General features: G+C 40.4%; 1 protein-coding gene across 1 annotated transcript; it reads right to left on the bottom strand.

Moving 5' to 3' along the window:
• Positions 1-35578: 35578 nt before the first annotated feature.
• LOC137496907 (trypsin-like) lies at positions 35579-100187 on the bottom strand. Its single transcript, XM_068230013.1, has 7 exons — positions 100094-100187; positions 98730-98806; positions 97776-97882; positions 69797-69953; positions 59284-59400; positions 47282-47428; positions 35579-36138 (listed from the first exon to the last, which is right to left on the bottom strand). The coding sequence occupies exons 1-7, from the start codon at positions 100182-100184 to the stop codon at positions 35971-35973; spliced, it is 864 nt and encodes a 287-aa protein (XP_068086114.1). The 5' UTR covers positions 100185-100187; the 3' UTR covers positions 35579-35970.
• Positions 100188-133555: the final 33368 nt, after the last annotated feature.

Genomic DNA, 133555 nt, shown 5'->3' with positions numbered 1-133555 from the left:
GACAAACCACGTGGGGGTAATACACCCCAGGAACCCTTAGGGTCAGGCGGGGCGAGGAGGCTGAGATATAAAATTCATCGAAAGTAGTGTCGAATCCATACTTTTCGGGGTCGCTGAGATGAATAGTGTCACTCTGGAATTTTATAAATTCTCAGATCAGCCCCCTTCTTTTTGGGAGGGTTGATGAGAGTGTGATAGATAAAAAAAATCTAAAATAATTTTGAATCCACAGTTGTCGGCGTCGCTGAGATGAATATTGAGAAACCGGATATTTTATAAGTCCAAGTTCATCCCCCTTTGGGGTGGAGGGCGAGGGGGGAGTGATATATAAAATTAATCGAAAATAGTGTCGAATACATAGTTTTAGGAATCGCCGAGGTGAATTGTACACTTCGGATTTTTAGTATGAGGAGACAAACCACTTTGGGGTAGGACACCCCAGGAACGCTTAAGGGCCGGGGTCCAGGGGATATTCTGTAAAAATCATCAAAAGTAGTGTCGAATGCATATTTTCCGGGGTCGCTGAGACTAATAGCGGCACTCCGGAAATTTTTAAACTCCGAGTTCAGCCCCCTTCGTGGTGGGGGCGATGGGAGAGTGATATATATACAAATAATCGAAAATAGTGTCGAATCCATAGTTGTCGGGGACGCTGAGATGAATAGTGAGACTCCGGATATTTTATAAGTCCAAGTTCATCCCCCTTTGGGGAAATAGTGTCGAAGACATAGTATTCGGGGTCGCCGGGAAATATTGTACACTTCCAATTTTTAGTATCAGGAGACAAACCACGTGGGTGTAGGACACCCCAGGAACTCTTAGGGGCGGGGGACGAAGGGGCTGAGATATAAAAATAATCGAAAGTAGTGTCGAATCCATACTTTTCGGGGTCGCTGAGATGAATAATCACACTCCGGAATTTTTTTCAAGTTCAGTCCCCTTCGTGACGGGGAGACGATGGGAGAGTGGTATACAAAAATAATCAAAAATAGTGTCGACTCCATAGTTGTCGGGGTCCCTGATGATGGATAGTGAGACTCCGGATATTTTATAAGTCGAAGTTCATCCCCCTTTGTGGTGGGGCGAGGGGATTGAACTTAAAAATAATCGAAAATAGTGTCGCTGAGATGAATACTAACACACCCGATTCGAGTCCATAGTTTTCCGGGTCGTTGAGATGAATAGTAACATTCCGGAATTTTAAAGTCCAACTTCAGCTCCCTTCGGCATAGTGGGTGAGAAGGTTAGAAAATTAAAATGATCGAGATAGTGGACGTGTGTATGTTCCAGTGTGACTTTCAAGTATGACTTACTACCTGGAAAACATACTTTGGGAGTAATACGCCCCTAGAACCACTAGGGAAGCGGGTGAAATATAATATGTATTAATGAATGAAGTCAGTTTGGAGCGATCTATCTATACTGTACTATATATATAAATTAAGGCATTAAAATGAAAACAGACGTGATTTAATGAGACCATTCTAGGCATCTTAGAAACTTAAAATTGGAACCAGACAAGCTGATGACTTCGGGATCCCTAGAAAAACCTAAAATTCTCATAATTCTCTGAGGGGGACACGCTGGGAGTTTCATATCTGCTTAAGAACACAGTCGGTGATATTTATCCAGAACGATAACTTATAGGATTCATGGGCTTAAAAGTTTCCTGAAAGTCCTCATTTTTAACCCCCTCCTCCATATTAAGATGGCGGCACAATCTCCCAGACAAGTTAGAAAATTGAAATTTGGCAAAATTATAGCTTTTTTGTACGTTAAAAATGGCTGTATTTCTGATTTACCTAAATTTTTCACTTTGTACACGTGTAATTGATGGTTTGATTCACTTATAGGAAAGACGGGATCATCAACTTCTACACGAATATTGGCCCACCCAGTAGTCATATGTGAGCCAAATTCTATGTTTGAAGCTGTATGAAAAGTAATTCACTGTGTGAAAATCTTACACAAATTTCACCCTATTCAACGTTTCTGCTCAATCTTACCTTTAAATAGATGAGATAAGAGGAAATATGAGGCCAGGGGTGTCTTACCGTACAATCCGCTTTTCGATATCATGCACCGTTTAGCAGCAGATATTCTGTAAATGTAGGTGAACATGCATACACTTCCGTATGTCGATCTACGTTTATTCATTGAAGTCGATTTGTAGCCATTAATACTTTACAAATCAATAGTGAATGTCAGCTGGAGGGCGTCTGCTGTTGTAATCAGTACACCCCACATCGACTTTAACTAGCAATAGGAATGGGGTCCTTCTACAACGCCAGTGTACCATTGTAATGCATAATTCCCTTCTTGATTTGACTAGCAGAAGGCAAGGGAGCGTGCATTTTTTTTAAACTCTTTTACCTGATTCTCTTTATCCTTAGGTGTAGGTGCCCCCGATTATAAACAAATTTACCCATCAAAATGTGACTGACGTTACGCATAGTGAATTGCGGCAGACAAGTGGACCTGTCGTTATCATCACAACTCTGCAACTCGCACTTCACATTGGAAACAACGTCTGAGGACCTCCCTATGCTTTTTCTCTGATAACGCCAAGAGACATGCAATTAATTTTTTTTATTCACTTCATGTACAGCAATTTACTTCGATATCCGTATACATTGTAGAATACCGTAGCGAAGCACGGGTACATTTGCTAGTATTGCCTATAAAACGAAGGGAAAAAATATTGTCTAGGATAGTTCACAAAAATCATACAACAACAAGGTAATTAATATAAGCTACTACTACACCACAATACTACTTAGTTGTATGAATTTCTTTTTCTACAACCCCCTTTCGGAATGAAAATTGCTGTTAATTATTGAAAACCGAAAGTAATACACAGAAATTAGGTCTACACAATTCTATACTGCAGTTAATTCTGCCCTAATTACTGCAACAAAATACTAGTAAGAGAGTTAATACAGATACCACAGATACTATAGATACTACAGGTACTATACTACACAAATATTTCACAGTAATAGCATAAAAATGCTAATTTATAATAAGTTACCTACTATAATACACTATAATGATTTTAAACTACGCTCAGACGTATCCTAATTACAATAGGTTATTATTAAGCGCAAATAGAAATGAATATTGCAATTATGCCTAAAGTTTGAAATTCGCAGGGACTACCGTACTGAAGAATTACCAACACAGTTAAACGCGTAGACAGAAGATTATTTATTTAGTATAACTGTATCCTACAATGCTCTAATAGAAATGAAAACTTGCGTTTCGTTAAATGCTTAAGTATCGAAAGGATTGCCGTACACAAAGAAAAATACGAATATAACAGGCAAAATACTATCTAATATACCTTATCTTCACTACAATTCTCAACTGAAACGTGGTTATGTGATTATTACAGCTGGTGGATTACTATTATTCTCCTTACTTGCGTGAGTATATTGCCTCAACGTGTTGCATTTATGCATTTCAATGAATGATTTGGTTAGAATGCAAGATAAAACTACAGCACCACACTTCACTGAAAGCTACCTTAAACCTCATGAACTTTACTCAAGAAACTGTCCTGAAAATGCAGTCATGTAGGAATGCACTACCCCAGGGGTCGCATGAAGGCATCTTGCCGCTGCAGATGCGAGAGTGAAAAGATACTAAACTACTCCTGAACGCAGCAGGCAGTACACTGACGATAATCAATGTCAGTCGAGAGAGAGGGAGTGGAGGGATGAAAGGAGCGCCCTAAGCCCTACAGCGGCTAGCAACGAAATTATCAACAAATATTTAACAAGTGCGGCAATTTTCCTCGGGTGCGAACTCTCAAGTGTTAATGTACAGTTGGAAATGAGTTACAGAAGTATAAGTATAAAGTAGGTGATCTGATTCCGTAAGGATTAAGAAGGTGTCCCGCAAGGCAGTGTTACTGTAACTCTATGTTTCAATGTTGAAAACATAACGGTCGGGAGAGATTTCAAATTGTGAAGCTTGGAAAACTCTATCAAACTACAGAAACAAATTTCGAAAATCACTTCCATCCTGAATGTGGTTCCGGAAAAAAAGCCTAACATCGCTTTTTTCCTTACTCGTTTCCTTTTCGATTAAAATCCTAGCCAAATTAAATTATTTATGTAATTTGGTCGTTGGTTCAATACCCGCAGGAGGTTATTTTGCTTTTGAAAAATATCCACGCCGAATGTAGTTGGAAAACTTACAACCTGACTTCCAGTCATTGACTGGGTCAGGGGTGGAATGAATGAAGCCTCCATCTTGCGGCGAGGACAGGAATTGTGCCGGCTGCCAAGGCCTGAGGCACTCCTCTGAAGCAATCATTAATGACTGACAGATGAAATGAAATAATAATGGAGAATGCTGCTGGAATGAAATATGACACGAAAAACCGGAGTACCTGGAGGAAAACCTGCTCCGCCTCCACTTTTCCCAGCACAAATCTCACATGAAGTGACCAAAATTTGAACCACGGAACCCAGCGGTGGGAGGCCGACGCCCTGCCACCTGAACCACGGAGACTTCCTAATGTAGTTATAAGGGCTTAAGCGAAACAATGCATTGACTCACATTAGCGCTCGTAGCGGTAGGAAAAGACGAATTGCTGATCTAAACGACCAGACAACAATAATTAAGAAGAGGATTGTAACTTTTAGAAATAAATAAAGAATATATTCTCATACTTTATTATATTTTACTTACCTAAAATTCGTAGCGCATATCCCTGTAATGTTTTCAACATTGAGTTTCTTGCCTTAAGTCTTAGAACTGTCGATTTATATGTATATAGTGTATGAGTAGCGAACTACAATCATAGATCATGCTATTTTCGGATGATATTATACGTAAATATGTTACAGATTTGTGAACGGCTACATACGGACCTCGACAATGTTGAGGTATTCAGCATACAATGAATGCTATGATGGTAAATGGAATGAAAAGTCAGGTTGTAAGTTTCACCAAGGGGGAAAGTCCTATCAGTTGTAATTACTGTGTTGATGGCGTGATAGTGCCTCATGGGAAACACTACACGTACCTAGGTGTTAATATAATGAATGGGCATCATTGGGGGTAATCATATTAACGAGGTTATATATCTCTTCACATGGTTATGAGGGTATTTGGAGTTTGTAGTAAGGATGTAAAGGGGAGAGCGTATAAATCTATGGTATGACCCCAGGTAGAGTACGGTTCCAGTGTACGGGACCGTCACCAGGATTACTTGATACAGGGAATGGGAACGATCTTAAGAAAAGAAGCATACTCTTTTTCTGGTGATTTCCAACCAAATGTTGCGAAAATGTAGTCAAATTTGGACTGGGAAGGCTTAAGGGTAAGGAGACGGGCTGCTTGACTAAGCGGTATGTTGGGAGTTATCAGTGGATAGATGCCGTGGAGTGACATTACTAAGCGAATAAGCTTGAATATAATTTTTAAAGTTAGTAAAGATCTAAATGTGAAAGTAATATTGGAATTCAAGAGGACAAATTGGGGAAAATATTCATTTATAGGAAGAGGGATGAAGGATTGGAATAATTTTTCAAGAAATGTTCAGTAATTTTCGGAATTTTTCGCCGTCATTTAAGCGTAAACAACCGATAGAGAATCTATCACTTGATCGACATCTTAAATCCAGATTAATTATGTTTGTCTGTCATAGTAGAGCATACTCATCTAAAATCCGTTAGTCGGTGTACCCTTTCGAGAAGCTTCTGATCGTGTGTTTGAACACATAAAAGGAAATTTCCAGGGGAACCGTTAGAGAAAACTTCATGTGAACATTTTTTTGTGGAAAACTTAAATTTAATTTTGTGATTGGACTAACCAATTTCCCGTTATTTTAGAATTCAGCGGATAAAACACGAGCAATTCCATTAAACCTTAAATAACTATATATTAATAGTCACGTGTTTTAAATATTAATTACTGAAAATCAAGATAAGCTTGTATTTGAACTGAAAATCTCAAACATATCTACGCCAAACTGTAGCTAAATTAATCGAGAACTCAAAATATTTAAAATATTTTAAAATATTAAACAAGGTTTTTGCAAATAATTTAAATAGCGTAGTTGTGTAATTTGGATACAAGACAATGGTCCAAGTCCAGCCTAATTACATTTTCTAGTAGGGTTCATGTGGCGAAGCTGTGTCATAATGCATTGGTCTACGACAGGGCCTCTTGAACGCCAAAATCTCACGCGTGCAAATTGAGGCGCAGAGTTCCTGTGCACAGTGCATCGGTCCCATTCGGCTCGACTCGGACCAACGCTTCGTCTCTGAGCTACTCGGCTAAGCTCGACTCAACTCGGCTCAACTCGGCTCGGATTTGGAGCGCTACGAAGCAAGTGAGTAAGAGGGAGACAGGCGGAGCGAGCGAGACAGGCGTGGGGAAAGAGAGAGACAGCGCTATTGCTCCAAATCGAGGATTGGGGGTCTGCACTCTGGTCAACCAAGCGAAGTCGTCTTTTGCACCGTGCACAATGCATGCACCAGATGTCCTCTATAAAGTATATTTACCAATTACAATGATTTGTGAGGGTCAATTTTTATTAATGCATATACATGTACCATACAGGCCTATAAATGACCTAACAGTGCTATGCACTAAAATTGCGGTTGTGTTAATTTCACAGAGCGTTTCCATCTGGTACCACCCCAGGGACACGAAATGATACTAAGAGGAAATGCATATTGTCAGAGACTAAGAACTTCATCTTGATTACAAAATTCTTGATAAGACTTTAATATAACCTTTTACGGCATTTTAAAAATCGAAGTACATTTAGATATTTCGTAAGTTTTGTGTTGTTAAATAATTTTAATTTTTGTTTCAAATAAGTCTAAAGTTTCGGTAACATGCAAGGAATAAGGTTACCCGATCGATTTGCTTTGCCTCTTGTACGATTGCGCGGACATATTTTACATTAGGCAGAAATGGTTATGAAGGTATTTAGGGGTCCTAGTAAGGATGTAAAGTCCGATTCTTTGGTTCAATGATCAGCGTTGAGGCCTTCGGTTCAGAAGGCCTCGGGTTTGATTCCTGACCGGGCCGGTGATTTTAATCGCGTTTGATTCATTCTTCAGGATGGGGGACTGGGTATCTTTGTTTGTTCCAACACTTTCATCTTCACATTCAGACAACACACTACACAACCAATCCTGACAGAAACACGCAATAGTGATTACATCGCTCAAAATATGATTGCGTCAGAAAGGGCATCCGGCCGTAAAACATGGCCAAATCCCAATGTGCGACTCAGTTCGCACCCTAGACTCCACATGTGTGGGGAAAAGTGGTAGCAGAAGAAGTAAGGTTGTAAAGGGGAGAGCGTATAAGTCTCTGGTAAGATCCCAATTAGAGTATGATTCCAGTGTACAAGGATTACTTGATATGAGAACTGGAAATGATCCAACGGAAAACTGAAAGATTTACTCTGGGAGATTTCCGACAAAAGAGTAATGTTACCAATGTCGCAAACTTTGGTCTGGGCAGACTTAGGAGTAAGGAGACCAGCTGTTCAACTAAGTGGTATGCTCCGAGCTAGAGATGGCGTGGAATGCCATTACTGGACGGATAAACTTCTGTGAAGCTTATAAAAAGTAGGAGAGATCATAATATGAAGCTAGAGTTGGAATTCAATAGGGAAAATGGGGGAAATATTAATTTATAGAACAAGAAGTGAGGAAATGGAATAATATATTGAACCCATGACCTTTGTGCCCTAAGAACATTATGAGTAATGTAACAATTAAATTAAAAGTTGGATTCTTGATAGCATGGATTTGACACGTGACGAGGGGGTGATTACCTTCGGTCCCACGCTCTGGGGTATGTGACGTCAACCACACGTGTCGACGGCGGAAGAATCTCTAGTCATTTTTATGAACTATTTCAAAGCGCGTGTACACGGCGTGACCACGCCAAGTCAAAAAAATATAGTGCCTATCAAAGGAGGTCAATCATCTCACAAATCGAACCCGTAAAAATTTTAAATGTCCATGAACACTACCATCAGAAATGTAGCAAGCATGTAGTCACTTTCAAAACTCTTGAAATTACAGTTTAGGTAAGTCAGAAAATTTATAAAATTTTTCTTGGCGGCAAAGGGAGAGACCTGAAGAGAGGGGGTAACTGCTATAAATATGAAGGGACGCCATGACGAAGCTTCCTTCTCCGGCATTTGTGATACAAAGCGGACGAAGTGTTGAGCTGCTCTGCGAAATCAAATCAACGAAAGTAGACTGAGTTCGACTGCAGATTTTAGCCATTGCGGCTAAGTCTGGACTCCATGGGGAGATAGTTTTCTTGAGAGAAATAAGTGTATCAGATAGGACGGTCAAAGTACTGAAATATTCTAATGTGATTAAGTAATTCGTGTGCGGGAATAATTATAGTCCATCGTGTGCGTTCAAGCAAACAAGTGAAGGGTATTTTCTTTTTTTTAATGCTTTATTCCAGGAAACCTGAAGAAATAATTATAAATTGTGAAGCCATGAATGTAAAAATGGCTAAATAAAATGCCAGGGTCGCAGGTGAGCCCTAAGACGAATACTGGCATGAAGACATGAGGTAGGTGACTTCCCATCTTACTGCCTCTTATATCTCGTCTCGTGATTTCTTAAAGTGTATTTGAATGGGGATATACGACGCAGTGGTCGCCCTACTAAGTTTTGTAAATGTGAGAGTACGACTAAAAGAGTTATTTGTTTTATTTTCCACTTGGATAAAATTTTGAAGTCTTGCGAGTGCCATATAATGTTGTAAAAAGTTATTGAATAGGGTTCCGAAGTGATATCACGTCCAATGTAGATCGTCATCCGTGTGAGTGTACTGCATGTATTTTGTGATGTCGAAGTAAGATGTTCATTCGATGTAAAATTCTTCTGTCTGCAATTTGACGTTAATAATAATAATCCATGGTTACTCATTTTCAATCGAGAGGAAGCGCGCTGTCGGGTGAGAGCCAAGGGAGATGAATTTGGTCACGGAGAGAAACGTTTTTCTATGCCCATTTTAAACTGTGTCTGACTGACAATAAAAAGATCTAGTAGAATGTTTCAGTCATTTCTCGTAAAAATCAAGTTATTAAATACGATATCATTTATGCGAAGTTATTCATGAGTAATGCATTGTGCGATATTAGATGTCGGAATTTCTAGTGAGGATTTTATTCCAGTTCTTTGTCGATGATAATTGTGGAGCTGGGAAACAGAGGTTGGTTTTGTGAATCAGGTTGGACCTGTCATTGAAGCCGGGACCCGGAAGCCCGAGGAATGTTTTATATGAGTTGAGATGAGATGTGCGAATCAGGTTAGAGTCCTGTCATTGAAGCCGGGATATGATAGCCCGAGGAATATTTTATAATGTTGAGAATGGAAAGAAATTCATAGAAATCCATAGCGGTATAATTGGCGACGCGTATAATTAGTGTGGGCATCTTGAAGCATAATCTGTGCATTTTGTTGGTTAGAATATCGTATTTGTTTAATTATGTCGGCAGAGTTTAAAGGGAACATTTGAGAAGTCAGTCAACTGTGAATAAACCAGGTGGTTCCTGTAACTGCCAAGCGAGCGAGGGGGGTGAGACACCTCAGCTATCTAACGGGACAGGCTTGGTATTGAGACTGTATTCTCGGCCAGGGAAACGTTAAATGCTGGATTTAGTTGAAAATTCATAGCCGGTAATGATCTAAGTATTGTGAAATACTGTAATTGGGGACGTAATGAACATTTGAAACCATGAACTTTGAGTATAAGGAACAGAGTAACCCAATTTCAGGGTTGTCCAAAATATAGAGCGATGGTCGTGATGATCGATTTGTCTGTGAGGGGTGTGCAAAATTCATAATGGTAATGACGAGATATGACATCGTAATTATATGGCGAGTTGTTTGGTTTGTACGTAGATTATTAGGATATCCAAGTGTTAAACGGTTAGGATTAGATTAGATTTTTAAGCATGATATCACGAGATGAGATATATAGCTGGACATGAATGATGTAACAAATTCTTTTCCAGCCAGATAAACATCGCAATATTGAATTCACATCACAGCTGCATAGAAAGTTGTGAAGAAACCAGAGTCCGCGGAGATAAAATTTACTGTTCTTTAACTTCGATAAATCATTTAAATTTATTAAATTATTAAATTCAGTGAAACCGCATTTTGAAATAACTTTAATTAAGCGAATAACTTGGAGATGCATTCTGGAAATTTTAATTTGTTGTCTGGGGAATATTAAAAAATAAAGTAAAGATAAAAGGGACATATCCGAAGGAAATAGATTTTTCTGCCACAAAGTTTGTGAGCATTGTTGTTGTTGTAATTATTGAACTTTGATTGATTGAGCAGTGAATGTGCTGGGGATAGTAAAGTGGAACTTTGGTCATCAACCGATGTAACTTAATTGTGTTTAGCCTTCAGCTTAGAAACTTGGATGGTCAGGGGGTCATCAACCTCAGTGACTTAGATTAGGGCCATATGCCATTGTAGCATCCTTTCCTTGCGGTCATCATCCACAATGACTTTAAAGTAACTTAGAAGATTAGATGTCGGTCCATGACATAGACGCAGGTCACATCGATTCAATTAAGGGTCCATGCCGTAGAACCACTGTGTGGCACACACCGATTGGACGGCCTTAATTATAACCAGAGTCCAGAGTTCGTGTTACGAGGGCTGGACCATAACGAATCACTATGATGGTACATGCGGTCTCACATGGAAGCCGAATTTAAGGATTTCCAGACTTTCCTTTCTTAAATGATTAATAATTGAGACAATGGTTTCTAGTAAGAATGCCCATCAGGCGATTGCGTTAAAGTCTCACACCAGTGTTCTGACATTTATGTAAAAATGATTGTGGTGTCCAGTGGACACAATTGACTTCTATGATACCAGATTGCTTCAGAATTTCCTGAATAAATAGGAATCTTTTAAACGGACCTTTCATTCCAGTAGATAGATTAGAATTAATGAACCCTACCTTTACCTCAGCAAGTGACGAAGAACCCGAAACGACCCAAGAGACAGATCTCATGAACTTTGCTGATAGGTAAGGAAGGTAGGTATCCCTCAATATGGACCTAAAGGGTTCAATATCAACGGAAATATTCAATAAATTTTCAAGTTCTCTGAGAGCTTTTAAGAAAATTCTACGTAAACAATGATAGGGAATCTGTCATCTGGGCGCCAGCTCTAAATGTAGATCATTGTTTATTGATGGCTTTTTGTTTGGGTATAGGCAGCGGGTTACAATTTTTCATTCCCAGCCAGCCCCGCAGCAGCTCGTCAACAATATCGCTACATCGTATACTTCAGCAGGTAATGAAGACTGCCACGGATGGGACGATTGTCCACGTACGTCGTGTATGATGATTTGGGACAAATGATTCTTCCCCACTTCACGCAAAAAAAGTGCTTCCTTTCCGTAACTTTTTTGAATGGACATTGTGAGAAAAGTAACTTTAAATGAGGGGCTGTGGGCCGGCGAGTCTACACAATCGATAGGCTATCCTTCATTAGGCAAGCCGGCCGCAGAATGGCCGCATTGTCCGCCGGACAAGGGAAACACGGCGGGTGCTCTTTGTACCCAGCGCTGCTCCTGACAGAGATGTACAGGCCCGGACACCCACGGATTAGATGGCGATAAATCGTTCAACCAAGTCCAAGGTAAAAATTAAAGTTTATGAGAATCGCACATTGACCGCTTATTGATCTCGGTTTGGTCACAACTCCAACGTCGAGAGAAACATCAGTGAAGCCCATCAGATTAATGAAGGAGATGGGAATATTTGATGATCTCCTCGGAAAAAGGATATAGCAAACAAACCAGGAATTTTTCAGGAGAGTGGAAATTTTTTTCCGTATGATATTTCATGCTGTACCATACTTGAATCAATGTTATATCGAAATGTACAAATGAGCTCATCTATTAAAATCGATATTTGAGTGTTGTAAATTAAGGCTTTATAAATAACGAATGAATTAGAAGTATTACAATGGAGTATAATCTGGAAATATGTCATCTTAAATTTGTGTATAAGAGAAGAGACATCCTGTACACACCTTGGTGAATGGGTTTAATCTAACAATTCTGAGAAGTTCGCCGTATTACCATTTCTAAATAAGTTTGAAACAGCCTTCCGACTCAAAAATATACCGTCGAACCTCGATATACCGAACATCCATTACTCCATTTTTCAGTATCTCGAAGTAACATCAATATCCCGGCCATTTGTCCTCTTCTTCATCTGTATTTATTTGTGTATTACTCGAAATTCGGTTACACGAATTTCTCGATTTCTCGAAGCAAACTTTTCCACCCTTGAAGCAAAAAATACTCTGTGACTCGAATTTTGTACAACATTGACTGCGTAATACAGCATTTGTAGTTTGTGAGGAGCAGTTAACAAGTAACGTACAGGAAAGGTTTACAGTGATGCGGCGAGCTAATATGACGGAAACCAAAAAACAAACTTCTTGTGTTTTGGGGATGTGAATTCATTGCCGGTCCCATACGAAAGCAACCCCGGAAGCCATTGATAACAAGCTCCATTTACGAATCTTGGCTGCGTGGTTTCGAACCTACATACAGAGTCAGTTGAATGTAAATAACAGTGTTTGGCACAGCAATAAATGTTGTTGAAAAGTATGTGTAAGAGATAGATAGATAAGAAATGGGTTAGCCCTGTCTTCGCAGAGCTCCACACGTAGGTCTATGAAGACCCTTTGTGCCCCTTAAACAGGTTTGCCTAGTCCAGCCCTAGTGCTCCTATAAAGGATACTAGTGTCCGGATATTGGCATTCCTGATGTCTTCCAGGCTCACAAAATGTGAGCCAAGGTATCGATGTCTGGTGCTTGCAAGAGCTTCGCACTGACATAACACATGCGCGGAGGTCTCCTCCTCCTTACCGCATCTTCTACACATCGGATCCTGGGTGATTTTCATGATGTGTAGGTGTCTCTGTAAGGTATTGTGGCCTGTTAAGAGTCCAACTACCATTCTCATTCTGGTCCTATTCAAATTCATTAGGACCTTTTTAATAACTTTGGCTAGGCCCTTTGATAAGTTCACGTGCCTGCCTTGCTATAGTTAACCTCTTCCAAATATCTAAGTGAGACTGGTTTGTCCTCTGGGATATTACCAGTCTCACACTTCGGAGTGACACTCCCAGGAAGGGCTCTGGTCCTGTGAAAGAACCTTTTGAGCCTTGTTTCGCTAGTTTGTCAGCTTCTTCATTTCCACTGATACCTGTGTGCCCAGGGACCCATAATAGGGTAACTGAGCTAAATTCACACAGCTGATCTAACATCCTTTGGCATTCCCATACCAGTTTTGATGTTGTTTTAACTGCACATAGTGCTTTTAGTGCTGCCTGGCCATCACTGCAAATAGTGATGCATCTTCTGTGTCCAGGCATATTCCATATATATATACAGCACAGGCTAGTATTGCGTATACTTCGGCCTGGAAAACAGTAGCATATTTACCCATAGGAAGTGAGAGCCTTGTTTTAGGCCCCCAGACCCTGGCGCCTGTGCCCGTCTCCGTCCGCGAGCCATCTGTGTACCATGTACAGCCCCCAGACTTAAGATGGGCCCCAGCATCCGCGGCCCACTTCTCCCTTGTGGGTATCACCACTGTAAATTTATAATTCAAATTAAAGCTAGGCTTCATCAGATCCCCGATCATCATTGTCATAGGACAAGTCTGGTGGAGCCTTATAATAATAGAGGCATGACCTCTATTCGGGTTTTTGAAGGACCATCCTCCGAGTGACCAGAGGCGATAGGCACTCATTCCCGCTATTACCTTAACATATAAAGTATGTGTAAGAAAATAAGGTTAACAGTAAAAAACAGAAGAGACTAATGGATTTTTTTCCAAAGGTGTTAACGGAGGTATGTTTCTTGCTTGTATTCTGCCTTCTAAAATGTTACTTTAATACAGGGTTATAAAAGCGATGTCGTAAAATACTAGTTTGTAAGTATATTTTGAATACTGTATTCATTATAAGCCCGTAGAAATATACGATTCAATTGTGCGCTATATGTGCTCAAAAACGGTATTCTCTTTATCAGAAAATTTCGATAACGTGAAATAAAGTTTAGCTCCCGAGGTGATTCGAGATATCGAGGTTCCACTGTACAAAAAATCTATCTCTGGAAATGCAAACATTAGACATTATCAAACTGTAATTAGACCTGAAGCATAATGTTTAACATTTCTAACCCATACCTTGTTCGAAAAATTGGCAATTAAAGAAAGAAGGATTATCCGGAAAATTCTTGGTCCCAACCTCTAATATGGTGTTTACAAACTTCGGAGAAATTTAAAAATACACACCCACACCGAAATTATATCAGACTTTGTTCGGAAAAGGAGGATAACTTTATTCGCTCACCTCTTCAGATTGCCAGCTGAATGAATATGTAAACGTTTGTTATTCTAGATCACAAGTCTCAAAACGATTCATCCTTGGTTGGTGGAGATCCATAAGGATGATATAAAGTATGTGATCACAGAAATACACATTAATCTCTTAGCAACACTCAAACATAGATAAGTTCATCAAGCAGAAGTACAAAATCGACTGAAGCATGTCCATTCTGACGCATGGAAGAAAGCACACTTCGAAATGATGAATACCTGGAGGGTCGTAAGCGGACAAACAGTTGAGATCTCGCGGTCCTTAGTGGTCCTGACGATGAAGAAAAAAGAAGAACAAACAAGTCAAGACAATATTTCAAAATAAAGACTTGATTTCGTCTATTACCTTTATTTAAATGATCTCTTACACCTGGTGATGAACCGACACAAGCACTGTACACCGTTCCATCCTTACAAAGTTCTGCTGCCTGTAAACCAGCTTGAAGTTCAAATATAAGACATAAGGTGTCACCATAGCATAGAGGCGTTATGATACACCTTATTTCCACTGAAATCTCACTTTTCAACAATTTGATGCTTGTATCTTTATTCCGAGGAGGTCTTCTATTTTACTTTATTTAAAACAAGATTTGAATCTTCAGAATTTCATTATATAAATCTTCAGTACAGAAACAGGCTTTCATAAAACACGGTATAGTTAAACAAATGAATTATTCAGAATAAGGACCGTCACCTAGGATAGCCCTGGATAGTGACTGACAGGAAGCTCCCATTGAACTGAAATATCCTTCAGATGTTACTCAACACGTTTGGTAGAGTTCCTCTCGCATCATCCGATAGACCCTAAACGGTGAATGATTTCACCTGGTATGTTTTTCCTTGTCCGCCTCTGTGGTGTAGTGGTTAGCGTGATTAGCTGCCACCCCCGGAGGCCCGGGTTCGATTCCCGGCTCTGCCACGAAATTTGAAACGTGGTACGAGGGCTGGAACGGGGTCCACTCAGCCTCGGGAGGTCAACTGAGTAGAGGTGGGTTCGATTCCCACCTCAGCCATCCTGGAAGTGGTTTTCCGTGGTTTTCCACTTCTCCTCCAGGCGAATGCCGGGATGGTACCTAACTTAAGGCCACGGCCGCTTCCTTCTCTCTTCCTTGCCTATCCCTTCCAATCTTCCCATCCCTCCACAAGGCCCCTGTTCAGCATAGCAAGTGAGGCCGCCTGGGCGAGGTACTGGTCATACTCCCCAGTTGTATCCCCCGACCAAGAGTCTGAAGCTCCAGGACACTGCCCTTGAGGCGGTAGAGGTGGGATCCCTCGCTAAGTCCGAGGGAAAAACCGAACCTGGAGGGTAAACAGATGATGATGATGATGATGTTTTTCCTTGACGTATGAGGGCACAGACGAGTAAGCCTACTGTTTCTAAGCTGGGCTCCCGTTCAGACTGGCCTAGTGCGGCCGAGCTGGCCTGACGTAAACGCAGGTAGCTTACGTAGCAATTATATGTCATAGTGAATTGAAAGGTCGAACAGACTTGACGGGAAGTGCAGCAGTGACGTAATTGTGACTACGAAGCTCTCCTCCACTACTCGGCGAAATGCTGATTGGGATGCAACGTATTTACAGAAAACAAGCTATAATCAAAAGAAATCCAACCTTTGCAAAATATTCCGGTTTGATTTATATTGCGCTCGATATAAACAGTCCGTTTTGTTGTCTTATATTTATCCATTCAATGAAAACTAGCACGTTATCATTTTTGTGTTGCAATTGACAAAGATACAGGGTTTAAGCGTACAAGCTACGTTTTACAATTCTTTGAATGGCAATAACAGTATTGCAATTTAAGAAAACAACATTTCTGTTACTCATTCAGCAAAACTTAATATATTTGTAATCGAAACAGACTTTCAGCGTATTAGGTCGTGTTACGTACATGTAGTACGCGTTGAAGAGATGTTAAGTACAGAACAAAAATGACCAGCCGGACACCAGTGGGATCCGAACCCACAACCTCCCGATTTCGTGTCGGTTGCTCTACCAATTGAGCTATGGTGGCCTACGCCATCTTTGCTCTGTTTGAAAGGATCTGAGCTACAGGTCTGGCACTGCTGCTAGCACACTGTAGAGTGCGTTTAAGTCGCCCGTTGTGGGACATGTCAATGAATATTGAATTTTCACGACCGCATTGTAATCGAAACAGACTTTCAACGTATTAGGTCGTGTTACGTACATGTAGTACGTGTTGAAAAGATGGTAAGGACATAGCTCAATTGGTAGAGCAACCGACGCGAAATCGTGAGGTTGTGGGTTCGGATCCCACTGGTGTCCGGCTGGCCATTTTTGTTTTGTACTTAACATCTCTTCAACACGTACTACATGTACGTAACACGACCTAATACGTTGAAAGTCTGTTTCGATTACAATGCGGTCGTGAAAATTCAATATTCTTTAATATATTTGCATAATTCAACAAGTTGACTGCTTGATTTTATATAGGGGTGTAGTGTTATGTGACTTTCGCTGTTCACTGAATTTCTCAAAATAGTATTTAAAATGTATCAGGTGTCCGATCATAATAGCTAGCCTCTAAATCGCTAGGGAGTTTCATCAGGAGTGAGGACATAGATATTTAGGCTACTATCCAAGATTAATGTACAACAATGCAAATGTATCTACCAAATAAACTGTACAGTTTGTCTTCAAATAAATAACCTGACTGTTGCTATTCCCGGTAAGCATTATTGGATTGTTGGTGAGTTTATCATATAACTGAAGCTCAAGCAACCACAAGCCAGAGCTTAACAACCTTAACTCCATATTACGTTAGAAACGTTTCTAAAACACCTGAAAATGAAAACCTACAACCTGTTTTCCAGTCATTGACCGGGTCAGGGATGGAATGAATGAAGCAGATATAGGCTATTAGTACGATGGGGTCGCCACTCCCAAAGTGATTTATTAATGGCTGATAGATGCTGTGAAATGAGAATGGAGAGTGTTGCTAGAATTAAAGATGACAGGGAAAACCGGAGTACCCGGAAAAACCTGTCTCGCCTCCGAATTGTCCAGCACAAATCTCAGATGGAGTGACCGGGATTTGAACCACGGTAACCAGCGGTGAGAGTCCGACGTGCTGCCGTCTGAGCCATGGAGGCTCCTTCTAAAACACCTATAAATGTATAATAGTAAAAACTGTAACTCATCACGTACATTGTAAAAATATTTGAGGATGAAGGCCTAACTCTTTATTGTATCCGGTCGAAATACATACACTACAATGAATATAAGTAACTTATTTTGTACAATGTAAATTGAAAATGACGTGAATTTATGCCCTGTTTCTTTAATTATTTTCCGCTTCCATTTCAAACTCTGGTATCGCCACAGTGACTGACGACGCAACACATACATGTGTTTCACTCTGTGATTCGGTTGAAATTTGGTAGTAATCTTCGTGGGAGGCAGTAGAATGCTAAGGTGAAAACTGCATGTCCCCAGCGCAAGTTTAAACACCAAATTAGAACAAAAACTAGTCGTAAAATTATAAGTGCCGCGGGAGTACCTGGGTGTGGCGGAGAGGGAGGGAGGAGCGAAGCAGCGGACGTGAGCCAACCGGGCTGTGTCGAGCTAAGCCACCATTCTACTGCCTCCCATGAATATTCCTACCAAATTTCAACCGAATCCGAGTGAAACACATGTATGTGTTCCATCGTGAGTGTGAATGAGAGAACTTCGCCCAACCTTCACGGCCTGTGACGTAACCACAACGTCACTGGCTGAATTGCATCCGCTCTTGGCCTGCCTCCAGTGCTGGGCGCCCAGCGTGAGCACTTTTGACTTAACACTAATCATATTGTTGATAAACTTAAGCATAATAGGTAGTTGATTTGATCCTGTACTGACTTGTCTAAAGCTATCAAAAACTGTTTAAAAGAGTAAGTGTTTGGTCCACTTTATCAACACACATTGTGACGATTTAAAACAACAACGTATTGGTTGATTAAGATTCTTTGACAAGACGTTCAAGGAGAAAAGAGCTGGGACCAATTGGAGGTTAGTGGATGTAATAAGAAGAAGAGAAAACGTTAATCAAAACGGTATATTGTTTCTACAAAGAAATCAATTTTAAATTTTACAACTCAAAATTTTGTAATCTGATACACAAAAGAAAACACTCATCGTGAATGACGTACATTAGAATAGAATCCCTAGACCATTTACAAGTTATAATACGTGACTAATCAAATGAACACGGTAACCTATATGCCTCGGAAAATATGGACACAGATTTCCAAAAAGGTAAACGAAGGGAAAAGAAAGGCACGGGAAAGACCAAGGACGGGGATCACAATAATGGGAGTCGCCTGAGTATAAACATTGCCAAATGCAGGAACAGTTTTATGTGATTAGTTGTACCGTCCAGGCCACAAGTTCAATCACTCACTAACTCTTGAAATTGCATATTACTCGATGTTCATTTGTTAAGGAAAAATATCGCTCATATCAAACTTAAAAGAAAACCGGCCACAGCAATAAAGATAACTCCAAAATCCACAGGAGAAGAATAATAGTGGTAATCTATATATACACTGACTGACAGAGCAAATGCAACACCAAGAAGGAGTGGTCAGAACTTTATGCTAATTGCAGGGTAGACTGACGTCACTGAGGTATGCTCATGATGTGAAATGCGCCGCTGTGCTGCGCACGTAGCGAACGATAAATGGGACACGGCGTTGGCGAATGGCCCACTTCGTGCCGTGATTTATCAGCCGACAGTCATTGTAGAACGTGTTGTCGTGTGCCACAGGACACGTGTATAGCTAAGAATGCCAGGCCGCCGTCAACGGAGGCATTTCCAGCAGACAGACGACATTACGAGCGGTATGGTGATCGGGCTGAGAAGGGCAGGTTGGTCGCTTCGTCAAATCGCAGCCGATACCCATAGGGATGTGTCCACGGTGCAGCGCATGTGGCGAAGATGGTTGGCGCAGGGACATGTGGCACGTGCGAGGGGTCCAGGCGCAGCCCGAGTGACGTCAGCACGCGAGGATCGGCGCATCCGCCGCCAAACCGTGGCAGCCCCGCACGCCACGTCAAACGCCATTCTTCAGCATGTGCAAGACACCCTGGCTGTTCCAATATCGACCAGAACAATTTCCCGTCGATTGGTTGAAGGAGGCCTGCACTCCCGGCGTCCGCTCAGAAGACTACCATTGACTCCACAGCATAGACGTGCACGCCTGGCATGGTGCCGGGCTAGAGCGACTTGGATGAGGGAATGGCGGAACGTCGTGTTCTCCGATGAGTCACGCTTCTGTTCTGTCAGTGATAGTCACCGCAGACGAGTGTGGCGTCGGCGTGGAGAAAGGTCAAATCCGGCAGTAACTGTGGAGCGCCCTACCGCTAGACAACGCGGCATCATGGTTTGGGGCGCTATTGCGTATGATTCCACGTCACCTCTAGTGCGTATTCAAGGCACGTTAAATGCCCACCGCTACGTGCAGCATGTGCTGCGGCCGGTGGCACTCCCGTACCTTCAGGGGCTGCCCAATGCTCTGTTTCAGCAGGATAATGCCCGCCCACACACTGCTCGCATCTCCCAACAGGCTCTACGAGGTGTACAGATGCTTCCGTGGCCAGCGTACTCTCCGGATCTCTCACCAATCGAACACGTGTGGGATCTCATTGGACGCCGTTTGCAAACTCTGCCCCAGCCTCGTACGGACGACCAACTGTGGCAAATGGTTGACAGAGAATGGAGAACCATCCCTCAGGACACCATCCGCACTCTTATTGACTCTGTACCTCGACGTGTTTCTGCGTGCATCGCCGCTCGCGGTGGTCCTACATCCTACTGAGTCGATACCGTGCGCTTTGTGTAACCTGCATATCGGTTTGAAATAAACATCAATTATTCGTCCGTGCCGTCTCTGTTTTTTCCCCAACTTTCATCCCTTTCGAACCACTCCTCCTTGGTGTTGCATTGTCACTGTCAGTCAGTGTATATAAAAGTCATTGTATGTGGGTGGGTGGGTGGGTGGGTGGGTGGGTGGGTGGGTGGGTGGGTTTGTACCACATCTCCTCCCAAACCATTGGAGCGATTTCAATCAAATTTGATACACTTATGACTTGGTATCAGGAGACAAATCGCGTGGGGGTAAGACATCCCAAACACCCCTGGGGGCGGGGGGCGAGGGGGGTCATATATAAAAATAAATGAAAATAGTGTCGAATCCATACTTTTCGGGGTCGCTGAGATGAATAGTGACACTCCAATTTTTTTAAAGTCCAAGTTCAGCCACCCTTTGGAATGGGGGCGAGGGGGGAGTGATATATACAAATAATCGAAAATAATGTCGAATACATAGTTTTCGGGGTCGCCAAAGTGAATAGCGACACTCCGGATTTTCAGTATCAGGAGACAAACCACGTGGAGGTAAGACACGCCAGGAATCCTTAGGGGCGGGGGGCGACGGGGGTCATAAATAAAAATAAACGAAAATAGTCTCGAATCCACACTTTTCGGGGTCGCTGAGATGAATAGTGACACTCCGATATTTTTAAAAGTCCAAGTTCAGCCCCCTTTGGGGTGGGGGCGAGGGGGGAGTGATATATACAAATAATCGAAAATAGTGTCAAATACATAGTTTTCGGGGTCGCCAAAGTGAATAGCGACACTCCGAATTTTTGGTATCAGGAAACAAATCACGTGGTGGTAAGGCACCCCAGGAACCCTTAGCGGCGGGAGGCGAGGAGGTCATATATAAAAGTAAATGAAAATAGTGTCGAATCTATACTTTTCGGGGTCACTGAGATGAATAGTGACACTCCAATTTTTTAAAGTCCAAGTTCAGCCCCCTTTGAAGTGGGGGCGAGGGTGGAGTGATATATACAAATAATCGAAAATAATGTCGAATACATAGTTTTCGGGTTCGCCAAAGTGAATAGCGACAATCCGGATTTTCAGTATCAGGAGACAAACCACGTGGGGGTAAGACACGCCAGGAACCCTTAGGGGCTGGGGGCGAGGGGGTCATAAATAAAAATAAACGAAAATAATGTCGAATCCACACTTTTCGGGGTCGCTGAGATGAATAGTGACACTCCAATTTTTTTAGAAGTCCAAGTTCAGCCCCCTTTTAGGGTGGGGGCGAGGGGGGTGTGATATATACAAATAATCGAAAGTAGTGTCAAATACATAGTTTTCGGGGTCGCCAAAGTGAATAGCGGCACTCCGGATTTTTGGTATCAGGAGACAAACCACGTGGGGGTAAGACACCCCAGGAACCCTTAGGGGTGAGGGGCGAGGGGTGTCATATATAAAAATAAACGAAAATAGTGTCGAATCCATACTTTTCGGGGTCGCTGTGATGAATAGTTACACTTCGATTTTTTTTAAGTCCAAGTTCAGCCCCCTCTGGAGTAGGGGCGAGGGGGGAGTGATATATACACATAATCGAAAATAGTGTCGAGTCCATACTTTTCGTGGTCGCTTAGGTGAATAGTGACATCCCGGGAATTTTTAAATTCCAAGTTCAACCCCCTTTAGTGTGGGGGACAAGGGGGGAGTGATGTATAAAAATAATCGAAAAGAATGTCGAGTACTCTTCGGGGTCGCTGAGATGAATACTGACACTCCGGATTTTTACTATCAGGAGACAAACCATTTGGGTTAGGGCACCCCAGGAACCCATTGGGGCGGGGGGCGAAGGGGTGAGATATAAAAATCATCGAATGTAGTGTCGAATGCATACTTTTGGGGTCGGTTAGATGAATAGTGACACCCCGGGATTTTTTTTAAGTCCAAGTTCATCCCCCTTTGGGGCGGGGAGCAAGGGGGGTGAGATATAAAAATAATAGTATTTAGTGTCAAATATACAGTTTTCGGGGTCGCCGAGGTGAATAGTAACACTCCGGAATTTTAATATCGGGAGACAAACCACGTGGGAATAAGACACCCCAGGAACCATTAGGGGTGGGGGCGGGGGGCTTGAGATATGAAAATCATCAAAGTAGTGTCGAATACATACTTCTTGGGGTTGCTGAGATGAATAGTGTCACTCCAATTTTTTTAAGTCCAAGTTCAGACCCTTTGGCGTGGGGGCGAGGGGGAAGTGATATATACATGTAATCGAAAATTTTGTCGAATACGTAGTTTTCGGGGTCGCCAAAGCGAATAGCGAAACTCCGGATTTTTAGTATCAGGAGACAAACCACGTGGGGATAAGACACCGCAGGAACCATTAGGGGCGGGGGCAAGGGGGGGGTCATATATAAAAATTAAGGAAAATAGTGTCGAATCCATACTTTTCGGGGTCGCTTAGATGAACAGTGACATCCCGGGAAATTCTTAATTTCAAGTTCAGCCCCCTTTAGGGTGGGGGGAAAGGGGGAGTGATATATAAAAATAATCGTAATTAGTGTCGAATCCACAGTTTTTAGGGTCGCTGAGGGGAATAGTGGCACTCTGGACATTTAAAGTCCAAATTAAGGCCCCTTTTGTGGTGAGTGGTTAGGAAGGGAGTTAGATATAAAATAATCGAAAATAATGTCACATCCATGGTTTTAGGTGTCGCTTAAATGAGGAGTGACACTCCGGTTGTCGTTTAAGTCCAAGTTGATCCCCAATTGCCAGGCGGGTGAGAAGGAGTCAAGAACAGAAAATATCCAAATGACCGAGATTAGGGACGTTTTTTGTACGTTCCAGTACAACTGTCAGCAGAACTTAATACAAATATTACCTACTACCTGAAAAAAATACTAAGGGGGAAAGACACCCCTTGAAGCCTTAGATAAGGGTACGAAATGTAATTAGGACTGAAAATGACCGATATTAGTGTTGAATCCATACGTTTCGGGACTACGGGAACAATTTCAAACAAACTTGGACACTTATGACTTATTATCAGGAGACAAAGTGCGTGGAGGTACGACAACCCTAGCACACCTACGACGGGATGAGATGTAGAAATAATCGAATCCATTCTTTTCGGGGTCGCTGAGATTAATAGTAACGCTCCAATTTTTTTTAGAAGTAAAATTTCTGCCTCCTTTCGCATAGCGGTGAGAAAAAGTGAAATACAAAATATCGAAAATGACCGAGAGAATGGACGCATGTGTGTATACTGGACCTACTGTCTAGAGAAATATACGCTAGGGGTAAGAGACTCCTAGCCTCTAAAGTAGGGGCGAAATGTAAATATTAACCGAAAATGACCGAAATTTGTGTCTAATCCATAGTTTTCGGGGTCGCTGAGATGAACTGTAACACTCTGGATGTCGTTTAAGATAAAGCTCAGTCCTACTCGGCAGGCGGATGAGAACTGGCAAAAAATTGAAAACGTCCAAAGGGACAGAGTTTAAGGATGTGTGTATGTTTTAGCATATATCTCAATCAAACTTGGTATACACATGGCTTACTATATAGAAAACATTACGGTGGGGGTCAGATACACTTAGCCCCCGCTGGTGTTGGAGAATGAGAGGGGCTGACTTGCAAAAATAAGGAAAATAAGCAATATTAATGTCGAAATCCATTGTTTATGTGTCGCTGATACGAACTGTGACGCTGTGGATAGCGTTTAAGTCCACGTTCAGCCTCCATCGAGGCAGGAGCTGAGAAGGGCTTAAAAGTAAATAGTATAAAATGACCGAGATTAGTGTCTACTCGAAAATTAAATAATCTAAAACTTGAAATCAGATACATCTAAATGACTATAAAACTACATGATAAGTCGTAAAATCAACATCTCAAAAAGAATTCTATAAGCATTCACTTCGCACTCAACTAACTGGTAATACAAACATTAAAGGTAAATATTCAAAAACTATCCGGGCAACGCCGGGTACTACAGCTAGTTATAAAATAAATACTCTGTTGCTCACCCAATACAGCAAATAAAAGAAGTGGAGCTTCCCAGCAAATACTGGGAAGTCCTCAGACGACCCTCCAACCACACTCGGTATCAGTGCTGGACTGAAGACCGAGTATGTGGGGGAAGCCTTTATACCGCTGCAGAAAGTTCAGGAAAAAAGTACACAAAACGTCGAGAAATATCGGACACTGACGTAGCGGGTGACGTAACCCAGAGGAGACTCAGTGTGTAGTCAGCAGTTCACCAGGACGGATGCACGGCGAGGCAGCAGAGAAAGTCCAAGGCCGGTTAGATGAGTGAAGTAGCGGCGAGTATATGAACATAGATGGAGTTCCAGATGACGTTAGCCGAAAATAGGTGAGTGATCGTTACAAAATTTTATAATAAAAAAATATTTATTCATGCATGTTTTGAGGAACACAGTACATTCCCTTGAACAGTGAAGTCCAATCAAGGAATGAAAACAAAATGAAACTATATTTTATTTAGCCCAAAATTTTAAATAAATATTATATGATAATTCACCATATCAGCTAATAAACAAGCATTAGTGAAATATAATGAAAAATAGCATTAAATAAAATTGTAATATTTTGATAATGTTGATTGAGAATATCTAAATTAATTTAAGATTTTCAAGTTTATACTTTTTCTTCTTTTTTCTTCCTTAAACGATTAAATGCTAGTTTATACAACGGTTCTCATCCGTACTTCTATAGTTTAAATTTGATTCAAAGTGATTTCCTTTGAGGGAGATAAATTTCTAAACTTTGAATATTTCTTTTTTGGCCGAATATATTAATACCATATCATTAGAAATGTGCGCAAATTTGTGATTCTTGTCAAACGTATGGTCCCCCATTGCCGAATATATTTTATGTTTGACTGCATTAACATGTTCTTTGTACCTTATAGCCAAACTTATTCCAGACTGTTCTTTGTATTGTTGCGTCAAGAATGAACGTATATGTCTTTGCTGATCTATAGTTAGAATGCCCGGCAGTGTTGTTAACTGCTTAGCTTGATTCTCAGTTTGCTCGCAGATTGTATTATTCATTGGTTATTTCCACCGGTTCTTTGACAGTTCTTCGTGTGGTGATCAACATTAGACTTTATCCTAGGTAGAGCCCTATCCTCACAGACAAACTTATCTCCTACAGCCAAGCAATTAACTTCCCAATCCTCATAACGCGAAACGATGATTAGGGGTGCATGAATAAGATAGTTAACTAATAGTGTGATGATACAATAGCTGGATTTCTGAGCTTATAACAAAATTGCTGCTACAAATTTATTTTTAAATTTAAGGTTATTTGCCCCTGAATTCAACCAGTATTTGATTGCACACAGACTCAGGGCAAAAGTTCAGTTACTGCAACACTTTTTCAGCGCAGACATTTACACTAGATTGCACTGTCATTTGTTTATTCCTCGCTGACGTCTCGCTGAGGACGTCATCGAGCGGTACACAAGGCTGCCAACGTTTGAACTTGCGAACTTGTGACGGGTAGTGACAAAGCCATTATTCTGGATTGATTTGGTCCAGCTGGTGACCAAACCATTAGTCTGGATTGGTTAGGTCCGGCTAGTGACAAAACTATCAGCTTCATCCGGATAGCAAACTGTATTGATAAAGTAAATGTACTTCTGGGGGTTGGTGGGTGGGTCCCTGGCTATCGCAGAGAACACATCTCTCCTCTGGAAGGTATTCCACGTACGATTTGTAACTTTTCAAATCTCTTATGATGCTATAAAACTTATGCTGCACATACTGAATTTCTACATGACTTAGGATCAACAAAGGTGCCTTCCACGATATCGCCTTCGACCTAATTCTCCGAACAGTACAGACACAAATTTTTAAAAGAAATTTCACCTAGAAGAGAGATCAATGAGACTACTGAGACAGCATTTACGTGTACTTGCGAACTTGTGACGGGTAGTGACAAAGCCATTATTCTGGATTGATTTGGTCCAGCTGGTGACCAAACCATTAGTCTGGATTGGTTAGGTCCGGCTAGTGACAAAACTATCAGCTTCATCCGGATAGCAAACTGTATTGATAAAGTAAATGTACTTCTGGGGGTTGGTGGGTGGGTCCCTGGCTGTCGCAGAGAACACATCTCTCCTCTGGAAGGTATTCCACGTACGATTTGTAACTTTTCAAATCTCTTATGATGCTATAAAACTTATGCTGCACATACTGAATTTCTACATGACTTAGGATCAACAAAGGTGCCTTCCACGATATCGCCTTCGACCTAATTCTCCGAACAGTACAGACACAAATTTTTAAAAGAAATTTCACCTAAAAGAGAGATCAATGAGACTACTGAGACAGCATTTACGTGTACTTGGTTCTAAGGAAAGTTATCCAATCACGGAATGTGTGAACAATAGTAGGAGCACCAGTAGCGACGATTCGGAATTAGAAGTCGGGGAGAGGGGGAGCACAAAAATATATAGACAACAAACAGCACCCGGGTCCAGGGATGTAGCAGGGCGCGCGGTTAGAGATTAAAATTTTTAAAAAGGTCTATAAATTTTTTTTTTATGATCTCTGAGCGAATATCGACTGAGATGTAAAGGTTGATAGTCTACAAACTTAAGTGTGGTAATAATCGTACTATTCAATAAAACTTTCACCAAAGGAAGAATAATTATGCATGCAAGACAGTTAAATAGAAATACGGTGTGACTATACAATTAAAAAGTAATTCACTATTTAACCACACACTAAAAAAAGCAACACACTGGATGGAAGTGAACGAACATATTGACTGAGTGAGGTTGCCAGACTGACGAATGCGAGCGACAAGCGGATGACCTTGGCAAAAATATACCCCTGCTACCCTTCGTCGTACAACATGCTCCGCGGGTCTCCACTACTTGCTGTGGCCCTGTGCAATTCGGTTTAGCCGTGACGAACAGTTTGTGTGTGTTTCCGCTAAACTGTTTTTAGTAATAAAATAAATTAAAGGAAATAATTAACTGAAAATACAACAGGGTTTACACATTTTTTAAAATAATTCCCACTTTCAAGCAGTTGAAATGGAATAATGTATCTGATTCACCATGAAGTAGGTGGGGGGGGGAGACTGCCACCCCCCCCCCCCAATCCCGCACTTTATAAGACCTAATTCTCCGAACAGTATAGACGCAAATTTTAAAAAAGAAATTTCACCTAGAAGAGAGAGAACTGGTATCCATTTTTAGAGACATACTGGTGGATTGTAGCTTCCGTGGCTCAGGTGGCAGCGCGCCGGCCTCTTACCGCTGGGTTCCGTGGTTCAAATCCCGATCAATCAACGAGAGATTTGTGCTGGACAATGCGGAGGAGGGACAGGTTTTTCTCCGGCTACTTTGGCTTTCCCTGCAATATTCCATTCCAGCCACACTCTCCAATATTATTTCATTTCATCTGCCATTCATTAATCATTGCCTCAGAGGAGTGCGACAGGCTTCGGCAGCCGGCACAATTCCTGTCCTCGACGCTAGATGGGGCTTCATTCATTCCATTCCATTCCATTCCGGTCAAATGATTGGAGACAGACTGTGGATATTAATTTTCTTTTTCACTAGTGGATTCACATGGGATGTAAAAAAAAGTGGAGGGGCAGTCATACTGGGTCGATCTGTGGGTGGGTAACGCTAGCAGATAGGTACTGAAGTACTTTTGTCATAATATGAGGAAAGGTTCTTAACGAACATTTTAAGATAACTATGATTTGAATAGAACAACATTAATAATAATAATAACAATAATAATAATAGTAATAATAATAGCTTTACGTCCCACTAACTCAAATTACGGTTTTCGGAGACGCCGGTGTGCTAGAATTTTGTCCCGCAGGAGTTCCTTTACGTGCCAGTAAACCTACCGACACGAGGCTGACATATTTGAGCATCTTCAAATACCACTGAACTGAGCCAGGATCGAACCTGCCGAGTTGGGTTCAGAAGGCCAGCGCCTCAACTGTCTTAGCCACTTCGCCCAGCGAGAAGAGGAACAATATTTTGTAAAAGGTTTCATTGAGTGGTAACTGCGACACACGTCAAGACGTGGCGATCGCAGACAAGTGGCAAATGATGTGACGATGTACCTATATGAAATCTGACTATTAGTTTCAAAAGGCGCATTTTTAATAATCAAATATTATCTGACGTTACTTTATGCAATGCACAGAATATTACATATCAACACATAAATATTCTAGTGGTGGTCCACATTCATCTTTAACGTACGTGAATTTTTACTTGTTTGATTACAAGTAGACAACTTGAAATGCATGCGACAATATAATAAATATCTCAGACTTTTCTATATAAAAATGAAATATGAGTAAGCTACTCATCAGTCTACGTGGGGGGGGGGGGGTGCTCCGTATATAAATTACGTGTAACTTGGAGAGATTGATGTAAAATATATAGCGTACGAACAGCAGGAAGGAAATATTGTTATTCCGCTGTGACTACCAGCTCCCGGGGCTCAGAACTAGGTAGTGTGGGTTGGTGACCGCAGGGCCCTTAGTTCAGTCCTGGCTTTGCTTCCACTTGCTTGTGCCAGGCTCCTCGCCTTCATCTATCATGTCCGACCTCCCTAGATCAACTCTTGGTTTTCCTACTCCGATGGTATTAGAACATTCGAGACCTTCGGAGACTTTCATTTTCGCACTCTTTGTGGCACATATCTTTCTTTGGCCGACACCTTCATTTTTCGAATTGTCGCATTCCTCCCATTTTTCTCTCTGATTAGTGTTGTACTGTGTATAGAGGACGGTTCCCTAGTTTTACTTCCAATTTATTTATTTATTTATTTATTTATTTATTTATTTACTTATTTATTTATTTATTTATTTATTTATTTATTTATTTATTTATTTATTTATTTATTTATTTATTGTATGGATTTACAGGTACAGGAGGACGGCCGACAGCCAAAACACCCCTTCGCAGAAATGTGACAGTATGCTGATACGTTCTTGAATAACTGACTCAATTTAACAGTATAAAACTGCATTTATATTGAAAAATATAAAAATTAATATTCATTAAATAAAATACACAATCGTCGGACCTTGTACTCGCACTTAGTTCCTACATGCTTACTTACACATACGTTATTTGAAGGGCGCCAGCTACAACTCTGTGCAGCCATAATAGAATGAGAATCTTGACTATCTCTAGGGTGCGGGGTAATAACCTTACTTTTGACAACATGCCATATAAGTTCTGGGAGAAGGAGATTGGCGTTCGGTTTCCCCATTAATTTTGAGGTTAAGTGATTCCACACCGGAAATGAAACGATAATTTGATAGAACAAAATATATTCTTGAAATAATTTCAATAAAACAGTGAGAACTGCTGCGATTAAACCAGATGAAAATATGAAATTATGACATTGCAACTGAAAGAAACTAAGCGTGAATTTGAATTCTTCTTGACCGGACGTTTACCAATTTATACGAAATTGGTTCACTTAAATGTATCTTTAGCACTTTGAGTGTAATTATGACGTATTCCTTAGATCTGGTGTTTACTGTAGATGTGTCACGCCTAATTTGGTGATGTATCCATGTGACTGCTTCTTCTCCATATCATGTGACTTCTTGGTAAGTCTGCACGGTATGACTTCATTGCAAGTGTCTCTTTCTATGACTCCATCACTGTTCACCATCCATTTTACTTCTTCTCCCTTCACCTTCCATTTATTTAATGACTCCCGTTGACTGACTGAAGCCACTTCATCTCTTTCACTCTCCGACCAACTGTGACCTCTGCTTGCAATTGAATAATGACTTCTTCACTGTTCAGCTTCCGTTTAACTAGTGACTGACGCTACAATATGCAGCCACCTTTTGTAGACATTGGTTGACACACCTACGTAATCTCCAGAAATAACTATGATCTACTCCACCTTGCGACAAATATTACACCCTATGGTGAAACCGCCCGCGGCACCCTGGGAATCTCAAAGAAAGTGAGCTCATCGCTAAATAAGCACGATGACGTAGCCATGACTTGGCAGTGACGCCAGCAGTATTGCACAATGTAGCAATGTCACATCCAACATCTGATATATAGCAACTCCTACTGTACATGTTTTTAGTGTTAATCTACACACACGTATATATACATACATTTAACTACAATCTCGCAAGCGACGAGCATTGCAGAATTGAATTGAATAATAATGCTAATACAATAATAGTAATCTCACAGATAAAAATAATAGTATGGGCATAATAATAATAATAATAATAATAATAATAATAATAATAATAATAATAATAATAATAATAATAATAATGATAATGATACAACAATAATAATAATAATAATAATAATAATAATACAGATATGACCCTGTAAAGGGACTTGAACCGTTACAATTCGCCTCCCTCATAAATAAATCGAAGAACAAAGAATCGATTGATTTATGAACAACATAATATATATATATAACACTGACACATATCAACACTTTAAATGAGTATACAACAACAATTTTCTTTTTCAACATCCATATATTTTATAAAATATCAGAGATATGAGAAGTTTTCTCGCACATTATCATCGTAGGTAACTGTCCAGTGTCCCATTCTCTCCCTCTCATACAATTCACAAGAGTATAGCACTCAATTTAACATACACAAATAATTTTAAATGAATATACAACATTCTTTTTTCTAACATATCAAAACATTTTATGAAAATTCACTTATACATGAGAACTTTTCTCGCATATTGTTATCGTAGACAACTGTCTAATGTCTCGTGTTCGCTTTGTCATACAATACATGACAATGTAGCTCTTATTCTTCCAATACACCAACACGACACTTAGTTCACACGCAAATTCACATATGTTAGTATTATTTTGCCTGTTTCTCACAAAAATTAATCATCTTATTCTTTATCTCAACTAATCTCACGTGAAGTACTTCTTCAAATTCTTAATGTGATAAGTACCGACAATTTTCCCTTCCTGATCATTTAAGGAATATGCACACTTCCCGATACGGTTCACAATAGTGAAATACCCCTGACACAAAAGAAAGAATTTACAAATATTTCCCGCCTCTGCAGATGATGGGATTGGAACTCTGAGTAGTGCCTTGTCACCCAAACTGAATCAAAATTTGCCCTTATTAAGTTACATATCTCAGTAGATCACATCCTTCTTGGCAACAATAATTAAAGGATCCATACCATGGTTACAAGATGGTTCAATTATTCCGTAATCCAGCATAATGTTCGTTTGTTCTTCGGCGTCACTAGCATTTTTAAGTTGAATGGGGTACTTACCTCCCACAAATGATGAATGGTCATGTACTACAAATTTATGTTCATATACGTGTTCTACCTGACTTACCACTGAATATTCCTCCTGTAATTCACTCAAATTACCTTACGTCACTGCCTCATACCGACTATCCCTCGAATACTGGTCGTATAGACACGTGACACACATCAAAACATTTCCTCTCACTAGGAACACCTTCACTTGCCACTCATATCTTTAATAGAACACACGTTACCTTACCTCATCAGACCTATCATAACTTACACGTACTTCTTTTCTAGTGTTATCCCAGAACAATCACACACTACATAAATCAATGTCTATACTACCTCCATGATTTGCAACAAAGTCAGTTCCCAAAATAACTGAATACACAAGCTTTGGTACAACAAGGAATAGCTGAAACCTACAATTCTCTTCTATCGTGATTGGTACCGCTATCATTTTATTTACTCACTGTGACTTACCCAACACCTTTTATAATATCTAATAGTACCTTAACATTCTTCTCATATCATAATTTCTATCGTCGACTACCTCACTACTTATATCATATTCTCAGGATTACAAGTACTTACATCACTTAACAGATCAATTCTTACGTCTAACTTACTACTACCATTAATTACTTCATTATCTACGACTACGTCATTACTTAAATATCTCACTTAACACTACTGAGGTTACAATCACACGACTCTTAAATCTACTTTCACTACATAACTTCTTATACTACATATCTGTTCAATTTCTACCTTCGGACTGTCCACTTAACTTACCCGATTGCCTGTGAATCTGAAATACTCTGGCTTGATAATGATACCTTGATAACCTTCATATTGGGCTTATCATAATCCCTCTGATAACTCAGATCCGTACGCCTCCCATCTTCCGATTCTCTCTGGTTACTCTTCTGACCCCTGTCACCATCGACATAACTCTTAATCCTCTGTTCATCAGGATTACTACTTCTCCTCTGATACACGGCTAACATTTCCCCCCCTCTTTCTACTATACTACTTTCCCGAGCCATCTTGCTCTCTCTCTCGCGTCCTCATACACATTCCTCCCAAAGCCTGTCAATGAACTTCTCTTTAAATTCTCCTAAATTAGACATATTATCCCAGTACACTCGAAACCATATTTTACTTCCACCGATCAAAACATTTGAAAACATTTCCAAAACTTATTCTCATTCAATAACATTATTCCTCAACTTACTTGCAAATCTTTTCTTAGCTAGTTTTACAAATACTATAGGATTGAACTGTTTTCCAGAAAACCTAGTTAAATCACGATCACTACTGAGCAAACCACTCACTACTATCATCTCTACCGATGTCTCACCTGTAAATTCCTGTTGTTTCACTCTCTGGCAACTCAAAATTTCTTCCACTACTCTCTAAGCATTCCCTTCCACTATTCTCACTTCTTCCTGCAATTCTTCCTCTCTATCTCTCACCTGCTGTGATAGCGTTTCCTGTTCGTTCCGTAGTTCAGTGACCTCCACAAGTTTGCTTTCAATTTCCTCTATTCTACTAACCTGTCCCCTCGTATCTTCCCCAACCACATTGTAAATCTTGCCCAATCTTTTCTCGACTACCTCATGAATTTCTTCCCGATTACTAGAAATTTTATTACTTAACAGTACGATATTGTTACTGTCCCCTATACATATTTCCTTGACTTTCTCGGTCTTAATATGAAGATTGCTCCGACTCATCTCCATTTCACCTTCAATTTTAACACACTTTTCATCTAACTTACTTTCCAACTTAGTTGTATGATCATTTATTTATAATATCTTAGTATCTATTTTACTAATGATCACATTCAAATTTTCGTTATTACTGCTAATTAATTCTTTCATTTTACTACTATCTTCGTTATTCCTAATCATTATTTGATCCATTTTTCTACATATCTCTTTCGGATTATTTTCGTTACTACTAATTATTTGTCCTATTGTATTACTTAGAGCGTTAATCTGTTTACTACAATTTTCATTACTACTATCAATTAATTCTTTCATCTCTTTCTTATTATTTTCACTATTCTTTTCAGTGAGCTCGGTCATGTTTTCCATTCGTTTATTACTATTTTTGTTATAAGTATCAATTTGTTTTTTACAATTTTCATTACTAGTTTCAATCAGTTTTTACATTCATTATTGATCTCGGTAAATCTGGCCATCAGCAAATTTATAACATCTTGGTTCATCCCCTCCCACGTGACTTCCTTTTGAGTATTAGTGTGCTTCTCAATTTCTGCACTTTCCTGAATTACCTCAGAATCTTCCATCGTTTTCACCTGGTCCCTATTTTCAACTTCACCTTGGATGTTCTTAGAAGCAACAGCCTCGTCATCACGTGACTTGCTATTGTCTTCCTTGTCCATCTTTGGTTCACTATTAATAGTTCGCAATCTCAAATTAATTTACCTCTTCAGATTACACTCCTGACATTTACCGGTAATAATTCCGTTGGCTTAAATGTGCATACTCTTCCCAAACTGAACCTATGAAATGCTATCATTAAGAACAAATTCTGAATTTATTCGAGTCCCACGTTGAGTCGACACATTGAGATATTCTTGACTAACTGACTTAATTTAACAGTATAAAACTGCATTTATATTGAAAAATATGAAAATTAATATTCATTAAATAAAATACACAATCGTCGGACCTTGTACTCGCACTTAGTTGCTACCTGCTTACTTACACATACGTTATTTGAAGGGCGCCAGCTACAACTCTGTGCAGCAATAAGAGAATGAGAATATTGACTATCTCTGGGGTGTGGGATAATAAGCTTACTTTTGACAACATACCATATAAGTTCTGGGAAAAGGAGATTGGCGTTCGGTTTCCCCATAAATTTTACACTGGAAATGAAACGCTAAATTAATTTGATAGAACAAAAAATATTCTTGAAATAATTTCAATAAAATAGTGAGAACTGCTGCGATTAAAACAGATGAGAATATGAAATTATGACATTGCAACTGAAAGAAACTAGGCATGAATTTGAATTCTTCTTGACCGGACATTTAACAATTTATACGTATTCCTTAGATCTGGTGTTTACAGTAGAGTATCACGCCTAATTTGGTGATGTATCCATGTGACTGCTTCTTCTCCATATCATGCGACTTCTTGGTAAGTCTGCACGGTATGACTTCATTGCAAGTGTCTCCTTCTATGACTCCATCACTGTTCACCATCCATTTTACTTCTTCTCTCTTCACCTTCCATTTATTTAATGACTCCCGTTGACTGACTGAGGCCACTTCATCTCGTTCACTCTCCGACCAACTGTGACCTCTGCTTCCAATTGAATAATGACTTCTTCACTGTTCAGCTTCCGTTTAACTAGTGACTGACGCTACAATATGCAGCCACCTTTTATAGACATTAGTTGACGCACCCACGTAATCTCCAGAAATAACTATGATCTACTCCCACCTCGCGACAAATATTACACCCTATGGTGAAATCGCCCGCGGCACCCTGGGAATCTCAAAGAAAGCGAGCTTATCGCTATATAAGCACGATGACGTAGCCATGACTTGGCAGTAACGCCAGCAGTATTGCACAATGTAGCAATGTCACATCCAACATCTGATATATAGCAACTCCTACTATACATGTTTTTAGTGTTAATCTACACACACGTATATATACATACATTTAACTACAATCTCGCAAGCGACGAGCATTGCAGAATTGAATTGAATAAAAATGCGAATACAATAATAGTAATCTCACAGATAAAATAATAATAGTATGGGAATAATAATAATAGTAATAATAATAATAATAATAATAATAATAATAATAATAATAATAATAATAATAATAAAATACAGATATCACCCTGTAACGGGATTTGAACCGTTACAATACGAAGTTAGAGACACTGAGTGTCGCAGGTGTATGGATTTAGGAGTAGTTAAAGGTTGGCCTAGGAGATTAAAACTCAGCAGTTACACAAAGTATTGAGTCGGCATGCTCCATCGATCCTATAATTACAAGCACAACTGTCCTATACATTTTAAAATCAAGACGACACAATTATGTGAAATTTAACAAATAAATTCTGATTATTAACTCATAATGGTCTTGAATGGAACTATTTTAATGAGTGCTGATATAGACAGTTTTCAATTTTAAGAAGTGTATCAACCCACCACAACTCTTCATGATGGCTCTTTCTTTATAATAATTATGAGCTATGTATAAAAGAACGAACAGGACACTTTCAAAGAATGTATTGAATTTCACTTGCTGTTTCCCTTGAAGCCGATGAGAATGTATCTCGCTCTTTCTTGGCCGAATTAGACACAATGCAGAGATGTTTCGTGAGGATGGCGCTGTAACAAGTAGAAGCTTAGAGACCACCATCCTTTATGCTCTTAGCCAAAGTTTCTTGAATCCAGTCCTTGTAGTACGCTACGTCTGTGTTGACAGATGGGGCAAAGGCATCATAGCAAAGTATACTCCACGAAAAAACACCAGTCAGCTGACCTTCACACACGAGGGGGCCACCCGTGTCCTCCTGTAGACAAAATAAATATCCATTATCTAATGTAGCCTATATTTGGAATTCCAATCAATATATCACCCACATTTCAGTTGGCCATTCTGAATTTTATGAACTATTTTCAGAAGCAACTCACAGTATTGTGGTTTTTAATTTCGGTTATTACCTAAATAAGGATATATTGTAATTTACTGCGTGACAGTTGAACAATCCAGGGGAGACATCAAGATGTAGTTGTTGTTTCGTTGGAAATTTATTGAGCATAACCCTTACTAAGTTATTCCAATCCCTAACACTTCTTCCTATAAACGAAGATTTGCCCCAATTTGTCCGCTTTAATTTCAACTTTATCTTCACATTGTGATCTTTCCTACTTTTAAAGAAACCACTTAATCTTATTCGTCTACTGATATCATTCCATGTCATCTCTCCACTGACGCCTCAGAACACACAACTTAGTCGAGCAGATCGCCTCCATTCTTCCAAGACTTCACAGCGCGAACTTTGCAAATTTTTGTAACGCTACTCCGTTTTTCTTTCGGAAAACACCCAGAACAAATCGAGGTGCTTTCCTTTGTATTTTTCCAGTTCTTGAATCAAATAATCCTTGTGAGAGATCAATACACTGGAACCACACTCCAGTTGGAGTCTTACCAGAGACTTATACGGCAGCCCCTCTACAATCTTACTACAACCAATAAATACTCTCATAACCAAGTGCAGAGATTTGTAACCTTTAGTTACAATACAAATTATGTGTTTACCACAATGAAGATCCTTTCTTATATTAACACCTATTTACTTACAAGCGATTCAAAAAAAAAATCTCCTCATCAACGCATAGTTAAAACTGAGAGTTTTTTAAATATATTTGTGAAACTCACAACCTGACTTTTAACCCCGTTTATCACCATAGCATTGTCTAGAGTCAATCTCACAACATTATCGATGAGATTTTGCAGTTTCTCACAATCTTGTAACTTATTTATTACTCCGTACAGAACAACATCATCCACAGAAATCTTTATCGCCGATTCCAGTTCTTTACTCGTATCATTTATAAGAAAATAAAAAGGTCCATTATCTGTGACGGTGCGACGTAAAACAACTAGCAAAAAAAAAGGTCCAACAATACCGTACGTAAGGAATTCGCCTCGTAATTCTTACAGGGCCAGATAAAGCGTCGCCTACTCTAATTCTCTGAGATCAATTTTCTAGAAATATAGCAGCCCATTCGCTCACTCTCAATCAATCAATCAATCAATCAATCAATCAATCAATCAATCAATCAATCAATCAATCAATCAATCAATCAATCAATCAATCAATCAATCAATCAATCAATCAATCAATCAATCAATCAATCAATCAATCAATCAATCAATCAATCAATCAATCAATCAATCAATCAATCAATCGATCAATCAATCAATCAATCAATCAATCAATCAATAAATCAATCAATCAATCAATCAATCGATCAATCAATCAATCAATCAATCGATCGATCAATCAATCAATCAATCAGACAATCAATCAATCAATCAATCGATCGATCAATCAATCAATCAATCAAACAATCAATCAATCAATTAATCAATCAATACTGATCTGCATTTAGGGCAGTCGCCGAGGTGGCAGATTCCCTATCTGTTGCTTTCCTAACTCTTTCCGGTCTAACTGCGAGCATAGCTCGCAGCGGCCGAAATTACGTTCAGGACGCGCTGCGGGCATAGCCCGTAGTAAGGTTTGACAATTCGCTAAAAGTCGAGAACGAGCTATGCACGCATTCTGGTGGTTACATCGTGTTTCCTAATGTATTAGTTACGAGAGTATTTAAGCAGATGGCAGTATTATGTGTCTAAGTCAGAGAATTTACGATATATTTGAACAGCATGCATCAGTAGATGTTGTCACTCAGTGAGCTCCAAGATATGGCTTCTCACGGCAAACACGTGCTTGACGAAAGTGATATTTTCGATATTTTATGATATATTATAAGTTTATGCCCAAATGAACATATTATTGACATATGAATTCGAAACAACTTCTTGCATTTCATTATGATTGGTGATCGTTTTACGGCCTAGCTCATGTTCCCGCGTATTTCATATTAGAGTGAATACGTAAGATTATCTACATATTCGTAAAGTCGTCTGTTTACAAGACTGTATTTTCTCTTTCTCAGAAGTATTTTTTGGTAAACGGAACAATATTTCTACATTTGAGTAACTTTTAACAAAATGTATCATTTAAAATAAAATTTCGTAAGAGCACCCATTTTCATTATTGTAATTATTACTATTATTATTATTGAAAAATTATTATTTTTATAACGTACTTATTATCGTTGTTGTTTCGTAATTGCAATGCACATTTTATATTAGCGAAATAGGGTAAATATTACTGAATTTCAGAAAAATGTACTTGCTTCGTTATCCGTCAGACCTTTCCTACATTCGCAAAACATGGTATAATATATAAACAATTTTAAAATCTCAAGTGATAGTTGACATGATACAAAGAGCGCTTTTGAAAATTAGATGCTCAAACAAGCACAAAGAAAAAAGAATCATGTCAATATCTCCTACAGGTACAGAGGTACAATATTTTAAAGATCCTTAAAAATGCCCTGTCCAGAACGTTTGTTAGGGATATTAAGGCCCAGACTGGAGTGGGCTAACCTTTTCCTAAATGATTTCAAAGAAACTGGAAATTTATTGAACATCTCCCTCGGTAAGTTATTCCAATCCCTAACTCCCCATAATATAAATGAACATTTGCCCCAGTTTGTCCTCTTGAATTCCAACTTTATCTTCATATTGTGATCTTTCCTACTTTTATAAACGCCATTCAAACTTATTCGTCTACTAATGTCATTCCACGCCATCTCTACGCTGACAGCTCGGAACATACCACTTAGTCGAGCAGCTCTTCTTCTTTCTCTCAATTCTTCCCAACCCTAACATTGCAAAATTTTTGTAACGCTACTCTTTTGTCGGAAATCTCCCAGGACAAATCGAGCTGCTTTTCTTTGGATTTCTTCCAGTTCTTGAATCAGGAAATCCTGGTAAGGGTCTTGGGTCTTACCAGAGACTTATACGCCCTCTCCTTTACATCCTTGTTACAACCCCTAAACACCCTCATAACCATGTGCAGAGATCTGTACCCTTTATTTACAATCCCATTTATTAGATTACCCCAATCAAGATATTTTTTTATATAAACACATAGATAATTACAATGATCCCCAAAAGGAACTTTCACCCCATCAACGCAGTAATTAAAACTGAGAGGACTTTTCCTATTTGTGAAACTCACAACCTGAATTTTAAACCCGTTCAACAACATACCATTGCCTGCTGTCCATCTCACAACATTTTCGAGGTCACGTTGCAGTTGCTCACAATCTCGTAACTTATTTATCACTCTATAGAGAATAACCTCATCCTCAAAAAGCCTTACCCCCGATTCCACTCCTTTACTTATATCATTTATATATATAACAAAACATAAAGGTCCGATAATACTGCCTTGAGAAATTCCCCTCTTAATTATTACAGGGTCAGATAAAGCTTCACCTACCCTATTTCTCTGAGATCTATTTTCTAGAAATATAGAAACCCATTCAGTCACCCTATTGTCTAGTCCAATTGCACCCATTTTTGCCAGTAGTCTCCCATGATCCATCCTATCAAATGCTTTAGACAGGTCAATCGCGATACAGTCCATTTGACCTCCAGAATCCAAGATATCTGCTTTATCTTGCTGGAATCCTACAAGTTGAGCTTCAGTGGAATAACCTTTCCTAAAACCGAATTGCCTTCTATCGAACCAGTTATTAATTTCACAAACATGTCTAATATAATCAGTAAGAATGCCTTCCCAAAGCTTACATACAAGGCATGTCAAACTTACTGGCCTGTAATTTTCAGCTTTATGTCTATCACCCTTTCCTTTATACACAGGGTCTACTATAGCAACTCTCCATTCATCTGGTATAGCTACTCCGAACAAACAATAATCAAATAAGTACTTCAGACATGGTACTATATCCCAACCCATTGTCTTTAGTATATCCCCAGAAATCTGATCAATTCCAGCCGCTTTTCTAGTTTTCAACTTTTCTATCTTATTGTAAATGTCATTGTTATCATATGTAAAATTCCATTACTTCTTTGGCCTTAGTCTCATCCTCTATCTCGACATTTTCCTTGTAAGCAACAATCTTTACATACTGCTGACTGAATACTTCTGCCTTTTGAAGATCCTCACATACACACTCCCCTTGTTCATTAATTATTCCTGGAATGTCCTTCTTGGAACCTGTTTCTGCCTTAAAATACCTATGCATACCCTTCCATTTTTCACTAAAATTTTTATGACTGCCAATTATGCTTGCCATCATGTTATCCTTAGCTGCCTTTGATAGATTCAATTTTCTAGTAAGTTCCTTCGATTTCTCCTTACTATCACAGCCATTTCTAACTCTATTTCTTTCCAGTCTGCACCTCCTTCTTAGTCTCTTTATTTCTCTATTATAATAAGGTGGGTCTTCACCATTCCTTACCACCCTTAATGGTACAAACCTGTTGTCGCATTCCTCAACAATTTCTTTAAACCCATCCCAGAGTCTGTTTACATTTTTATTTTCCGTTTTCCACCGATCATAATTACTTTTTAGAAACTGCCTCATGCCTGCTTTATCAGCCATATGGTACTGCCTAACAGTCCTACTTTTAAGACCTTCCTTTCTATCACATTTATTTTTTACTAACACAAAACTGCTCCATGATCACTAATACCATCTATTACTTCAGTTTCCCTATAGAGCTCATGTGGTTTTATCAGCACGACATGCAGGATATTTTTCCCTCTGGTTGGTTCCATCACCTTCTGAATCAGCTGTCCTTCCCATATTAACCCTTTTGCCATTTGTTGGTCATGCTTCCTGTCGTTCTCATTTCCTTCCCAATTGACATCTGGCAAATTCAGATCTTCCGCTACAATCACATTTCTTTCCATGTCGTTTCCCATCAAATATCGAATAATTCCGAATCCGCGTCAGTGCTACCCTTTCCCGATCTGTACACTCCAAATATATCAAGTTGCCTATTATCTTTAGAAATGAGCCTTACACCTATAATTTTATGTGTCTCATCTTTAACTTTTTCGTAGCTTACAAATTCTTCTTTCACCAGAATGAACACACCCCCTCTCACCCTTCCTATCCCATCTCTACGATACACACTCCAGTGCCGTGAGAAAATATCTGCATCCATTATATCATTTCTCAGCCATGATTCAACTCCTATTACAATACCTGGTAAATATATATATATATATATTAAATTAATTCTATTCCTTTCCTGTCCAGTCCAAATTCACGCATTATTGCCTTTAGTCTTCCATGAACGAACCTATCAAATTCTTTAGACAGGTGAATCGCGATACAGTCCATTTGACCTCCTGAATCCAAGATACCTTGCTGGAACCCCACCACTTGAGGTTCAGTGAAATAACCTTTCCGAAACCCGAGCTGCCTTCTATCAAACCAGTTAATAATTTCGCAAACATATCTAATATAATCAGAAAGAATTCTTTCTCAAAGATCTCAAACTGGCATATAATTTTCTACTTTATGTCTATCACCCTTTCCTATATACGCAGGGGCTACTACAGCAACTCTCCATTCATTTGATATAGCTCCTTCATGCAAACAATTATCCAGTAAGTACTTCAGATACGATACTATAACCCGACCACTTGCCTTTAGTATATCCCCAGAAATCTTATCAATTCCCGCTGCTTTTCTGGTTTTCGAATGTTGTATCTTATTGTAGATGTCATTGCTATCATAGATACATTTTAATACTTCTGAAGTATTAGTCACCTCCTCTATCTGGACATATAATTTAATCCCTGTAACCAACAATCTGTACATACACACTCCCCTTGTTCATTAATGATTTCTGGAATGTCCTTCTTTGAACCTGTTTCTGCCTTAGAGTGCTTATACGTACATTTCCATTTGTATGACTGGCAATTATGCTTGTCATCATGTTATCCTTGCGTAACGTCTTTGTTAAATTGAATTTCCTAATACGTTCCTGCCATTTCTGCTTACTTCCACAGACATCTCTTCCTTTATTTATTTCCGACCTGCACCTCTTTCTTGGTCTCTATACTTCTCTGTTATAATACAGTGGGTCAGTACCATCACTTACCACGTTTAAAGGTACAAACCTATTTTAACATTCCTTAACAATATTGATTACAACACATCCCAGAGTCAGTTTACATTCTTATTTACCGTTTTCCACCGATCATACTTACTTTTTAGAATATTCGCCATGCCTGTTTTTATCAGCCATACGGTACTGCCTAATAGTCCTACCTTTAATGCCTTCCTTTCTATCACATTTATTTTTAACTACGACAAAAACAGCTTCGTTGTCGCTAATACCATCAATTAATGCACTTTCTGTATAGAGCTCATCTGGTTTTACCAGCACCACGTCTAGAATATTCATCCCTCTAGTTTGTTGCATCACTTTCTGAATCAGTAGCCCTTCCCATATTAACTCATTTTCCATTTGTTGGTCATGTTTCCTGTCGTTCTAATGACCTTCCCATTTGACATTTGGTTAATTGAGATCTCCTGCTACAATCACGTTCATTTCCATATCATTTCCCACATAGCTCATTATCTTATTAAATAATCCTGAATCAGCGTCAGCGCTTACCTTTCCCGGTCTGTACACTCCTAAAACATCAAGTTCCCTGTCTTATTTAGAGATGAGTTTTACATCTAGAATTTCATGTTTGCCATCTTTAACTTTGTTTACTGGTACCTTACAAACTCATCTTTCGCCTGAATGAATACTCCCCCTGCTACCTTTCATATCCTATCTCTACGATACAATAACCAGTTCCGTGAGAAAATATCTGCATTCGTTATATCATCATTCAGCCATGATACAACTCCTATTACAATACCTGGTAAGTATAGGTCTATATCTATTAAATTACTTAATTCTATTCCTTTCTTTACAATACTTCTATAGTTCAACAATAACATTTTTATGTCTTCCCAACTAGAGTTGCAGATTCCTGTACCCTTATCACCGCTCCCTAAACCACCCCGTTTCCCCGAATGTACCCCCCTACAGCCCCTCTAAACAAATTTCCTAACTTATACATACCACTGTGGTTAGAGTGAAGGTCGTCTGAGCGCAGATGCCTATCTCCTACCCAGCCATTAGGATCTGGAAATCTTAATCCGAATTCGACACATACCCACTCCATAGTCTCATTTTAGTCCCCAATCACCTTCCTGTCAAGTATCCGTCCTACACAGTAGTCTTAAGATGTGTCCTATCATTCTATCTCTTTCTCTCATCAAATTTAGCCAAATAGATCTCTTCTTATCAAATCGATTCAGTATCCCTTCATTCGGATTCGATCTAGCCTCTTTTACCTTAACCTTTCTTCTGTAACATCACATTTCGAAAGTTATATTATGTTTATTTTGAGCTAATTATCGTCCATTATTCAATTTGCATACAATGCCATGCACCAAACGAAGGTATTCAAAAATATATTTATAATTCCTATATCAATGTTTGAAGTTATGTAAGGCCTTCCTTGCTTGTGCCAGTCTGCAATTAATGTCTTCCTTATTTCTGCCATCGTTTATTATTTTACTGCACAAGTAACAACATTAATCTACTTCCTTTAAGACTTCATTTCCAAATCTAATATTTCATGCATCACCTGACTTCGTTCAACTGCACTCCATCACTTTCGTTTTGGACTCGTTTATATTCATCTTTTAATCCTTACCCAGGACTCTGTCCATACCATCCAGCTATTTCCGCATATCTTCTCCAGACGCAGATAAAATAACAGCGATCACATTAGAATCTCAAACAGATGCCTTTTCTAGATCTACGAATGCCATGTAGGTTTTATTGTCCTTTTTAATTCTATCCTCGAAGATCAGACGTAAAATCAGGATTGCGTCACGTGTTCTTACATTTCTTCTGAAGCCAAAGTTCTTCTCCCAACTCAGTTTCACTTTGTATCTTCAATCCTCTATAAATAATGCGCGTTAATAATCTGCAGGTGTGAGATGCTTAAACTGAAGGTGAAGGAGCTTTCACAGTTACCAGCACCTGCTTTTTTCAGAATAGGCACAACAACACTCTGCTTAAAATCGGATTGAACGTCTCCTGTATTATGCATCTCACGCTCCATGTCCCCGGGAGTTAGTTACGACTGTAGCTTCCCCTTGTTTTCAGCCATGTAGCAGTATGAACCGATCGAATCCATGTTAGATATTACTAGAAGGCTCCGTTAAAAGTAATCATAGTAATATGTATCCAACAGAGGAATAATATGTTGAGTATCATCTTTAATAACTATATTGTATACGTGGTGTAAATATTACCACTCTCCCTTCAGCGTAATCCTGTATTGTGGATCAGGATCAGGAGTTATTGGAGAGGTAAATCCATTGTCGTTGTCTATGAGTGTTATAGGTTTATCTGTGTTGATTTTGTATTTTCTGTGTTTGTTTTATTTGTGAAACATGTATGATGTTTTTAGTTAAGGATATTTGTGCATAGTTAATTAGGCGGGGAACTAGCTGATGTGAGCAGCCGTTTTCATCGCGCTGATGTAGTCATTTCCTTCGTTATTTTATTAATTCAGGAATGTCAACGTTTTTGATGGTTTCGGTTTTATTCCCCATTCACGTAGGATATAATTATTATTCGAATTTTATTCGTGATTTAATTGCACTTAAATACAAGGACCATTCAAAACGAAACGAGCTGGAGACTATAAAATGAAAACCTGTACCGTAAATTCAAGAGAATTGCCCAGCACTGTTGAGGCACTTGTCGCACTGCGACACAAGGTCGTGAATGGCCCTCTTGTAAAATACCTGGGGCTGCGCTGTAAACCAGTTCCGAACATACTGCTTGACGTCGTCGTCTCGGAGCCTTCTTTAACTCACCTGGATTTTTTGGATCGCGGTGATCCTGCAAGCTCTGTTTGTCTTCGAGTTTGTCGTTTTTGACTCGGGTTCGAAGTGATAACATCATATCTCGTCTCCAGCGACCACTCGTGACAGTAACTCACCCCCGTTACTTGGCATACCGCAGCAGATGTTCAAGAGAGAAGTCCTAACGGCATCCCTTCCGTGCTGGTTGAATACGGTGTGCCACCAGTTTGGCGCACTTTTAGCGAAACTTCAGTCTGTCCTTAATGATGGCGTGAACACCTACGACGCCCACTCCGACCTCTGCGGTCCTGCATAATGATGACATCCACTTGCTGAAAAATGTCACCGGTAATGCGGTGTGGCGTTCCAGACCGTGCATCATCGGCCAAAGACATCAGCTCTTCCCTGAATCGCTTGTGCCACGCCTCGATACTTACAACAGGCATGCAGTGTTCTCCGTACACTTGAGCCATTCTTTGAGGAATTTTCATTCCCCTCACTCCGCTTGCTGTCAGGGAATGCTCTGCACCCCTTTGCGTTTCTCTTGAAGCCTCCATTTCACTGCTGTCAACATGACTGGGTACAGTAGATGAAAAGAGGGTACGCGTGCGCAAGCTGTTGTCACGCGGTGTGTACCTATGCCTCAGCGCTCTTATACGGACCGCATCTCCCTCCGCAGGCAATTGCATTACGATCTATTCAGTGGTTTTCATTTTATAGCCTCCGGCTTGTTTCTTGTCGAATGGCCGTCATATTTAGATGAATTAATTTAAAGTTATTTAATTTTGTTGAGGAATAATTTTGGGACAGGGGGATACATGTAATTATGTTTTCGTAAGTACAAGTATTTCAGTTTAAACTGATGATTAATATCTATTAGAATGCACCATTTTAAACAATAATTTTTAAATTTTAGTGGTGGTTTTTCTCATTTATATTAGTTTTATATTTATATTTATATTATATTTAATATAATTCCTGTCACATTTTAATGAATTATGAAATTCGTTTACAATCAGATCTATGCCTATAGTTGCGATTGTCCCTTTGATCTAAATCAATCATTAGCGAATAACAGACAAAATTGTCTGCTAAGTAACAGAAATCATGACTATGAAAAATTCATTGCTATTTGATCAGATGTTCCGAAAAAAAAAAAACAATATTTTTGCTATAAATATTACAGTTTAGTGGTATGTGGTCTTTAACATTCCGTAGGTATTTGAGATTTATGCTTATCACTCATATTATTATCGATATGTCTGGACAGGTACGAACTCATGATAAATAACCCTCCTCCCAGAGGTAACTCGAACGCCCTGTACGTTAGTTCTATGTTTCTCCCTGAGTGATGCTGTGGGGTAAACAAGTATATAAAAAATTAGCGCCTAAAGTGGTAGCCAAATAAGTATACCATTTTTAGTTGTAATGAAATATAACCCACGGACGGAATTTAAGTCACATTAGGAATTAATTTTGTTGGACGGACATATATGCCTTGTGTGATAATAATATATAATACGACTATAATTGTACAGGAGGAAGATGGAATGACAACATTTAAATGACCGGAATGTATTATGAGAATTCTAATTGAGTATGATAGTTGTTTCGAAGGCAGTCGTCTCCCCTTCTGCTCGATGCGTAGAATGCGGAGTTACCCGAAGTGCAGCACCGAGCATGGGGTCTTGAGACCTTAGTTGTAGTGTAGTACAACTTGGCGGGGGAAGTACGTATTACTGAAACCCGAGAAAGAAAGTCATGCGAAGATGTGAGGAAGAGCCTGCACGAAGAAAGCTGGAAGGATGCTTGTGGAATGTAAGAAATCAAGAGGATGACGGAGGATAGAGTGGGGAGATGTAGTTGAGATGTACGTCATGAACAAAGGATTGACAAAAGAGAGTACCGGGCACCAAAAATGCGTGAGTGTAACTCATCAACGTAGCCGACCTCTAATGTAGTGGTGTAGAGGAGGATGATGAAAAAGAAGGTGAAGAAGGAAAAGGATACTGTTTCCAGAGTTCATAGTTCATTAAATGGCATCAAAATCAATTTACTGGCATGAAAAACCGTGAGTAACAGTTAGTCTTGATCAATAAAAATAAGAAGGAGAGATTTACTGTACATTCATCTGGATATACTACTTACGAGACAAGGGCTAGGTCCACCTCCGACAGAACCCGTACACAGCATGCCTGGAAAGATGTGAAGAGGGGCGTCCTCGTAGCTCTTTACACAATCTTCTTGGGGGACTACAGGTAGATCCAACTCCTTGAGAACTTCGGAAATTTTCATCTGCAAAGAAAATTGATTGTATTCTGTTGTAATGGATTGTAAGTTACGAAAAATGTTCTAGTTGGCAAACACGAGATTCTAAGCGAAAGGCACATTTCTAAAGATAATAGGCAAATTGATGTCTTTGGAATGTATAGACCGGGAAAGTGTAGCGCTGACGCTGAATCAGAATTATTTGATTACATAATCAGCTAGTTGGGAAACTATACGTAAAGGAATATGACTGTAGTGGGAGATCTCAATTTATCAAATGTCAGTTGGGAAGATAATGCGAACGACAGGAAGCATTATCAACAAATGCCAAATAAGTTAATATGGGAGGAACAGTATTTTCAGAAGGTGATTGAACCAACTAGAGGGAAGAATATTCGGACGTAATGCTGGTAAAACCAGATGGACCATATAGAGAAACTGAAGTAATAGATGGTATTAATGATCACGAATCTGTTTTTGTTGTAGTTAAAAATAATTGTAATACAAAGGAAGGTCTTAAAAGTAGGACTATTAGACCGTACCATACAGATGATAAAAGAGGCATGAGGGATATTTTAAGAAGTAACTATGATGGGTAGAAAATGGGAAATAATTAAAATGTAAACAGACTCTGGGATGGGTTTAAAGCTGTTGTTGAAGAATGTGAAAGCAGTTTTGTACCTTTCAAGGTGGTAAGAGAAAAAAAGAGACTAAGAAGGAAATAGGTTTAAAAACGACGCTGAAGTAAGGAGAAATTAAAGGAACATACTAGGAAATTGAATCTAGCAAAGAAGTCACCAATGGATGACATGATGGCAAGCATAATAGGCAGTCATACAAATTAAAGTGAAAAATGGAAGGGAATGTACAGATACTTTAAGGCACAAACAGGTTCCAAGAAGGAGATTCCAGGGATCATTAATTAACAAGGGGAGTGTGTAAGCAAGGATTTTAAAAAGGCAGAAGTATTCGGTCAGCAGTATGTAAAAATTGTTGGTTACAAGGATTATGTCCAGATAGAAGAGGTGACAAATACTAAAGACGTATTAAAATTTATCTATGATGACGACAGTTACAATAAGATACAAATGTTGAAAACTAGAAAAGCAGCTGGAGAGTTGCTATAGTAGCACCTGTGTATAAAAGAAAGAGTGATAGACATAAAGTTGAAAATTGCAGACCAGTCAGTTTGACATGCAGTGCATGTAAGCTTTGGTAAAGCATTCTTTCTGATTATATTAGACATATTTGCGAAATTAATAACTGGTTCGATAGAAGGCATTTCGGGTTTAGAAAAGGTTATTACACTGGAGCTCAACTTGTAGGATTCCAGCAAAATGTAGCAGAGGTCAAGAGGACTGCATCGCGATTGACCTGTCTAAGGCATATGATAGGGTGGATCATGGTGAGTGCAATTGGACTAGACAAAATAGTGACTAAATAGGTGGCTACAAAATAGATCTCAGAGAATTAGAGTAGGCGAGGCTTTATCTGACCCTGTAATAATTAAGAGCGGAATTCCTTTATGTTTCCTTATATATATAAATCATATGATTGAAGAAGTGGAATCAGAGATAAGTCTTTTTGCGGATGGTGTTATTCTGAATAGAGCAATAAATCAGTAGATTGTGACCAACCGCAAAATGACCTGTATAATGTTGCAAGATGGACAGTAGGCAATGTTTGATGATAAACGGGGTTGAAAGTCACGTTGCGAATTTCACAAATAGGAAAAGCCCCGAACGTTCTGGCATTTCCCGGTTGGCCTGGTTTGTTGTTGTTGTTGAGTCTTTCTAACAGGTTCTCTGCGACTGCTATATTTTACAATCAATCAATCAATCAATCAATCAATCAATCAATCAATCAATCAATCAATCAATCAATCAATCAATCAATCAATCAATCAATCAATCAATCAATCAATCAATCAATCAATCAATCAATCAATCAATCAATACCGATCTGCATTCAGGACAGTCGCCCAGTTGGCAGGTTCCCTATCTGTTGCTTTCCTAGTATTTTCTTAAATGATTTCAAAGAAATTGGAAATTTATTGAACATCTCCTTTAGTAGGTTATTCCAATCCCTAACTCCCCTTACTCCATTTACCCCATTGAATCCTCTTTAATACCAACTACATCTTACACTGACTGACAGTGACAATGCAACACCAAGGAGGAGTGGTTCGAAAGGGATGAAAGTTGGGGAAAAAACAGAGACAGCACGGACGAATAATTGATGTTTATTTCAAACCGATATGCAGGTTACACAATGCGCACGGCATCGACTCAGTAGGATGTAGGACCACCGCGAGCGGCGATGCACACAGAAACACGTCGAGGTACAGAGTCAATAAGAGTGCGGATGGTGTCCTGAGAGATGGTTCTCCATTCTCTGTCAACCATTTGCCACAGTTAGTCGTCCGTACGAGGCTGGGGCAGAGTTTGCAAACGGCGTCCAATGAGATCCCACACGTGTTCGATTGGTGAGAGATCCGGAGAGTACGCTGGCCACGGAAGCATCTGTACACCTCGTAGAGCCTGTTGGGGGCACCACGTCTATGCTGTGGAGTCAATGGTAGACGGGAGTGCAGGCCTCCTTTAACCAATCGACGGGAAATTGTTGTGGTCGATATTGGAATAGCCAGGGTGTCTTGCACATGCTGAAGAATGGCGGTTGACGTGGCGTGCGGGGCTGCCACAGCTTGGCGGCGGATGCGCCGATCCTCGCGTGCTGACATCACTCGGGCTGCGCCTGGACCCCTCGCACGTGCCACATGTCCCTGCGCCAACCATCTTCGCCACAGGCACTGCACCGTGGACACATCCCTATGGGTATCGGCTGCGATTTGACGAAGCGACCAACCTGCCCTTCTCTGCCCGATCATCATACCCCTCGTAAAGTCGTCTGTCTGCTGGAAATGCCTCCGTTGACGGCTGCCTGGCATTCTTAGCTATGCACGTGTCCTGTGGCACACGACAACACGTTCTACAATGACTGTCGGCTGAGAAATCACGGTACGAAGTGGGTCATTCGCCAACGCCGTGTCCCATTTATCGTTCGCTACGTGCGCAGCACAGCGGCGCATTTCACATCATGAGCATACCTCAGTGACGTCAGTCTACCCTGCAATTGGCATAAAGTTCTGACCACTCCTTCTTGGTGTTGCATTTGCTCTGTCAGTCAGTGTATTTTTAACTACGACAAAAACAGTTTCGTGATTATTAATACCATCTATTTCTTCAGTTTCTCTATATAGCTCATCTGGTTTTACCAGCACTACTTCAGAATATTCTTCCCTCTAGTTGGTTCCATCACCTTCTGAAAACACTGTCCTTCCCTACTTCCCTACTTTTAAAGACACCACTCAAAATTTTTCGTCTACTAATGTCATTCCAAGCCATCTCGCCTCTGACAGTTCAGAACACACAAGTTAGTCGAGCAGATCACCTCCTTTCTTCCAAGACTTCCCTGCCCATACTTTGCAACATTTTTGTAGAGCTACTCTTTTGTCGGAAATCACCCAGAATAAATCGAGCTGCTTTTCTTTGAATTTTTTTCCACTTCTTGAATCAAGTAATCCTGGTGAGGGACATATACACTGGAACCAGACTCCTTTACATCCTTACTACAACCCATAAAAACTCTCATAACCATGTGCAGAGATCCATACCCTTCATTTACAATCCCATTTATGTGATTACCTCAATGAAGGTCTTCCCATATATTAACAGCTAGGTACTTACAATGATCCCCAACAGAAACATTAACTCATTCAAAGCAGTAAGCAAAACTGAGAGGACGTTTCCTACTTGTAAAACTCACAACCTGACTTTAACTCCGTTTGTCATCATACCTTTGCCTACTGTACCATTACGTTACATTAGCGGCCGTAAATGTCATGGAAACAGTGGACAAATATGGCGTACAATAGCTTCAGGCAATGTGCAAATGCACAGAGTAGAGATATAGTAAATCGATATCGACCGGTCGCGAAGAAAAGAGTCTCAAGATTAAATAATGATGGACTATAAAAAAATTTGAACTGAACCGATTCTTGACTACCTTGAGAAAAGTTACGAGTTGAAGAGGATAAGCACAACCTACTGAAGGATAAGAAAGAGATTAGCGCAACATTAAATATTAAAGTAATAGTATACAGACATCTTTGAAGACTTTATCTGCAAAATACCGGCAGGAAAAACGAATATTTGAAGAAGAATATTTATTATTGCAATAGCTAAATACAGAAGCAAAAAGAGACTACAGCCGAGTCGAACATTGCCGAAATCAATATTATAGCGGCCAATTTATGCGAAGGAAGACATAATTTATTGTTTCCAAGTGGGAAACAATATCTGTTTAGGCTAAAGAATTAACGAAAAGTAGGCCGAGTTAAAGAAATTATCAAATTAAGAAAGATATTTACGACTAATACGAGAGTCACAAGGCAATTAATACGTATTGAATAACCTACTATTCACCAGTGAAACATGCATTCTACTATGTATTTGTTGTTTTTTCATTTCATGAGAACTGGTGACCAGATGGAGTCAGCCTAAACAGATGGATTGATCGCTCAAGATGTAAATAGCTCAAGCCAAGATTCCCAGTCGGAGCCGCAGATGACGTAACCTTTGGACTGCGAAGGCTGCCTGTTCCAAGATGTCCTAGACCAGGAGAAATCCAGCAGCGAAATCCCGTTACGAGATAAGTATCATGAGCTGCATCGTATTGAATTTGAAATTAGTTGATGAAAAATATTTCGTATGAGTGCAGGAGTGCTAAAAGTAAGAGATTTAGTGCCAATGAACGGATACTAGAGTATAAATGCCAATTAGTAACCGATGATATGTGCCATTTTCTGCAGTATAACTATGGTGCTTATGAGATAATTTTAGGTTAATGGAAACAAGATCAGATTGAGCACATATGCATGTGTAGTGCTAATCTATACGAGCAGACCGTGAAACGTTAAACCAGTTGTGGTTATAGAAAATGCATGCGAGATACGAGACGTAATCTAATATTTGAGGTCAATATGAGTTGCAGACATGGCCAGTACGATAATTCTATTGTAAGGTAATGTTAAAATATTACGGAGTTGCAGTGTGTGAAAGAATATTCAGGCTATTAAGTATTTCTACCGTAACACAGAGGTTATTTAAATGGAGTTAAATGAATATTTTTTTTAAAATATGGAGGTATATAAAGGAAATGGAATAATAGTATGGCAAGATGTTGTTAGTATGAGGAGATACGTTTTCTGTTCGTTGCATGAGTAAGGGATAGCTGATTGAATTGCGAGTTCCTGTGTTACATATAATATTTATATTAGAATTAGCACTGCAAGTGAAGGACTTAGGCTATGTTAAGTTGAGTGTATGACTTGAGCCAAACATAATATGTTTCGTAGTGACTTTCAAGCTGAAGGTGTTGATAGGTTACTTGTTTATTATACGTTACGTAATATTAATATACAAGAATAAAATGGAGTCTCGCATATATATATTTGAAGTTCAGCGCATCAACGCTAATATGAAGAACGGTTTTTTTGTCAAAATCTTGGCACAGCGAAGAGATATTTGAGAATATAATTAAATACATTGGCATATGATTAGGAATTCGTGGCACGATTTTCGCAGGTTAGACTGATTTACTACTATATCTATGGCACTGTGTAGTAAGGATATTTGGTTTATTATGTACATATGATGGTGTACAGTTTTAATTTACTCAATTTTAGCTATGATTGGAATGTTAATAATTGTATTGGTGTTTTTGAACCCAGATTTAAACAACCTAATACTTATCTCGTGACGTGATGAGTCAGAAGTGAGAATCCAAACAAGTATCCAAATAAATTCAGACAAATAGACCAAAAGAAAAGATGAAAACCCAAGTGATGCCCCAAAGACAGTCCCAAACAGTAATAACAGGAAGATATTCCACTCTCCCTTGATGAATAAAGTTTTTGGTCCCTACCTTTCCCCATAAATCAACTTAAATACTGAAAATATGAAACATTATGGTTACGTGAACGCTGGTGATCCACGAAATATCACTGTAATATTTGTCACAAATGGAAGTTAATCATTGACTTACTGAAATAAAGTCTCAAATCCCAGGTAGATTAAGAAATACCGTCGTTACTAGCAAGAAATATGAGTACGTACATACGAGCTGTAAACAGGAGTCCATTATGTTGCATTCCGCTGCTTGCGCCGTTTTTTGTTTCTTTCTTGAGGTCCAGGGCTGGCACCGATGAATGGGAGTGCTGTGTCTGTGATCTTTGTTATCTTTGTCCAGATGTCTTGCATTCCGCTGCTCGCGCCGTCGTTTGTTTTTTCTTAAGGTCCAGGGCTGGCACCAACGAGCTCTAGCTCTCTTTCTAGCTCGTTGGCTGGCACCGATGAATGGGAGTGCGGGTATTTTGTTGAACCAAAAATAGCATGATCCCTGGACCAATACATATATATATTAAAAGGAAAATAGCATGATTCCTGGACCAATAAATCGTTTAATGAATCAGTTATAGTGCTCTTGAAGTGACAGTCCATCAAATTACATCGAATGAGAAAAATCAATAAAACGACACCAAAGAACTTCAGTGAGCAAAGACATCACAGACGACAGTGTTGGACAAACAAAACACTTACGAAAGCGCTGCGACGTAGCAATAATAGTTGTAAGGCAGTAAAGTATGTATTCTCTAAAATAAAATATTTCGTATTATTTCTTAATCAACCTGGGATTTGAGACTTTATTTGAGTAAAAACAAGTACTCTCTTCAATTTGTGACAAATATTACAGTGATATTTCGTGGATCACCAGCGTTCACGTAACCAAATATTATTGAATGTTAAAGTAAATGTAAACAAATATAATGGTAATTTAAAGATTTTCCACTGTGTTTATCTCAGAAGTCAAGAATTTAAGAATGATTTTTGTGATTTCGTACGACTTATTTTTCTTTATTGCCGATAGATGCATTGATATTCCACTTTATAATATATTAGCATGCTAATAAACTAGATATAGTATTTCTATGGCGTTTCTATTCTCGAAGTATCCTATAATACGTAGTAATAAGATAATATATGGATCAATTGAATTTGTTTATGCCGAATGTTAAGCGTTGATCAGACAATTACCTAAATATATGAAAGCTGAATGACCGATTGAACATATAGCTACTCTTCAACGGAATCTACGACTCTTCTAGAGTATATGGGAATATAATGGAAGTAATTTACCCTGAGAAACGAATATGCACCTTATTGTTATTGCTCGTGTTCATACATGATATCCCCGTTTTCATGTAAATTATCCACAAATGATAATACAGAGTCTAGCTATGATTCTTGACCCTATGTTGTGAATGTCATAGCCGGAGCAATGTTTAAATAGGTGTATATTTAATTAATGCTCTAACGCGGCGCAAAAGAGGAAGTCACCGCGGGAACTTTACTAAACCAAACGGTGCACTACTGTCCATCTCACAACATTACCGAGGTCATTTTGCAGTTGCTCACAAACTTGTAACTTAATTATTACGCTATACAGAATAACATCATCAGCAAAAATCCTTATCTCTTTTTGTAATTATTTACTGATAACAATTATATATATACAGGGTGGTTCGCCAGTCCCTTATTCTTTTCGGAGAAAGGCAACGCAAATAACGGGTATAACCTAGTGATCCTTATAATTTAGTTTTGTGAACGCCGAATAGTTTGAAATTTCTCCTTAGGTCAATAAGACTCTGCCCTACTCTACGTGTGTGTCATCACTAGATGGGGCTGGTGAACCACAAGTTATATATATAAGGAATCATAAAAGTCCAATAATACTGCCTTGAGGAATTATCCTCTAAATAGGGTCTCTACGTGGTTCACTATGCATATTATATAAAAATGCAGTATAAAAGTCAATTTCAATCCCTAAAGCAACACGGGAATATAGAAATATAAATAAAATCTCTCAGCTCAGGTAATGTAAGCTTATCAGCTAGGGATATTTGTTCTCATCTACGTGGAACTACGAATCGTTCTATGAATCAGAGCAGCTACTTTTTTGAAGTCTCAAAAAGTTGAGAACAATAAAGAAGGCAAGTTTGGAGTTATGGTCCTGTCTTTAGTTTCACAGAGGGGGCCGTAATTCTGTGCAGGTTGAGGGTAGGTCAGGGAAGGACAACGTACCGATTCACCCTTTGTACGGAAAATGCCCGAGGGTGTTCATGTGGTACCGTTTTCCTCCGCGTTTCGCTTCTTCACTGAGTGCAATGATCTCTCTGGTCTAGAGATGGAATTTCAGCCAGCAGGAATGGCTCGAATTTGTATCAGAGTCTAGGCTGTTTATTGCTTCGTCCAAGTTTCAGTAGCTCTACATAGTAATATAAGTTACGGGTTCGGTGGCCTCCACCTCCACAGGACCTCAGCAGAGGCCTCTTCCACACTGACTGCGCTGGCTGAGACTGCATGCTTAACCTCACATCCGCCTTCTTGGATGGGATTAACTCAACCTTTGACGCGTAAGAGAGCAAACCTTACTTCATGCAAAGGCGTAACCTCAGTTTTACGGCCCGATGCCCTTCCTGGTGCCTAAGAGAGCGAGGTTAACCTTACAGACGCAATCTCGGAGGGGCTTACCCAAACTTTTTACGAACAAGACAGCATGCCTAACCTCAGAACTGCTATCTTGGAAGGGCCTAACCTCAGTTTTTTGCGCAGTAGAATGCATGTTTAAACTTGTTTGATAGAGATATGTCTTGAAAGTGGAGGAAGAGGAAGTCATAACAGCCTACGTATAGCCGCCATCTTGTGCAGTAGGCCTCCTCAGCCAGCTTTCTCCATAAGAGCAGTCGCCATCTGGTCTATATGAATAAAGTATAGCTGTTATCTTCCATAATAACCTTTCATTCATTTCTCGAATTTCAGGCTGATCAAACTAATAGGTTATACGTTATAAGTTGTGAGCCCCTGCGACGACCCTCTAGTTAAGGTCTATACGAGCGTAGTAAAGCAGTTTTCTTGCATAGTAATCCTTACCTCAGTCCCTCGAAAGTTAGGCTGGTAAAACTAATAGGTCATAAGTTACTAGTTGTGAGCCCCTGAGGCAGCCCTATAGTTAAGGCCTATACGAATACAGTACAGCAGTCATCTTGCATAGTAGCCCTTGTCTCATTTCACGAATGTTAAGCTGATCAAACTAACAGGTCATAAGTTACTAGTTGTGATCCCCTGGGGCAGCTCTGTATAATTAGACCTATAAAAACAATGTATCGCTATTATCTCCTAGTCCAAAGTTAGTCCCATGTAACCAATGTATAGCGACGATCATGCTTCGGGGTCCCTAGCACTAGGATGTTGTACGCGGCCGCCATCTTGCGCAATCAGCCTTAGGCCGTCACCTTAATTCTTATGTCACCCCTGTGCCAGGTTTCTCCATAAGAGCCTGTGTATAGCCGCCATCTTGCGCAGTAGCATCTAAGCTAGCGTTCTCCATGTAAGCCTGTATATAGCCACCATTTTGTGCAGGCGCCCTTAAGCCGTCTCATAAGAGCCTACATATAGCCCCCAACTTGTGCAAGCGCCCTTAAGCCGTCTCATAAGTGCAGCCGTCATCTTGTGTAGTAGCCTCTAAGCCGTCTCATAAGAGAAGCCACCATCTTGTGCAGTAGCCTCTAAGCAAGCTTTCTTCATAAAAGACTATGTATAGCCGCCATCTTGTACCCCTTTACGCCTTACACCATCTTCCTAGTACCATGTCAAGTCCTGGGATGTCAATGCGTGGTCAGCGCAACGTTAGGCCTGTGTAGTGAAGTGTAGGTAGGGATTTTATTCCGTATTCGGGGAATTTTGATAATAGGCGAAATCCTGCTGAACAAGTCCTGGAAGGTTAATGCGTAGCCAGCGCAACGTTAAGCCTGCAGGAGTATCGAACGTAAAGAACTAAAATTCCAGTACCACATTAGGTATTCAGTATGAAGATAAGTTCCTGCATGTATGTACTCAAGTCGCAAACTTGTAAGAACAATGAACTTTGTATTCCTTGTGTCAGCAAAATACTTCCAACTGGCCTGTGCAGTCTTAGCATGCTAGGTAAAAAAAAAACAATAAAAGAAACAACAATGTACTCGCTATTTCATGTCTCCACACTTTTCCTGTTAAAACTTGATAAGTACCCCTAACGAGACCCGAAGTAATCTCTGTCTACGTCCTAAATTTAGCCCCGCAGTAGTTCAGACTCAGTCTCCCAGCAACAAAGTCCCTGGATCATGTCTAGTTAGGTTGAGCCTCAAACTTGAGACTGTAACGCCCTTTACCGACAAATGCGTGGATTAACCTAGCACTCTTAACTATAATCACGTTAGTAGTTAGCTTTCTATTGTTTGCAGCCATCTTGTACGAGCGCCTATAGCCGTCATCATTCTCTGCAAGAAGCCGTGTATAGCCGCTATCTTGCGCAAGCGTCCCTAGGGAGTCTCATAAGAGCATATGTAGGCCTATAGCAGCCATCTTGTGCAATAGGATAGCCATCATCTTGCGCAAGCGCCCTTAAGCCGTCTCATAAGGAGATGTGTATAGCCGCAATATTTTGCAATTGGCGTCGGGAAGGGCATCCGTCCATAAAACTGTGGTTAGGCTCCTCCATGAGGTTAGGTGTGCTCTCTTATGCTAATCTCCATTATTCTACTACTCAAATAACGTCTCGGGAATACCCATTGCCTTACTACTCAAGATAGTGTCGGGAAGGGCATCCGGCCGTAAAACTGAGGTTATGCCCTTCCAAGATATCGGTTCTGAGGTTAGGCATGCTGTCTTGCGAGTAAAAAGTTAGGTTAAGCCCCTCCGAGATTGCGTCTGTAAGGTTAAGCTCGCTCTCTTAGGCGTCAGGAAGGGCATCCGGCCGTAAAACTGAGGTTATGCCCTTCCAAGATAGCGGTTCTGAGGTTAGGCATGCTGTCTTGCGAGTAAAAAGTTAGGTTAAGCCCCTCCGAGATTGCGTCTGTAAGGTTAAGCTCGCTCTCTTAGGCGTCAGGAAGGGCATCCGGCCGTAAAACTGAGGTTACGTCTTTCCATGAGGTTAGGTTTGCTCTCTTACGCGTCAAAAGTTAGGGTAAGCCCATCCAAGAAGGCGGATGTGTGGTTAAGCATGCAGTCTTAGCCAGCGCAGTCAGTGTGGAGGAGGCCTCTGCGGAGGGCCTGTGGAGGTGGAGGCCGCCGAACCCGTAACTTTTACTACTCTACATCAATAGGCTTGATCTTGATGTTATCAATTTCATTTTGAAAAAAATGTAACTGACCTAGTTCGGGACCTCTTGGTCAAGGGCTAGTGAGGTTGTCTCTTACCCCATGGCCCCGGGTTAGATTCCTGGGAAGGTGAGGTGTTTTTACCTCCCTTTTCAGACTGGCTCGAAGTCCACTCAGCCTACGTGACAATTATACCGATGACTTGTCTGATGGTGAGACAGAGTGGCATCAGCCTATAATAATGAGTAATGACATAGAGGATCCGTGGAGTTTACCACGCATCAGCTGTTAATCTGCAAGACTTCGAGCGGAGTAACGGTCGGTGGGTAGAGCAAGACTATTAGAGCTGTAGCATCATGTGGTTCGATTTCATTATTCAATCTGGCCTTTAGGAATTTCTATGGAACTCGTAGACACCGGTTGTCTGCTGGTATCGTCCCTTTCACTCCTAACGTGTCACCATTGCTGCTTACAAGTGTCGAGTCTAAGCATACAAAGCATATTGAGGGTAAAACGTCGTATGTTGTAAATACGAAATAGTACTCTCACAGGTAATGCAGTTTCTTAAAAGAGCAATACAATTTTCTGAGCTCAGCTCACTATGGACTCTCTGTGATAGATACTTACTTCGGAAGAAAAAATGCCCCAGCCTGAGACTGTGCATTCGGCCGGAGGATTCAGTGTTACGTTACGTAGAGGAATGGTGCTGATGAATTTTCCATCCAGCGGAAACTCTCCATCCACCTGAAAAAAGAAATCCCTATAAATGTTGAATACTGGAATGTTCGTCAGAAGTTCGGGTATCCTTCCTTGAAAAGAAAAGAAAAATGTTAATATGTTTATATAACGGGCTAAAATCAATGCACCGAGCTTTATAGCACTTTATGGAGTTGGGAAGGGAACATGATAAGACGTAGAAGAGTATTTTGGACCCACAGTAAATTTCTTCAAAGGTAAACATCAGTTGGAGTCAGTCGGTGTTTATAGTGTTCTTCTGGAAGCAAGGGGATGGCATACCGAGATTTCTTTAAAAGTTTAGGAAGAGATTTGCCTTAGTAACCGGTCTTATAAATGCGATTGCAGTGACAGTGCTGAAGGAACGATGTCACAGCTTAATTCAATATTTCAATCTGAGTATTTGATTTCGATTTTCAGTAATAATAATAATATTAATTGTTATTCTTGATTCGAATGGGCGTATTTTGGACCACGATTGTTGAACTGTTGGGCATTGATCTATGTCCAGTATTCGAGCATTTTCTGCCGGTATAGCGCCTTTCTTTCATCTGTCCAGGGGGTACCTTTCTTCCAGGGTTTTTCCAGAAATCCAAGTAATTCCTTCAGGGTACTTCGTACAGACCGTCTATCTCGAATATCTGATATTCCCAGTTCTTTAATGTCCCTTTTAGTTCCTCTCTGCCAAGCGATACGAATCTCCTTGTTCTGCCGGAAGATGAACAGGCGAATGGTCAATCTCATTGAAGGCAGTCTTACTATATGGCCATAGAAAACTACTCTCATTTTTCTAGCACAATCCGAGAGCCTTTCTATGTGGTCGTAGAGCTCGGAATTGTGACGTTCACAGAACGTTTCATCTTCCTTTAATGGATCTAAGATCTTCCTGAGAGTTTCCTTTCACTGACTTCCAATTTCTCCATCAGACCTCTTTGGTTCAATGAAAGACACTCCACGGCATACAGAGCTTTGGGTCGTATGGCTGACGTGTTGTGCTTCAGTCTCAGATTGTGTGATAGGCATTTTTGTTATAAGCGTTCTCTTTCAGTCGATAGGTCAGTTCCAACTTGATGACTCTCATGGATAATGATGCTCTTTCTGATAAGTTGGGTTCAATCCATGAGTCGAGATACTTTAATTTATCAGTCCTATTAATTTTTCTCCGTTATAGTAGTACCTCTCTGCTAGCATCTTTGATGTTGGTGAAAAGTTCTATTTTCTCCAAAGACACTTGAAGACCCAATTTTGGCTGCCTGTCTTCTGAGGCAGTTGATCTGTATTGTTGCTGTATCCAGGGAATCGGCAATGTCGTCGGCAAAGTCCAGGCAATCTACAACCAGCACTTCCTTCTTATAACCCAAGTATGCACCACTCTGGATACCCAAGTTAGTCACTTCTTTGCGCCATTCTCTCACAACCTTGTTAAGGAAACAGTTGATGAGAAGTGGGGAAAGTCCATCCCCTTTTCTAACCCCTGTTTTTTATCTCGAAGCTTTCCGAGATCACGCACTAAATGTAACCTTGGAATGTGTGTTATTCAAGATTTCTAGTATGAGTCTGGGGGTTTTATTGTCTAATTCCAGTTTTTTGGAGAATTGTAATGAGTGTTTGTCTATAAACGGATTCTTAGGTTTTCCTTAAATCACCAAAAGTGACGACTAACTTGCGGTTCTTCATTTTGGAGTATGCAAGTACATTTTTAAGTTTGAGGATCTGTTCAGTAGATGTTCGGCTCTTCCTCAAGCCTCCTTGATATTCTCCGAGTTTACTGTCCTGTTGAAGTTCTGACCGTGTTAGTAACGCCCAGGAAAATACATTGTATGAAATAATTACCACGGTAGTTGTTGAGGTTTGTAAAGTCTCCTTTCTTATGAAGTGGATGAATCAGAGCTGAAGTCCAATCAGGTGGTAATTTCCCTTCTTCCCAGATCTTCTGTATGATCTCAGTAAGCTTGTATGATCTCGCTGAGCTTACCTATGCCATTTTGCATAGTTCATCAACAATAGAGTCATCTCCAGCAGCTTTATTATTCTTAGGTAGTTGAATGATTTCACGAACTTCTTTCCGTGGAGGAGGTAGCAAGTCCGGGTTTGGTGTGGTTTGTTTGTAATCAAAATATTCACTGGGTGGATCACAAGTTCTTAAAATACTGGGTTACTGTAGTCACATCCTAGTTCGTTAACCATGGGCAACGGCTAAGTTGCCTAATATATGCTCCTGAGAGTAGAGGTACTAGTTGTTATGGAATGGGAGTTGGCATCTCGGACAAATTCTGCGTTATGTGCCTCCTTGCGATCAGGCTGCTAGGACTATACAAATCACATTTTATCCCTAAACCACTGGAATAGAGATTCTCACTTGGATTATGCCTCCTTGTAATCAGGCGGCTAGGACTGTACAAATCACCTTTTATCCCTAAACAGTTAGAGCGGAGATTATCATTTGGATTATGTGTAAGTATTGATATCATCCTGCTTTACAGAAGTTTCTCCGGCCGTGCTCAAAACGTTTTACGCAAGCCTCGTATCTATTGGAGAAACACTCCACTTTGACAGGCGAGTGACTCCTCTGAAACAACTTAGCGAAAGGAATGGAATTCTGTGGGGATCTATCAGTATTAATGGGACTTATGGAAGAATTGAAGTGGGACTGGCTGAGTAAGCAAACAGGACGCGTTTAGATGTGTTAGGAGTTAATGGTATTCGGGTAAGAGGAGCAAAGAAGCACGAGATAGGAGATTATAAAGTGAACGGGAAAGGCGGAGTGTGGGGTAGGACTGTTCATCTGGAATACTATTTCACTCAATATAGTTTCTGGCAGGTACTTAAATTAATGATTGATATGGCAGTTTAAAGAATTAGGATGAGAATTGTCTCGGTGTACTCGCCATGTGAGGGTGCAAATGAGGTTGAAGACAACAAGTTTTATGAAGCACTGCGTGCCATCTTAGTCAGGGTCAATAACACTATCATAGTGCGAGAGCTGGAAATCGAACTGAAGGTTTGGAAAAGGTTATTGGTAATATTGCGGAAGATACGGAAGGTAATATGAATGGGAGCGTTTGCTGGACTTCTGTACTAGTATGGAATTAACAGTTACGAATGCATTCTTAAAGCATAAGGCTGTTCACTGCTACACATGGGACGGTAGGGGCACCAGATCGCAATAGACTGTATCATAGCCGACCTTGAAATCGGGAAATCTGTCAGGAATGTGCGAGTATTCAGGAGAATTTTTGGTGATACAGACCACTCTCTGATCTGTAGTGAACTAGATATCTCTAGGCCTGTGATAGAGAAAATTAAATATATCTATAGACGATTAACTGTAGAAAATCCACAGGACGAGGAAATTGGTCAGAAGTCCATGGGTATGGTTAGTAAAAAGTTCCAAAGAGTGGACAGTAAGCAGGTTCAGGATATATAATGGAAATGGGTGGTGTTGTATGTCCGTCGCGCCCTTCTCGATCCGCCAGCCAGCTAAATGCGTGCCAGTGTGTTATTCTTCGAGCCTCGACGCGCAGCCCTCAGTGCGCGTGCCTGGAACGTCGTGTGTGCTATAAAAAGGAGCTTCTAGCCTGTCCAGACGCCCACTGACCCCGGTGTCCAGCTCCAGAATACACCCTACGTCGAGCACGGAGGCTACTCCTCTTGAAAATGTGCTTCGGCCAGGTGGACTGAATATCTGGCAGTAAGAGGTCTCGCCTCGGGTCACCGCTCCTCTTGCCTGTTCCGCTGTCCATGTCCAGTCGTACCATTATATGCCACTATCATTCCCTAGCTAATGCAAGCTCCCATTATCAACTTAGTTTCGCTAAGTAGGAACTCTTCAGTCATTGAACTTACGTTAATGAACTCAGACACTTCAACAAGGAAGGACTCTCTGAGATATTTACGTCAGTGCTTCTGATAGTTTTCGACTATCAAGAACTTTTCATGTCACAAGGACTATCTTTCCGAAATAGTAGTGAACGTGAATACTCCAATGTGTATATAGTGTACAAAGACAGACTCTTTCTCCAAATTCATAGTTCATTTTGCTTCGAGATAACTTTCAGTTTTGTTAGTGTAAATATTGTAATTTTACATGTGAAGCAAATAAAGAAGTTGTGTTTTTGTAAACCCCAACCTTGTTTACAACAGGTGGCGTACAGCGATGCTGTAGTAAAACAGCCAGAAAATGCTAAGGAACAACTATGAGAAGAAGGCGAACATCTTTGTGGAATGATAAAGTCAGAGCAGCTTGTAAAAGCTAGGCGTATCCAGTAACAGCCCCAAATATGGACTGATGCAGAGAGGAATTATACGCAGAGGAAGGAATCAGATTGAAACAAATAGTTGTTGAATTAAGAACAACAAACTACCGAGCTCATGAGAAGGAAGCCAGTGATGTTAGTGAAATTACACTTGATGACGTGGAGAAGATGGCAAATGAATCCCTTGTCATAAAGGAGCATAAATTAGACCCTTAATGGTGAAGTATAGTGAGAACGCAGAGAAATAAATGGCTTCACAGAGTAGTAAGATTAGCATGGAGTGTTAGTAAGATACCTTTAGTTTGGGAAAAACTAGTAACTACACCTGTCTATAAGCAAGGGAACAGCCAAGATTGCAACAACTATGGAGGTATCTCGTTGATCAGTATACCAGGGAACGTGATCACTGCCATCTTGTTAGTGAGGGTGCGATTGGTGGTTGAGAGTGGGTTGAATGAAAACCAGGGTGGATTCAGGCCACTGAGGCTACGTTAGGATCAGATCTTAAGTATGCGCTAGGTAAAATTCTGCGAGAGGAATAGACAGTTACGTTTATGTTTCGTAGATCTAGAGGAGGCATGTGACATAGTACGGAAGGAAAAGATGTTCACCATACTGGAGGACTATGGAATTAAGGGTAGATTATGAAAATCAATCAAAGGCATTTACCTTGACAATTAGGCTGCAGTGAAAATTCATGGTAGAATGAGTTCTTTGCTCAAGGTACTTACAGGGGTTAGATGAAGCTGTAATCTTTCGCCTTTATTGCTGATAACTTACATGGATCATCTGCTGTAAGGTTTTGAGTGGCAAGAAGGGACTTATGTTAAGTGCAAATGTAGTCATGGTCTTAATGGCAGATTGTGCCGAAAGCCTGCAGTCTAATATCTTGGAACTTGAAAATGGGTACAATGTGTACGGTATGAAAATGAACCTTTCTAAGACTAAATTGATGGCAGTATGTACGTAGTCCAAGAGAAATGAATGTCATATTGGGGATAAAAAGCTGGAACAGGTAGATAATTTCAAGTATTTATCATGTGTGTTGTACCAGGATGGTAGTATAGTAAGTGAGATTGAATCAAGGTGCACTAAATCCAATGCTGTGAGCTCGCAGACGCGATCAACTGTATTCTGTAAGAAGGAAATCAGTTCCAAGAAGAGGTCGTCTTAACATCGGGCTGTTTTCAGACCAACCTTGCTTTACGGGCCTGAAACCTAGAAGTATCCGACATGATAGTACCCAGAATGATTTTTGGTACAAACAGTTGGAAACAATGTTAAGAGTTCCATAAATGAGGAAATATGTTCTGTGTTAGGAATGATTTGATGGATGAAGTTTGATGCATAAATCGGCTTCTGTGGTGAGTCATGTGATACGAATGGAGGAGAATAATGGACTCTGTTAAGGAGGGTAAGAGGAATGGAGGGAGACCAAGACGACGATGGTTAGACTCAGCTTCTAACGATTTAAAACTCTGCAGAACTGAACGAGGTCACAGAACCCGTTTTAAATAGAGGATTCTGGCGATGATTAGTAAATTCACAGAGGCTTGCAGACTGATCGCTGATAACAGTCTATAATGAACATATATTATCGGCACACTTTATCTTGGTGCATTTGTGTACGGGGGTGAGGAGTAAGGAGGGAGCTGTCCCGGTTCCGATAGTGCTGCCAACTGTATGAAAATGAAATCTGAATTGAACCGAGAATAAGATCGATCGATATGAAGTTTCTAGACCGTTATTATTTTAACCCAACAACTATGTCACATACACATAATATAACATTTCTCGATGCAAATCTTGTTCCTAGCATGAATTCTATAGTTTGGCTTTGCTGTGTAAACAACAACAGTACTAGTACGTAAAGTGTACGCCAGATGTCGCACATCGATGCTTAAGCGATTCATAGTTTGTGTTTCAAAGGTTGCCAGTACGAATCTCTAAGATTGCCGAGGTCGACCTATTCAGCACTAGGGTGTACATGCACCAAGATAAAGTGTGCCGATAATACGTAAATTATTATTATTATTATTATTATTATTATTATTATTATTATTATTATTATTATTATTATTATTATTATTATTAGTTGAGTTCGCTATCTGATATATATCTTCAGCTATCCAAACGGTGCTACTATTTTTGATCCACTAATGTAAATGAATGAAAACCGAAAATTTGTAAACTTGGAGACGTTATGTGTACAAAGTTATTGTGGAAAAATTTCGTAAAAGTGGGAGGATAGTCACAGTGAGTGATTATTTGTCGTAAGGTGCCTCAGTGAGGTCCCATGGGTAAAACCATTTACCAAATCACATACTGAACTGTTTCGAAGAAATGTTTTATTTAATTATAAGCAATACCAGTAGAATGCAGAACAAAAAATGCCGGTATATAATACAACCAGTGACAATAACGTTCGGTGAATGAAGTCAGAACGATCGATCGGGCAACACTGGCGACACACAACACTGCACCTGCGTAGCAGCAGGTTTTGACCACCTGCTTTCAAGGTTGTTAAGTTGAGTATCATGCGTGCGCCGTGTTAGACCGGTTTAACACAGTGCGTGTTTAGTGCATTGGTTCTGATCTGCGGACAGGAACATAAACGACCAAAAGATCAATGTGCAGTTTTGTTTTAAGCTTGGCAAGACACCGAAAGAAACGTATGTGACTCTAGTACGTGTTTATGAAGATCAAGCACTGTCCTTGAAGTGTGTGTACGTGTGGTCGCCTATTTTCGAGGAGGCCAGGAAGGTGTGTTTCTGACAAGCCCCGTAACGGAAGACTGGCGATCACCGTCAGTGACGAAAACATTGAAAATATGAGGACATTAATCACGAACGACCGGCGATCAACAGCGCGCATGATAGCGGATGAACTGCAGGGTAACCGCGAATCTGTGCGACAAATCGTTATCCAGAAGATAGGGAAGAGGGAAACGTGTTCTCGTCTTGTGCTACATCACTTGACTGACGATCAGAAGCAGGCACGTTTAGAGGCTTCACAGGATTTCTTCCTATTCCCACGACTCAAACTCGCTTTGAAAAGAAAGAGAGTTGACGATATTCTTGACATCCATCGAAACGTGACGAGGCTTTTGAATACCATCCCAAAGAAAGCCTTCTTGCAAAGTATCCAGGACGTGTATCGCCGATCTCAGCAGTTCATAGTTATGGGAGGGGTTTATTTCGAAGGACAGTAAGCTCATTGTCGTGCATTGTTCATCTGTGTTGATAGTACAGGACTATTCACCGAACTTTTTTGTCATAGGTTGTATTATGCAACGTATAGACCTACTATCACATAAGATCATTGGATAAAATATTCTGAATTCTTAGCATCTGACATGGAGTCAATACTTAGGCCAACGATAAAATAAACTTGGTGGTTAATATTTACTCTGTATTTAATACTCTGCGGTTGGAAAGAGGTGAAAAGGGTTTTGCACTGCATATTCAGAAAGAAAGGAGAACATAGGACTTCTAACCACCGCAGCTGAGCGGCACACTGAGTTACTGGTCTGCCTTACATTGTGATGCACGTAAAATGTGCACCAGGTTTTGTTTATTTGTGAATATGTTTCAAAATTTTCATCGATTTGTAACGTTGCTGCAAAATGTCACAATGGACACGTTGTCCGGTAAGTGATGATACTCGAGTAATAAATCAAGTAAGCAACCTTTTCCAATCGTGTATACCTCTGAATAGATGAACGTCGGTGTTAATAAGAAGGACTCAGGAAGTTTAGGTGTAGAAGAAAGACTTCGTTGTAATACAGTGCGCGTCCGTCAGTTCAAAGAATTATGTTTGTGGAGTGGGCATCGAAATTTCACGTCTCTCTGTAAAGGCAGTGATAAAGAAGAAAATATAAGGAGATAATTCTAGCAACAATGGGTTTACAGGAACGTTTCATTTTAACACTTGGAGAAATAATAGACCTCTCTCATGAGCAATATTAACAGTTTTCCAGGTGAACCCAAATCGTTGGCATGTTTATAAATATTAGACCTAAGTACTGATGAAGATGATGATGATGCTTGTTGTTTTAAGGGGCCTAACATCGAAGTTCATCGGCCCCAGACCTAAGTACTAATACATGATGTACAAACCTTGGAAATCTGTAAAAGCATCAGATCGATATCCTTGTGGTTGAAAGAAAAGTACAATTTTCGAAGCACTATACGATAATTGGCTCAAAGTAATTACCTGTTCGTTCATCAAGGATCTTCGAATGAATCGCGGGCGTATCACTAGATCCTTTCGACAGGGCGGATATAGTCCAACTTTCACTCTTTTGGATTACTTTCTCACGAGTGAGTTTGAGAACACTACCATTCGAAACCTGAACGGCATAAAAAGTAAGTGGATCCATCTCTGCCAAGGACAGATAGCGGATGGAAGAGACAAACAGAGGGGTTACATCCAATTGGTTGCGATCACGACAGTAAATCGAGCCATACAATATGCAAACTCCTACTCACCTTATTGACAGTATTATTTTGATAACTCTATCAATTTGTAAACTAAAATTCTAAAACTGGGATAACAACGTATGTTTTTTTATCCAGGTGACAACCGAGAGTTTGAAAGTTGTTATACACTGACTGACAGAGCAAATGCAACACCAAGAAGGAGTGGTCAGAACTTTATGCCAATTGCAGGGTAGACTGACGTCACTGAGGTATGCTCATGATGTGAAATGCGCCGCTGTGCTGCGCACGTAGCGAACGATAAATGGGACACGGCGTTGGCGAATGGCCCACTTCGTACCGTGATTTCTCAGCCGACAGTCATTGTAGAACGTGTTATCGTGTGCCACAGGACACGTGTATAGCTAAGAATGCCAGGCCACCGTCAACGGAGGCATTTCCAGCAGACAGACGACTTTACGAGGGGTATGGTGATCGGGCTGAGAAGGGCAGGTTGGTCGCTTCGTCAAATCGCAGCCGATACCCATAGGGATGTGTCCACGGTGCAGCGCCTGTGGCGAAGATGGTTGGCGCAGGGATATGTGGCACGTGCGAGGGGTCCAGGCGCAGCCCGAGTGACGTCAGCACGCGAGGATCGGCGCATCCGCCGCCAAGCGGTGGCAGCCCCGCACGCCACGTCAACCGCCATTCTTCAGCATGTGCAAGACACCCTGGCTGTTCCAATATCGACCAGAACAATTTCCCGTCGATTGGTTGAAGGAGCCCTGCACTCCCGGCGTCCGCTCAGAAGACTACCATTGACTCCACAGCATAGACGTGCACGCCTGGCATGGTGCCGGGCTAGAGCGACTTGGATGAGGGAATGGCGGAACGTCGTGTTCTCCGATGAGTCACGCTTCTGTTCTGTCAGTGATAGTCACCGCAGACGAGTGTGGCGTCGGCGTGGAGAAAGGTCAAATCCGGCAGTAACTGTGGAGCGCCCTACCGCTAGACAACGCGGCATCATGGTTTGGGGCGCTATTGCGTATGATTCCACGTCACCTCTAGTGCGTATTCAAGGCACGTTAAATGCCCACCGCTACGTGCAGCATGTGCTGCGGCCGGTGGCACTCCCGTACCTTCAGGGGCTGCCCAATGCTCTGTTTCAGCAGGATAATGCCCGCCCACACACTGCTCGCATCTCCCAACAGGCTCTACGAGGTGTACAGATGCTTCCGTGGCCAGCGTACTCTCCGGATCTCTCACCAATCGAACACGTGTGGGATCTCATTGGACGCCGTTTGCAAACTCTGCCCCAGCCTCGAACGGACGACCAACTGTGGCAAAAGGTTGACAGAGAATGGAGAACCATCCCTCAGGACACCATCCGCACTCTTATTGACTCTGTACCTCGACGTGTTTCTGCGTGCATCGCCGCTCGCGGTGGTCCTACATCCTACTGAGTCGATGCCGTGCGCATTGTGTAACCTGCATATCGGTTTGAAATAAACATCAATTATTCGTCCGTGCCGTCTCTGTTTTTCCCCCATCTTTCATTCTTTTCGAACCACTCCTTCTTGGTGTTGCATTTGCTCTGTCAGTCAGTGTAAAATTACTACTGTTCTAATGTTATTAAGTAAGGAGCACAGCACAATGATGACTACTTCTACAATTCCGTGTCTTTTCTCATTTTTTGAGTACTGAGGGGAGAGAAATTAGAATCATACGTACTCGGATAAGTGTGATGTCATTCCTGTAGTTTGCGTAAGTGAAGTTTTCATGTACGTAGACCTGTACAACGGGCAGTTCAACTCTATTTTTCTCGGTAAGGTCGGTGAGGTTAAGAGCGCCGGCAACCACAATCCATTCCTGTTCACCGTTCTCAAATCTGCAAAAAGTCAATGAATTTATACTCTGTGAATAAAACTATTTATGCAAAATACTATTCCCTTCACATAAATAATAAATATTTTAAAATCACTTTAAGACAAAGCATCGTAAATTAATAGCGGCCATCTCGCAAGCTCATAGCTTTTGACTGGAGACCTGCAGAATACGAAAAATAATATGCCATAAATTAAAAAAAATCGAAAATTAAAATTCAAAATATGAAATTCAAATTTTCAATTTAAAATACAATTTTTCCTGGACCGTTTATTGAATGTTTACATGGTTATTTAAAAATGCCTATTGATTAGGTTTTTCCTATATTTAATGGCTAATGGATGTCCAGTGGCTTCTGACGAGACCTGATGAAGGTCTTTCTAATTGAGGTAAAACCCAGTGTCGGCACACAGCCTACTCCTGTCAAACAAGAGCAATGAGTCTGCTTCTAGTTTTTATGTCCCCCATCCAAGGAACTAACCACTATACGAATACTGCCAAGATAACTGAAGTTGAACCCATGATTTCTTCATGCAATCTAGTGATTAGAAATTACGGAACACCAATTCTACTACCTTCCATTCAACATTCCTAAGGTGAGCGTTTTTTCAACCAAACAACCGTCTCATATTGATCAGAATGACTAGCGGTATCACATCTTAGAATTTTACCCTTTCCTACCGTTCATCCTGTATGTATATCATCCCAATTCATTATGATACACCCAGTATAATCCCTATTCTGTCTCTCAGCGATATTGAGCAACTGGAGACTTATTGAAAACCATAGCTGATAAGTGATAAACATTAATTGCACCCTTCCCCATTTATGGAGAAAATAGATTTCTATTCCAGTGTGTATACACATGAAACTGATACTATTTATTTTTTCTTTCGAAGAAAAGTAGAATTGAACCTTTCACAACCATAACTTTTCCACATTTTTTAACTGAAAAATACGTTACTTTCAGCAAAGTGGTTGTCTCAAATTCACGATGACAACGTGCACTATAGGCGCGAATTCGAACTACGTACATCCTGACTTTTGTTGCCTTCCAGAGATAGAGTAAGAACACGGGTGCGTATGAAGGGCTGAAATTGTAATCATGTATTACTTACTACAATTATACATGAACTGATTGGTAAAAAATACTCCTTCAGCAAAGCGAATGAATCTCTACTGTTTCATTCTGGCCTCTGAAAACTCATTATCTCCGCCGATAAGCACGAAATAGGACGCTTCCCGTTGAGTTGATCATTAACGTCATCTAGTGGCATTTTTCTTCTTCTTCTTCTTCTTCTTCGTTTTGCCTCATGACTGAGGCGTCGTGACTATCATAATATTCAGCCCTCTAGCCGATGAACCATACTCCGCCATTCTTCCCTATCTAAAGCTTTCAATGTGATTACTCTGAGAGAACACTGTAGGGGGCCGTTCACCATGTCAATCCATCGCGTTGGTATTCGTCCTCGTTGTCTGGTTCCCTGGACTTTGCCCTCAACAATCAGCTTTTGTAGACTACCATCTCGGCGCATTATATGTCCAAAGTAGCGTACAATTCGTTGAGAGACCTTACACGATAGACGAACTTTTATCTGAAGTTCGTTCAGGATTGATGTGTTCGTGCGATGAGCTGTCCAAGGAATCTTTAACATTTTCCTCCAGCACCACATTTCAAAGCTTTCTATCCGTTCACGATCACGTTTGAGGATGGTCCACGTCTCTGCGCCATACAAGAAGTCTGAGAAGACTAGAGATTCAACGAGCTTCTTTTTTGTCTTAATGGTGATGTTGTTATCTTTCCAGATCTTCCGCAGACGGATCATTGCTACCTTTGCTATTTCAATTCTGCGCTTTATTTCATCTTTGGAACCACCAGAATTGGGTAGTAAGGAGCCTAGGTATACATACTGATGTACAACTTCACACCCTCCAATCTGTTTGATATGTGGACTGTTGTTGTTCTTACGATGAACAATCATGACTTTGGTTTTCTGTCGATTTAGGCGTAATCCAATTTCTAGGCTTGCTTCCTCTACTCTCTTGATCAGCTCTGTCAACTCCTCTTCAGATGATGCTATCAAGGTGGTGTCATCAGCAAATCTCAGATTGTTGATCTTGCATCTCCCAATGGAAATCCCTTTGTCCCAGCCTTCTAATGCAGTTCTCATTGCATATTAACCATAGATATTGAAAAGTAACGGTGACAGGATACATCCCTGGCGAACTTCAGCCCTTGTACGAAACTGCTGAGTCTGTTTGTTTTGAATTTTCACAGTGGCTGTATTTTCCTTATACAAGGACTTGAAGAGATCAATTAAATGGAGTGGCAAACCCATGTCATCCAAAATTTTCCAAAGATGGTTCCATTTGACAGTATCAAAGGCCTTTTGGTAGTCAATAAAGCACAGATATACCGGAGCATTGAATTCTCTAGCCTTTTCTATGATTTGTCTTAGGCTTAAGATTTGTTCTCGAGTACCTTTTCCTTTCATAAATCCAGTCTGGACTTCAGGAATTTGATACTCTAGAAATGCCCGGAGTCTCTTGTGCAGGATATGAAGCATAACTTTACTGGCATATGAAATCAAAGCAATTAAGCGATAATTTTCACATTTTTTCCTCGATCCTTTCTTGTGGATTAGGACGAAGATTGACTGTACCCATTCCTAGGGCCATCTTCTAGAATTCCATATTGCTTGGCAGATTTTCAACAGCATTTCAATTCCAGCACCGTCTGTAGCTTTCAAGACTTCTGCACTTATTCCATCAGGTCCACACGCTTTTCCAGTTCTCAGCATTTTCAAAGCCATTTCTACTTCATCTCGGAGGATGTCAGGTTCAGGATCTGACTGCTTGTCTATCTTCACTTGGTCTTGTGCATTACATTGTTCACTTTATAGATCCTGGCAGTATAATCTCCATGTTTCCAGAACATTCTCTATATCCACAACATCATCCCCCTTTGAGTTCTGTATATTCCAGGAATATGGCTTGAATTCTCGAGTGATTATTCTAATTTTGTCAAAAAGATCCTTGCTGTTGTTTTGATTTGCATGGTTTTCAATCTCAAAACAAATGTTACTAAGGAAATTATTCTTATCTCTTCTACAAGAAGACTGAATCCTTCTATCAAGATCAGACATTTGCTCTCTTTTTTCTTTAGTGTTAATGCCAGATTTTTTAAGGCATCTTCTTTCTTCTACAAGCTGAAGGCTCAAGTCAGAGATCCACTGTTGCCTTCTAGTATTTGGTACTCGAGATTCATTCAAAGAGGACTCTATCCAGTTTTTTGTCACATTCCACAGCCCTTCTGCAGTTGTTATTGGATCCTGTAATATGGAGGCTCTTCGCGCCAATGATTCCTTCAAAGACGACATATTAACTACTTGTGGTATCCTGTGTGATCTTTTAACTGGTGTTTGAAGTTTTATTCTTATTTCTGTTCTAAGAAGCTGATGATCACTGCCACATACTGCACCTGGACAAGTTTTGGTGTCCATTACAGAAGACCTCCATCTTGAACTGATCAAGATGTAGTCAATCTGATTTTTATATTGACCATCAGGCGATGTCCGTGTGTACATGTGCCGTATGTGATGCTTGAAGACTGTATTAGTTATAGTGAACCTATTTTGAATTGCAAACTCAAGAAGCCTGTTCCCCCGTTCATTTCTTTCTCCAATTCCGTATCTTCCTATCGATGTTCTGACATGTTCATCATGTTGTGTTGAACCAATTTTGGCATTGAAGTCTCCCATAACAATAGTTATTTCTCTGCTTGGAAAAGCTGAAACAGTAGCATCAAGATCTTGATAGAAGCGGTCGATTATTTCATCAGATGCATCCGCTGATGGGGCATAAACCTGAATGATGTTGATTGAAAGTGGCTTGCATTTGAGACTTAGTGTTATAATGCGATCATTAACAGGTTTATATCCTTTCACTAGGTCGTTCAGTTTGTCACTGATCACAATTGCGACCCCGTTACTGCTTTTTTCTTCATTTCCAGAAAAATAGACCCAATGATTACCACTCCTAAAATGGCCATTGTTTTTCCAGTGAGTTTCACTTAGCCCAGCCACAGAAGACCTTTCCAGCTTTTGTATTATCAGGAGAAGTTTTCCTGAAGCTAAAAGTCCTCTCACATTCCAAGTACCCACATTCTGCTTTGTTCTTCCAGTCGCAAATTTCGCATATGCAGCCTGGTTGCCTACATGCACATGCCCAGTAGCACATTTCACACTTTGCAGCCTGGAACCGCAAAAGCGCCGGTTGTCAGCCGGGTCGCATGACGAATTAGATCCATTTAAAGCAGCTATCATGATAGTGTTCATGGGAATAATAGTGTAGTGAGGTCCCTCTCTCTTCCACACCGCAGTACCACAACCGAAAAACCAGTCATTCTGGTGACGCTTGAGGCTCCCCGCTCTTGACCCATCTCGAGCATGAATTGCTCTGTGTATCAAGTCGATACTGATGGCGCTGCTGCCCGACATCAGATTTTCAGTGGATTCCAGTGGCATTTCCTCCACTGAGGGACCACCGCCCTTCCTCCCTCAAGGAGCTCATCCGCCCGAAGCCGTTGGCTCCCTAGTGGCATAAGGCTGAATCAAATCCTACTGTCTGCTTTGAGGTTTTCACGTATTGAAAACGATAGCTGATAAGGGATAAACTTAAATTGCACCCCTCCCAATTTATGGAGAAAATAGATTTCTATTCCATTTTAACCACCACCTGAAAATGGAAATTATAAAAAGAGCAATTTGTACAATCCCTAACATTTTCAGCTTATTCTCTCTTTTAATTTCATTATTTATTAAGGAAAGACTTATCGAAAACGCACAAAACGTCGTTCGTCATTAATTTCTTTGCAATCATTTAAGAAAAGGCTAGTGAGACAACAGATAGCGAATCTGCCACCTGGCTGACTGCTCTAAATGCATATCAGTAGTCATTGATGATTATTGAATAGGGCACGTTCTCCGATGAAGGGTAGCAGGAGCATACTTTTACTACGATTACCGCTTGCAGCGCGCATTCATCAGTCTGGTACAATAAGTAGAGGAATAAATTTAATAATGATATGAATGTTATCCTAAATTTAGAAGACTATGTTGTGAACTCCATGACTAAGATTGGCATTCATATCTTTAAAACCAAAAGCGTTCCGTTATTTTTTCTGAAAGCCTGCACCTTTACCTCACTTTTATATTGTACGCAGCCACTAAAAGGGTTAAAAATACTGTAATTCTGAAGAAAGTGGTTTATTGTAAACTATAATCATGCAAAATGCATTCCAATAAATAAAATAATGTAATAAAAATATCAACATTGAAAAATTATTAAACTGAAAAAGGGAATACAGGTCTGAGACCCGTTGCGGACATTAAAATCTACAAAATGCGTGCGATCACTCCAAGGTTTAAGACATGGATAATATTCGTCTTTCTACACAGCGAAGATGCTACTGTATTTGGAGTGAAACCTGCTTGTTTCATTTAACTACCGTTATATTATGTATTAACAACAATGTAACATGTAGAAATGGACGTCAGAGGTAAACTATCACAAATTCAAACACGGGTGTTTTTGTTTTGGTCGTGCCTTTTTATGGATACCCAATTGTATGTGTAAGTTTCTCAAGAATGAATGTAAGATGTGAGATACTATCGTATGTTCACGAGACCCAGCGATAAACTATGGTTGGTGATCATACCACAGTTCAATCTCATGTCGATCACCGCAATCCTTAACACATAGGCTCTTAAGATAGTTTACCATGTCAGAACTGTCGACTAAAGAGTCACGACAAAAATTTGGAACTTCTACAATATATCACTTATCAAAACCAAATTTCAAACACATGCATACATTACTGAGATAGAGTACCAACTGCACAAAATTTGAAGTTTATTAGTTTATACTTGTTATTTTTATATTCTGCATGGAAAATTCATCTTGAGGGAAAGTTTTCGTTATTTTGGATTATAATTTGACAGACTTGTCAAAAATACTCATATATATCATAATAACTCGGGGTTTCGTAGTCTGCTATAATCATTCACTATCAATGTCACTACTGATATGTATTTAGGGCAGTCGCCCAGGTGGCAGATTCCCTGTCTGTTGTTTTCCCAAGCTTTTCTTAAACGATTGCAAAGAAATTGGAAAATTATTCAACATCTCCCTTGGTAAGTTATTAAAATCACTAACTCCCATTAATATAAACGAATATTTGCCCCAGTTTGTCCTCTTGAATTCCAATTTTCTACACAATTAGATTTTTCCTATTTTTAAAGACAGCACTAAAACTTATTCGTCTACCAATGTCATTCCACGCCATCTCTCCACTGACAGCTCGAAACATACCACTTAGTCGAGCAGCTCGTCTCCTTTCTCCCTGTCTCCCCAGCCCAAAAATTTGCAAAATTTTTGTAACGCTACTCTTTTTCCGGTAATCACTCAGAACAAATCGAGCTGCTTTTCTTTGGATTTTTTCCAGTTCTTGAATCAAGTAATCCTGGTGAGAGTCCCATACACTCGAACCATACTCTAATTGGGGTCGTACCAGAGACTTAAAAGCCCTCTCATTTACATCCTTACTACAACCTCTAAATGAACTCATAGCCGTGAGCAATTTACAATCCCATTTATATGATTACCCCAATTAAGATCTTCCCTTAAATGAACACCTAGATACCTACAGCGATCTCCATAAGGAACTTTTACCCCATGAACGCAATAATTGAAGCTCACAACCTGACTTTTAACTTCTAACTTTTAACCCCGTTTACCACCACACCATTGCCTGCTGTCCATCTTACATTATCGAGGTCATTTTACAGTTTCTCACAACCTTGTATCTTATTTGTTACAGTACACAGAGTAACATCATCCGCAAGAAGCCTTATACCTGATTCCATTTCTTTATTCACATCATCTTACTATATATAAAAATGCATGCTTGTGTGTGTGTGTGTGTGTGTGTGTGTGTGTGTGTGTGTGTGTGTATAAATGACACATCTCCTCATTAACCACTGGAGCAATTCCAACCAAACTTGGTAAACTTATGAGTTAGTATCTGGAGATGAGCACTGTGGGGTTAAGCCATCCGAAACACCCTTAGGGGTGGGGGTCTGTGGCTTAGGTATAAAAATAATCGAAAACAGTGTAGAAACCACAATTTTCAGGGATGAATAGTGACACTCCCAATTTCTTAAAGTCAAAGTTCCGTTGTGTGGAGGGTGAGGGGTGAGTGAGATATAAAATTTATCGAAATTAGTGTCGAATTCATTTTCTGTGTCGCTGAGATGAATAGTAACACTCCCGAATTTCTTAAGTCAAAGTTCAGCCCCCTTTAGGGTGGGGGCGAGTGGGGAATGAGATATAAAAATAATAGAAAATATTGTCGAAGCCACAGTTTTCGGGGTCGTCGAGATAAATAGTAACATTCCGGATTTTTATAAATTCAAAGTTCAGCTCTTTTCAGGGTGGGGGTGGGGAAGTGAGATACACTGACTGACAGAGCAAATGAAACACCAAGAAGGAGTGGTCAGAACTTTATGCCAATTGCAGGGTAGACTGACGTCACTGAGGTATGCTCATGATGTGAAATGCGCCGCTGTGCTGCGCACGTAGCGAACGATAAATGGGACACGGCGTTGGCGAATGGCCCACTTCGTACCGTGATTTCTCAGCCGACAGTCATTGTAGAACGTGTTGTCGTGTGCCACAAGACACGTGTATAGCTAAGAATGCCAGGCCGCCGTCAACGGAAGCATTTCCAGCAGACAGACGACTTTACGAGGGGTATGGTGATCGGGCTGAGAAGGGCAGGTTGGTCGCTTCGTCAAATCGCAGCCGATACCCATAGGGATGTGTCCACGGTGCAGCGCCTGTGGCGAAGATGGTTGGCGCAGGAACATGTGGCACGTGCGAGGGGTCCAGGCGCAGCCCGAGTGACGTCAGCACGCGAGGATCGGCGCATCCGCCGCCAAGCGGTGGCAGCCCCGCACGCCACGTCAACCGCCATTCTTCAGCATGTGCAAGACACCCTGGCTGTTCCAATATCGACCAGAACAATTTCCCGTCGATTGGTTGAAGGAGGCCTGCACTCCCGGCGTCCGCTCAGAAGACTACCATTGACTCCACAGCATAGATGTGCACGCCTGGCATGGTGCCGGGCTAGAGCGACTTGGATGAGGGAATGGCGGAACGTCGTGTTCTGTTCTGTCAGTGATAGTCACCGCAGACGAGTGTGGCGTCGGCGTGGAGAAAGGTCAAATCCGGTAGTAACTGTGGAGCGCCCTACCGCTAGACAACGCGGCATCATGGTTTGGGGCGCTATTGCGTATGATTCCACGTCACCTCTAGTGCGTATTCAAGGCACGTTAAATGCCCACCGCTACGTGCAGCATGTACTGCGGCCGGTGGCACTCCCGTACCTTCAGGGGCTGCCCAATGCTCTGTTTCAGCAGGATAATGCCCGCCCACACACTGCTCGCACCTCCCAACAGGCTCTACGAGGTGTACAGATGCTTCCGTGGCCAGCGTACTCTCCGGATCTCTCACCAATCGAACACGTGTGGGATCTCATTGGACGCCGTTTGCAAACTCTGCCCCAGCCTCGAACGGACGACCAACTGTGGCAAAAGGTTGACAGAGAATGGAGAACCATCCCTCAGGACACCATCCGCACTCTTATTGACTCTGTACCTCGACGTGTTTCTGCGTGCTTCGCCGCTTGCGGTGGTCCTACATCCTACTGAGTCGATGCCGTGCGCATTGTGTAACCTGCATATCGGTTTGAAATAAACATCAATTATTCGCCCGTGCCGTCTCTGTTTTTTCCCCAACTTTCATCCCTTTCGAACCACTCTTTCTTGGTGTTGCATTTGCTCTGTCAGTCAGTGTATAAAAAATCGAAAATAGTGTCGAATCCATGGTTTTCTGGATCCCTGAGATGAATAGTAACATTCCAGATTTTTTAAAGTCAAATTTCAACCCCCTTTGGCATAGAGGGTGAGAAAGGGTGAAAAAATAAATTGTCCATAATGACCTAGATAATGGACGTACGTATGCTCCAGCGCGGCTACCAGCCAAAATTGTTACAAGTATGACTTTCTACCTGGAAAACATACTGTGGGAGTAAGACGCCCTTAGAACTACTAGAGATGGGAGGTGAAATATAATCCACATTAATAAACTGAAGTCGGCTTAGCGATCTATATAAATACAGCACAGTATATATATATATATATTTAAATTAAGATATAAAAATGAAAATAGACGTGAATTAATGAGATCCTTCCAGATAACACGGAAACTTAAAACTTGGCACCAGAGAAGCTGATGATTTCAGGATCCCTAGAGAAACCTAAAATTCTCAAACTTCCCTGAGGGGGCGTTGCTGGGAGTTTCAAATTTGAATAAGAACGCAGTCGTGTATATTTATCCAAAACAATAACCTATAGGTTTCATGGGATTAAAAGTTTCCTGAAAGTCCTAATTTCTAACCCTCTCCCCCATATCAAGATCGCACCATAATCTGCCAGATGAGCTAGAAAATTGAAATTTGGGAAATAATAGCCTTTAGCCTGTAACCGACGTAAAAATTAAGACACGTTTAAAATATTTACTTTTTACCCCCGAAAAATATCGAAATATTTTAATGACCGGTGTGGACCTTCTTTTCGAAGTATTTCGTGGTTAAACGGTAAGTCGTATCGAGAAGCGGATGTCGCAATCTCCGTTCAATTTGGAGTGATCTACAATTTTGGTCTAATGGCTTTTTGTCATAGTTCTATCCCTTACTCGTCAGATTTGTCTCTATTTCTCGATTTAGGTAAATTTTGCACTTTTTACCAGTATAAATGATAGCTTGGATCATTTATAAGAAAGATAGGATCATCAAATTCTACACGAACATTGGCCCAGCCAGTAGCCATATGTGAGCCAAATTCTATGTTTGTAGCTGTCACATAAGTATCCGAATAGTACAGTAATTCTCTGTGTGAAGACGTTACCCATATTTCACCCTATTCAACGTTTCTAAACCAATCCTACGTTTAATTAGATGAGATATGTGAAAATATCATAGGACCAGCCAGTTAGATCGCTTAATGAGGCCAGGGGCGTCTTATCGTGCAATCCGTTTTTAGATATGATGCACCGTTTAGCAGCAGCAATTCTGTAAATGAAGGTAAACATACATATAATTTCGTATGTCGATCTATATTTATTCACTGTGGTCGATTTGTAGCGATCTAGAAAGTGTGTGTCTGCCATTGTAATTAATACTTTACAAATCGATAGTGACTGTCAGCAGGATGGCGGCTGCTATTGTAATCAGTACTCCCCACATCGACTTTGACTGGCAGTCGGAATGGGGTGCTCCTCCAACTCCTGTGTACCATTGTAATGAATAATTCCCTTCTCGATTTAACTGGCAGAAAGCAAGGGAGCGTGCAATATATTCTCAAAATTCATTTACCTGATTCTGTTTGGCAGAATGGGTGCCCCCATTATAAACAAATTTACCCCTCTAAAATGTGACTGACGTTAGGCAAGGTGGCCTGCTATTATAATGGAAACTCACCAACTCGGTGTGACTAGCAGTAATCTGACGCGCTTTAGGAAAATGGGTCTGTCATTATAATGACAACAATACAAATCAAGTTTGACTGGCAGTAGGGAAGGTGCCTGCCATTATAATAAAAATTCCTGACATGTAATCTACCTGAAAGTAGTAAATGGGTCCTGTTAAACGAAAACTCCCCAAATCGATTGTGGCCGCGCAGTAGACAACGAGGCCTGCCATTAAATGACAATTCCCAACTCCATTGTGAATGCCAGTAGACAAGTGAGTAGTATAATGGGAGAGTTCGGCGGCACCTCCGCCGCCGCACGCCTCCGCCCGCCTCCTCCTCCGCCGCCTCCTCCGCCGCCGCCTCCCGCGGGAAATTTGAATTTTGGCGGGAAATTTGAATTTTGGCGCGAGATTTGAATTTGTAAACAAAGCCACGTGCTTTTTGACAGCTGTCATCGACAACAACGCAACGCTAACCTCACTGCTGCCATCTTGACGGGCCTAAACCTCACTAGTGCCAACTTAACCTAACTAGCATGAGGTAAACAAAGCCACGTGTTTTTTGACAGCCACGTGCTTTTTGACAGACAACAACGCATCGCTAACCTCAGTACTGCCATCTTGACGGGCCTAAACCTCAGTAGTGCCAACTTAACCTAACTAGTGCGAGATAAACAAATCCACGTGCTTTTTGACAGCCACGTGCTTTTTGACAGATTTGTAAACAAAGCCACGTGCTTTTTGACAGACAACAACGCATCGCTAACCTCAGTACTGCCATCTTGACGGGCCTAAACCTTAGTGGTACCAACTTAACCTAACTAGCGCGAGGTAAACAAAGCCACGTGCTTTTTGACAGCCACGTGTTTTTTGACAGCCACGTGCTTTTTTGACAGCTGTCATCCGCCATCTTTGAGCACGGTGCTGCCCTCTTTCGTCACCTATCATCGGCAGTGCTGCCATCTTGACGGGTTTAAACCTTAGTGCTACCAACTTAACCTCACTAGCGTGAGATAAACAAAGCCACGTGCAGCTGTCATCCGCCATCTTTGAGCATCGTGCTGCCCTCTTTAGCTACTTACCTTTGAAATGTGGTACGTTATCCGCCATCTTGCATCCGAAACCTCAGTGCTGCGCTCTATGTAGTGGCGGCAAATTCCATGTGCTCTTGTTTGGAAACAAAGCCACGTGCAGCTGTCATCCACCATCTTTAATCACCGTGCTGCCCTCTTTAGCTACTTACCTTTGACAGTTGTCATCCGCCATCTTGCATCGCCAACCTCAGTGCCGCACTCTATGTAGTGGCGGCAAATTCCACGTGCTCTTGTTTGGAAACAAATTCACGTGCTATTTTTCTGACAGCTGTCATCCGCCATCTTTGAGCACCGTGCTGCCCTCTTTAGCTACTTACCTTTGAAATGTGGTACGTCACAGCTGTCATCCGCCATCTTTAATCCAGAGAGAACAGTGCTGCAATCTATGTGGTGGCGGCAAATTCCACGTGCTTTACAAATCAACATGCTTTTTTGACAGCTGTCAACCGCCATCTTTAATCACCGTGCTGCCATCTACGTGGTGGCGGTAAATTCCACATGCTTTACAAACCTATATGCTTTTCTGACAGCTGTCATCCGCCATCTTTAATCCAGAGAGAACAGTGCTGCCCTCTATGTGGTGGCGGCAAATTCCACGTGCTCTTGTTTGGAAACAAAGCCATGTGCAGCTGTCATCCGCCATCTTTGAGCACCGTGCTGCGAGCAATTTCGTCAGTTGTCATCCGCCATCTTTAATCTACAGAACACCGTGCTGCCCTCTTTATGGCTACTACCTTAAGCACGTAGTAGCGGGCAATTTGAAAAGTTCTGTTAGCTATCATCCGCCATCTTTAATCACCGTGCTGCCATCTTTAGCTAGATACCTTTGAAATGTGGCGGCGGATAATTTGAAAAATGCTTTTTGACAGCAGCTATCTTTGAGCACCGTGCTACCCTCTATGTGGTGGCGGCAAATTCTACATGCTTTACAAACCCACGCGCTTTTTTTTTTTGACAGCCATCTTTAAGCAACAGAGTACAGTGCTGCCCTCTTTGTTGTGGCGGCAAATTCCACGTGCTCTTGTTTGGAAACAAAGCCACATGCTCTTTTGACAGCTGTCACCCGCCATCTTTAACCAACAGAGCACTATGCTGCGGGCAATTTCGTTAGCTGTCATCCGACATCTTTAATCAACAGAGCACCGTGCTGCCCTCATGCGGGGTAATTTCGTTAGCTGCCATCCGCCATCTTTAAACACCGTGCTGCCCTCTTTATGACTACTACCTTAAGCACGTAGTAGCGGGCAATTTCGTTAGCTGTCATCCGCTATCTTTGAGCACCGTGCTGCTCTCTGTAGTAGCGGGTAATTTGAAAAGTTCTGTTAGCTGTCATCCGCCATCTTTGAGCACCGTGCTGCCATCTATGTGGTGGCGGCAAATTCCACATGCTTTACAAACTCACGCGCAGCTGTCATCCACCATCTTACATCGCAAACCTCAGTGCTACACTCTATGTGGTAGCGGATAATTTTAAAAAGAAAAATTCTACAGCAGCCATCTCTCGACGCTAATTGCACAAGATGGTAGCTATACATGACTCCTTAAAGGTGCTCATGCAAGATGATCGCTATACATAGACGCCCTTGGGATGCTTGCGCAAGATGGCGGTTATACAAGGCTCCTTATGAGGGATGCTTGCGCGAGATGGTGGTTGCTCTTATGAGGCGGCTCAAGGATCCATGGCTAGAGACGCCCTAAGGATGCTTGCGCAAGATGGCGGATGCAAGATGGCGGCTATACATAGCTCCTTATGAGACAGCCAGTACAACATGTGATCAGAACATTGATTGATATGTTCAGAACACAAAATAAGTAGAATCGAACACTGTACTCGATACAACATGTGATTAAAACATTGTGTGGTGTGTTCAGAACACTAATCGAACGCTGTATTAGGGGATACCTTTGTTTAGATTGAAACATAACAAGACTAGAATTGAACACTGCACATTGATTGATGTGTTCAGAACACAAAATAAGTAGAATCGAACACTGTACTCGATGTCGTTAACTTCAACATGTGATTAAAACATTGTCTGGTGTGTTCAGAACACTACATAAGAAGAATCGAACGCTGTATTAGGGGATACCTTTGTTTAGATTGAAACATAACAAGACTAGAATTGAACACTGCACTCGATGTCGGAAGATCAGATTGAAACATAACAAGACTAGAATTGAACACTGTACATTGATTGATGTGTTCAGAACACAAAATAAGTAGAATCGAACACTGTACTCGATGTCGTTAACTTCAACATGTGATTAAAACATTGTCTGGTGTGTTCAGAACACTACATAAGTAGAATCGAACGCTGTATTAGGGGATACCTTTGTTCTAAGAAGATCAGATTGAAACATAACAAGACTAGAATTGAACACTGCACTCGATGTCGTTACATGTGATCAGAACAATGATTGATGTGTTCAGATCACTAAACAAGTAGAACCGAACACTGTACAACATGTTAGGGGGGGATACCTTTGTTTAGATTGAAACATAACAAGACTAGAATTGAACACTGCACTCGATGTCGTTACATGTGATCAGAACAATGATTGATGTGTTCAGATCACGAAACAAGTAGAACCGAACACTGTACAACATGTTAGGGGATACCTTTGTTTAGATTGAAACTAACAAGACTAGAATCGAACACTGCACTCGATGTCGTTACATGTGACCCGATACAACATGTTAGGGGATACCTTTATCCTAAGAACCGAACACTGTACAACATGTTAGGGGATACCTTTGTTTAGATTGAAACTAACAAGACTAGAATCGAACACTGCACTCGATGTCGTTACATGTGATCCGATACAACATGTTAGGGGATACCTTTGTTTAGATTGAAACATAGCAAGCCTAGAATCGAACATTGTTTGATGTGTTCAGTACAACTTCAATGATTAACATACACACTGTGCACATATCGCATAGCTAAAAACACACTGTGCACATATCGCATACCTAACACTTCAAATGATTTGCTTAGTACGAAAATAAAAATAAAAAATCTATACCGCGTAGCTAACTCGTTCATCACACTGCTAAGACGCTTAGTAATTGTGAATACACTCATACGAAAATCAAGAAAGCACACTGCGTAGCCAACTCGCTCGGCACGAAAAAATCTATACCGCGTAGCTAACTCGTTCATCACACGGCTAAGACGCTTAGTAATTGTGAATACACTCATACGAAAATCAAGAAAGCACACTGCGTAGCCAACTCGCTCGGCTCACTCGCTTAGTAATTGCAACACACACGGATAAGAATGTTCCGAGGTACTTACATGTTTTTTAAGGGGGGGTGAAAGATCATAAATTATATGTACACACATGTTGTCTCCTCCAAGTTGTAAGATGAAATAGACGCAGTACTGCGAGTTTCCACTCTAGCTGGCGAACGGAAGTAGCATGATATCTCAGCAAAAAATAAAAATACGCGTGAGCTTGCAAGTCAGACACAATGATGGATACCGCGATTCAAATCCTGGTAACTTATGCCGTCGGGAAGGGTATCCGGCGAGCATCTAGCTGTAAATCCTCGATTCTCGACAGATTCTTAATCCGAGTTCTTTGACGTCAGGAAGGGCAACTAGTTGAAAACAATTATCGAACACGCATCGCGAAGGCAAGAGTGTGCAGCGATATGCTTGTTTAGACTTGCAGATTACGAAAAGAAACATAACAAGACTTGAGTCTTAAAACAAATTCTTGCGATTTAAAATCTTAGTCAGGAAGGTCATCCAGCAGTAAAACAATAGTTCGTGATTTAAAATCTAGCAGTAAAACCCCCGATTCTCGACAGATTCTTAATCCGAGTTCTTTGACGTCAGGAAGGGCAACTAGTTGAAAACAATTATCGAACACGCATCGCGAAGGCAAGAGTGTGCAGCGATATGCTTGTTTAGACTTGCAGATTACGAAAAGAAACATAACAAGACTTGAGTCTTAAAACAAATTCTTGCGATTTAAAATCTTAGTCAGGAAGGGCATCCAGCAGTAAAACAATAGTTCGTGATTTAAAATCTAGCAGTAAAACCCCCGATTCTCGACAGATTCTTAATCCGAGTTCTTTGACGTCAGGAAGGGCGACCGGTTGAAAACAATTATCGAACACGCATCGCGAAGGCAAGAGTGTGCAGCGATATGCTTGTTTAGACTTGCAGATTACGAAAAGAAACATAACAAGACTTGAGTCTTAAAACAAATTCTTGCGATTTAAAATCTTAGTCAGGAAGGGCATCCAGCAGTAAAACAATAGTTCGTGATTTAAAATCTAGCAGTAAAACCCCCGATTCTCGACAGATTCTTAATCCGAGTTCTTTGACGTCAGGAAGGGCAACTGGTTGAAAACAATTATCGAACACGCATCGCGAAGGCAAGAGTGTGCAGCGATATACTTGTTTAGACTTGCAGATTACGAAAAGAAACATAACAAGACTTGAGTCGTAAACAAATTCTTGCGATGTAAAATCTTAGTCAGGAAGGGCATCCAGCAGTAAAACAATAGTTCGTGATTTAAAATCTAGCAGTAAAACCCCCGATTCTCGACAGATTCTTAATCCGAGTTCTTTGACGTCAGGAAGGGCAACTAGTTGAAAACAATTATCGAACACGCATCGCGAAGGCAAGAGTGTGCAGCGATATGCTTGTTTAGACTTGCAGATTACGAAAAGAAACATAAAAAGACTTGAGTCTTAAAACAAATTCTTGCGATTTAAAATCTTAGTCACGAAGGGCATCCAGCAGTAAAACAATAGTTCGTGATTTAAAATCTAGCAGTAAAACCCCCGATTCTCGACAGATTCTTAATCCGAGTTCTTTGACGTCAGGAAGGGCAACCGGTTGAAAACAATTATCGAACACGCATCGCGAAGGCAAGAGTGTGCAGCGATATGCTTGTTTAGACTTGCAGATTACGAAAAGAAACATAACAAGACTTGAGTCTTAAAACAAATTCTTGCGATTTAAAATCTTAGTCAGGAAGGGCATCCGGTACAAGACTTGAGTCTTAAAACAAATTCTTGCGATTTAAAATCTTAGTCAGGAAGGGCATCCGGTACAAGACTTGAGTCTTAAAACAAATTCTTGCGATTTAAAATCTTAGTCAGGAAGGGCATCCAGCAGTAAAACAATAGTTCGTGATTTAAAATCTAAGAAGTGCATCTAGCTGTAAAACCCCCGAATCTCGACAGATTCTTAATCCGAGTTCTTTGACGTCAGGAAGGGCAACCGGTTGAAAACAATTATCGAACACGCATCGCGAAGGCAAGAGTGTGCAAAGGACAACTCAACAAATTCTTGCGATTTAAACACATTTTTATTCCCAAGAGAATCGAACCTGAGACTACCGGGTGAGAGGCATGCATACTGTAGGCTATGGGTTTGTTCTACTGTCCATGAAGTCGTATCAGCGCAGAGCGAGCAGCGGAATGCGTGTGTTAGCTGAAATTGTACACGTATCTTCCGGCTCGGCCTTGAACGAGGACACTGATAAGCGGCTTGTAACTCGCGAACGTCTTCTTAGCTGAGTACCATTCAAGCTCTTAAAACACAGTACTAATTAAGGTTGTAAAATATTCTGAAATAGTCCTCCTCTGTGGTGTAGTAGTTAGTGTGATTAGCTGCTACCCTCGGAGGTCCGAGTTCGATTCCCGGCTCTGCCACGGAATGTGTAGCATTTAGCCTATGTAAGTTCCTAACGTAAACTATCATGATTGTACGGAGAGGTTAAAACACACTCAGTGCCTACTCCTATCGAAAGAACCTGCACGGTACCGGCATGTAGGCTTCTCCTGGTGAAGGAGCTTGCACATGGTTTAACGCCTCCTATCAACAGCCCTTACTTAATGCTGGCTTTTTTGCACACCCCGCCTCACACCATAGTTTTATACGACCGGCTGCCCTTCCTGACTAGGATTTTAAATCGCAGTATACGCGATAAATTTGTTGTAGCGGGTTTTATAACTAGATATCCCGGTACCGATACATAGCCTACTCCACTGAAGAAGCCTGCACAAGGCTTATTGCCTCCATCCGACAAATGAATCAGCATCAACACTCTTGTACTCAAAAAAATAATTTTAGACCGAGTTCGATTCCCGGCTCTGCCACGGAATGTGTAGCATTTAGCCTATGTAAGTTCCTAACGTAAACTATCATGATTGTACGGAGAGGTTAAAACACACACAGTGCCTACTCATATCGAAAGAACCTGCACGGTACCGGCATGTAGGCTTCTCCTGGTGAAGGAGCTTGCACATAGTTTAACGCCTCCTATCAACAGCCCTTACTTAATGCTGGATTTTTTGCACACCCCGCCTCACACCATAGTTTTATACGACCGGCTGCCCTTCCTGACTAGGATTTTAAATCGCAGTATACGCGATAAATTTGTTGTAGCGGGTTTTATAGCTAGATATCCCGGTACCGATACATAGCCTACTCCACTGAAGAAGCCTGCACAAGGCTTATTGCCTCCATCCGACAAATGAATCAGCATCAACACACTTGTACTCAAAAAATAATTTTCGAAGGAGTCTGCACAAGGTTTAACGTCCCCATCAACAGCCCTTACTTATTGCTAGCTTTTTTGCACACCCCGCCTCACACCATAGTTTTACGACCGGCTGCCCTTCCTGACTAAGATTTTAAATCGATATCCCGACATAGCCTACTCCTACCGAAGAAGGCAGCTTAACGCCTCCATCCAACAAATGAATCACACTAAAACACTCTTCAATCATTCTCGCTACTTCGGATGATAGCGGGTTCGAACTGGAAGCTGTAAATGCTAGGCGTGGGACCTGTGCGATCATCATTACATGATCTAGCCGGATACCCTTCCCGACGGCATAAGTTACCAGGATTTGAATCGCGGTATCCATCATTGTGTCTGACTTGCAAGCTCACGCGTATTTTTATTTTTTGCTGAGATATCATGCTACTTCCGTTCGCCAGCTAGGGTGGAAACTCGCAGTACTGCGTCTATTTCATCTTACAACTTGGAGGAGACAACATGTGTGTACATATAATTTATGATCTTTCACCCCCCCTTAAAAACATGTAAGTATCTCGGAACATTCTTATCCGTGTGTGTTGCAATTACTAAGCGAGTGAGCCGAGCGAGTTGGCTACGCAGTGTGCTTTCTTGATTTTCGTATGAGTGTATTCACAATTACTAAGCGTCTTAGCAGTGTGATGAACGAGTTAGCTACGCGGTATAGATTTTTTCGTGCCGAGCGAGTTGGCTACGCAGTGTGCTTTCTTGATTTTCGTATGAGTGTATTCACAATTACTAAGCGTCTTAGCAGTGTGATGAACGAGTTAGCTACGCGGTATAGATTTTTTATTTTTATTTTCGTACTAAGCAAATCATTTGAAGTGTTAGGTATGCGATATGTGCACAGTGTGTTTTTAGCTATGCGATATGTGCACAGTGTGTATGTTAATCATTGAAGTTGTACTGAACACATCAAACAATGTTCGATTCTAGGCTTGCTATGTTTCAATCTAAACAAAGGTATCCCCTAACATGTTGTATCGGATCACATGTAACGACATCGAGTGCAGTGTTCGATTCTAGTCTTGTTAGTTTCAATCTAAACAAAGGTATCCCCTAACATGTTGTACAGTGTTCGGTTCTTAGGATAAAGGTATCCCCTAACATGTTGTATCGGGTCACATGTAACGACATCGAGTGCAGTGTTCGATTCTAGTCTTGTTAGTTTCAATCTAAACAAAGGTATCCCCTAACATGTTGTACAGTGTTCGGTTCTACTTGTTTCGTGATCTGAACACATCAATCATTGTTCTGATCACATGTAACGACATCGAGTGCAGTGTTCAATTCTAGTCTTGTTATGTTTCAATCTAAACAAAGGTATCCCCCCCTAACATGTTGTACAGTGTTCGGTTCTACTTGTTTAGTGATCTGAACACATCAATCATTGTTCTGATCACATGTAACGACATCGAGTGCAGTGTTCAATTCTAGTCTTGTTATGTTTCAATCTGATCTTCTTAGAACAAAGGTATCCCCTAATACAGCGTTCGATTCTACTTATGTAGTGTTCTGAACACACCAGACAATGTTTTAGTCACATGTTGAAGTTAACGACATCGAGTACAGTGTTCGATTCTACTTATTTTGTGTTCTGAACACATCAATCAATGTACAGTGTTCAATTCTAGTCTTGTTATGTTTCAATCTGATCTTCCGACATCGAGTGCAGTGTTCAATTCTAGTCTTATTATGTTTCAATCTAAACAAAGGTATCCCCTAATACAGCGTTCGATTCTACTTATGTAGTGTTCTGAACACACCAGCCAATGTTTTAATCACATGTTGAAGTTAACGACATCGAGTACAGTGTTCGATTCTACTTATTTTGTGTTCTGAACACATCAATCAATGTGCAGTGTTCAATTCTAGTCTTGTTATGTTTCAATCTAAACAAAGGTATCCCCTAATACAGCGTTCGATTAGTGTTCTGAACACACCACACAATGTTTTAATCACATGTTGTATCGAGTACAGTGTTCGATTCTACTTATTTTGTGTTCTGAACACATCAATCAATGTTCTGATCACATGTTGTACTGGCTGTCTCATAAGGAGCTATGTATAGCCGCCATCTTGCATCCGCCATCTTGCGCAAGCATCCTTAGGGCGTCTCTAGCCATGGATCCTTGAGCCGCCTCATAAGAGCAACCACCATCTCGCGCAAGCATCCCTCATAAGGAGCCTTGTATAACCGCCATCTTGCGCAAGCATCCCAAGGGCGTCTATGTATAGCGATCATCTTGCATGAGCACCTTTAAGGAGTCATGTATAGCTACCATCTTGTGCAATTAGCGTCGAGAGATGGCTGCTGTAGAATTTTTCTTTTTAAAATTATCCGCTACCACATAGAGTGTAGCACTGAGGTTTGCGATGTAAGATGGTGGATGACAGCTGCGCGTGAGTTTGTAAAGCATGTGGAATTTGCCGCCACCACATAGATGGCAGCACGGTGCTCAAAGATGGCGGATGACAGCTAACAGAACTTTTCAAATTACCCGCTACTACAGAGAGCAGCACGGTGCTCAAAGATAGCGGATGACAGCTAACGAAATTGCCCGCTACTACGTGCTTAAGGTAGTAGTCATAAAGAGGGCAGCACGGTGTTTAAAGATGGCGGATGGCAGCTAACGAAATTACCCCGCATGAGGGCAGCACGGTGCTCTGTTGATTAAAGATGTCGGATGACAGCTAACGAAATTGCCCGCAGCATAGTGCTCTGTTGGTTAAAGATGGCGGGTGACAGCTGTCAAAAGAGCATGTGGCTTTGTTTCCAAACAAGAGCACGTGGAATTTGCCGCCACAACAAAGAGGGCAGCACTGTACTCTGTTGCTTAAAGATGGCTGTCAAAAAAGAAGAAAGCGCGTGGGTTTGTAAAGCATGTAGAATTTGCCGCCACCACATAGAGGGTAGCACGGTGCTCAAAGATAGCTGCTGTCAAAAAGCATTTTTCAAATTATCCGCCGCCACATTTCAAAGGTATCTAGCTAAAGATGGCAGCACGGTGATTAAAGATGGCGGATGATAGCTAACAGAACTTTTCAAATTGCCCGCTACTACGTGCTTAAGGTAGTAGCCATAAAGAGGGCAGCACGGTGTTCTGTAGATTAAAGATGGCGGATGACAACTGACGAAATTGCTCGCAGCACGGTGCTCAAAGATGGCGGATGACAGCTGCACATGGCTTTGTTTCCAAACAAGAGCACGTGGAATTTGCCGCCACCACATAGAGGGAGCACTGTTCTCTCTGGATTAAAGATGGCGGATGACAGCTGTCAGAAAAGCATATAGGTTTGTAAAGCATGTGGAATTTACCGCCACCACATAGATGGCAGCACGGTGATTAAAGATGGCGGTTGACAGCTGTCAAAAAAGCATGTTGATTTGTAAAGCACGTGGAATTTGCCGCCACCACATAGATTGCAGCACTGTTCTCTCTGGATTAAAGATGGCGGATGACAGCTGTGACGTACCACATTTCAAAGGTAAGTAGCTAAAGAGGGCGGCACGGTGCTCAAAGATGGCGGATGACAGCTGTCAGAAAAATAGCACGTGAATTTGTTTCCAAACAAGAGCACGTGGAATTTGCCGCCACTACATAGAGTGCGGCACTGAGGTTGGCGATGCAAGATGGCGGATGACAACTGTCAAAGGTAAGTAGCTAAAGAGGGCAGCACGGTGATTAAAGATGGTGGATGACAGCTGCACGTGGCTTTGTTTCCAAACAAGAGCACATGGAATTTGCCGCCACTACATAGAGCGCAGCACTGAGGTTTCGGATGCAAGATGGCGGATAACGTACCACATTTCAAAGGTAAGTAGCTAAAGAGGGCAGCACGATGCTCAAAGATGGCGGATGACAGCTGCACGTGGCTTTGTTTATCTCACACTAGTGAGGTTAAGTTGGTAGCACTAAGGTTTAGACCCGTCAAGATGGCAGCACTGCCGATGATAGGTGACGAAAGAGGGCAGCACCGTGCTCAAAGATGGCGGATGACAGCTGTCAAAAAAGCACGTGGCTGTCAAAAAACACGTGGCTGTCAAAAAGCACGTGGCTTTGTTTACCTCGCGCTAGTTAGGTTAAGTTGGTACCACTAAGGTTTAGGCCCGTCAAGATGGCAGTACTGAGGTTAGCGATGCGTTGTTGTCTGTCAAAAAGCACGTGGCTTTGTTTACAAATCTGTCAAAAAGCACGTGGCTGTCAAAAAGCACGTGGATTTGTTTATCTCGCACTAGTTAGGTTAAGTTGGCACTACTGAGGTTTAGGCCCGTCAAGATGGCAGTACTGAGGTTAGCGATGCGTTGTTGTCTGTCAAAAAGCACGTGGCTGTCAAAAAACACGTGGCTTTGTTTACCTCATGCTAGTTAGGTTAAGTTGGCACTAGTGAGGTTTAGGCCCGTCAAGATGGCAGCAGTGAGGTTAGCGTTGCGTTGTTGTCGATGACAGCTGTCAAAAAGCACGTGGCTTTGTTTACAAATTCAAATCTCGCGCCAAAATTCAAATTTCCCGCCAAAATTCAAATTTCCCGCGGGAGGCGGCGGCGGAGGAGGCGGCGGAGGAGGAGGCGGGCGAAGGCGTGCAGCGGCGGAGGTGCCGCCGAACTCTCCCATTATACTACTCAAGTGGACCTGCCGTTATCATCACAACTCCGCAACTCGCACTTTATATTGGAAACAATGTCTGTGGACCACTCTATGCTGTTTCTCGGATAACGCTAAGAGACATGCAATTTAAAAATTCTTACTCGCTGCATGTACAGTAATGTATTTCAATATCTGTATACAATGAGGAATACCGTAGCGAAGCACGGGTATATTTGCTAGTTAATATACAGTATATAAGAAAACATGAAGGTCCAATAATACTGCCGTGAGGAATTCCCTTCTTAATTATTGCATAGTTTGATAAAGCTTAATACTCTAATACTCTGAGATCTATTTTCTAGAAATATAGCCACCCATTCAGTCACTCTTTTCTCAAGTCCAATCGCACTCAATTTTGTCGGTAGTTTCCCGCCTTAGATAGGTCAATCACGAAACAGTCCATTTGACCTCCTGAATCCAAGGTATCTGCTCCATCTTGCTGAAATCCTACAAGCTGAGCTTCAGTGGAATAACCTTTCCTAAACCCGAACTGCCTCATATCGAACCAATTACTAATTTCGAAAACATGACTAATATTATCAGAAAAAGTGTCTTCCCAAAGCTTACATGCAATGCATGTCAAACTGACTGGCGTGTACTATTCAACTTTATGACTATCAACGTTTATTTTATACACAAGATCTACTATAGCACTCTCCTTTCATTTGGTATAGCTCGGTTATGCAAACAGTAATCTTATGAGTACTTCAGATATGATACTATATCCCCACTCATTCTCTTTAGCATATTGGAACCTGTTATTGCCTTAAAATTCCTATATATATATATACTTCCATTTTTCACTAAAATTTTTATGACTGCCAATTAACCTTGCCATCATGTAATCATTAGCTGACGTTTTACTAAATTCAATTTTCTAGTGTCTTCCTTTAATTTCTCCTTACTTCCATAGCCAATTTATTAATCTATTTCTTTCCAACCATCACCTCCTTCTTAGTATCATTAGTTCTATGTTATAATATAGTGGGGCTTTACCATTCCTTACCACCTTTAAAGGTACAAACCTGCTCTCTCATTGCTCAACATAGGTTTTAACGTCAAGATTCTGTGTACATTTTTATTTACAGTTTTTCACCGATCATCGTTACTTCTTAAAAACTCCCTCATGCCCAACTTTTGTCAGCTACATTAAACTGCCTAATAGTCCTAATTTTAGAGCTCCCTTTCTATCACATTTATTTTTAACTACGAAAAATTTATCTGCACGATCACTAATACCATTATTACTTCGGTTTCTCTATCGAGGTCATCTGGCTTTACCAGCACAACGTCCAGAATATACTTTCCTCTAGTTGGTTCCATCACATTTCGGATCAGCTGTCCTTCCCATATTAACTTATTTGCCTTTTGTTGGTCATGTTTCCTGTCATTCGCATTACCTTCCCAATTGACATTCGGTGAATTGAGGTCACCAGCTACAATCATGTTCCTTTCCATATCGTTTTACACATAGCTGATTATGTTAACAAGTAATTCCGAAACAGCGTCAGCGCGTCCATTTCCCGATCTCTACGCTCCAAAACGTCAATTTGCCTATTATCTTTAGAGATGATCCTTACATCTAGAATATCATGTTTGTCATCTTTAATATTTTTGTAGCTCACAAATTCAACTTTCTCCAGAATGAGTACTCCACTTCTTACCATGCCGATCCTGTCTCTACGATACACACTCCCGTCTCGTGAGAAAATTTTTGCATCCATTATGTTACTTCTCGGCCATGATTCTACTCCTATTACAATACCTGACAATTATATATCTACTAAATTAATTCTATTCATTTCTTTATAATACTTCTACAGTAAAACACTAACACATATTTGTCATCCCTACTTGACTTCCTGATCCCTGTACACTTACCACCTCTCACTCGACCATCTCGTTTCCCTGAATGTACCTCCCTAAAATCCCTCTAAACAAACTTGCTAACTTATATGTACCACTGCGGTTTACAGCACGTGAATGCCATCTGAGCGCAGATCCTTATCTCCTAGCCACACATTAGGATCTAAAAATTTCACTCCTAGTTTCCAATTTACCTACACCATAGTCTCACTTAAATCCCCAGTCACATTTCTGCCAGTATCCCTCCTACACAGCATTCCTTAAATTTCACCCGCGTTGCATTTATCAGATTCCACGCATCCCCAACAATATCGTCAATTATACCTTCTTGAATTAAGTTGTTAGTACCAACGTGAAACACTACCACCTTCTCCCTCCCCTGCTCTTTCTCTTCCACTTTCCCAACATCTGCCTTAACCTAATTCCTGGATAACACTCTACCCTGGCTCCCTTTCCTCCCCACATTTTCCCTACATGCCTAACAATGGAGTCCCCCTTGACCAGAGCCTCAAACCAACCCACGTCATTTCTTCCACTCCCCTCCTGCTCAGCCCTATCTTTTCTTACGGCTACAGAAACTACTTCCTCCTCCCTTCTCTCCGTCCCATAACCGTGTTCCACCTGTATTTTCCAACCCTCTACTCTACATTCACCGTTCCTAACTTTTCCTCTACTCCTACTACCACACTTCTCAGCAACACTTCCCTGTTCCTCATCTTCCCTCTGTTGTTCTACCTGCAATGACTCGTACCGCTTTCTCACAGACGCATGTCATGAATTCTGATCCTGCAATATCGTTCCCCTTAAAACATTAGACCACTTGTCTTCTGCAATTCTCTCTTTCCCTCCCATCCCTCTTTTACACCTACTATATCCTGCACATTGTTTGAAGGAGGCATACTTTCCCTCCTGTCCTCTGTGAGAATCATAATTTTCTCATTCAAACCCTCCAACTCGTACCTCATGCTCCCTCATACTATTGGAGATATAAATTTTTCAATTTTTAAATATTCATACAACAGACAAAACTCTAGTTTGGTGCTATTTTAAAAATATGAATGTAATAATCAATTGATCACAAACTGCAGAACTACACTTAATTCTTGTACATACTGAAACTCGTTTTAACATTTTCAAAAAACATGATACAAAAATATATTTTTAATCATATAATAATAATACTGTACATCAATTCTTCAAAACACAAACTCAGTTAGTAATTATAATTACAAGAAATTCAATGGATCAGGTGTTTATATGCTTAAATGTAGTAGCTGTAATTGTCCGTCCACCTGTATCAGCCAAACAGGTAGAAACTTTGACACGAGGTACTTAGAACATGTAAATCAATGTAAATACAATAGATTTTCAGCTATGAGAAAACATATGATGGACTCAAACCATAAATTCACGAATATTGATCAGGATCTAAGAATCTTAAAAATGGTTACTGAGGGCTCTCTGGTGAATACCTTAGAGAATTGTTTCATCCACCTTCATGAATTCTTTAATCCGAATTTCAACCTTAATGAAATATCTGAGAAAAGAAACCTTTTATATGATATATTAATTCTATTTTCAATAAAAAGAAATTAAGTACTCTAAACCCCCTCCTTTCCCTCCAGCAATCAACCACCATTCCACATACCTCATCCCCAATTTAGTCATATTTTATTATTTTATTTTATTATTTTTATTATTTGTTTTTTCATATTTTCCTCCACGTTTTGCCTCCATGGTGGAAAAATGAACATATTAACTGTTTCCTATCAACATCATTCTGTTCATATTTGTTTAAGCTGAGCTGAGTTCTAGGAGATTCCTCAAGTGCTAGTATTTTAAGTACTTCTTCAGTAATCCATATTGGGAGTAAATGAACATCTCAACACTTTTCCACCAACCTCATTCTGTTCACACTTGTTTCAGCTGTGTTCTAGAAAATTCCTCAAGTGCTGGTATTTTAGTGTTTCACGTGGTCGTCTGTGAGGTAGAGTCTTCAAATTGGAGGAAAGCTGAGAGCTTCCACAGGACATGTAATTTTGATTACTTGTCTTGAATTTCATGCTTGCTTCATATATTTTATCTATATTCATGCTTTGCCTTAACTTTGATTTTGGCTGATTATGGTCTCTGGTAAGACCGAATCTACTTTCAACAAATATATGTAACTCTTCTAAGGGTAAGGTAAGGGTTATTCTGCCCGAATGCAGGTCCGAACCTCCGCAGAGGTATTCCTGAGCCGGAGTTTACGTGCGGTAGGGTGGCCAGTTCCTTTCCGCTCCTCCATTCCCTTACCCCCCACCAACAGCGCGTGACAACCCATCCAACTCCTGACCACGCCCAAATGTTGCTTAACTTCGGAGATCTCACTGGATCCGATGTTTCAACACGGTTACGGCCGTTGGCTAACTTTTCTAAGGTTACAGCAAACAGTTTTGAATAGATTTTAGCTTTTGTTTTACAATGTAAATTAATATGAAATTTATTACCTATGATTACTGAAAATTTATCTGAAAATTTCAAGTGAATCTTATGAAAACTCTTTCTCAAGGAACATTTTATACATGGCAATGAGCTGATAATGTTTTAAGGTAGAAAGAATGCAATTGATAGCTTAAAGAATCATACTTGCACTGAAAATACTCCCTCAGACTTCTGTCCTTTTTATAAACAGCACAGGCTTACTATCAGGTAAATATCTTCCAGCGGGATTATTGAAATGTTAGTCGGAAAGATCTTTCAAGCCATTATTGACTGACAAACTGCGAAAAGGGGGCGTATGCTTGCTGTATTATATATGCCGTGCCACTATCCCTTAAACCAGGAAATGGGAACTTTTAAAATGACGTTGGGGCAAAAGTGATAACAGTGTATTTTGAGGAAAAGGTAGAAAAATCGATTTTTGGTCAAAAATCCAAAACATTTCAGTCTTGACTACCCTTTAGGTAGCAAGCTATGCACCTCAGAAACCTCTTTCTGCGCTCCTGTACATTTAGTAAATTGTCACGGTAGTTTACCTCTGACGTTCATAAATATTTAGTATATTTATCACTTACACTTCGCCGCAATATGCTGCAGTCAATACGTGGTGTTTGTCCAAAATGCTTCCACCGCAGAGATGAGCGTAAGTGTTGGTTTCAGGATTTATATATCCGATTGACACCTGCAAACGAAGAATAACATGCAAATGCTATAGAATTGAAATGTTTTCGTTTAGAAGCTTGTGATATAATGATTTCATTTCGTGTGGCTATCGGTAGCCTGGTACATCCCATCCCCCCCCCCTTCCCCGACGCGGTACGCAGCATCTGTCTTGTATAAGAACTGTGCGTAATTGGTATGGAGGATGGTGTTATGTGTGAGTGGCAGGAATGTTGAGGAAAGCACAAGCCCACAGTCCTCTAGTCAAAGGAATTAACCATTTAAATTTAAAATCTACAACGGACCTAGAATCGAACTTGGGACCCTATGCAACGATAGCCACTACGCTGATTTTTCAGCCAAACAGCAGCACGGGAAGTTTTGTGGTGGTTTTAACACATTTAATTTCAAAATGAAATAAAATTGTCATAGCATTTATTCCCCATGCGTCGAGATGAAATAAAATAAAATCAGGCCATCATGTGAAAATAAACACAAACCTAAGCCGAAAAATGGATGTGGATTATGTTACTGCTGAATGTCTGTAACTGAAACAAAGTTGAAGCTTAAATATCCCACATCTACAAAACCTTCAGAAAATCGGTCCTGGGATATATTCAGAACCAGAAGCGGTATTCTCAAAGCCTGGATCTCAACTGTTTTATTCTTTCCAGTGTAAAACTTGAAATTAGTTTCTGGAGAACACTAAGCCACATTTCACACTATAACTGTTTAAAACATATTCCCCTAGAGCTCTTCTTAGCATGCGTTTAGCGTCGCGTGTCACAAGACGGCGAAGTTTCACGTCCATTGTCACGTGTTTAAGTTGCTGCCGTATTCTATACGACTATGAACGAATCTGTACTCACCTGATACGGGAATTCGCCGGGCAAGGCATATCTTCCCCCGGCTATTCTCTCGTCATTTCCTGCGATTGTACGTCCATCTGAGTAAAACAGAAGAAACAACATGTGCGTTATGTACAAGTTATTCTCCTTGTCATATGGTTACTACTGTATCTTTGCAGTTTAGTGGACATAAATTGGAATATATCTTCTAGCGGGTTTTATTTGCCTCAATGTTGGAATTATTTCAAAATCAGACTCCCTAAAGTTAAGGTGCGGCGATTATTCGGATAAATACGGTATGCATCGGGCAATTAGCTGTACAGAAAAGGGATGGGATGGTTTGAATAATTCATTAATTAATTTTAGTTTCCAGGTGGCTGTCCCATGTATTTTTAGTTATCTGATGACGGTATTTCAAGAATAAAAGACAGTATTTATTTATTTCTACTACAAGTGGATTACAACCGGTGGCAGCATAAAATGCATAATACCAAAAATTACACAATAAAATTAAATGAATAAATAACACTCTACTGATTCTGGATCTCAACCAAATAGAAAAGTACTTTTAATCTTTCTTCCAATTTGCTTTCTCTCACACCGACACAGACAGGTATTATGGTGACGATGGAATGAGAAAAGGTTACGAGGAGAAAGAAAACGGGCGTAGCCTTAATTAAGGTAGAGCCCCAGCGTGCTTCAGTGCTGCCGACAGTGGAGTTCGAACCCACAGTCTCCCGAATGCAAGCTCAGAACTACGTGACCCAAACCGGAGAAGTTCGCATCCTTACTCCCGAGTCTTCCCAGTCCAAAATTTGCAAAATCATTCTAACTACAATATTTAATCAGAAATCACCCAGAAAATGTGTGCTACTTTCCTCAGGATTTATTTCCTCCTTTGCGCCGAACCGACGCAGATAGTTCTTAAGGGGACTATGGGATAGTAAAGGGCTACGAGTGAGAAAGAAGAGGCCGTGGCGTTAACCAGCATTTGCCTGGTGTGAAAATGGTAATCCATGGAAAACAATCATCAGGGCTGCCGACAGTGAGTTTTGAACCCACTATCTCCCGAAGGTAAGCTCACAGCTGCTCGATCCTGTCCGCACGGCCAACTCGCTCAGTATTCTCAGGATTTTTCAGCTATCGAATCAAGTAATCCCGGTGAGGGCCCAACACACTGGAACCATACTTTAATGGGGGGTAATGTATACGCTCTCTCCATTATATCCGAACTCTGACCCTTAAATACATTCAAAACCATATGGAGAGATCTATGAACATTATTTACAACCCCATGAATGAGGTTACCGCAGTGAAGACGGTGTGGAAACCCTATCCTTGGTAAGAATGAACAAAGGCCACATGAAAAAATAATCCGTACTTACCAACAAGGTACGCTGGAAATAATATAACCTGAAACAGGAATAACATATGATACACAGCGGCTAACTTTGCGCTCCCCATGACTGTTTCCATCCTACTGTAGGTGCCCGTGTTCACTGGGTATGAATATATAATACAGTTAACTTATATTTAAAAAATTAGATTATCTTCAGATTACTTCTACCATTATCGACCGACAGAATAATGGTTTTTTAATTCCCTAACGACGAAAACTGATTGATTTTAAGTGGTAAGTCATAATCTTATCATATGTAGAATGTTGCAACTGTTGATAAGTTACAGTTAGCTGTAAATAAGATCGAATACGTGATATTATTATTCTGTCAAGGTTCAGTACAGCTAGATAAGATAACTGTTACCTTTCAACACTTATCAGAACAGGAAAAGATGTGACAATTGCTCGCATGGAGGTATCAGCATAAGAGAAGAAAGGTTCAAGTAACATCAGGCTGAGTAGTTCGGACGGAAGAGTAATGGTTTTCTGAGTCCAAATTTACAGGTTCGATCCTGACCCAGTCCGGTGTTCAAATACGTCAGTCTCGTGTCGGTAAATTTCCTCTCAAATTAAAAAACACCTGCGGGGCAAAATTTTGGCATCTCAGCGTCCCAGAAAGCTGTAAATGTGTTGCGGTTAATGGGGGAGGAAAACGTACAACATTTCTATTTTTATGTCATAAAATTTTATAAGGCCGTCTTATAAAATTAATTATAGCGTAGACTGTAGTTCCTTATTCCCCCACTTTACATACCGATTTTCATTAAATTCTGTTTACCATTTTCTTGTGACGGCGCTGATATGATGTTAGCAACAAAAGTTCATATTCATGAATATCTCCGTTATCATAGCCTGTACGGTCAAAATGTATAAGACATAAATGATCGGAAATTTAATACTATGTAACTTTATTTATACAGTAATTTTCAATATGACCACTAATAACACAAATATTCTAGAATTAAATTTTGGGCCTTCTACTAAACTACCATTTCGCTCAGAGTGAATAAAGTTATTTATGGCCTAGACTGTAGCGACTTATTCCTCGACTGTGCATACCGATTTTATTTACGATGGGACAACTAATAACAAATATTTGAGAATTAAATTTTAGGCCTGCCCCTAAACTACGATTTCTCTCAGCGTGAATAAGATAATTTAGGGCGTAGATTGTAGTGACTTATTCGCCGACTTTGCATACCTATTTTAATTAAGATAGGACCACTAATAACAAATATTTGCGAATAAAATTTTATGCCTTCCCCTAAACTACCATTTCTTTCGGAGTGAATGAGATTATTTATAATTTATATTGTAGCAACTTATTTTAGAACTTTAAATACCGGTTTTCATTAAGATAGGGACCACTAATAACATAAAAATTTGAGAATTAAATTTTAGGCCTTCCCCGAAACTACCATTTCTCTCAGCGTGCATAAGATTAATTATAGCCTAGATAGTAGCAAATTATTCCCGGACTTTACATACCGATTTTCATTAAATTATCTTCAGCCGTTTTCTCGTGATGCGTGTACATACATACAGACAGACAAGACAGACAGAAATTACGGAAAATTAACAAATGCATTTCCTTGTTACTGTGGACATGACTGATAAACAAATACCATCCTTTTTAAATTTTGAGCTATGTACAGACAAAACTCTTATTTTATATATAGACATACTGATGACCAGGTCTATGGTCAGCAAATCATTCACGTACTGCTGCACACAAAATTCATGAATTTAAGCCATATCGACAGAGGTGAAACTCAAAATATTCCAGTGGACACACATTTGCAGACACATCTTCTTAATCGAATGGTAACACTCTCAATAGGACAATATAAATTATATACCGATCAATTTGTGCTAATTTTCACACACTATAACTGATTTACTCACTGCAGCACTCATCTGTCATATTTTACCAAGTCTTCCAGTTGGCACCAGAAGCTTCATATATGCGGATGATCGAGCTATTGCTACTCAAGCAAACTTCTTTGAGGTTGTAGAAGAAAAGTTATCAGAGGCTCTTTCTGAACTATCCTACTACTACAGAGGAAATCAATTGAAGCCTAACCCATCTGAAACTCAGGTATGTGCCTTCCATTAAAAGAACAGACAGGCGTCAAGGAAATTGAGGTAGTATGGGAAGATACTCAACTAGATCACCGCCCAACACCTAAATATCTAGGTGTAACATTGGATCGTGCTCTCACCTACAAACAACACTGCATGAACATCAAGCAGAAAGTGTCGGCTACAAACAACATCCTTCGCAAGTTGTCTGGAACCAATTGGGGTACACATCCAAAGACGTTGAGAACTACAGCCCTGGCTCTGTGTTACTCCGCTGCAGAGTACGCTTGCCCTGTTTGGTACAGATCAAGTCATGCTAAACAAGTTGACATATCTCTAAATGAAACATGTCGACTCATTACTGGCTGCTTAAGACCAACTCCACGAGATAGAATCTACTGTTTGGCTGGAATCGCCCCACCAGATATAGGAAGAGAAGTTGCATCCATGAATGAGAAAACTAAAGCACTTGCCTCATGTGCACACCCATTAAATGGATATGAACCTGCCCACCGAAGATTGAGGTCTAGTAGGAGTTTCCTGAATACAACGGAAGATTTAAACGAACCTGTTCAATCCACAAGGTTGAGATTATGGAGAACTAGAAATCCTCAACTTGCTGATTGGATGCTACAAATTGAACATCTCCCCCCAGGACACGAGGAACATTGGTCTACGTGGAAATCGCTGAACAGGCTTCGCACTGGGGTTGGTAGATCAAGAACCTATATGGTAAAGTGGGGCTTTCCTGGCACATCCAGGCAATGCGAATGTGGTGAAGACCAAACCACAGCCCATTTCATGAACTGTAGTAAGTGTCCTTTAAATTGCACAATAGAGGACTTGATGGTTGCAACACCTAATGCCCGTGATTTGGCAAAATTCAGGGCAGACAATATTTGATATGTATGTCATTAAGTACCATTATGCAATGTAAAATGTGTGCTTCTGATACGAATAAATAAATAAATCCCTACGTCTACCTGATTTTTCCTTTCAATTCTCGTTCCCCTTTGAAAATGTTTTCAAGATTCTCGGCTGTGTCGAATATTTCAAATTTTCGAGCCTACCTTCGCCTGACAATTCATTTGCTATGCTCTGGAACAAACAATATTAATGTACATTGCGTTCCTGCTCTTCGTGTCTATAAACAACTTCTGCTACCAAACCAATACACACAACCGCTTGTAAAAGTGTTTAACACGCAGAATTTTTAAAAAATATTGCAGTGAGTGAAAATACTTCTAAAGACTAAACCATGCTGTTCAATGAAGCTCCTTCGTCACCGGGTTATGATATAAATCGAGAGCGGACCGTCGCACAAGGATCATAAGACTGAGGGACCGAGACACACATATGTTCTTCATATAATTAAACATGTGGCGAGAACTACTTTCTTTCTCGATGGGTGGGGGCTTCACGGTGTCATTATTGGCAGATTGTCCGTTCGAGTTCTACACTCTGGGTTATTTCACATCATAATATATCCCCACAAATATCACAGGTTACAATTTTCCACCTTCGATCACAATATATATTTAAAACTAACGCATGTCCTTCGCGATATGTTTACTGGTGCAGGCACACCATGATAGAATCATCACAAGCCAGGTGGACATAGATATGACACGCAAGTACTGTACGCAGCACTTGTTGAAATAAATTAAACCATAATATTAATAACCCTCCTGGGAGATGTAGAAAATCACATAATTAGATGAGTACCTTTAGACTATTGTATGTAGTTGAAAATGTACTGAATAGACCTTACCTGTGTCAACAGACAATTGAATATCGAAATGTTCCGGTTGGTTAATACTCGATTTTTCTGGAACAGTTCACTTTTTCGTAGCGGAGTCGATAATCCTTTCACCCTCAGACAATTTCGTTTCTCTGTCACACTTTTTTTTTGTTTTTTTTTGCTATTTGCTTTACGTCGCACCGACACTGATAGGTAGTATGGAGACGATGGGACAGGAAAGGCCTAGGAATGGGAAGGAATTGTTCGTGACCTTAATTACGGTACAGCCCCGTCATTTGCCTGGTGTGGAAATGGGAAACCACGGAAAACCACCTCCAAGGCTGCCGACAGTGGGATTCGAACTCATTATCTCCCGGATGCGAGCTCACAGCTGCGCGCTCCTAACCGCACGGCCAGTTCGCCCAGTCTCTCTGTCAGACTTACTGTGCCGTAACTTTATGAAACGTTCCCCTATATTTTTTAGTTTACCTGCCTCAGAACTGCGAAATTCCTTATTAGAAAAAAAACAAACAAACCGTTGTGTTTTTGATGGATAACTTCCTTCGTTGTTGAAAGAAATATGTATATAAAAAATAAGACTTTTATCTGTACTTTGCTCAGAATTTTAAAAAATGTATTTATGTATCGGTCGTGTCCACAGTAACAAGGAAGTGCACTTTATACTTTTCCGTAATTTCTGTCTGTCTGTATGTACGCACACGCATCACGAGAAAACGGATGGAGAGAATTTAATGAAAATCGGTATGTGAAGTCGGGGAATGTGCCACTACAATCTGGCCTATAAATAATTTTATTCACGCTGAGTGGAATTGTAGTTTAAGGTAAGGCCTAAAATTTAATTCGCAAATATTTATGTTATTAATGGTCCTGTCGATAGATACTACATAACTAAAGTTAATATGGAATTAAATTTCCAATCATGTATGTCTTTTACATTTTTACAGTAGCGGCTATGATAACAGAGATATTCATGAATTTGTATTTTTCTTGCTAAGTCCATTTCAACGCCGAGCCATGAGGAAATGGGTAAACATAATTTAGTGAAATCGGTATGTAGAGTCAGGGAATAAGAAACTACAGTCGAAACTATAAACAATATTATTCACCCTAGATAAAATGGTAGTTTAGGCGCCTAAATTTTAATTCTTAAATACCTATGTTATTGGTCCTATCGAAAAGTACTACATAAAAGAATGTATAGAGAATACAATTTCCGATCATTTATGTTTTATATAGTTTTACCGTATCGACTATGATGAGAGTAGTAATTGAGAGTTGGGATAAAACTAAATGTGAAGGCCTACAATATCTGAAGCTCATAAGATTGATCAACAATAACATTACACTAATCATTGTTTGTTCTGATGTTCTTTGTCTCTCGCTATTACCTTGGTGATCACCTGACGTCCTTTCTAGGAACTCTGAACACGGCCTCATCCGGTGTGTCGCACTATAATTTCGCCCCCGGCTCTGAAAGCTTCCCACTGACTTGGAAATAACTCTTGCCTTACTCTTCCCCTTCGTCACAATTTCTGAGAATTCTAATTCTGCTGGCCATTGTATTTCTTAATCTTACAAGGGAAGTACCCCAGCTCGAACGGCTAAAACCGACTGGAAGTGCGCTTGACATACGAAGATATGTCTGTTCTACTACCCATCAAGGGTATTTATCTGTAAAACCACGCATTAGTGTACAATCAATGTTTGGAAGTTACGGCTTACGAAGATTGCAGAAACACAATTCGCCGCAGAAACTGCCGTACAACAAGCACTTCGGACCATTATAGTAAGAAAAAACAGATATGGTGCAGTATCATCTGGCAAAAGGTTGAACACCTGCTTGCCACAAGAATTCTTAACAGATGCAGTACGGTACCGTGTTGAAATAGTCATCTTTACCACAATAGAATATACTGTGTTGTCCTTTATTCGATGTCGAAGTGTAAATGTGGTGTTTAAATGAAGTGATTAAACACAGCGAAATGGAGCAGTAGGCACACTTAACGAGGGCAACATATAGACATACTAAATTATTTACAATGTTCCCGCATTGCAATAGTCCAAACTCAAATGCCACGGTGATCACGTTATCAAACGAACAAGAGGTTTTTCCACATCATAACCTGCTCTTTGCCTGCGTATATTAACATAGGTATGTATCTCGGTGCAGATAGTTGGTTGTAGATGACGGAGTGAAGACGGATGGTGAAGTATCGATCATGAAACGTGGCCTGCATGGTATCTATTGGAAACATTATCCATGTAACCAACAACCTTTACACACTGCTGACTGAATACTTCTGCATTTTGAAGATCCTCAGATACACACTCCCCTTGTTCATGAATTATTCCTGGAATGTCCTTCTTGAAATCTGTTTCTGCCTTAAAATACCTATACATGATCTTCCATTTCACACTAAAATTTATATGACTGCCAAATATGCTTGCCATCAAGTTATTCTTAGCTGCCTCCTTTGCTAGATTCAATTTCCTAATAAGTTCATTTTATTTCTCCTTACTTCCACAGACATTTCTGGCTCTATTTCATTCCAACCTGCACATCCTTCTTAGTCTCTTTATTTCTCTATTATAATACGGTGGGTCTTTACCATTTCTTACCACTTTTAATGGAACAAACCTATTTTCACATTCCTCAACAATTGCTTTAAGTCCATCCCCGAGTCTGTTCACACAATTATTTATTTGCCGTTTTCCACCGATCATAGTTACTTTTTAAAAACGGCCTCATGCCTGCTTTATCAGCCATGTGGTATGGCCTAATAAGTCCTACTTTTAAGACTCCATTCTAACACATTTATTTTTAACTACGACAAAACAGGTTCATGATCATTAATGCCATGTATTATTCGGTTTCTCAATAGAGCTCATCTGGTTTTACCAGCACCACGTCCAGGATATGTTTCACTCTAGTTGGTTCCATCGCTTTCTGAATCCATCCATCCATCCATCCATCCATCCATCCATCCATCCATCCATCCATCCATCCATCCATCCATCCATCCATCCATCCATTCCATCCCATCCCATTCCATTCCATTCCATTCCATTCCATTCCATTCCATCCATCCATCCGTCCGTCCGTCCGTCCATCAATCTATCTACTGTATCTCTGCATTCAGGGCTATATGGCAAACGACACGGAAAAGACTGGGATTGTAGCGGGGGATCTGAATTTACCAAATGTCAATTGGGAATGGAAATGCGAACGACAGGGAGCATGACAAAAATAATGACAAATAAGCTAATACGGGAAGAACAGGTGATTCAGTCCAAGGTGGCGGATTCCCTATCTTTTGTTTTCCTAGCATTTTCTTAGATGATCGCAAAGAAATTGGAAAATTATTGAACATTTCCCTTGGTAAGTTATTCTAATCCCTAACTCCCCTTCCTATAAACGAATATTTGCCCCAATTTGTCCCCTTGAATTCCAACTTTATCTTCATATTGTGATCTTTCCTACTTTTAGAGACACCACTCAAAGTTATTCGTCTACTGATGTCCTCCCACGCCATCTCTCTACTGACAGCTCGGAACATACCACTTAATCGAGCAGCTCGTCTCCTTTCACACAGTTCTTCCCAGCCCAGACTTCGCATTTTTGTAACGCTACTCTTTTGTCGGAAATCACCCAGAACAAATCGAGCTGCTTTTCTTTGGATTTTTTCCAGTTCTTGAATCAAGTAATCCTGGTGAGGTTCCCATACACTAGAACCATACTCTAGTTGGGGTCTTACCAGAGACTTACATGCCCTCTTCTTTACATCCCTACTGCAACCCTTAAATACCTTCACAACCATGTGCAGAGATCTGTACCCTTTATTAACAATCATATTTATGTGATTACCCCAATGAAGGTCTTTTCTTATATTAAAACCTAGATACTTACAATGATCCCCTAAAGGAACTTTCACCCCATCTACGCAGTAATTAAAACTCAGAGGACTTTTCCTATTTGTGAAACTCACAACCTGACTTTTAACCCCGTTTATCATCATACCATTGCCCACCGTCCGTCTCACAACACTATCGAGGTCACCCTGCAGCCGCTCACAAACTTATTTATTACTCTGTACAGAATAACATCATCTGCAAACAGCCTTTTCTCTTATTCCACTTCTTTACACATATCATTTATATATATAAGAAAACATTAAGGTGCGGTGTGATAGGCGTCATTCAATTGTAATTAATTATTGAGGAATATATACTTCATTTTCAGAAGCATGAATATCTTACTTTACATATTGTAAGTACAGACCAGGCCGAGATGGTATTGTGCAACCTGCCACAGACTGTTGTCTCCACTAACGAGGGAAGTACCCCGGCTCGAACGGCTAAAACCGACAGAAAGTGGGCTTGAAGTAAACTGTTGTACCTATATCTATCAAGGCCATTCATCTGTAAACGTACGTGTTCGGTCGCCAGCACCATCTGACAGTCAGGGCACAGGCCTCGTGCATTGCAGCTGTACACGCAATGCCTGCAAGTCAGTTGCAGTGCGTCGTATTATACAAACGTCCGACATGAGTAGGTGGAAGCCAATCAACCCTGTGAATGTTGTGAAGTTGCTGCGCGAAAAGGTACACCGACGCTACACTCTGGATAGTGAAGATGTAATTGGAGTGGAGGATGGGCCATTTTCATGCATGTTATATGATATCATAACACAAAAATTCAATGGATCTGTAACAGAACTACATACCGACACATTGGAGAGTTATATTGACGGCGTAGAAGAAACATCACATGAGCATGAGGGTTCCAACCGTACCGACAATCCAGCAACTGAAGGAACTACACATGAGAGGGATTTCGCTCCTTCACCCCCAAAACGGGTACGAACAAGTGCGATACGGAGTATCGATGATCGAACATTGGACAACATTTATGCTGATTATTATAATCGCGGTTACAATTTTTATCAGGAACTAATGAAGTGTTACAGCTGCATTAGGTCGAAATCAACTGCAAGGTAATGTTAGATCATGTGACGCGCAAAACGGAAGACCCAGGTTTGTTCAAGGGAAACAAAACATTAAAATTGAAGGCATTAAAAGAATCTGCAGAAACACAATGTGACAGAGCTAGATATAATGGATCAGAGGTCCTCTACTAGCACATTCAAGCGTGGGCTATGGAGGCCGCTAGAGGTTTCTCTGTACAATTTTAAAGCGTAGTTGCATTTTGTCAGGGCCCTCAAAGACGAATAGAATATTTCTTCCAGACACATCACTATGTTCATGGCTCGCAAACAGATTGAAGAAGAGCATGTTAAAATACAAACAGCAGAAACATTTGTGGCAGACGTGAACATGTTTATTCAAGACGGGAATATAATGAAGGAATGCGTATGGAATAGTGATCAGAGCCAATTTTAATATGAACTAACGTCTTCTGCGAAATTTTCAAGCAGAGGAGAAAATCGACAATTGGTCTGGTATAGTCTGTGCATAGTTCTACGCCTAGTTACACAATTGATGTGGCTGTGTCCATGAATGGCAAATTAGCGAACAAGCTTTGCATTTGTCTGCAGGAAAAGAATGGAACGTTTGGTCCGGAGGTTGCAAAGAAACTGACAGCAATGTGTCCACGAAACATCCATGCTGAAGCGAGTAAAAGTGGAAAAATGACTAAAGCACATATAAAGAGCTTTTTTTAATTCAATCTTCGCTGAACATGTTGGTGAGAGAGGTCTATTACTTTGCGATTTCTGGTCAGGACACAAAGACTACAGCGTCATTGAAGAATATATTCCAAATAAAGATATTACATTAAAGATATTGCCACCAAAGAGAACCAAATCCTGCCAATAAATAAACTTCTGGATGTATATTATTTTAGGCAATACATGCTCTATGTCAGACGTCTTGTTGATTTTGTACGTTTGCAAATCGATACCACGCAGGCCACTTTACATGATCGATACTTCATCATCCGTCTTCACTCCGTCATCTACAACCAACTATCTGCACCGAGATACATACCTATGTTAACATACGCAGGCAAAGAGCAGGTTATGATGTGGAAAAACCTCTTGTTCGTTTGATAACGTGATCACCGTGGCATTTGAGTTTGGACTATTGCAATGCGGGAACATTGTAAATAATTTAGTATGTCTACATGTTGCCCTCGTTAAGTGTGCATACTCTTCCATTTCGCTGTGTTTTAATCACTTCATTGAAACTCCACATTTACACTTCGACATCCATTAAAGGACAACACAGTATATTCTATTGTGGTAAAGATGACTATTTCAACACGGTACTGTACTGCATCTGTTATGAATTCTTGTGGCAAGCACGTGTTCAACCTTTTGCCAGATGATACTGCACCATATCTGTTTCTTCTTACTATAATGGTCCAAAGTGCTTGTTGTACGGCAGTTTCTGCGGCGAATTGTGTTTCTGCAATCTTCGTACGCCGTAACTTCCAAACATTGATTGTACACTAATGCGTGGTTTTACAGATAAATGCCCTTGATGGATAGTAGAACAGACATATTTCCGTATGTCAAGCGCACTTCCAGTCAGTTTTAGCTGCTCGAACTGGGGTACTTCCCTTGTAAGGTTAAAAAATGCAATGGCCAGCAGAATTAGAATTCTCAGAAATTGTGACGAAGTGGGAAGAGTAAGGCAGGAGTTATTTCCAAGTCAGTGGAAAGGTTTCAGAGCCGGGGGCGAAATTATAGTGCGACACACCGGATGAGGACGTGTGCAGAGTTCCTAGAAAGGACGTCAGGTGATCACCAAGGTAATAGCGAGAGCTGAACGCAAAGTTGGTACTTAAAAAAATGAAACTTCTCAGTCCCACGTGAGCTTGGACCAATCGTAAAATTCATAGACCAGAAGCAGGTACGACAACTTCGTATTGTGAGAAGCACTATCAACGCTAACTCCACGGATTAAATTTATAGAAGGAAATGAGTTATAAATTCGAGATAATGTAAAATTTAGAAGCCTAAGCATATAATAAAAGTTATTAAAAGTTATTGATTGAGGGAGATTGACTGGAGAAATTCTGAGAATTCGTGGACGCTATCCGTTGATTGGCTGCAGGCAAGAGACGCTACAAAAGGGCGCGAAATCCCAGCCTGGAATACAGGAGCTAAATTCACGATTGTATCAATTACCAGCGAACGATATTGAGACTCGGCATAGAGGCTAATATAAAATAATTACATCAGTGGATCCCAAGTTTAAGCCACTGGCTCGGCCTCAAATAGTGGTATTAGGATATTGGACCTGCGTGACCTAAGATGACCTCCCGTGAACTCGGAAGAGAGGGGAGTCGAATATAAATACATGGTCGTGGAGACGGAAGATCTGACTTGTGGTAAATTGTTAGAGCCGTTACTACGCCAGGATGCGTACTTACTTGTGATAAATTGTTCGAGCCGTTACTACGCCAGGATGCGTACTTACTTGTGATAAATTGTTCGAGCCGTTACTACGCCAGGATGCGTACTTACTTGTGATAAATTGTTCGAGCCGTTACTACGCCAGGATGCGTACTTACTTGTGGTAAATTTTTCGAGCCGTTACTACGCCAGGATGCTCACTTACTTGTGGTAAATTGTTCGAACAGTTACTACGCCAGGATGCGTACTTACTTGTGATAAATTGTTCGTGCTGTTACTACGCCATTACGTGTGTGTAGTCGCACGTGGAATTGTTTGAGATGTGATTAAGTTACGTAGCACAGTGGTCCAGAACGTGCATTAGTTCGTATTACAGTCTTGAACAGTATACTAGCAGGAGTTCGAATATATACAGAACTCATTAAAACAAAACCTACAGATAGGAGTGTGAGGTTCCATACCAAGAATAGGAAGTACGTTACGTGAGAGCGGTCGTGGGTGTTCGACGGTATTTCACCAAGTAAACAGTCAATTAATAACTGATACCTGGTCACCTACGCGAACGTGAGACGGGAAAATTCGAGTGCGCGCCGGGCCGTTGAGAGTGATACCGAGATATCACATGTTCCTAGTGTCCGGGGAAGGAACGAAGAATGTATATTAAATTAAGTGGGCTATAAAAAGCCAAAAGTTTAAAATTTATGTGTTAAATTTAGAGTGGAAAATATTTCATGTGCAAAAGTTATTGTTTATAAGATTTAAAATCTGTGATATTAAAAAGTTACAAGGATTACCTCTTCAAGCTGGCATGAGTACAAGTAGGATGCAGTGCTAAACATGGGTGAGGGCTATGCTCCTCGTCCGGTTTAGCAAACTACAGGCTGAGATGAGTACCCCTTAATATAATTTGGAGATTGCTATTGTTAGCGGGAGGAAATCATATTCTTTCATTATGGTAACTTGATTGTTAGACGAACCGTTTCCGGCCCGTATAAATTCAGAGAGCGATAGACAAAGGGACAAATTAATATGTACATAATTATGTCAAGCACTCATCATAATTTTGATTATATAATAAAGTAGAGTAGGGTTGATTTGTTTATTCAAGTGCTTAAAGTGTTTGAAATTATATGGAGCACGTTTCACGTAAGAATAAGATTAATATTCATCTTAGAAGTGTTCAAATGTGGTTTTCAGTTATCGGAAACTTTACAGATATTAAGGCATGTGGTGAGATTAGCCAGAGGTAAAGGGTTGCCAAGTCATTTTAATTGTTGTGGGACGGAATGAAGTCCATTGAATTGTCTGTAAATATCGATGATTATATGTGCCGCGAAGTTTCGCCAGTGAATAGAAATATAATAATCAGTAGAATTATCGGAGTGATAAATGAACATGGGTAATGTGTAAATGCGTGGTTATAGTAAAGCTTTGTGAATAATGGCACGGGCCTAAGTTGATGGAATGATTGCAAGTTAAAGTAATTCCAATGTCGAGATTACATATGGCGTGGAAAACTTTAATTCAGGCAGTAAATTTGATTTTAACCTTAATTGTTGATTTAACGTTTTTGGACTCCATAATAATCATAATATTTGTTTAGAAGCGATAGAAGCACTTGTATATGATGGTCACGCTATGTTGAAAGCCCAGAGTGGTTTGAGCCCATTTTGAGATCGGAAGTCGTGCGGGACGAAAATCCGGCATGAGGTGAGAATTGAGCCGTACTGTATTTGATCATGAAATAGATAAATCTCGTTGCCTACGTCGATATAATATGCCGATTCGGTGTCATGAGTGGCAGGAGTCCAAGCTCCGAAGATTAATGAATGAAATGTTTAAAGAGTTCCAGTAGAATAAATGGACTTCAGAACGAAAATGGAAGGAATAATTTAGCACTTGCAGAGATTGGATGTATGTGCCCAACTGCGAGGTGCCATGGGATTTGAGATTTGTCTTGGGAGGACATGGTGTTTCCATAAATTAACGACAGTACGAAAATAAGGTTGCGGGTTCGAATACCGTTATCATGTCCCGAGCGATATGCAATTGGATCTTGGTGGTTCATATTTGGGAGTTAACATATGTGACTAAGTTATAAGATTGAAATTAAAATATAAAATTTCGAAATGATAATAATAATAATAATAATAATAATAATAATAATAATAATAATAATAATAATAATAATAATATTCCAAATAAATCACATCTTAATTGATTAAGTGCCAAACTAGATCGGAATTGTAAAAGGGGTTATGCGTTGAACATATTAATAGTTAAGTGCCACGTAACAATTAAAATTAAAATATAGAATTTTCAAACATAATAATAATGTGAAGAAGAATAAGAATAATTTACTATATTATTTCTGAGAATAATAGTCGTCGGAATTGAAATTAAAATATAGGATTTTCAAATTAATATTAATAATAATGATTATAATAATTTGAAGAAGTATAAGAAGAAGAAGTATTGATAAAAATTAATTTTGAGAATAATAAGAATGGTGAAAAATGAAATTGAAACATTGAATCAGTGATAATTACGGGTTACGATAATCATGACCTCCTCTACTACTACTACTACTACTACTACTACTACTACTACTACTACTACTAATAATAATAATAATAATAATAATGATTTTTTTAATTATTGCGGATGATGATGTGGAATGATACTAGGGAAGTCAGCTGGCGAAATAACGTAATAGTGTCAAGTTGTTGTAAATAATAAGTTAAGTTTGTTATTTGTAAAGTGATGGCAAATCCCTACATCTGGACCATTAGTTTAGAGTTTCTTTGTCGTTTCCTTCAGTTAACGATTAGCATATCTTGGTTAGGAACCCGTGGGGAGTTTTGTAGTATCCCGGATTGGTCTCATCTCATTAAAAGTGAAGACGATGACATGATTCATGTGATTGTGCCCACTTGGCCAACAGGTAATTGGTTCATGACCATCAATGGTCATAGTGTTAAAAAGGGTCGAACTGACACCTTCAGAAATCAACGGTTCCACCACCCAAATGGATGGGTGCTCAAAAGTGTAAAATATGATGTGAAGTTTTCAGGAATGATTTGCCAAATAACCGGCAAATTGAGGGTCAACGAATTTTGTTGTGTGTAATTTTTTTTAACTTAAATAAAATGCTCCTTTAGCATTTGCAAGGAAACAGTTCCAGGTTCTTGTTCTTGTAGCATAGTAAACCCTTGGTGACCGTTTAAATATCCGTCTACATTCCTAGGACAGAGCATTCATATTTTCCCCTTTGATCTGATTTAATACATATTTTTATGTGGTTTTATGATGAGCCTTAAAGTTAATGATTAGAGTGTCCCGTTCAACCATGTAGTACTAATTGGATGGCTCCCATATATTTCATTGGAGATCTTATATCATAAAATTTTTATTGTTTATTAGTTGCGATAGATTCGGACCGTAACACCCCCTGAGATTAATGCTGGTTGGGACTCAGGCTTTGAGCGGGTACAGTATATGTCTTTGGTCTTGTTGAAGTTACGCTGCAGAGTTTAAAGTCTTATTACGAAGTTACACTTTGTTTTATCTGTGGTTTGGTTCCGAAAATAAACGTGCATATTATGAACTTGGTTAGACCCAAAGAATTAATTCTCACTTAAATATGGTGTTTTTGGAACCTGGCGAAAAAATTAAAAGCCGAATTAGGCAAAAGAAAGAAAGGAAAGACTAAAAAGAAGAACGGAAAACTAAAAATGACAAGAAACGACTAGAAACGAACTCACCTTGAGCAGCCTGTTTGATCGGCGGACGGATCCGTTTTTAATTTTTCCGTTCTTCTTTTTAGTCTTTCCTTTCTATCTTTTGCCTAATTCGGCTTTTAATTTCTTCGCCAGGTTCCAAAAAACACCATTTTGAAGTGAGAATTAATTCTTTGGGTCTAACCAAGTTCATCATATGCATGTTTATTTTCGGGACCAAACCACAGATAAAACAAAGTGTTAACTTCATAATATGACTTTAAACTCTGCAGCGTAATTTCAACAAGATCAAAGAACTAAAGTCATGTACAAGCTGAACAAACCAACATATGTACAAAACAACGGTGTCATCATCATTTCAAAAGGTTTATATACTGAAGTACAATATTATCATGTACCATATTGTATGTAGGTGTCACAGTGTGTTTTAAAGTTGTTTCTAGTTATTGTGTTTGCTTGATTTGACTCGGTGGCTGATGATGGCACAAGTTTAGTGCCGAAACTTGTACCTTATGTGAACGACATGTGATTGATTCATATCAATAAATGTTTGTGTATTAAATAGGAGGACCCCTATTACTTAATTTCAATTATTGATATCCCTAGAAATCTCATCAGTTCCAGCCACTTTCCTAGTTTTCAAATTTTATATACTGTTGTAAATGCCATTGTTATCATAGATAAATTTTAATACTTCTTTAGTATTAGTGACCTCCTCTATCTGGACATTATCCTTGTAATCAACAATCTTTACATACTGTTGTCTGCATACTTCTGCGTTTTTAAGGTCTTCACATAAACACTCCCCTTGTTCGCTAATGATTCCTGGAATGTTCTTCTTGGAACCAGTTTATGCCTTAAAGTTCCTATAATGCATCCCAGAGTCTGTTTACATTTGTATTTACTGTTTTCCACCGATTATAGTTATTTTTAAATCCCTTATGCCTGCTTTATCAGCCATGTGGTACTGCCTAATACTCCTACTTTTAAGACCTTCCCTTCTATCACATTTATTTTTAACTATGACAGAAGCAATTCATGATCACTTCCTATTCATACTACCATTACTTCGGTTTCTCTATAGAGCTCATCTGGTTTTATCAGCACCACGTCCAGAATACCCTTCACTCCAGTTGGTTCATCGCTTTTATCCCTTCCAATATTAACTTGCTTGCCATTTGTTGAACATGCTTCATTCCGTTCTCATTTCCTTCCCAATTGGCATTTGGTAAACTGAGTTCTCCCACTACAATCACATTCCTTTCAAGGTCGTTTCCTACTCAGCTGATTATCTTATCAAATAATTCTGAATTAGCGTCACCGCTACCCTTTCACGGCCTGTACACTCCAAAGAGATCAAGATGCCTATTGTCTTTATAAATGAGCCTTACACTAAGAATTTCATGTTTGTCATCTTTAAATTTTTCGAAGCTTGCAAATTCTTCTTTCACCAGATTGAATACTCCCCTGCCTACCATTCCTATACAATCCTTACGATACACACTCCTGTTCCGTGAGAAAATTTCTGCAACCATTATATTATTCCTCAAACATGATTCAAGTCCCATTCCAATATCTGGTAAGTATATATTAAATTCCATAATTCTATTCCTTTCGTTAGAGTATTTCTACAGATCATCACTTAACATTTTTATCTAATCTCTACTTGACTTCCAGATCGTTGTACACTTACCACCGCTCCCTAGACCACCCCGTTCCCCTGAAATTACCCCTCTATAACACTTTCAAACAAATTTCCTGACTTATACGTACCACAGCGGTTTAAGTGAAGGGAGCGCAGATCCCTATCTCCTACCCACCCAGTAGGATATAGAAATCTCACTCCCAGTTTCCCACATATCCAATCCGTAGTCTCATTTAAATCCCCAATCATCTTCCAGACAGTATCCCTCCTACACAGTATACGACTGATAACTATCTCCGCTTCCTTAAACTCTCCCGTGCTCCGTTTACCAGATCCCACACATCTCCAACTATGTTGGTACTTATACCTGCTTGCCTTACGTTGTTGGTACCAACGTGAAACACTACCACCTTCTCCTTTCCCTCCTCCAACTCTTCTACTTTCCTCAACATCTGCCTCAACCTAATTCCTGGCTAAAACTATACCCTGGTTCCCTTTAATCCACACACTTTCCCAACATGTCTCACCCCGCCAACTGGTCACAATATATATTGTTCTGATCAGTAACGATCAGTTTGTACCATGAAGTATTCCTGATGATGATGATGATACTTGTTGTTTAAAGGGGCCTATCATCGAGGTAATCGGCCCCTGAAGTATTCCTATTCATCTTTCAATATTTATGTGGGTTACTAGCTCTTGTTATGGCTGTTAGTTTTCTGAATCGCAGGTTATGAGGTCACGCAACGCTTCATAATTATCATTCAGTACGTTACAATGTGCTAGTAAATAACCTTTCTGAACACAAAATATTCGACTAGTAACTTATAAAAGTTTTTAATGAAAAGCATGCAGGTGTTGACTCTTTAATTCCCATAAGGATAAAGTAAAAGTGAGTTTAATTGAAGATAATGCACAAATCTTCTACTAATCACAATTTAACATCACTGTTACTGCTAATAAGTACAACGTAAAACATGCGATTTTATACGATAATTCTGAACAATGCAACAAAGTGCAGCAAAACAAAGGGAATTCCAATATTTTTCTCATGTCTTGTGACATTATTAACACCACTCGCCGATTATTACTAGACGTCCACTGAAAATCTTCCTACATTACCGGCTTCAACATAATGGCATTTCTTTTAATATTTTGCTTCGTGAGGTAGCGAGTCATAATAATGATGACAGTCCTTCGGAAGGACTGTTTTCAGCTCCTGGAGGTGTCCGACTATTTGGCTGAATGGTCAGCGTACTGGCCTTCGGTTCAGAGGGTCCCGGGTACGATTCCCGGCCGGGTCGGGGATTTTAACCTGCATTGATGAATTCCAATGGCCCGGGGGCTGGGCGTTTGTGCTGTCCCCGACATCCCTGAAACTCACACACCACACGTAACACTATCCTCCACCACAATAACACGCAGTTACCTACATATGGCAGATGACCCCCACCCTCATCGGAGGGTCTGCTTTACAAGCGCTCCACTCGGCTAGAAATAGCTACACGAAATTATTAGCTCCTGGATGTGTTGCATTCGCACCGTCGATATTTTTCATCATAAATGAAGCTTACATATTTCTGTGCTACGTATATAGCAAAATGAAATGATTTGAACATTTGTGTTGTAATTTTACTTTTCCGAATTTCTATCACAATTCATTTTGCCGTTAAAATTAAAATGAAGAAAATATGATCGTACATGAAAATCAATATCTGTTTTGAAATGTAGAGATGCAGTTCATAGAAAGTGCATTAAAATACGCAAAAACAATTTGGAAAATGATATTTGTTATGGTTTAACAAACGTTTCACCTCTACTTCCTAACTACCACTGTAGAGTGTTATCAGGGATGATGCCGTTTTCTTGAAAATAGTGAAAGTTAGGAATGAGTGAAGAAATAGTCATTATTTTAGGATATGTCGAAGGAACGAACAGAACACTTTCAGAAGAATTTACTTAATTTCACTTGCTACTTCCCTTAAATCCAATGACCCAATTCCTTGCCCAGATTATTTGCAGATGATAGATGTTTCCTAAGATTGACGCAGTAAGAAACAGAAGTTCAGAGACCACCATCCTCCATGCTCTTAGCCAGAGTTTAATGAATCTACTCACTGTAGTACGCTACGTCTGCGTAGACTGCTGGGTAGATACCAGTAACACAGTCTCCACTAAACGATACAACACCGGTCACCTGACCTCCACACACTAATGGGCTACCTGAGTTACCCTGTAGACCAAACAAATACATTAAGTAATTTATATTTGGAATTCTAATCAATACATCAGTCGATTATACCTGACCGGTCTGATTTTGACGAACTATTTTCGCAGGTATCTTACAGAAACCTGGTCATTACTTGAATAAGGATATGTTGTGATTTGTTGCTTGATATCAATCAATCAATCAATCAATCAATCAATCAATCAATCAATCAATCAATCAATCAATCAATCAATCAATCAATCGATCAATCGATCAATCAATCAATCAATCAATCGATAGTGATCTGCATTTAGGGCAGTCACCCAGGTGTCAGATTCCCTTTCTGTTGTTTCCTAGCCTTTTCTTAAATGACTGAAAACAAATTGGAAATGTATTGAACATCTCCCTTGGTATGTTATTCCAATCCCTAACTCCCGTTCCTATATACGAATATATTCTCCAATTTGCCCTCCACTTTTATCTTCATATTGTGATCCTTCTTACTTTTAAAGGCAACGCTGAAACTTATTCGTCTACTAATGTCATTCCATGCCTCGCTGACAGCTAGAAACATACCACTTATTCGAGCAGATCGTCTTATTTCTCCCAAGTCTCCCAGCCCAAACTTTGCAATTTTTTTTGTAACGCTGCTCTTTTGTTGGAAATCACCCGGAACAAATCAAGCTGCTTTTCTTTGGATATTTTTCAGTCCATGAATCAAGTAATCCTGGTGATGGTCCCATACACTGGAACTATACTCTAGTTGGGGGTCTTTCCAGAGACGTATATGCCCTCTCCTTTACATCCTTACTACTGTACAACCCCAAACATCCTCATAACCATGCGCAGAGATCTGTACCTTTATTTACAATCCCATCTGTGTGATTACCCCAATGAAGATCATTCACGATAGTCATTTTTATTTCTAATTTTACAAGTGGCGTAGTTAATGAGTATCTATGTTACCCCCTTAAGTTGAGGAAGAAAATATCATACTCCATGGAAAATGAAATGGCGTATGGCTTTTAGTGCCGGGAGTGTCGGAGGACATGTTCGGCTCGCCAGGTGCATTCCTTTTGACTTGACACCCGCAGGCGACCTGCGCGTCATGATGAGGATGAAATTCTGATGAAGACGACACATACACCCATCCCCCGTGCCAGAGAAATTAACCAACGATGGTTAAAATTCCCGACCCTGCCGGGAATCGAAGCCGGGACCCCTGTGACTAAAGGCCAGCACGCTAACCATTTAGCCATGGAGCTGGACACTCCATGAATGAAGCTACTACATTCATTTACTGGGTGAAGACAATTTTTAAAGACATATATGTTGCATCCTTCTAGGTTCTGAAGGGCTTGAAAGATATTCGTTTGTGTGAGTATTGTAACTTGTTTGCATGGGCGATATATAAGCACAGATACTTGTATCGTTAACCTTCTATGGTTTTATTACCAAATTACTTGTTCTACACGCACTTTCACTGAGAGTACAGGGCACAAAATTTCACAGATCGCGCTCTCTCTCTCCTATTCACGCTCTTCCCTGATGCTAATTCATTCAGTCTTCGTTCACTAACACCACATTCTCTCCCAGTCACACAGTTACTTCGTTGGCGCTATCGTAGTAAACAGTTCAAAGCCTGCACATGTTAGTCTCGCAGTCCAGGATGATATTCGCTGTCCACACACTCCAGTAAGACTCCGTTCACAGCCCCACACCGATATGTTGTGTTCTCTTTCATTCCACTACCGTACACACATTAGCTATACAACGGCTGGCGAAAGAGACCCACACACGACGACAGTTATACAGAACTAGTACACAGTTGTACAGGCGGACACAGCAACAGACTGGTACACTCATCTTAGACTGTAGCTCGCCTAGAACTACTAACTCATAACACCAAATGAACTCTCCACTCACTGTTGGCAAATAAATTCGAAGTAACTGAACTCGTGACGGTAGCACACTTCAATCTGCATCGCTCAATGGATGAGCTCAGATTGAATCCACCTGGCAGGTCACGCCTGATTTATATACACCCCCTTCGAAATACATCAGGCACTCGAAGCCCGTAGAGTCCTCCAGTTATGGAAGGCTCAAGGTCCACGGGGATCGTCGTTTCTGCACTCCTCGAGGCCTCCAGCGATTAAGTGGCCAATGACGGTAACTGCAGCTGGAACTGACCAATGTCCTCTGGCCCTCTCCGGTCAGGTTCGCTTTGAAGCTAATAGCGAAACTTCATCGCAGTGACGTCGCACGGGGTGGGGCCATAATGAACAGACCACGCTCCAGTCTTGCTCCACAAAATATCGAATAAACCGCAGTACTACTCTGACGAAGTTTGCTGGATAGTTTTCAGTAATACAGTAATACAGTCTCCATCCGTAATTAAAATAGCAGCCAGCTGACCACACAACGGCCCGAATACTAGCAACAATAATTGTCTGGAATTTGCTATGGCACAAAAGTAAATTACTCTATATTCCATTCGGCAACATCTGGACCCATGGTGTTAACGGTCACCAAACTGGTCTTCAATTCAGAGTGCCCAAGTTTCGATTCCCGTCCGCGTCGAAGATTTTAATTGCATATGATTAATTCCTCTTGCTCGACTTCTGGGTTGGGGAAAAGTCATGGCAACTAATTTTTTTTCTTGAAGATACCAGTCTGGTTGGAAAATGTGACATATACAGACGAAAGGGCAAGGTGATAACTACACGTGTGGACAATGAATAGCACTGAAATATCGTAACACACTACTTTATTACGGTAGTGATATGGCCTTCCCGGTGCAAAAGAATGACAACACAGTACACACAAAGTTGTCATGACAAACATTGCCCTAAAGACCCTCAAAGTAGTCACCTGCTACTCACACCACACGCCGCCGACGATGTGGGAGGCGCTGAATACCATCTGCCTCAGCATTTGCCGCACCATGTGTGAATCGGTGCACCTGTTGGCGCACAACATTAGCAATGTCCTCTCGTGTTGCAAACCTCCTACCACGTAGTGGTTCCTTAATCTTTCGAATGAGATCAAAGTCACAAGACGAACTGCCTGGAGAGTACGGTGGGTGCTCCAATTCTTCCGATCACCAACGTCGCAGTAACTGCCCCACACAATCTGATTTATGTGGTTTTGCATTGTCGTCCAGGATTATTGCACTGTCCACAAAATCCGGACGTTTCTCCCGAACGCCACGTCGTACCTGTCTCACCAGGAACATTGCGGTCACTGTTCTGCCACGTGGAACAAAGTGGCAAACAATGACACCTGACGTCATACGTGAAGATCACCATCAATTTGACTGGGGAAGGATTCTTACGGACCTTCTGCCTCCTTGGTGATCCAGCATGTCGGCACTCCAGGGACTGACGTTTCAGTTCTGGTTCGTATGGCCTGGACCAAAATTCATCGATGACGATTATTCGTGGCAAGAATTAATCGCCGTCCTGTTGCCAGCGTGCAAGGTGGTCGGAGCATATTGCATAGCACACCCACCTTTGAACTTCCGTCAGTGCATGCGGTACCCACCGTCTGTCTTCATCCAGGAGCTGCTCGATGACGGCACGTGCCACGTCGGTCCGCACACTGACATGTCGTCCCGAACGTTGCTCATCACTGGTTGACACACGTTCTTGCTGAAACTGTCCTACCCACCGTGCTAATGTACGGTATGGTAGGGCATTATTCCCAAGGGCTTCCACTAATTCACTGTGACATTCCATCGCATTTCTCCTTTGGAGAACGGCTATTTTGATGTAAGCGCGCTGCTCAGCACGGCTTACTTCCATGTCGCATGACACTCACCAACTGACTGATTTCACAGCCCTCGCTGCGCTACTACCAGCTATCACAAAGCCATCTGTTGTTCTGCATACACACTATGCCTGCAGAACTTCCACACGACACATATACATTTGCGATCCGCTCACATATCTACAAGAAAAAAACATAGTTGCCATGACTTTTGCCCCAATTCTCGTATTTGTATTCATGCAACACTCAACAGTACTAACCACAACCGTTAATACATCCATCAATATAAGGTTGCCGTCAGGAAGGATGCCTGACTGTGAAACTGGGCCAGATTCATATCACGTGTCGACCCCAACAACTTAAGGAAAGGGCTAGGAAGAAGAAGAAGAAGAATATTTATTTAGACAAAATTTCCTTAACCGGCCGCGCCGTTGGTCGAGCCTGACGGACCTCCGCGGACGGTCGAGAGTGAACGCGGCGCTCACTTATCATCGTTGGTGAGGTTTTCTTATTTTTGTAGACAATTTTTACTTCGGTATTTTTGGGGAAGTTGATCTTTTTATTATTCTATTTTAAGCCACAGACCGCTTTTGTTTAATGTCGCACACCGACACAGATAGGTCTTATGGCGACGATGGGACAGGAAAGGCCTATGGATGGGAATAAAGTGGCCGTGGCCGTAATTAATGTACATCCCCAGCATTCGCCTCGTGTGAACATGGGAAACCACGGAAAATCATCTCCAGGGCTGCCGACAATGTGGCTCGAACACACTATCTCCCGCATACAAGCTCAGACCCTAACCGTATGGCCAATTCGCCCGATAGATCGCTTTTTAGATCGTTATATGAGGCTCTTTCTTATATTTACAAGATCTAGACCCAGGGTTTTCAGGAATTTTTTTCTTGAACGCTTTTCTCCAGTATTGCACTTCATAATCATGTATGAATTTATTCCACCAATGTACAGAAAGTATTCTCAAAGCGGAGGACACTAAGCAATAAGTAAAAGCCTCTGTAGCTCATAACCAAATGAAATATTTCAGGTGCAGTTGAGTCATTTGCCCAGAAATCTAACATGCTTACATGGGAAGATTTCATCACCCCAGCCAGATAAATCAATCCCATCAGGGCTTTAGTTTCCACAATTCGGTAATTGTCTCTGAATTCCTGGCCTTCCCTGTCACTCCTGTTGGTCTGCGCCTGCACAGATTTGGTACGTGGATTACCATTGCGTTGTCTTGTCACGGTCATTGTAATAAGGCCCAAAACTAATGGTATTTCCACCAAGGGAAACCGCTTTCAGGGTTGTTGACAGTGGGGTATGAACCCACTACCTCCAGAGTGCAAGCTCACAGCTGCGCGCCCTAAACACACGGCCAACTCGCCCAGTAGTAAGTTCGTGGACTGGCTCCTACAATGTAGGCAATACTGCGTACATCTGTGTACGTACTATAGTAAATCTTGTGTTCGTCGACTTACTCTAACAGTTCAAGGATCACGTATTCTTTCGACCTGGATTATCGCGTCTTTTTCCCATTGTGGTGATCCGGACGATTTTGACTTGATATACTCTAACGTTTCGCTAGGGGATTTGCCTAAATTTTGACTGAACATGACATTTTCCCATTGCTCAAACTACGGCATTCTCAAGTTTTTACGCTGACAATCAACAACGCTTCGCAACACAGACCATAGTTCAGATTATACTGCTTCTTGCCGGGATTAGAGAAGAACTGTCACGGCAGCATACTTTGGTACAAACTGCGAAGTAAAGCAAACTTAAAAGGAAAATAAAAACTCCTATATATGCCGAGATTACCCTTCCTACACCGTCTGTCTATAAACTGTATATACATTTTTGGTAAAGGAATAAATGACATTAATAATAATGTAATTATTTAGCATATGACTTTTGGTGCCGGGAGTACATGATAGGCTCGCCTGGTGCAATCATCTTGGTTTCCACAGGTTTCATAGCTGAGTACTGCACTGCATCCGCTTATTTGAAGCATTTCTGTCTTTCCTTTCAGACTTCCCTTGGCAAAAGTTTCTTTGCTCTATACCCCGATGTTATAATTGTTACAAGGGCTAGACTTTCCTTTCATTTGTACGACCTTCACCGTCCGCTTTCGTAGCTTAACGGTTAAAATCACCAGCTGGCTCATTTGGAGCTTCGGATTCGATTCCCGGTACTGCCAGCGATTCAAGAATGGCAGGAGGGCTGAATGTCGTTAAACTCATACAAGCAGCTCACATCCTTTCCTTGCTTGTGTTAGGCTTCATTTTATGGCCTCCTTATGTCTGCCATTCTTAGTTTTTCTATTGCAAAAGTAACAATATTCATCTACTTTCTTTAAGACTTAATTTCCTAATCTTCGATCGACTGCACCCCATTCATTTTGTTTTGAATAGATTTATATTCATCTTGTACTCCATCTACAAGTCGGTGTCCATACAATTCAACCATTCCTCCACGTCTTCTGCAGACTCAGATAAAATAATATTACCATCGGCAAATCTCAGAGTTTTGATTTCCTCTTCTTGAATTTTGATTCCCCTTCCAAATTCTTCTTTGATTTCCTTTAATATCTGTTCTAGGCAAACACTGAAAAGGAGAGGTGACAAACTGCAGGCTTGCTTCATCCCTTTCTGAGTTGCTGCTTCTTTTTCATAGCCCTCGATTCTTCTTACTGCAGACTGCTTTATGTTCAGACTATACATAATCCTCCTTTATCGCTATCTGATCCCACTTACCTTCAGAATCTCAAAGAACATAATTAACCGTGTACCAACAGAGGCAGGCTTTGAATTCTTAAAAATATTGTATTTCTCTTCTCCAGTAAAATTAATTCAATCGGACATACGATGTTTTCATTCTTAGGCGTTAATTGTTCAGTTCTTATAACGGGAATTTAAATAGCATTTATGCTGTTCTCGTTGGCTAAATGGTCCGAGGGTCCTGGACTTGAATCTCCAACTAGCCCGAGTTATTTTATCCACGTCTTTGATTCGGCCACTGCGGGTTAGTGTTCTTCTTAACACATATTTAATCTTCAATTTCAGACAACTCCACATACTACAAGACACCACAGATGAATGTAATTTTACACTGTGAGAAAGTAAAACGTCATAATTGCTTGGTGTCGAACCAGATTGTCCTTCATGATGTTGTGTACAGTACCCGCAGACTAGATTATTCTTCTACTTCCTGGTCTTTCCCCCAATCTGTTGGGATGCTCTTCACGATGCCCAACCTATACGAAGGGATGTAACTCATTGTGTGTGTAAATAAAGCCGTGTATCGAAGCGAACACAAACATCTGTTCCCGAACTCCAGGCTATAAAGTTATTGAGTTAAAATCATCGTCCGGCCGGGAATCGAACCGGGGACCCTCTGTACCGAAAGCCATTACACTGACCATTCATCCAAGACCGGACAAGAGAATGCTATTCCATTCTAAAAATATTTTTCACTGTCCACCCTTAAATAATTATAATGGTCACATTGTTCAAGCGTTATTAATTTAAATGTATATGCGTCAGTCGATCTCGTGTAAGTAAACAAGTCTTTGGCTAAATTTATTTAGCTCTTTCTTAGCTTATGTTCTCAAAGCTATGTCAAGGCGATGAATATTAAACGCTCCTCCAACATGTTACTCCATGCACGATTCTCGAAAACTGAATGTTATAGTGACAACAAAATGGAACGTCTGTGTCCTATTTGACATTTGGCGCTACCTGTCATCCCAGAACTGCGCAGGCAAAACGGTAAGACTATGAAGCCCTTTATTTAAATGGCATGATTATTATTATTATTATTATTATTATTATTATTATTATTATTATTATTATTATTATTATTATTATTATTGAGACAAGAATGGAGCCTTTCCCTAGAGTTAGGCAGTACTTTGAATATCCATCTGTAGTGTCATCTTATGGAGATTCGTTGAACTCCATATTAACATGTAGTTCTGAAGCCTACCTCTAGTTAGCACTTCCCTGTTTGAGGCTCCCATCTATGACAACTACAGAGATTATAGCTGTACCGTTCGTACCATCGAAGTTTGAATCCCGGGCGATGACAGCAGGAGTCCCCATGACAGTTTCTCCAGAACTACTTCAAGTTCTCGGGGAGAATATTATCATTTCTAATTCCTCTTTATTCTTTCACTTTCTTGTCGTTTTCTATAGATTTTCCCACAGCTGTCGGGTCGCTGGTGCTATCTGTGTCGCACTTGTGGATTTGGCCCGTTTTACGTCTGGACGCCCTTCCTGACGCCAACCCTGTATGGAGAGATGTAATAACAATTGCGTATTAATGCAGTGGTTGGTAGTGTAGTGTGTTGTCTGAGTATGAAGAGTGAAGTGTTGGCAGGAACACAAATACCCATTCCTCGGGCCAGAAGACTTAATCAAAGGTGATTAAAATCCCCGACCCGGCCTGGAATCGAACCCGGGGCCCTCGGAACCTAAGACCTCAACGCTGACCATTCAGCCAATGAGTTGGACTCAAATTCCTTTTTAATATGTCCACATAATTACATTTATTCACCCTGTTACCAAGATGTACCTCCAACTAACAATTCTTTATGCTCACCGAAAGCGTCGAGGTGCGGGAATTTTTCCCCGCTGGATTTATTTTACGTGACGGTAAATATACCCATAGAGAACCTTGAAATACCGAGTCAGAATCGAATCTGCCAACCAGGGCATGTAAGTCCAGCGCTCTTCCGTCAAAGTTTATTAGTCCGGCTGTAGACATCTGCATAATACACTTAGGATGGAAAAAAGTGTTGATTATACGAGGTCGAATAAAAAGACAGAAATCAGAAAATTGCCGAAGTTGGTTGGTACAATGCCAGAGTCAGCTTGAGACCCGTACCTGTTACGACTGTTTAATATTTCGTATTTAGAAATGTATTCATTTATTTATACAAAATTAATTACAAGTAGGATCGTAGGTTCCTTTAGCTCTATGCAACTGCCAATCTAACTGAAATATATTAATATACAAAAATACAGGTTGGGCAAAGTAAGAGGTACCTGGTATATTTACAAGACTGATGATCACAGGAAATGCTGGAAACCGTAATTTCGACGCATCAGTCTCTTGCTGTCACATGTCTTCTCGTGCACATCTAGCGAGTACGTCGCTGTGTCATTAAGTACCAGTGAGTAATAGGAGTATACGTATTTAGTGACCATTCGAGTGAAACACAAAATGGTGCTGACGATACAACAGCGCGTGTTCATTGTCGAATGTTATGTGAAGCACTATTTGTGGAAAATCTGTGCGGAACTATTTGGGCAAGACTGGAAATGTTTTGGCAAAACATCTAACAAAGTCTGCAATGCAAAACATAGTGGGAAAATGGTGTGAAGCGGGTTCTGTAGCGAATAAAATCCGTAATTATCCGAAAAGATTTCGACCACCAGAAAACATTGCTCGAGTGAAGGAAAGCTTGAAATGAAGTCTGACGAAGTCTCAACGCCGTTTATCTGTGCCGGTAAGAATGAAGAGATCGCCGTGTCGGAACATTATCAAAAAGGACCTGCATCTGTATCCTTACAAGTTTACTGTTGTGCTTGCGTTCAAGCGCCGAGACGAACCTTTCCGTGTTGAGTTCAGTCTGTGGTTTCTGAGTGATGTGGGGTCAGGACTTTCGGATCCTCAGTTTTAATTTCTTCAGATGAGGTCATTTCCAGCATCTTCTGTGATGTTCATTGACAAGGGTCAATCCCGTGTCCAATAGCGGCGACTGGGAATTAGAAGGGTGTGTGTCTGTGTGAGTCTGTGTGTGTGTGTGGTGACGGGGGTTGTAGATAACAGTACGCTTCAAGATTATAAGGTTTTGGTGCTCCCTGCGTGTATTTCCACAGAAAAAAAATTAAGTTTGACAGTTTACCAACTTAACTGATTTGATTCAATACTATACAATAAATTTTCACCAAAGGAACAATTACGCTACTAAGGTTTTAGGATGACTACTGTGGTGACCCTCACTTTGGGGGTCACATTTCCGGAGTATCCGATGGACCTCATGGCATGTCCAAGGAGTATCGTGTTTCCTTTCGCTTGATTATTATTATTATTATTATTATTATTATTATTATTATTATTATTATTATTATTATTATTATTATATTTTTGGTTCATTTTCTGTTTATTTGTCCGTTTATTTGCGTGCATTTTTTCCTTTTTTATGTACTGTATGTGGAGTTGGAAAGATTGGGCTTGTTTAGGTAGATATGTTATTTTTCTCCATTGATGGATCAATTCATATAATGTAGATCCGGAAAAAAATAAAGTGTATTCTATTCTACTAAGGTTTTGTGCCATCCGACATTAATTGCGCTTCCACACGCTGCTACACGAGTCTCCAGTACTCGCTGTGGCGCTGAAAAGTCGGTTAGTTGCGTCGAGTAACATTTTGTGCCTGTTTTTTAATATTTAAATAAATTAATTGAAAGAATTAGATAATAGGATTTTTATAAATTTCTTTTCTTATAATATCTAGTTTTATCAGGCTAATGTGGAATACTGTATATATGTAATTTTTTCTAAACAAATTGGGGAGGACAACTCACCCTCGCCCCCTCAAACACCACTACCGCCCACGTCCGTCTTATTGTAAATATTTTACGGGCCAGTAAACCGTAATGAGGGAGGGTATTGCCTCCTATGGAAAGAAGAATGTCTTATAACGCAAACAGAGCACGATTAGTAAAGTTTTGTTAATGAGCATTTATGGCTGCATCTGGGTGATATCGTCTGAGATCTCTTACATAATCTACCACGAAATGATCCTTAAACTTGTCCCATAATTCTGAGGTGTTAGAAACATTGAAGAATACCAATACAATGGCAAATAGTTCTCGCAATTCAGATGTGCAGCTGCTTATACTGGGTCGCACCAGTGACTATAGCCTTCTAGTAAACCAAGTACAAGGCATGCTGCTTGATCTGCAGGATGTAAAATATCATTCACATATTTGAGACTTTCGAAAGAAGTTGGTCCCTTGACAACATTTAGTAACATCCTTAGATGATAACATTCCCAATTTTTAGGATGAATTGTATAAATCCTACCAAGAGTACGCTAGTGAAATATGCCGGGATGACCCTCCACAGGAGTACCTCGGCATCGCCGTTGGAATGTGCCATTTCATTCATTAAAGCTGTAATAAGCTGGTACTTCTTCATGCAATTAAAATAAGCTGTAGACTCTTAGGATAACTCGTTCACACAACCACCGCACCAAATAAATGCACAAATACTCCCTGAAACTCACTAACACTACATAGAACACGAGAAAAGATGTTAAGATTGCGGAGTTCCACTACACGTTATCTCTTCCAGTGAGTCTATACTTTGATTTTAGCCGAGAGGCCGAGAAACGATTTTGTCATGTACCGTTTATCAGCAGTACGCCATATCGACAAACCGATCACGTCATAAAACACTTCGTTTAGAGATCTGCATGCTTGGCCCTATTACATTTTTTCGTACATGTATGTGTTGGATAGAATTAGAAAAAAAATTAATAGGGTGACATTTGGGCTATACTTTTCACATATTGCTTTATTTTTTCAGATAGTTATGTAAGAGATGGAATCATAAAAATTGGCTTGCAAATGGCCACTGGTTATCCCAATACGTGTGCCAAATTTGATTATTATCTTTTTCATATAAGTGTGCCAAGGTATAAAATATACGTATTTAAAAGTACAAAATGTACCTACAATCGAGAAACGAAGCTCCATTTAACGTATAAGCGATAGAGATACGGAAAATTGTCGTAGGACCAAAGTTGTAGTTCTCTTCATGTTGGGTACGACTGTGTTATCCGCTTTGTGATATGACTTACTGTATAGCCACCAATTACCTCGAAACGAAGGTCCGCACCATCATTAAAATTGCCTCGATATTTCCATACTTTTCAGGGTAAAATGTTAAAGATTTGAACATCTTGGAATTTTCCCGTCGGTTACAGGATAAAAGCTATAATTTTTCAGAATTTAAATTTTCTAGCTCGTCTGGCAGTGTGTGCCGCCATTATGATTTAGGGGGTAAAAATTAGGATTTTTAGGAAACCTTCAAGCCCATGAAAACTATAAGTCATCGCATTAGTTATATTTATATTTCACGCTAGTAATATTTGTACCATATTTAGTTGACAGCTTTGCTGGAACATACATACATAATCTCGGTCATAATTAGTTTTTCTTCACCACTTCTCATTCTCTATGCCAAAGGGTGCTGAACTTGGACTTTAAAAAATTCCAGTGTGTCACTATTCATCCTAGAGACCTCAAAAACTATGGATTCGATACTATTTTCGATTATTTTTACACCTCACCTCCTGACCCCCACACCTAAGGGTGATAGGTGTGGCTTATCCGACAGTGCTCGTCTCCAGATAGTAAGTAATAAGTGCACCAAGTTTGGTTGAAATTGCTCCAGTGGTTTAGAAGGAGATGTGTCATTTACATACATATATACAGACAGACAAACATACAATTTTATATACTGTAGATATATTATTTTTATACTTCACACCATTACCATCCCCGCCCAAAGGGGTGCTGTGAGTGTCTTATCCACAGAGTATAATTTTTCCAGATTGCAATTCATATATGTACCCATATCGGGGGCAAAACTCTCTGCTGTAGAATCCTTGAGCTGACGTGCCATAGGTACGGCTGGTCGTTTCTTTATCCGATTCCTATAGCAGGGGTAGTGTGGTGACAATATCTCCATAACGGTTGGTTTTAGGGCATTAAAACATGGTTTTCGGGCCTGTAGGGCTTACCGAGTTTTGTTCTTTGCGCCAAGGGGCTTAAAATTAGCTTATTCTCATCCCTGTACGACGAATCCGATATTTCGTCTATTAATTTTATCTCACACCGTCGCCCCCTCTAATTGTTTTTAACATTAAAAAGTAGCCGAAGTTACTCCCTGTACCATCAGCTATCTGCCAGTGAAAGTCCCGTCAAAAACGGTCGAACCGTTTCGGAGATTAGCCGGAACAAACATATAGACAAACAGACAGAAAAAAAATGTAAAAATTGGTTTTTAGTTATAAGTACCGCATATACCTTAATATAAACTTAGTAAAACGCTGTTATTTTGACATTACAAACAGACACTTCAATTTTATGCCCATATCTTTTTTATATAATTTGTTGATAATCTTCAACTAAAGTAGTCCTTAGAGGTACAGAACTCAAAAAGTTGACTTTTCTATTTATTCGCCTTTTTTGCAGTTCATACATACAATAATTGCTTATTTGACACTTTTTACTAATATATGATTATAAAATGTCATTGCGCCAAATGCGGATCCAAATACTCCATTATTACGTACCACATACCATACAAAATAACTGGTTGTGTTAGAAGATGTTCTCTTCCTCCCAAAATGTATCTTTACAATTGTTTGATTCCGTATCCCGGAAGTTAAAGAATTCAGTCTGAATCCTCTTAATCGCTTCGGAATTCCAAAAAAATCTCTTATCAAGGAGCGTGGTTGCTGAATGACAATGAGATGTTCTGCCTAATTTTTCGCACTGACGTAGGTATTGTCCGAGGAGTACCTAGGAGGCGATTTACTCCTGGAAGCGATATTGGTGAGCCATATTTCATTAGAAGTGACCTTGAAAATTCTCTGCAGAACTTCAACAACATGTCTGATGAGTATCCCATTGATTTTGCCAGTTGGAAGGCAATGTTCTGTGCTACGTCAAACACCCAGAAGATTAGAGCGACATACCATTACTTTCCTCTGATTGCAGTCGGGTAAGTGAAAATATTGGCATCCATGTGATCAACCCCCTCCCCCAAGGGAAGTGTTGTACTTTTTGGCTACATTTGGTTGATCTACTTCCATCTTCCTATTAGTGGCAGCAGAACAGCGTTTCACAGTCCCTAAGGGATGCATGCGAATTTCACTGGAGAGGAGGGTAACAAGACTACTGTCATACCGGCATACAGCACAAATCTTGTTTGCGTCATCTACACAGCAGTCATACGAACATTGATCCAATTGTTCATGTCTTGTTCATTCATTCCAGGATACTTATCAACAAGTGTATCCAGTTGCATGAGTATTTCAAAAGTAGTCAGAATTGGCGAAGCCCTCAAAAAACAACACAACATTAAACTATAAACCCATAAAGAAATAAAAAGTAAGCAGATAATTATGTATGTATTTATAGCTATTTTTCAGAAGACAATATGATGTTGAGCTTCTTTTACTTTTACAAGCGAATGGACCATTAAGGATCACGCTACAACTTAATTTCTTCGTGCGAAGTTTTCTGTGTGTCCAATACTCCTTCGTGCGTTCGCTGGCCTGCTTCCGTTGTTCATCTGTCCAGGCTATTCCGGTCTTCCTAGTTCTTCCTGCGACTTGAACACCTTCCAAATTCTTCAGTGTGTTCCTAAACGTATTCCTTTCTAACAGCTGGTCTTCCAAGATGCTTAACCTTTCCATATCCTTCTTCGTTTCCTTAATCCATGCTGTAGTGGTCTTTTTTCTCCAGAAGTAATCAAATATCTTTTGGTAAGTCTGTTTGCGTTCATTCTGTATAGATGTCCAAGAACGCCAGCCTCCTTTTCTTCATGGTCTCCGAGATTCTTTCCACCTTCTGGTAAACTTCTTTGTTACTCCGAAGTTTCCATCCGCTTTCAGTTTGGACAGCTCCCATACTTTTTCTGAGTATTCTTCTTGCCAGGTTTTCTAGCTTCTCCAGCTTGTAGTTCATGGACAGGCATTCACTGGCATACAGGCATTCTGTTGAGCTTTATTGTACATGAAGATAATTGAAAACTGAAAACTTTGAAAATAAACTAAATG

Source organism: Anabrus simplex, chromosome 1 (genome assembly GCF_040414725.1).
Source record: "Anabrus simplex isolate iqAnaSimp1 chromosome 1, ASM4041472v1, whole genome shotgun sequence".
Taxonomy (NCBI): domain Eukaryota; kingdom Metazoa; phylum Arthropoda; class Insecta; order Orthoptera; family Tettigoniidae; genus Anabrus; species Anabrus simplex.
This window is presented reverse-complemented; position numbering and strand designations above follow the sequence as displayed.

What these genes read in the sequence shown, in the direction of transcription:
- LOC137496907 (XM_068230013.1), bottom strand. Translation starts at nt 100,184, where the DNA reads ATGGAAACAGTCATGGGGAGCGCAAAGTTAGCCGCTGTGTATCATATG. An exon ending in CCGGCGAATTCCCGTATCAG is followed by an intron (nt 97,883 to 98,729) that starts GTGAGTACAGAT and finishes CTTCGTTTGCAG; the next exon opens with GTGTCAATCGGATATATAAA. An exon ending in GTGGACCTAGCCCTTGTCTC is followed by an intron (nt 36,139 to 47,281) that starts GTAAGTAGTATA and finishes TTTTGTCTACAG; the next exon opens with GAGGACACGGGTGGCCCCCT.